The sequence below is a fragment of the Argopecten irradians genome, chromosome 13 (assembly GCF_041381155.1).
Source record: "Argopecten irradians isolate NY chromosome 13, Ai_NY, whole genome shotgun sequence".
Lineage (NCBI taxonomy): Eukaryota > Metazoa > Mollusca > Bivalvia > Pectinida > Pectinidae > Argopecten > Argopecten irradians.
This window is the reverse complement of record NC_091146.1, coordinates 28,469,956-28,614,134: the sequence shown is the minus strand read 5'-3', so window position 1 is coordinate 28,614,134 and position 144,179 is coordinate 28,469,956. Positions and strand designations below refer to the sequence as shown.

Here is a 144,179-nt window from a genome sequence, read left to right as displayed (position 1 = left end):
CGGTATACGTGGTAATTTGCCAAAGTTTATTTCAAATTTTATAACTGACAGGCATTTCAAAGTTCGAACGTGTTCAACTTATTCAGAAACAGAAACGCAGGAGATGGGCGTCCCTCAGGGTGGTATCCTGTCCGTCACACTTTTTGGATTAAAAATTAACAGCATAACTAAATGTCTTGGCCAATCTACGGAAGGGTCTCTATTTGTGGATGATTTCTTGATCTGTTACAGATAAAAAAACATGCACACTATAGAACGACAACTACAACAATGTTTAGGAAAATTGCAAAATTGGGCTGACGAAAATGGCTTTAGATTTTCAAGATCAAAAACTGTCTGTATGCACTTCTGTCAAAAACGAAAACCGCACAATGATCCTGACCTCACACTCATGGAATTAAAATTCCAGTAGTTGAACAAACTAAATTTCTTGGACTAATATTTGATTCGAAACTGTCCTTTGTTCCACATATCAAACATCTGAAGGATAAGTGCTCGAAGGCGCTGAACATTCTACGAGTTCTTTCCCATTCTGATTGGGGTGCAGACCGTGAAATGCTTCTACGCATCTATCGGGCACTATTTAGATCAAAACTTGACTACGGCTCTATTGTCTATGGATCGGCTCGCAGCTCCTATCTACAGATGCTTGACCCTAAACAGAATCAGGGACTGCGTCTAGCAGCTTTTCGAACAACACCTGTGAAGAGTCTCCATGTGGAAGCTAATGAGCCATCTCTAGACGATCGACGAAAGAAATTATCCTTACAATATGCTGCTCAACTGAAATCCAATCCCAAAAACCCCGCATTCGATCTTGTATTTATTCCACAACACCATGACATATTCAGACAAAATCAAAAGCTCATACCAACATTTGGCATCAGAATTTCAGAGTTTTTGCAGGAACTAAATATAAATTTCGACACAATTGACGAGTACACCATATCGGATGTACCACCATGGCTCATTCAAACACCTGATATCAATTTATCTCTACATGAGAGGGCAAAATCCAGTGCATTACCCGAAGAACACAAATCCTCCTTTCGGGAGTGCATTAGGGCTTTCCCTGATCATGTTAAGATTTACACTGACGGCTCAAAAGATGGTGATAAAGTTGCGGCAGCATGCTGTACATCTAATCACTATTCCTCTATCCGACTTCCAGATGTTGCCTCCATTTTCTCTGCGGAATCTTGTGCTATCGGTCTGGCTCTTGACCACATCGAAGAACACCGCATCGAAAAGGCAATCATCTGTTCAGACTCTCTTTCGGTTCTTCAGGCTTTGAAATCAAGATGTCCTAGAAATACTCTAATCCAAAATCTTTTAATCCGAACATTTCAATTATCTTCTAAAACTCAAATTACTTATCTCTTGATTCCCAGTCATGTGGGTATAAAGGGGAACGAACAGGCTGATAAAGCAGCCAAGACTGCTCTTCGCCTAGCACAAACAGATTTGAAACTACCATACACCGACATCAAACCTTCAATTCACTCAGCCATCAAACACCATTGGCAACAAAGGTGGTCTACCGAAACAAACAATAAACTGTTTAAAATTCAACCTACACTTAATCCTAAACTGTCCAGTCGGAGAGACCGCAGAGAGGAAGTTGTTCTCTCTCGGCTCCGAACTGGACACACATATTTTACACATTCCTATCTATTGAGAGGGGAGGATCCTCCTACATGCCATGCATGTGATTCTCCTCTCACAGTGGAGCATATTTTATTGCATTGTATTGATTTTAAACACATACGAGATAAATACTACGATGTCTCCGACATGTACACTTTGTTTTCATGCCGTGAGAGACATAATCGTATTTTCAATTATCTCAAAGAGATCGGTATTTTAAGCAAAATATGAGTTTTCTCATGTGTTTTAGCCAAATTTATTTTATCCCATGCAAACCTTCTTTTTTTTATCAAATTAAAGTTTACAATCTGTGTTTTAGTCCTTACTTGCTTTTTCTTACCCTGAACTTTTGTCCTGATATTAATGCATGACTTGTAGTTTGGCCCTAAATGACCTTAGTTGTCGATGGGCCGTAAAACTCAAACAAACAAACAAAAATTCTCATCATACATCGTATCAACTCAACATTTCATCGTTTCATCAACATTGTGCATGAGTTTTTCTCATGTGTTTTAGCCAAATTTAATTTTATCCCATGCAAACCTTTTTTATCAAATTAACGTTTACAATCTGTGTTTTAGTCCTTACTTGCTTTTTCTTACCCTGAACTTTTATCCTGATATTAATGCATGACTTGTAGTTTGGCCCTAAATGACCTTAGTTGTCGATGGGCCGTAAAACTCAAACAAACAAACAAACAAATTTACTGGCGCTACCTTTTTTTTTTGAAAACAACGTGTTTTTTTTTTGAAAACAAAGTTCCAGTTCTTAGAAAACTTTAAATTCACTTGACTGATCAGATTTAACAGTCTCTCAAATATCAGTACATACAATGTAACATCACTAGGTATACATTATAAAGCTATTAGAAGTGCTCAATTACTGTAAACATAACGTTCTCTCTGAACTTGACTAGAAACTAATAACTATAATAACACATGAAATGTTAACAGAGAAACTCATTAACTAATACCGAACATAGTCACTGAGGTACCGAGGGGTCACAGATGGTCTAGAAGAACGCCTTGGAGGTTCCATCGAAGGAGTCAAATCATCATCATCATTACCAAAGTCAAAGGAATCATTGGTTAGAGAGTCCGATTCAAATGTGTCTGATGCTAGCTGATTACTATCTGAGGTAGGAACATCATCAACAGCAGGAGAAAGTATTGGAGTCGTATCGCGAGCTGGAGGAACAGATATAACGTTAGGTATGTCTGGAGGTTGCGGTGGCGAGTTGGCCGGCGATGCGTCGGTATCAGAATTATCATCGATATCAACGAGTGCGAGCGAATCCATGGGAGACCTAATGCGTTCATCAGCAGTGGTAGACACACGATATAAGTCAGAACGTTTGACGCGATCAGATGCAGCGCGAAGTCGATCTCCCACAAATTTTTTAATGTTACACCACATTGTATCCACGTGCGTTACGAGGTATCGGTCACGGCCAGAAGACTTGTTTCTATCACTGTATAAATATACAAGGTCGCCGACATGTATATCCGGACTGACGGGATGTCGCCCTGAAGGTGCTTTGGACTTTTCACTATACGAGTGTGGTTGAGTTGTCGCCGTTGATGCTGTTGCACTATCAGAGATTCATCGTTAATGGGTATTTGGTTATTATAGAATTGGTCCCGTTGTGTTAGCATTTCTCTGGATGATAAACCGCTCTTTCGTATACGCGAATTCAAACGGTTGATTGCTAAGGATAGCGACAGGGGAGATACCGATCGTGATGACAAGTCCTGTCGGAGTATCTCTTCTTCCAATTCCTGAACAGCACGTTCTGCGACAGGATTTTTGTTGCAGTTCTTGGCGTTTCCTAGCTCTACCGATATCCGATGACGGGACAAAAATTCATCGTTGAAAAGAGCACGAAACCCTGGAGCACAGTCAGTACGCACGACGGCATATGGGCCGTCCATTGGACGAAGGTTAATGCACAAGCGAATAAGTCCATCCCGGAGGGTATCGCGACGTTCGTCTTCAAGTAGCATGGCTTCTGTATACAACGTTACGCATTCGCGCACTACAAGAATGAGCTGTCTTTCGCGTTTTATAACGTCAGCTGCAAACTGGCTACCTACAGTTACCGGAGGAACGCTGGAAGTTTGAGTCTGCACGAAGGTTGGAGCATGTTTCAGAGATGCCCAACGATGACAATTGTCACTGACACATTGGATTGCAGCATCCATGTCAAGAGCATAGAAATATCTGTGTACGATCGTCTTCAACTGGTGACATGTAGGATGGTCGAGTTTAACATGGAGAGAAGTCAGAAGACCGTTCAAGACCTGTCTAGGGACTACTATAAGCTCGGACGAATGTGACAACGGTATCGTTTGTTTAACGACTACGAGACCATCGGCTGATAGTGACGAGACGTTTAGGTAGCGCTTCACATCACGGGCGTTGGTGATTTTCTTTGACGGTTGCGTACCTTGTCGAAGATGAGCGCACGTGCGACGAAGATCAGAGCAATCGGACTGTAATCCTAACCACGCAGACCGACTTGTGAAAGGCAACCTGGCGTTACCTTCGAGAATGTCATTTGTGCTGATCGATCGAACAACAGAGTCCATTTCTTGGCTGACAAACGTACAAATCTGACAGGTGGGTTCAGCACACGGTGGAGCGTTACGACTCGCGAAGTCAGATGGGAGAATCGCACAGCCAGCAACATGACGAACAGACACCTGAAAGCGACTTGCCGTAGACAGGAATGATGTCACTCGTGGGCTAGCAGAGAACTCACCTCTGCAAAGCTTCTCGAATGCCTGCACGCAGGGCTTACTGTCAGTGAGTACGCACGGTTGTAACAATGACTGAATCAGATACGGGCTGAAATGCTTCAGCGCTGTCGCGATAGAAAGAGCTTCAATCTCGCACGGAAGCCAATTTATCTGATTTTTTGTGGAGCTTAGCGCTGAAGTATCCAGCCAGACGAGCCTTGTTGTTGCGAGTAACATACAGCGTGGCGCCGATTCCAGGACTACGAACAGCACCATCGGTTACTATCCACAGTTGATCAGTAGCGCGGGGCAACGTGATGGAGCGTGCGTTGTTGAGGGACTTTTGAGCTTTCTCGAAAGACGTCAATTGTTCATCAGACCAATGCATAGTTTCCTTTGATTCGCGACCGGCAACCATGTCGTCAAGAGGAGACAAGATCGTCGAACAGTTCTGAATGACACGTGCTAGTACTTTGAATGCTCCAATGAATGACCGGAGACCGTTGACAGTCGATGGTATAGGACATGTTGAAAGTGTAGCGATGCGGTGTGGGCTAGCCTGAAGGGTTCCCAAGCGCCACACCCAGCCTAGAATCACTGTCTGTTGTGGAGCTATGATAGTTTTTGTTGCGGATAAATGCAATCCGGAGTTGTGTAGGGCCTGTAACACGGCCTTCCAGTTTGAGAGTAACTCATCGACTGAGTTTCCTCCACAATACAGGTCGTCGGCGACTTTGGCGACGACGCCTTTCTGTACCAGGTGACCTAGTACGCGACATGTTAATTCCTCGAGAGCGGTCTCGGAACCGGGCATGCCCCATAGCAGTTCGCGCGTAAACTCTTACACCCTTGAACGGGGTAACGACCCCACAGTATTTCATTGACTCTTTTGCAAGTGGAATTTGGTAAAAAGCCTTCGTCAGGTCTGTCGCGATGATGTAAGACCATTGAGCAATATGTCGTAGAGTGGAATCAACATCTGGCATCAGAGATGGTTGGGGCTTGCTGTAGCGTCCAACATCGGCGAACGCGGTTACAAGGCGAAAACCACCGCTTGGTTTTTTAACTAGGAATGACGGGTTCACGTACTCAACGGACACACACCAACATCCTCCAGTCGACGAAAGACACCTATTTCCTCCAATTCGTCGAATTTAGACTGAAGTTCGTCCAACTGATTTTTGGAGTACTGCGGCACGCGCCCTTTTCGCTGTGGGGGCTGGACCAGACCCATATTGACTTTACCTTGTAGAGGACCGACTGCACCATTATATCCATGGAAGCTGGGGTTAAACACCTCGTCAAATTCCGTCAACACGTCACGAAATTTTCTTTTCATATCTGCGGTCATGATACCATCGGGGTCGAGTTAAACGTGCTCCGAGTGTCTAGTTTTAGCATGCGACTTTACGAGTTTCGGAATTTTAGCAGGCTGACTGTCCGGTTTTGCGGGTATGAATGTAGATCGCACCTTTCAAACATGTTCGTTCATTCCAATAGATTGTGGTTCACTGGTGAGGTTCGGGACTCGAATTTTACCTGCGACACTAGACACAAGAGACGGGAACGGCCACGACTCTGACGCGACATGAGGTTCGACTGAGACTTCTCCTTCATAATTAACCAGATCGTCAGGGAGATCAAGTTCAACAAATTCACCAGGCCAAATTACGGACTTTGCTGACGATCGGAGAACATGCGCACGTCTTACGGCAAATCCATCAGCTGGTGTACCGGTCGAGCCATACGAACACACTAACGAGTCGCCAATGAGGATTTGTTGTTTGGCCGGTCGGACGGAAACATCATCATTTTTTTCCATAAACGGTATACCCGCTAAGACGTCAGAGTCAAGGTTTTCCACTACGATGCCTTCGTAGTAAAGATCATGTCCTTCGTGTGAGAATGATAAGCGTGTCTCGCCGACCACTTTTAACTGCGACGAACCATCCGCTTGACTGACAGAGTGGGAACTACAGGCAATTTTCGCACCTAGCCGCTGAGCACACGAAAGTCGCATCATGTTCCCTGTAGCACCGCTATCGATGGTAAGCCGGGCAGTATGATGTCCATAGAAAACGTCGAGGTACGGGGATTGCCGAATTGCCACGCGATTGACCTTACTACTATCACTGATCAGCGGGGTGGAATTACACGGGGCGTTGCCAGGGTCTTCGGTTTCCTGGCAATCTGCAACTTGACGAGCCTTGGCAATGAACCGCCTATCATCGAACGGAAGGTAAGAAGACTTACTAAGGAAATGATTGTCTGGTCTTCCAGCTTCCTTACACAGTGGGCACACTCGTTTTGCCTTCGACGGGGGGTGTTGATCGCGTTTCGGTTTTAGCACGTATGCCCTCATGGCACGGGCTTCCTCAGTTGACTGTAGCTCCTCACGGAGGGAATCCAACGCTTGGGATATCTCAGGTTTTATGGATGCTAATGTACGTGTACGTAATTCCGTGCCGTAACGCTGCTTTACCAATTTTGGCAGATCAGGGTGTATGAGGCGCAACCATGTGAGAACGATAAAGTTTTCTAACGACGGAGTCATTTCCTCGTCCTCCTGTAACTGCTCGCCGTGATGTAAAATGCCAAGATCTCTACGAAGGAGATTGTCCTCAGAGAATGCCATAAGGCGTTGATACAGATCTTCCGGTCGCTCGTTTGGTTCCAACTTGATATCACAAAAGTCTATGAGATGGTCCCCGGTTGATTGAAAGCCAAAATGTAATCTTATTTGCTGCCAAATAAAGTCCATAGACGTGGTGTTTTTAATGAGTGTGTTTCGCGATATCACTGGGCAATAATTTGCTATTTGGCCGAGCATAAGCTCCAGATGAGCAACCTTTTGCTCGCGCGTTCGATATTGATTTTCTGGTATCGGGTGGGCATCATTGGTGAACCCCCTATGAGGTGCTGCCCTAGACTTTTTTCCCCATCTCACACCATCACTCAGGAATGGAGCAAAGTTTGCATCCAATGACAAAGTATATAAAATGTTCTGCCGCCAGTTCTCAAACGAGTTGACCGTCTCAGTTTTACTGAGGCACCACTGTTTCGGTGCACGGTGAGTGTTCATTTTTGTTGCAGTGCTCTATTCACGGTGAAAAAAATAACAAAAAACGATGTGTAATTACCCGTAGAAATGTCACTACGATGTGGCCTAATTGTCAATAATTATACCATTGATACCTATAACTCTTCTGTTAGGCGTGTAGTCCGAAATCCGCTGCCACCACGCCAGTAAGTAACAAAAGGAAGCCACAGTTACACACACGTTGTTTACTAGAGAAAAACAGGCGGAAAAAGAGAGGGTGACGTAAAACGTTACAAACGGATACGGCACCGGTAAACTATATCCGGAATACAATTAAAGCGCTATATATTTACTGGCGTTGGCATTCTTCCGTCCAAGTGAATCGGATACCCTTTCGAGTAAGGTTGGTCAAGGGTTGTGCTTCTGCACTGTAATTTGGAATAAATTTTCGAAACCAGTTGAAAAGACCCAAAATCCTTCGAAGAGCTCTGACATCAGTTGGAGGGCTAATCTTCTGAACTGCCTCAATACGATCAGGTGGAGGGGAAATGCCGTCGTTGGAAATTTGATAAGAAGATACATGACGCTTGGGCAAAAGAACATTTTCTAGGTCCACATTTAAGTCCTGCTGATTCAAGTCTCATAAAAATTTCTTCGAGGTCTTAAAGGTGTTGAGAGAATGTAGATGAGCTGATCAAAATGTCATCAAGATAACAGAGACAAGAGTTGAATGTCAATCCTCGAAGAACTTTGTCCATCAAAATTTGAAATGTGCTGGGGGCCGAGCTCAAACCCATTGGCAACCGTTGAAATTGAAATGTACCATAGCAGGCGTTGAATGCAGTCAGTCGAGCACTTTTGAGTCAATAGGCATTTGAAAAAATCCGGATGGAAGATCTATTGAAGTAAAGTACTGTGGTTCTTGTTTGAGAATGATTCAGTTAGTTCCTGAAGATTAGGCATTTCATACTGAAAGGTTTGAGTCTGAGAGTTCAGGTATCTGAAATCAACACAAAACCGAAATTGAGCAAGACTCGACTCCTTCGTTATTGGATGTGTTGGTGTTCTGTCTTTGCCTGCCTCGTTTTGATACTAGTTCAACTGGGCTGGTAATGATAATTTCTTCAGCTTCACTTATTGGAGCTATAATGCCTTGTCGCAAAAGTTCATCCAATTGGTGGCGCAGCACTTCCTTCTTGTCAGGTGGCAATCTGTATGGCCTTTGGTGGTTCGGTTTAGCATCCTTTGATTGTTTGTTTGTTTGATTAATTTACGTCCTATTAACAGCTATGGTCATGTAAGGACGGCCTCCCATGTATGCGGTGTGTTGCATGTATGTTGTGGGAGGTGCGTGTTTTGGGAGACTGCGGTATATTCATGTTGTGTCTTCTTGTATAGTGGAACCGTTGCCCTTTTTATAGTGCTATATCACTGAAGCATGCCGCCGAAGACATCAAGCAACACACCCCACCCGGTCACATTATACTGACAACGGGCGAACCAGTCGTCCCACTCCCTTTTTGCTGAGCGCTAAGCAGGAGCAGAAACTACCACTTTTACAGACTTTGGTGTGTCTCGGCCAGGGGACAGAACCCAGAGCCTTCCTCACAGGGGCGAACGCTCAACTCAAGGCCAAAAGTGAGGCGGTGCCAAGGGAGGCATTAGGAAGGATAAAGTCAGGTAGAAAGAATAGAAAAGATAAGATCCTCAATTTAGTCGCCTTTTACGATCATGCAATAGGGGCAGCAGGTACAATTCTAACGCCCTACCTGCAGGGCTTTTGTAGAAGTTGGCCTTTCTCCAAAAGTAAACAATAAAAATCTTCAATTGGCTGACCCGGCAGTAACTTTAAAGCTTGGAAGTTGGCACTTTCTGTTATCATTTGTGGACTGTGCCAGTCAATGGCCAGAAATCTTTCTCGAAAAGCGCATAACAGGTTGTCCCAGTTGTCTTTTGTAGTTGATGGAAGGTTATTAAACCAGGTTAGGGCTGGTCCCTGCAGATGTAGGTGAAAGGCTGAAAGTTTTCTTGGAGAATTTTCTACATTGATTAATATGGCATAGGAATTAAACTCTGTAAAAAAAATTCTGCATTTTCATGCGGATATCCTGTAAATTTTGAACATGTAATTGATTTCGCCATATTGAAGTCGAAAGTGTCAGATATCGGGTTTGTATGAATATTTTCCAAATTTGGGAGGGATATGTCAAAAAGATTTTCAGGTGTTAAATTCAGTTCATTTTCTTGAGAAATCTCCGATATACAAAAATAAAAGGTATGGTCCTTGTCCTCTAATAGTTGATTTTGTTCTAAATATTCATCAGTGATTATGCCGCACTCAATGTCATTGCTTATGCTAGAAGACGAAGTAGAAGTATCATCGTTGATATCAATGTTTGTAGGAGAAAGCTGGTTCATATTAAAACGCCATCCATGGAATTTTATGCTGTATGTATTAAAAGTTTGTTGAATATAGCTATTTTGTTTGTTTGCGACTATATAAACCACATATAAAATATACACAGTGTAGTCATCTTGGATGGCAAATTTCACATCGGCAAAATGGGAATCTGAGAGAAATAGAACTTTAACGGTCACAGCCTAACAATAGTAACAGTTACCGCGTGTTTTTTGAACAGTCGCATTTTTCGGTTCAAACGATTAAATTGTACACACTATTCCACAATTGGGACATATATAAACAAAATTAGACATCATACACACCTCTTGACCACATCGAAGAACACCGCATTGAAAAGGCAATCATCTGTTCAGACTCTCTTTCGGTTCTTCAGGCTTTGAAATCAAGATGTCCTAGAAATACTCTAATCCAAAATCTTTTAATCCGAACATATCGATTATCTTCTAAAACTCAAATTACTTATCTCTGGATTCCCAGTCATGTGGGTATACAGGGGAATGAACAGGCTGATAAAGCAGCTAAGACTGCTCTTCGCCTAGCACAAACAGATTTGAAACTACCATACACCGACATCAAACCTTCAATTCAGTCAGCCATCAAACACCATTGGCAACAAAGGTGGTCTACCGAAACAAACAATAAACTGTTTAAAATTCAACCTACACTTAATCCTAAACTGTCCAGTCGGAGAGACCGCAGAGAGGAAGTTGTTCTCTCTCGGCTCCGAACTGGACACACATATTTTACACATTCCTATCTATTGAGAGGGGAGGATCCTCCAACATGCCATGCATGTGATTCTCCTCTCACAGTGGAGCATATCTTAGTGCACTGTATTGATTTTAAGCACATACGAGATAAGCACTACGATGTCTCCGACATGTACACTTTGTTTCATGCCGTGAGACATAATAGTATTTTTAATTATCTCAAAGAAATAGGTATTTTAGATAAAATATGAACGTTTTTCTCATCATATCATCGTATCAACTCAACATTTCATCGTTTCATCAACATTTTGCATGAGTTTTCTCGTGTATTTTAGCCAAATTTATTTTATCCCATCCAAACCCTTTTTTTTATCAAATTAACGTTTACAATCTGTGTTTTAGTCCTTACTTGCTTTTTCTTACCCTGAACTTTTATCCTGATATTAATGCATGACTTGTAGTTTGGCCCTAAATGACCTTAGTTGTCGATGGGCCGTAAAACTCAAACAAACAAACAAACATCATACACACCGTCTTTATCTTCCGTTAGTATTCTCCACCATGTTATTATTCATTTCCTTGGCTGTGAAAGATCCAACAAACCGCATCAAGACGTCTATTTTTATTCTTCTCCGCTCACTTCGTAACTAATCATAAAACCAACAATTGGATAGCATTATCCAGAATCAGGTACAAACTAATGAAACCAAATACAAAACAAATAAAATATCCGGAATGGGTTACTTCCCCCTAGACCGTACATGTCATAGATAGATATCTCATGACCAGTACATCATATATATAACACTATGACTTACTTTTGTCAGTACACCTGCCTGTTCAAATCTATCTAATCCCTCTCCAACCTTGGGTTTGATTGTATATGGCACCGTACGCGCCTTACAAAACCTCGTCACGTCTTCCTTCAAATGATGAGTGCCTTTAATATCCCTGAGGGTGCCCCAATCTTCATTAAACACTGATTTTACTACTTTCTACTTTCGCTTTGGTAGATAACTCAGGTTCTCGGATTGCTTTAATGACTGGCCAGTTTAGGACGATTTCTCATAGCCAATCCCTTCCAAACAGGGAGGTTCCTCGTACAGTTTCAGGTCCTTACACTGTCCCTCATAATCAACCTTCACATGAGCAATTCCTATGGGTTTTAACTTTTCACTTGAGAAAGTTCTCAAAAAGACTTGAGTATTTGACAAGAATGTCAAACGTCCGGCTAACTGTTCTTGAAATACCTTCTCGGTGACCACCGATACAGTAGACCATGTGTCTAGTTCCATTTTATGTGGGATTCCATTAATCTCCGGATAAAGCCAGATAGTGCTTTTCTTGTGTACACTTGTGGAACGAATATCCAGGCTAGCAATCTGAATGTCCGAATCATACTCGCAGTCATTGTGGTGTACCTTTTTCTGTTGCGATGATTTACACGCCTTTTTGATGTCACCCTTCTAGTTACACGCGAAACATGGCGCTCAGCATACAGGGAGTGGGACGACTGGTTCGCCCGTTGTCAGTATAATGTGACCGGGTGGGTTGTGTTGCTTGGTGTCTTCGGCGGCACGCTACAGTGATATAGCACTATAAAAAGTGCAACAGTTCCACTATACAAGAAGACACAACATGAATATACGACAGTCTCCCAAAACACGCACCTCTCACAACATTCACGCAACAGGCCACATACATGGGAGGCCGTCCTTACATGACCATAGCTGTTAATAGGACGTTAATTAATCAGACAAACAAACAAACAAACCCCTCACAACTTCAAATGTCTTATTATAAGTTCTATCACCAACAGTGCATGGTAATGCTATCTTACCTTCGGACTTTCTACGATGTCAGTGTGGACTGAGTTTGTTTCACATCACTGATTTGTTTCACATCACATGTTTTTGATATTTTCTCAATAATGTTGTATGGTATGATGTTGCATTGTACCGCGTTTACTTCTGTAGTTGAGCTACTACCACTAGATATAGTTTTTGCCCGACTGTGTGACACTTGGTATGTTCTAACAACATCTAGAGACTTAGCCAAAGTCAATTCCGATCCTATGCCTATTAGTTTCTCACGGATTTTGGGTTTTTTGATCCCTATTACAATCCTGTCTCTGACCCTTTTTTCTCGGAGCTCGTTATATTGACAATCTTTCACTTTGATTTGTAAGTTTGTTACAAACTGTTCAAATGGCTCATCAGTGCCTTGCACTCTGGTTTGGAATTTGTATCTATTGTAGATAATGTAAACCTTGGTTTTATATAATATTCGAAGTTGGTTAAGCTTTTTTACCTCTTCTTCTGTCATGTTCCTTGTAGTATAGATGTTTCTTCCCTTCTCGCCAACCCATATCATTAGGTAACTGCATTTTTCGACTTCAGAATTTCCTTTCAAGGAGCCTGTGAACAAAAAGTCCACGTGCTGTTTGAAAGCTTTCCATTCTGCCTCCAAATCTTCGGCACTCCAGTCCATCTTTGGGACTTTGCCAGCCAAACTAAACATAGCCATGACAAAGTCGGTTTTAAGGACGATTCGCAGCTATTTTCAACCTTGATGGCAATATCTAGGCGTCGATTAAATCCGATTCTGACACCATGTCAAGAATCAACGACTCCATGTTCTAACTTTACATGTTTATTAGACAAGAAATCATAGTCACACAAGTTCCCTCCCAAACTTATTTATTTGAAATATGGCATCATCTAGTGTTTCATACTGGACTGTTTTATCTTCATCCCTAATGCCATCGTTAATTGACTCGCCCTCGGGAAAAGATAAGTGATGGATTAGGCTAAATTCTCCTGGTGTTTTCTTAGGGACTAAACCCAACGGGGAAATTTGTAGATGCTCGTATGGTGAGGAAAGAAAAGGGCCTGCTGTAGGATTCAAGTTGATTTCTGTTTGAATTTTTTGCAACAAACATGCTAGATTTTGTTCTGCCGAAATGAAATTTTTACTAAATCTAAATTGGCGAGGGCCGGTATACTGTAATGAGAATCCATTTTTAAACCCATCTTCCAAAAACTTGAAATCATTGTGTGCAAAACCTTCCAGAAATAGTGCTAGCCTGTCGAAACGTACTGGGGTAATAGCTGGGGTAATAGCTAAGATTGGCTCTTTAGGTTTGTTTGTTATTCTTATGGCTGTTGACATTTGAGGGCTGTGCTGGTTTGATGTTGGTGGGGGGGGGGGGGGGGGGGGGGGGTGGTGTGGACGCTGTTTTTGTTACATTTGCGAAAAGAATGTGCCCCCCGCATGTTTTACAGGTATGTTTAAAACTACACTGTGATCTGTTACAAAACCCTTTTTTGAAAGGCAAAGCAAACCCTGTCCTGTGACTGACTTTGCTGGTTATTGTGGTTCTGAGAACCTTGACCCTTCCGATTTATATTGTAAGTCATTGCCTCTAAAAACAACTCCTGGTTGACCACCTCAAAAGGTAGTTGTTGTGGAACTGCTTGTCTCCACTTTCTAAAGTTAATATCATAGGCGATAGCCGCCTGATCTCCCGCCTTCCTGGATATCTGCTGAATAGTACTGGCGTACTTCATTAGAGGGCCAGCCAATTCCGGCTTAGCTTGTGTTAAAATTGTAACGAAAATTTGGAATGCCGATGTCCAATGATCTAATTTTTTTATGGTCAATGGTTTGGGTTTAGGAACCAAAGCTAGGGAAATGGCCTGAATAGTTATATCAAATTGTCCAGGACCTTTGTTGTGCAATAATGCACCGAACTCTACAAATTTTGATCTGCCCATATTTTTTGTTTCACCCTAAGATCAACATCCAGGGGGCGGGAGATAGAAGATACATTGGTTGAAGTACCTAAACCTAGAGCTGGTGTACCTGTGATGTCTATAATGGCCTGATCCACCATTGGATGATGCTCCTGTTGAGTGTTATTGTGGTCTGATGTTATCAGTTGTCCTGCCTGCATGGTTGTAGGCATAGCGTTAATGTTGTTTAATGCAGGAGTCTGGTTATTATTGGAGGACTGGCTAACTGTAGGTGACACTACCGGCCCCTGTTCCAATTGAGCCGCCGAACCGGTAGCAGCTGTAGGAGACGTCCGCATGACCAACCCCTCGGCCTTCATCCGATCTAGCAGTTCTGCCACTATGGCCGAAATTGGTGGTACACTGGCATTTGTCGTGGCCATGTTCTGAGATTCTGTGCCCGGGGTTGTCTGCTCTGTTGGAGTTGAAGCCTCTTGTGATGTATTATGACTCTCTGTTCTAGTGGTTGCTATCAGCGAATGTCGCAGCGCCGCTGCTCATTTACGCCTTGTAGGTGGCATGATTCCAGTTTTACCTCGTTGGAATAAATAAAAGAAAGAAAATAAAATCCAAAATTCATGAATGATAATAATTACCTAAACTCATAGTAATCTGCAGGCTAGACAAGTATTACGTACTAGTCCTACATAAATGAATAAGTACAGTTGTGCTAGCTTTCAAAAACTAGCATCTTGATTAAAACGGTTTTATAACACAAAAACCTGCAATAAAATCCAACTAAACAAACGGAACATTACTGAAAAAACACTTAAAATACTGCCAAAATTGTACTTGTCAACCGAAGCTCGTCGTACTTAGCGTGATAATGTGAAAACAACCGGAAACACGCCAAAACAATGATGTTTAGCCTAGACTAAACCCACCTATGGCAATAAGGCTAACCTAGTGAGAAAATTTTCATTCAGCCAAAACAATGGTTTCTAAATTAGACCCACCTATGGCAAACTGGTAACATATATCAGAACTGTGTTCTGACACTACCGAGCAACTATCTCACTTCGCCACAAACCCGGTTTTCACGGCCACACACGTGTACCTGGGCAAACCACAACTCTACATCGAACGGCTAAAAATAGCCTCGCTAAGTCACTGTAAACAAAGGAAGTGCGCTCTATTATATGTGCACTGACCATACTCAACAGACAACGTGTTGACAAAACAAAGTGTAAAATTCAGTACCTTCAAACCGACATAGGCTTAGATAACCAGTGTGTACTTACTTCTTTACATCTACGATGTATAGCAATAACTGCCCCTCTAAAACTTCGCACATATTTGGGGACGCTGTGTTGCCGATTCAAATGAACCCCATCTGGATGAAAAATGTCCGCCACACACTGTTTTTAACCCCGATGTTTATGGTAATGAATATGTCGTATACCAGTCACAGCAGTCTTTATCTCTCTATTCACAACACAAACTCGTTCATTGTAATCCTCCAACGGAATGTTCCGAGTACATTTACGAAACAGTAGTTGCATAACGCATACGTGTCTGACCCCGAAACCAGCTACTATCCACTCTGCTACAGAAACAATGTCCTTTGCAATTCGAATAGGGTCTGAACCCACCAGTCCACATCGTTGCCGCCTATCTGCAAAACAACTGCATCTGGCCGTGTCTCGGACAAATGATCCACAAACAATTTAGAAGTAATGTCACGCACTTTGCCGCCCCCTTTTCCTAGCATTCTAACTGAAATCTCAGCAGCTCTCAAGTTCAAATTATTCCAGCGATTACCTGGCCTCGAAACTTCGACGTTTAGCCTCCGGACAGTGTCCCAACACTGACACCTGCACTACCATACTGTAACCCCAAAGGTAATGTAATAGGGAGGGGTTCCCCCTGTGTTTATCCTCACACACGGTGGGGTTCCCCAAGAGACCCGGAGGGCGATCCGACTGTAGCTCCCGTTATATGTTCAATTCCTAAATAGTGATCGTGTATTATGTTTAGTATACAACGGAGTCCACAGTCGTCACAAATCCTCTCCGGATCCCGTTTCCTCCACAGGTTACAGACCTGTATCACAACAAGTTCGAATCTCCAGGATGTAGCGGATTTTTTGTTTGTTTGTTTGTTTGTTTAATTAACGTCAATTAACAGCTATGGTCATGTAAGGACGGCCTCCCATGTATGCGGTGTTTTGCGTGTATGTTGTGCGAGGTGCGTGTTTTGTGAGGCTGCGTTATATTCATGTTGTGTCTTCTTGTATAGTGGAACTGTTGTCCTTTTTATAGTGCTATATCACTGAAGCATGCCGCCGAAGACACCAAGCAACACACCCCACCCGGTCACATTATACTGACAACGGGCGAACCAGCGTCCCACTCCCTGTATGCTGAACGCTAAGAGAGAAACTACACTTTTATAGACTTTGGTGTGTCTCGGCCAGGGGACAGAACCCAGAGCCTTCCTCACAGGGGCGAACGCTCAACTCAAACACATACACTAATCCAATAACTCAACTAGGTAAATACAGGTACAAATAACTATTTATTATATAAAGGACAAGTAGATTAAGTATTACATAGAAGATTCACATTAGTGCCCGTTATAGACAGATAACAATAAAAGATATATCCAAGATTAACTTCAGCCAAACCCTAGGCCTAATTAGCTAAGTACAATGTAATAGTACTAATAGCCCTAAACACAGCCTAACATCTTACGGAGCCAACTAACCACCTACAAGTGTTCCTAACTCTAGAAGTATATAAAACCAACGGTGTAAACTAGGATACCTAAGGATGCCTAAGCCCTAAGCCCCTGACAATCCCCTAATCATACAAAAAAACAACTGCGTTAGCTATAGATACACTCTAAGTAAAGACCCACGTTGTAGCCTAGCTCAGAAACCCCGCAAGTGTTACACTGTTGACAGTGCACGACGTTGCTCTGCTCCCTACCTATTCCCTAAGTCACGACAAAGATTACCTCGGGAGCAGCCCTTTTTATACCGACCCATCATCCCCGCATCCCGAGGTGACCACCGATTGGTCTCAGTTCGGACAGAACACCATATTTAGGTGAAACCGTTGCTACAGCAACCCACCTACACACTAAACATAACTTCCGCTTCCGGACTGACAAGGCTCAACTGACCGATAAACACCTCCCATGTGTACTACACGTATACTCGACCAGCGGTCAGCATCTGGGTGAGGACAACAAGGTTAATGAGTGTGACTGACAAACAGGAAACACAACCTAGATAAGACTTGTTCTCACTGTATCCTCCCTCAATTTGGGTCATAGATAAATAAACAGGTTGCTGAAGTAAAGACTAGTAAGAGTGCAATAACCAATATAGATACTGTACAAACAAATACAACAAGATAGAAAACCCGTTCTATCACAGTAAACACAATCGCTGAACTATGAACTCTGTTGAATTTTTAAAACATGAAAAGGGGATTCTTACCTATGGCCTCTGCGTTGATATCTGAAATGACGCTAACCGAGTCACGTGATCAGAATTCATGCGTTCAAACGGTAAAGAGGCTAGATCCTATACAGAGTACCAACGGAAAGAAATCCTTCCGCGAAGAAAAAAGGAGTTTCATTATTAAAAAGACACAACATATATTGTTTTGACCCTTGATGCTACCTGATGGACTGTCATTTGCCGTCAGTACGTAATTCTTAGTACCGTATACATGTTTGTTTGTTTGTTTGATTTATTAACGTCCTATTAACAGCTATGGTCATGCAAGGACGGCCTCCCATGTATGCGAAGTGTTGCGTGTATGTTGTGGAGATGCGTGTTTTGGGAGACTGTGGTATATGATGTTGTGTCCTCTTGTATAGTGGAACTATTGCCCTTTTTATAGTGCAATAACACTGAAGCATGCCGCCGAAGACACCAAGCAACACACCCCACCCGGTCACATTATACTGACAACGGGCGAACCAGTCGTCCCACTCCCGTTATGCTGAGCGCTAAGCAGGAGCAGAAACTACCACTTTTATAGACTTTGGTGTGTCTCGGCCAGGGGACAGAACCCAGAGCCTTCCTCACAGGGGCGAGCGCTCAACCAAAGGCCAAAAGTGAGGTGATGTCAAGGGAGACATTAGGAAGAATTAAAGTAATTTAGGAAGAAAGAAAAGATAAGATCCTAAATTTAGTCGCCTTTTACGATCATGCAAAAGGGGCAGCAGGTACAATTCTAACGCCCTACCTGCAGGGCCGCCGTATACATGTACGCAGTGAAAAGGAAAAGGGAATTGAAACTGAAATTTCTCATTTCCATTTTACGATGAACGTGAATTATGACTATTAGCATTCAGCCCATTTGTTTTCATAGAAAAAGTTCGATTTATGGAGCAAGTCTAAAAGTTTATGCGCTAAATAAAATATGTAAGAAAAAAATAAGTTCGTTATGCCTGCTAGGAATTTTACCAGTCTTATAAAAACGGATATTTTCCCCATTTTCTCTTCTTTTAATGAAGGACTGATCCAGGTTTTCTTAAGCGTATACTTTTCCACCAAATCTTCTTCAATTGATCAACTGTATAGATATCAATAACGGACTGATTTTATACTCCATTTCTTAGTACTATTCAATCAAACCAAACTATTCTACATTCTATACATGCATTCCTTTTCCTGTGCATGCAATGAATTATGAGATGATATGAGTCACATAGGCCTACATGTGGTTCATGCACAGGTGTTTCGCTCTATAGACGTCTTTTCTCTCTTTTTATATTGACACAGTATTACATAGTATATATATATAGAGAGAGAAAAAATGTCTATAGAACCAAACACCTGTGGTTCATATACATGTACATCATTGTCTCTTTACAATAATGTATATATGGGGTTTTTTTCATGTAGTAATTACAAAGTTCATAATAATTACCTTATGCTACAATGTGGATTGTACTCGGTTAATAATTCATGATCATGGTCACTTGTCATGGATATATCCGATAATGCCGATATCGTCGTTGACCCCATAGGGACTTGGCACGAAAATTTTTAACCAACAGTATACATATATAATGCATATATTATACTATTAATATATAAATGTATACTGTTACTTCAAAAAAATCGTGCCAGGTCCCTGTGGTTGACCCTGTTGTCTCGAACACTGGTCTAAGTTTTATGTTAGGTCTTCGATGGATTAGAACATGCAGGATTTCCAGACTTCGTAAGTATGTATGTATACATCGCTGTTTTATTATAAAAAGAAACAAAGTGTAATATCTATATAGCAGGTAACGACATGGCGTGTTTGTGTTCCTTTCATTTGTTTACGAGTTTTGTCGAGCCACCCCGTGGGAGGCCTCATCAGGTAACACAAACGTGTGTTCGGTTTCGATGAACATTTCAATCAAGCTAGATTAGGCCCTATAGGCATCTATAAATCTTTTTTACAAAATACATAAGCTCAGAAAATACCATTGTAATTATAATTTTGTTAAAGTGCATGCTTTCCATTCAAGAACAAAAAACCTTTTGAATAGTTTTCGCCTAGTTTTATAGAGAAACTACATGTAAATACATATATGTACAACATGTATTTGTAGGTCCACGCGTGGAATGCGTGGGTTCGTAACGTGCAGTCGATCGCGATCGAGCAACTTGACCGCTAATTATATATAAATTGCCGTTGTTCGAAGAATTTGTCTCGCTCTTCACCACGTTCCAACGGACCCATGTGTGTTAGCTGACACGTATTTGGCGAGTCTTCAGAGCGTTCGCCATGCATGATGTTGCAGTTTGTTAGGGAAATTCCACGTTTTATGTGCCTACGCATGCGTATTAGATTGTTTTGGCTCTGGGGCGCAACTACGGATTTCCCCATCTGCGAAGAGGGGTTTTCTATTGTTTTTTGAAAAACATGGAAATGTTGGTCATTTTGTATTAGTTGATATTTTCATAAGGATAAATGCTCTACTATTCAGAGCATAAGGTTTGGTACTTTATGACGATATTTTTTCACCCCAAAACATAATGGGGCTTTAATTCTTCCCGCAATACATCCTGAAGCTATTTCATATGTTGTATTTAGTAGCGGAATTGGCCTATATTTCTTCAAGTACTCCATTGCTTTATTCCCTTTAGGTAATAATGTGATTATTCCCTGTTTTTTGAGATATTGACAAATTATTATTTTTGTAGGCATAATTAAAACTATTAACTAATAGTTTACCCAAATCTTTCCAGAAAAAAATTAACAGATGTACCTGGAAATTTGTTATTTTTCATATTATTTAAAACCATGCCTGCCTCCCCAAGAGTTAATTCCCCTTGATCAGCATCTTCCCCAGGATCTAACTTTGGAGGAGGGCTATCAGAGATCTCTAACAATTAAATTTTCAAGGTTAACATCATCAAGGGTCTCATCCCTTGAACTATAAAGATTATTGTAATATTTACTACACTCATTCAAGATATCACTCTGTGTTATGATTTCAGTACCAGAGTTGTTTATTGTTTTATTGACATAATTTCTCTTTTCTAGGCTAAGGAAATATTTACTTGTTTTTTCTCCTGCTTCAATCCATAGGGCTTTACTTCTTAACGTTCTACCTTTTAATTCCTCTTTCTTAAAATTTTCAAATTCTTTTGTATATTGATCCAGCATATTAACAGTGTGACTGTCTTCCAGATTCTCGTCATGAAAGTTCTTAAAACGAGTTATCTGTTTTTCCAAGTCCTCTATTCTTTGAGTTTTCCCTCTTTTGATATTAGATGAAAACAAAATTGACATACTTCTTATTTCCATCAGTAAAACCTCAAAAAATAATTGTTCACTAATGTTAAAGGAATTTGATTAAAATCAATTTTGTTCAAGTCTGCCACAGTATGTAAATTGCTATCAGGGGTTGAATATTGTTTCAATGTGTTTAATATAACTGATTCAACCTTGTCAACATATTTTTATTATATAATAGTGTATTGTTAAACTTCCAAAATCCTTTAGCTCTTTTAAAATCTGTCAAACGTATCGACAGAGATATGGCACTATGATCAGTTTTATATCCAGGTATATAACGTCTCAAGTCTGGATTTTTAACCCTCCAGGGATCACATAGTCCAAACTTATTAGCAATCTCCACGACTTTGAATCTAGCCTTGGGGTTATTTAAGTTAATATATTTGTAAGTATCCGTATTAGGATCTAGGATAAGATAGAAGTCACCTCATATAATAGTTAATCTAGGATCAAAATCCAAGAGAAGACTGTCTATGTCTTCAAAAAACTCTGGAGAGTCCTTATTAGGACCATATATATTTATGAATGTGATACTAAAACCTTGCAGCTGTATCTCTACTGCAATACAGTTTCCATTGGTGTCCATTTTAATTTTACCTAATGTATATTGAAAATTTGGTTTGAATAGAATTGCTACACCCCTAGAATTACTTTTGAAAGGATTAATGATACACTCAAAAATCCTTTGTGGTCTGATAAAAGGGATCTGATTTTCATTGAAGTGTGTATCTTGACGAAAATAGATAGAACAATCTTTCTTCCGCAAAAAAAAACAACAAATACTTCTCTTCTGGTATCGGAACTGTTCAGCCCACGACAGTTCATCGACATTAATTTAACTGCCATATTTAAAGTTAACTTTCCAATTTATAGAAAAAGGCAATAAGCTGTACATGTAGACAATCGATATATTAAGATATTCCGCACTATTTGTTTTACACATATAACAAAAATAACATAAACGATAAAAGAGAAAGCTGACAGTACATTCATCAAATGGTATACATATAACATGTAATCTTCTAAAACTTCCCGTTTCAACCATTTGCAATATTAATACTATATATGTGAAGAAAGTAATGCCATGACTCTCTGATATAAATTCCAGGTCTGCCACAAAAAGGCTTACAGGATGCCTGTTTGGCATTTGGGTATAACAAAAACCTCATAAAAGTCATAAAAGTCATATAATTAGTTGAAAAGAAATGTTTTCTGATAAAAATTTCTATAAAGCAACAAGTTATTCTGCTACTGCTGCTTAATTTTCTATTTTTATCTCTAGAATTATTATATTATTAGATTCTTGGTGATATTATCATACAACAGATTCCAGTCTTTGTTACACTTGCACATGGGCTTGTACTGGATTATGCACCAAGCCAATAAACTTTGTTGGAAAAATACAAGTTAGTTTTTGACAGTAAATGGTGTGCAATTGAAGTTTTGATATATGATGAATGGTACTCTGTTGTAAGAGATTTTTTTTTAAAGAAGCTTGAACAATAGCTTACAGTTTTTCTGTAAAAATAACTAAGAATTAGCATACTTTTTTTTCTACAGGACGTCGTATTATTTGATATTAAAAAACAAAACATCAATTGTACAAACTACAAGGCAGCTCTAAGTAACAAAAGGGAGTCAAGTTGTTGAGTATTCTTCCCATTTCGGGTCCTTTTGTTTCCTGCCCTCTAGCCACACACCCCTGGTAAAGGATTCGCGAATTCTCGTTTGGTAATTATCAGATTGTCTCATGCGATATGCGTTGGACGAAAGTTCAGCGCGTTTCTTTTTTAAGTCACCGGGCAAGTCTGTACGGACAGACATCTTACTTCCCCTTGGTATTGAGCGTGCAGCTGTCAATACTTTGTCTCGATCTTTCATTAACAGGAATTTGACAATAATCGCATCTGGACGGTCACTGACTTCACGCGAGAAGCCTATTCGCTGTGGTATTCTGTGTACATTACCCAGAAGTACCGAGCATACAAATGAGTTTTCCATCTTCAACTCCGATTTCATAAAATGTCTGATCACCTCTTCTACATTTTCTTCCTTTACTTGTGGGAGACCATAAAATAGTAAATTGTATTTTCCTGGTATCTTGTCTGATTTTCCAGATATTGTATTTTGCTTTCTAGCTCTTTTATGTACTCTGGTTTTGCTTTTTCCAGTTCAGTTACTTTGGCATGTAGAAACTCTATAAACTAAGCCATCTCTGACTGTATATTCGACGATTCGGTTATTTTGCCTTCTAACGTAGAGAATCTACTGTCAATCTGTTTAGAACACCATCAATACGTTTACTTAATTTGCTAGAGGAAGTGAGTATTAACTCTTTTAAATCACCATTAGTGACGTTCGCTTCGTCCTTACGCTTCGACTTGGATGGTTCAGCCATGTTGTCAAGACAGCTATCGTTGTCGGCCAATGTAGACTGTGATACCGATGACGGGTTTCGTAAAAAAATAATTCGAAATACCTCTCGTTGTACCTTTTCCGCGAGCTCCACATTTTCTTGAGTTTTGTCTGCCACAATTCATGAGTTAGACATGATAAGTAATTACAAATTTCAGGCAGTATGACTTCTTTAAAGACACTGCTGTACCAAGCACATGTTAAACACGCCGGCCGCCATGTTTGATTTTATTTCGTAGATTGTCTGGCAGTAAATCGACATATGTCAGCATCAGTATCTTCGTCCGTGGTGGCGTTTCTGCGTTGAATAATATCGTCGATAACGTCATCGTCTGTCATGGTAGCGCTGGTGGGGAGGTCAGAATCAACGGAGGCGTACATATTAAAAGGAACGGGGAGGTTGATGAGGTGAGCGAGGGGAATGTCATCGTCTTCTGTCGCTGCTGGGGGTAGGACTGCTGTCGGTCTTAAAGCCTGCGTGGTGGAAACAAACAGTCCCAGATTGTTGTCGTTGTCACACATCGCCAGGATACGGCAAGAAGTTTCGCATCAAGTGCAGTGATCTCTGCTGTCTGCTGATTGCTTTAATGTGACGCAGTAGTAGACGCTTTCTTTAGTGAACTTTGAGATTTTGAATCACACCTTGGTCCATCGGCTGTGTGTTGCTGGTGGTGTTCGGAGGCAGGAGTATGAGTTTGATGGCTCGGAGATCATGGCTTTGTGGATGGGCGGGACAATTGTCAATAACCATAGCAATGCGGCGTTGCTGGTTGGCAAGCATCCGGTCAGCTTTACGGATCCATTCTATGAAAATATCACTGGTCATCCACGCCTTGCGGTTTGCTGTGTATTCAGTCGGGAGGGTGTGCACTTTCTTGAAACATCTTGGCTTTGCTGACTTTCCAACGATAAATAGAGGGAGTTTCTCGGTACCAGTCATGTTGGCGCAAACCAGGGCGATGAGTTTCTTTTTGCTGCGTTTTCCTCGGTGGCAGTCAGTACCTTTGACGTCCAGGGTAGGGTCAGGCAGCATTCGATAAAATATACCAGTCTCATCAGCATTAAAGATATCGCTGTGGTTGTACTGCGATAGGAGAGTATGGAAGTCGTCGGCCCATTACACCATTTCGTCACTGGATTTGTCTACGGACTTTGCTTCACCACAGATTTTCTTGAAGCAGATACCATGTCTGTCTTTAAATCGATCAATCCACCCAGTACTGCAGTGGAAGCTAGGCTCTCCAATTCTTGCGGCAAGTTCGTTCGCTTTTATCATCGGGCCGGAAATAGGGAGATTTTGATCTCTGGCATGGGAGAACCACTTCAGAAGGGCTGCATCTTCTTTCTTGCTGGGTTCGTTTTCCAGGTGTGCTGCGCGAACTATTTTCATCAACGGTTTATTAAATGCCTCCGCTTGTGCATTTGCTCGCGGCCAATGAGTGGTAACCCTTTGATGTTCAAACCCCATGTTTTCAGCATATTTGTGAAAAGCATCAGAGTTAAATGGTGCTCCATTGTCACTTTTGATGACTTTGGGTGTTCCGAACATACTCAGCACTTTGTCCAAAACTGGAATAGTAGTATTGGCCGACACAGATCGCATTTTGTCGCCGTAGGGTATCCTATTAGGGATCCGTACCTTCCGTTTACAACATGGAATGTGATCGTGTCAAAGGTCTTGTTGGTTTCAATATTTAAAACACAAGTGCCTAGCACCTTGAGTGAGTTACTTCCTCCGTATGGTATTAACCTAGGTTTTGACCTGTACTTTGAAAGTGTAGGACTGCCAATCTTCTCATAGTCTGCTTCATCAATTATGTCTACTGAACATCCGCTGTCAACAAGAAATTTCAGATTCTTGTTATTTACCTTTATCTGAGTAAATGGACCTTTAACAGCATGTATATGCTCAGAGTTCTTCGTGTTTGGTTCGACCTTGCTTCCATAGCAATAACTGCCATCGCTATCTGGCGATTGGCGGTCGTCAGTCTCAACAGCTAGAACCTTGTTTTTAGATTTGCTCTTGTTTCGGCACACCTTTTGGAAGTGGTTCGGTTGTTTACAACCATGGCACACCTAACCCTTAGCAGGACACGGTTTTTCTCTATGTGGAAAAGTCCCTCCACAGTTCCAGCATTTAGTGTTTGACTTCTTCTGTTTTGTAAACTTGCGACTTCCAGTACCTTCAGTCCTTTGATCTTTGTCATGTTTTTGTTTCGGATGGCGTTGTTTGACTGCATTCACAGAATGGCTGTTCTCCATGGTTTGAGCTTGAATGTTTGACATTTCCATAGCTCTCACTAACGCTACAATATCAGCTAGCCCCTTATCCGGTTCTTGTAACGCTCGACGACGTAATCGGTTTGACGAACAGTTCTGAATGAGCGTAGACAAAATTTCCTTATCACAATCGGCAAATTCACATTCCTTGATCAATTTCAGTAACTCTGTGACATATTCGTCGATCGATTGACCTTCCTTTTGTTTGAATGTTCGGAAGTTATATATTTCAATCTGAGTGTTCTTTCTAGGTTTAAAATAGTTTGTGAGCACTCCTTTCACCCCATCATATGTATTTTCGGACTCACCTTTGTGGACCTGGTATATATCATAAACCTTATCGCTAATGTAATGGAGTAGTAAAGCTCGACGTCTCTCAGCGTCCTCCTCATCACCCAACTCCATTGCGTCAAATAGATTTTCAAGTCTCCCGATCCATCGCTCCCATCGTGGCCCAGCGTTAGATCTATCGCTTTCACTGTCGAATGTATGAAAAACTGGTAAACGCTCCATCCTCGTCGCCAGTTGTGGGGTTCTATATGGGTGTGTAACACCGGATGATTTGTGATGATGACAATGACAACAAACACACTTGTCTGGCTGACATGCTGGTTACTTTATTACCATGTGGTACTTCCGGTTACATACAAAATACGGAATGGGTTATACTAAATTTCGGAATAGGTTATACTAATATACGGAATGGACATTACAATTCTCCCCTTTTTAGCAATAAAATATTATCACAATTATTATTATCAAGAGTTCATGTCTTTTGTGTTCATATTATGAAATGAATGAATAGAATGACTAGAATTCACAAACTCATGGCCAGCTTCATAAAGATGGAAATATTTGGCTAACCAACTACATAACAGATATAAGCCTGGCAAGATTGTAACTATATGAAAACTTCAGGTATTTAGGTAATAAGTTATTCGTAATTTCGACGAACTACATCCTTGGATGATTTGTGATTTTATTTCCTTTTCAGGATCCACGAAGTCACATCGGGAGCTTTGTTGTCGGAGTTTTGTTGTAAAAGCATCGATTGATTCTCCAGATTCTTGAGAAATTTGTCTAAATTTATAGACCTGGAACTCTGTTGCCTTTTTAGGAGCAAAATATTCCGTTAGTTTTATTTGGGCTTCATTAAATGTGTCTCCGGTGTCCTGTGACGTTTCAAAAATGTCACAGACCTCTTCTCCTACGTAGTGCAGTAACATAGCTCTTTGTCTTTTCACATCTTTAATGTTCATTGCCACAAATAAGTTCTCGATGCGTTTCACATACTTCTGCCATCTTATGTCTGCAGCAGGTTCTTGTACCACAAATGGCGGGAATATTGGTAACGCTGTTGCCATACTTTGAAGGGTGATACTTCACATAAAACTACAAATGGATAACACAGTAGTTTCCTTCACAGTGATGAACAATTCTGTTCTAATCCCTCTTCATTGAGATGATTCTGTGATTAGCTTGATGCCGATTGATCTCATCCTCGTCGCCATTGTTATATCTCGTTGTTTTGTATAATGACAACAGACTCCATAGATTACACTATGTACATGTTTATTCGCCTGGGTACTGGTGGGAACTGCCTTGCCTAAAACAATGCATCTTACTACAATACATGATTATATTTACAATGTACAGGGTACGGGGCCTGGACAATTAATTGGTGTGTTATCAGGTACCGGACAATCAGACGGGCTCTGTCTGGAATTAGATGCTGTCGGGTTACGGTCATGTCAGTTCAATTAACTGTTAGTATGATAACACTGATATACTCGTGACACTACATTGACCATGTGTGTTTCTTCCGGGTTCAATGAACTGTATACAATAACAACAAGATAAGAAGGCTATTCTATTTTTATGTAGACAAGTATACAAGTAAAACAAGAAAGAATGTTTAACAATATAACACATCTCTTCATTACCCACGCCTCTGATCAATGAGTCCCTCATTACTCATAAAAAACATCCATCGCTAACTTATGTCCCCCAAACCCAATGCAACAAACCTTAATGTGGGTAAGAAACAAGTTTCAACAATACAAAAAAATATAACAAACTTAACATGATTCAAACAAGGAAAATATCAAAAATATGTTTTGGCACCTCATGTAAAATATGTATATCATCAACATTTCAAAACACTGTTATATAAACGGTCACAAAACATAACCTACAGTAAACTTAAAACTTAAAAACACAAAGTCCTTCGTCTGACAATATTGCAATATTTACACAACTATTTTGAATTCCTCCCAATGGTCCTCTGTTACCTTGGTAACATTTTGTCCATTTTGCACAAACGAATAAGTTGTTCGTTCCATTCTACGGTGAGAGGGCGCATCTGTCTGGGTTCCTTGATTTAACATGACCCGTGCATTGGCCAATTGGGTGCCCATATCACGGGTCACAAACCTTGTAACAGGTGGCTCAGGCTCAGATGTCCCCTGCGCTGGTCCCTGCTCTTGTACGATGCGCCTTGTTGACTGAACCGGCATTGGATGACATGGTTTCCGGTACAAGCGACCAATCTGGATTGATTGCAAATCCAGTTGCGCCTTGCCGGACTCTCCCGCTGCCACAGCCATACCCGTAACATTGTTGGTGTCCTCCTGATCATCGTCCTCATCGGAGGACACATCTTCGATGATGCTTGATAGATTACCGGGATTGGCGTCTTCCCATGTCTCATTTTGCTCGCCAAAAGCTCCTTCTTGTTTTCTCGCGACATGGCGTGTCAATGTCGCTTTTCGTTCTGATCGAAAGTTGCACAAGTTGCATTCGAATTTCTTTTTACTGTGGGCCTCTTTCCCACACTCAAATAGATGGTACCTCCATTTGCTTTCAGTTGGCAACCTTTGAAGGCATAAGGGACACACTATGCCTGGCTTAATCCTTGGTGTAATCCTTGTTTTTGGCAATCTGGGTGAACCTGAAACACACCAATAACACTTGGTTCATTTTCTTTAATTTTTGTTTACAAGATATAGTGTTCAGTCAAAAATATTGGTTTCCTAATAGTTCGCCCACTATTTGTTCTTTCCTGTACCTTGACATCTTCAACACTGTCCTCCCCAATTTCATTTTCCTCTTGCAAAGTTTATGCCTCATCCTATCTATATGAATAACATGTGTTTTAGCAGACTGACAGTGTTTTAATCTGATGGATTAAAATGGATAGAACAGAGCGAAGACACGTGCGTGCTATTCAATATAGCTGATTTTATTCACTGACTAGATATTACTATACACACATACAGTATTACTGCGCACGAGTATAGGTGGTGCGTCAAATCAACCAACATAAAGTTACTTTATAACAACAAAGTCTGACATACGCGTTGGTAAGGTGATAGTTCTCTTTGGACGCGCCGCGTATGTAGTGTCATTTTTACCGGCTGGGGAAAGTGCTTTCCCTGTCGAATCTGGCGTTGTGGTAACAACTGGTGGAATCGGTTTCTTAGGAGTCGCTGGAGCTGGAGTCTCCTCTGTAGATTCACGTGGATTTTCTGTACCCTGTAGATGTCGCCTATTTCTGTGGTATATACTTCGGGGTGTTTTGACACTATATGATCTGATGTCAGGGTTTGCTTTTTCTACAACACCGCTTGTTGACCAAAGTTTCGCATTGTCAAGTTTTATTCTAACCTTGTCTCCGACGTCCAAATCGGGTAAAGATTCAGCACCATGTCGCTTGTCGTAATGATATGAGTAACGGCGTTTGTACTCATCGTTCTTCCTTTTGACGTCATTCTGTTTTGGCCATTTAGGGACTAGGTTTTCAGTGGCGACTGCCACCGTTGTACGAATCTGTCTACCCATGATTAGTTGGCATGGACTTACACATGTTGCCTTGACTGGTGTGGCCCGGTATGTCATTGATGCTGCAAATACATCCTCCTGGGCGAGTATCCTTTTGGCTATCTTGACTCCACTTTCTGCCTCGCCATTACCTTGGGGGTAGTGCGGAGATGAGAATGTTTCTCTAAATCCATAATCCTTGGCAAATTCCTTGAATTCTTGCGAAGTAAACTGTGTACCGTTGTCGGATACAAATTCCTCTGGAACTATTCAGTGTGCGAATATGTTCTTTAGTCGAAGAATAACTTGATTGCTGGTGACATTTTGGAGATGAGCAATCTTTAGAAATCTCGAATAATAGTCTCTCAGAACAAGATAGTTTTCCCCTTGGAAATCACACAAATCCGCGGCAACCTTCTGCCAAGGTCGTAATGGTAACTCGGATACCTTCAAAGGTTCTTTATGTTGAGTTGGTTTGTGCTCCTGGCAAAATGTGCATGAGGTTACTTTAGCCTTGATACTTCTGGTAATTCCTGGCCACCATACCGTACTTTTTGCCCTGTCACAACATTTGTCTATTCCCATGTGACCTTCATGGATACGTTCCAATAATTCATTCCTCAGTTCCTCTGGAACAACAACTCGATCCCTGAACAATAACAGACCGTTTGACACCGAAAGTTCATTTCGCGACGGAAAGTACTCCGCTGCTATTTCGTCAACACCACTCAATTTGCATGGCCATCCATACTTGGTGTACACTAGGGCTTTCTGTACGTTTAAATCCCTTAGTTGAGCTTCTCTATAATGTGATCAAGTCTCACATCTGACATGGGTCGAAGTGACTCGACTGAATTTGTGTACAGTTCAACTTCATCACTTGAATTGTCTTGCTGTGTTTTCATAGGACTTCGCGATAATTTATCTGAAACCATTGGCATTTTACCTGGCACATGCTCTGCTATTGGGTTGAATCTCCTCATACGCATGAAAAGACTTTGGCATCGCAAAGGAGTTTTGTCTAGATCTTGAGTATTAATCAGAGGTACTAGAGGTTTGTGGTCTGTGAGGAGCTGAAAGTTCTCCAATCCGACAAGATAGCGTTCGAACTTTTCGCATGCCCACGTAGCCGCCCAACATTCCTTTTCGATTGGAGCATATTTAGTCTCTGTCGAAGTAAGAGTTCGCGAACAAAATGCGATCGGTTTAAGTTCTCCTTTCTCATCCCTCTGATAAAGAGCCGCGCCAAGTCCAAAACTGCTTCGTCAGCACTTACAATGGTTTCACGCTTGGTGTTGTAGAAATTTAGAACTGGAGTTTCTGTCAATTTACGCTTAACTTCCTCAAACGCATGTTCTTGCATAGGAGTCCATGACCATACTTGTTCTGATTTCAGCAAATCAGTCATAGGTTTCATTGTGTCAGAAAGACCAGGTAAGAAACGACCCAGATAATTAATCATTCCAAGGACTCTTCTCAACTCTGTCATTAGGAGCATCCAGATTTCTGATAGCCTCAATCCTTTTCGGATTTGGGGAAATTCCCTCTGAGCTTATCACATGGCCAAAGTACTCAATGCTCGACTTCCCGAACTCGCACTTGTCTTTATTCAATTTAAGACCTGAGGCTGTAATTATGTCCAAAACTTTATAAGACGCTCGTCGTGCTCTTCAGCCGTCTTTCCGTATATCAATGTGTCATCTATGATAGCTCCATTAGTTAACAAGTTACATACCTGTATCATTAGTAGATATACATGTGTATTTAGGTATTTAGTTTTAGTACAGTGTTTTATACAGTTACTCCTGTATCATTAGTAGATATACATGTGTATTTAGGTAATAAGTTACATACCTGTATCATTGGTAGTTATTCTTGTATTTAGTTAATAAGTTACATACCTGTTCATAGTAGTATCATGTGTATTAGTAATAAGTTACATACTGTATATTAGAAGTGTATTTAGTAAAAGTACATACTGTATCATTGTGATACATGTGTATTTAGGTAATAAGTTACTCTGTATCATTGGTTTCATGTGTATTAGTAATAAGTAATACCTGTATCATTGTAGTATACATGTGTTTAGTAATAAGTTACATACTGTATCATTGGTAGTTATATGTGTATTAGGTTACATACCTGTACATGTGTATTTTTGTAATACTTTACATATCTGTATCACTGGTAGATATATCTGTGTATTTAAGTAATAAGTTACATACCTGTATCATGGCAGATATACCTGTGTAATAAGTTACATATCTGTTTCATTGGTAGATATACCTGAATATTTAGGTAATCGGTACTCGCCTGTACTATAGGAAGGTATACCTGTGTATTAAGGTTACAACGTTAACCTCAACTCGTGACAAAATCACTTCGCCTTTCTCATCTCGGGACCAGCTACGGCAGCTTTCCACTGCTTTAGTCTATATCCGAGTAGTTTTTTCAACATATTGGGTAACATAATTTCATAAATGATTAAATTATTACAGCAGTGATAATACTATTTCTCATTTAAATATATTTTGTTTAATCACAATTTTATAATTACAAAGTGTTAGTAGTATGTATACTTGATCCGTGCATGATTTATCACTGCCAATCTAGGAAACTACTTTGCAAGTTACGGACGACAACTCTGATAACCTTGTGTGTAATTCCACTTGGTTAGGTAGTGTATTATTTATTGAAGTTCATATGTTTTGGGAATAGTTTTGGGTATACTAATCACTTGATATGATTGAAAAGTTCATTGCGTTTTAATCGTGAACAATGCGGTTTACAGGGGTAAAGTGAAAGTAAATTACTAGGTTGTTCTTTTAGTCATTAGTCAATTGTGTAGGTCTCTGACTGAAACCACTACACTGGTTTTTTTGTTTGATTAAATTACGTTCTTAAGTAGCCAGGGTCAGGAACGGCCTCCCATGCATGCAATGAGTAATGTGTATGAAGTGTGTGTTGTGGGAGACTGCGGTATATTCATGTAATGTCTTTTTGTATGGTAGAACTCTTTTCTTTTTTATTTTCCTATTACACCGAAACATGCCGCCGAAGACATTATACTGACAACAGAAGAACCAGTCGTTCCACCGCACTAGAAACAAATATAATAAGAATTAATGTAACAACCGTAAGGAATTATTTACTACGACACATATCAATAATCCATTTCTCCTTATTTTCATTATGATTTTTTTTGTCAATTCTTTTTTCTATATGATTATCTCAATATTTGCCGAAATCAGTTAATGCTCCTGCATCAACAGGATATGGGTCCGAAAAGGTGTTATCGGATATGATTTAAACAATCCACTTCACCTTCAGTCAGAGTAGATTAATGATGGCATAACTAAGTGTTTAAGTTTCTGACATCGACCAGAAGTCCTTTGTGTTTGGCTGGGGACTAAATACTTCATTTTACCTCTATTATATTTACAGCTTCATTTGTGAGTCTGTTCAAACCCCTACGCATTAATATAAAATTGCTCAAAGGGAGACTCTTAACTTCACTCTATTGACAGTGTAATGCCGATGTGTATATTTCTGATTTAAATACCTCATATGTGACCGTCCGATATCGTTATAATTGAATAAACCAAACAAACCAGATAGCATAAATGCATTATTAATACCTAGAGAATTGTCGCACTTGCAATGGATCGTTTTGGTTTTCCTGTTTTTGCGCATCAGAAATGGCTATATGGAGTATTTGCAATAATCTGTTATCATAATAGTGCTTGCGACAGGAATCATATTTCAGAAAATATAGATTTGAGCTTCTGATTTTGTTTGATGAAATGTTTTGATGATTATTATGGGCGTGGTGGCGGTGATAGTTTGAAGTATAAACTGTCGATGACGGCGATGATGACGATGATGATGATAGTGGTGGTGATCATGACGATGATGATGATTAGATATGATGATGATGGTGATGATGGGATGATGATGATTATGATGATGATGATGATGATGATGATGATAGTGGTGGTGATCATGACGATGATGATGATGATGATGATGGCGATGATGATTATGATGATAATGGTGATGATGGTGATGATGATGATGATGATGATAGTTTGTTTGTTTGTTTGATTAATTAACGTCCCATCAACAGCTATGGTCATGTAAGGACGGCCTCCCATGTATGCGGTGTGTTGCGTGTATGTTGTGCGAGGTGCGTGCCCTGGGAGACTGCGGTATATTCATGTTGTGTCTTCTTGTATAGTGAACTGTTCCCATGATGATAGTGATGATGATGATTATAGTGGTGGTGATCATGACGATGATGATGATTATGACGATGATGGTGATGATGGTGATGATGATTATGATGATGATGATGATAGTGATGATGATGATTATGATGATGATGGTGATGATGATGATGATGATGATGATAGTGTTGTTGATGGTGGTGGTAATGGTGATGCTGATGATTATGATGATGCTGATGATAATTATGATGATGGTGATGATATATTGATGAGGATGATAGTGATGATATTGATGATGATGATGGTGATGATGATGATGATGGTGATGATGATGATGATGATGGTGATGATGATGATGTGTGATAATGATGATGATGGTGGTGATGATAATGATAGATGATGATGATGATGATGATGGTGATAGTGATGATGATGATGATGATGATGATGATGATGATGATGTGTGATGATGATGATGATGATGGTGATGATGATGATGATGATGATGATGATGATGATGATGATGATGATGATGATGATGATGATGATGATGATGATGATGATGATGATGATGATGGTGATGATGATGGTGATGATGATTATGATGATGATAATGATGATTATAGTGATGATGGTGAGCTTAAAGCATTTAATGAAAACAAATAAATCATTATGTTACATTCACATTGAAATACTTACACGACGTTTATTGATTTCTACCAAATATTAGAATTATATGAAAACAATGTGATTACTATCATAATTTTTTTCAGCCAAGTATTATATAACATGCATTTTAGTTCACAGAGAACCACAGCGTAGGATATTTGTCAATTACGCTTATTTGTCTGACAACCTGACCTACCAGGTGGGAAATATATTGTAATTGGATAGCTAGAGAGTAGATATAACCTCTTGAATATGATCTTGTGTTGTGCTGTTAAACGTATAGTACAATCTATGTACAGATCTGGCATCGCAAAATGTAAAAAATTGTATAATCTTGTTAAAAACAAAAACTGAATTTATGTATCACAATTCAGTGTTTATATTTTAAATTGTAAGAAAGAGGTGTTGGCATTCTGATACTTCTTAAAGTGTTAAGCTATATATTTTTGTCCATAGTACAGTTATGCGATGACTGTTTTCATGACACTACATAACACTACAAGCATAATAGACAATACACAATTTACTCTTTCATAATTCAAAGAAACGATGTAGATGACAAGATAATCGTGACTTTGTAAGTTTAAAACATTTGTGGTATATAAAAATGGCGTATCATTATAAAATTTGAATACATGGTATGTTATCATTTATTTTTCTTTCTATTTTTTGGATATATAACATATTTACATGGGACATCAACACAGGACATATATACATGACATTTCTAGCAAGAAATAAAAGCCTGCTGAGTCAGTATGGTATATTTGGTAAATAAGTTTTGCGAACTTTTCGAATCTTTAAAAAACGTTTGTACTTTTACGTGTATTATGAACAACTAATAGTAATAATAATATTGGTAAGGGGAGGTAATCCAGATTGACTCTGATACCATAAAGACAAATACAAAAAAGATATTTACACAATAGATAAAAACATACAGACTACACACATGAAAAAAGAACCTATAGGTATAAGTAAATGTAGAAAACATGTTATAAGCAAAGCCACAGGCCACAGATATATAATAAACAAAAAACTAGGACCAGTATGAAAGTACAATACGAAGCATATGCATATAGATGGAGAAATCATGAACTGAAAATGATTAACCAGCCTTTCCATAGCTTGTTAAAGTGATCAATACTAAAACTTTTTGCAATTGTTTTTTTCAACATTAAAACGATATAATAAATATGTTTTGATATCATTGAAAGTAATCTTATGACCTTTTTCTGGAAGAAACATAGATAAGGTATTTTGTAGGAAGTATCAGAACATTTCCATGAAAGTTGGTAATTGTTGTTTTTCCTAAACAGGATTTATATTTGATCTAGTTCGACATTTTTATTGTTTGTGTTGTTTTTCCTAAACAGGATTTATATTTGATCTAGTTCTACATTTTTATTGTTTGTATTTTTAATCCATCTTATTAAATGTTGCCAAAGAGGTTTAATTTCATCACATTCTTAAAATAAATGAACGATACTTTCGGTACATATTTAAGGGAAAATTCTGTGTTGCAGCCTATATTGGAACTATTGTATGGTAGTTTCTTGTGTTATTTTGAAGATATTTGTGTATATTTGTTTCCAATTTTCTATTTGAATGTGAGGATTTAAAAGGTATTTCAATTTTGCAGTATATATATTATTTTACTGATTTTATCAGATTTCTATATATATTCTTACATCAATTCTTGTTTCTTAGATAACGTGTATATGATGTGGAATAAAAGGTCTATTGATATTGCAATTTGATTCTTTTTTCTATTTTATTCAATTTTGAGGCACTTTTAACTTATTCACATATCCCTCTATAAAACAAGAAATTGAAGATAATACGATTAATTTTTGCTTAAAATTTGAAAAACTTAAAAACTTTTGATCTGAATCGAAAAAATCATATTCATTTTTCATTCCCTTCTGATACCATTCTTTCTGGAAGAAGGGTACATGGCCTATTCTTAGTGCTGGGCTGTACCAAAATGGCGATTTCAATAATTCTTATATGTAGGTATTAAGTTGAATTGAGTGACTGTAGTTGCTTACATAACTTGTTTACATTTAACTTTATACTCTGCTATTAATACGAGTAATTCACCTCAACTTAGTTTGAAATTGATAAACCGGTCTGAATACTGAAAAATTATATAGTTACAAATAATACTCGACACAATAGCATGTAATTAGATAGCATTCGATATATTGCTAAAATGATCATTAGTATATCGTAAAATGTGGGGAGTGGTTGTATAACCAAGAATATATTTCAAGTAAATGTTTATGTTTTAAATGGGTTATTGCTACATATCATATAGTGTTATATTAGTTAAGCAAACTCCTAAGTGTAGCCACCTGAGTCCATCACTGTTATTTTATACAGAGCCTTAATTGTTTTTGTAAACCCATTTGCTAAAGAGATGTCGAGCACGAACACTAGATTATTAAAGGATTGACTTGGATAGATTTGCTTTATGTTATGCAGATATAACACAAAAATCCGAGTGTTTTAAAAAAAAAACGCGAAGCGGGCTCTCTAACCGTTATGATTGTTTACAGTACATTCATCATCTCCTTAACATAAAGAATCGCCTGTAAATGTAAGTCAATGAAAATGCTAATGACAAGCCATATTGCATTTTTTAAATTCACAGGCATTTTCATATTTAATGTATTTAGGTTTGAACATTTTTATTTGTTTGCTAGTTTTATTAATTAGCACCCTATTAACAGCAAGCGTCATGTAAGGGCGTTCTCCCATTTATACGGTGTGTTAAGTGTACGAAGAGCGGATGTGTATTTGGGAGACTGCGGTATATTCGTGTTTTGTCTTCTTGTATAGAGGAACTGTTGCCCTTTTTATGTATATATCGTTGAAGCATGACGCCGAAGACACCAAGCAACACAGCCCAAAACAGGCGAACCAGTCGTACCACTACCTTAATGCTGAGCGCTTAGCAGAACCATAAATTACATGTACGACTACTATAAACAGGAAATAAAACGACAATACAATTCTCAGCGAGAAAAATATATATCTTACCATCATTTTATTTCAAGTATATCGGAAGAAGCGATCATTTTATCATTACACCAATTTTGTTTTATTTTTGGATTGTTCATATGATAGCGACAAAAGGAATTGTACTACAGGCAAACACTATATATGGCCATCTCCCTGGTAAATATATTTTGCGGAATGACTTCCGTGTTGTGCATGTGGTAACTTCATTACGTTTAGATCGGGCTTTTGATGTAATGTGGTTATCTGTAACCATGGATATGAATGTGCATATCCTCAGATTTCTGTCGTGTATTATCTTGTGAATTTATAATTATAATAAACATCAAATCGATATGATGTTTCTCAGGTAACTGCAGTCATTTTCAATACTTGATTGTAATATATAATGAAGTAAAGTCTTCATTTGTTCGGGTGTTTTCACAAAAAGAAAGTAAATGTTAGAAAAATGAGTAAGAAATGAAAATTAACAGTTATGAAACGTAAACAGCATACTTAGGTAAATATATACAAGACGACGTGATGTCATTAGCGTTATTGAAACAAAATTTCGCCATTGTGATTGTTTTTCATTTTGACTTTACATTTAATTGAAGAGAAACAGACAGAATGCAGTATCCCCTTTCCCTCGACAACGATAGATTAATGGTTACTGTATGTGTACTTGTTGTAGTGGTATTCTAATTGTTATTCGAATATGCGAAAAAAAAGCTATACATTGTATTTCAGTTTAGTAAGTTCACATGGTTCGATGCATATCGCTGTCACCAAATAGCCATGTTGTTATCTTTATAAGTATCTATAGCATGTAAAGGAGCACTTGTTTGACCATATTCGACTTTGTCCATCGAGTCCATTTTGATATTGTCATGTAAATAGAGGTTATTGATTATCAACATTTCAAGTTTCGTAATGAAATCGGATGAACACAACAAATTATTGAACAAGGATACTCTGAATAAGATACCTATGGTTATAAAAGTAGTATTTCTGAAGGTTTGTAATCAATTCAGATGAACAAAAACAAACTTGCTTAACAAGAATGCATTTTATAACTTAAATGTTCATGTCGTGTAACATATTGTATTTCACTAATCGATATCATTGTCACAATACCCCGTTTAGTAACTTGTATATATTCCTCCTACGTTGTAACATTTGGCTTACATCCCACATCCGTCTTTGTAGTGAAATGTCGCTATTTTTATTTTTATTTTATATTTCTAAAACGTTACAATTATACGCATGGCTACATTAAATATAATGTATATATCAAATTAAGCATTCGTTTCGTCACTGGGGTCTTTCAGTATTTCATTATTCATTCGTAGTGTTACGTTTCAGTCGCTAAACTGCATTCTGACGAGGTGATGCCACGCGTGGTTTTGTCTACATTTATCATCGATTATCCTATCACATAGGAATATATCGGGGAAACAGAATAAACGCTATCACGTGTACACGCCTACATTCATATAAGAGGATACACAGAGTTGGACAGATGAAACGTATTTTATTCTGACTTTTTTCATAAACAGGTAAGTTATATAGAAAAGGATTTACAGAGTTGGACAGATGAAAAGTATTTTATTCTGACATTTCAATAACCAGGTAAGGTATATAGAAAAGGATTTACAGAGTTGGACAGATGAAAAGTATTTTATTCTGACATTTCAATAACCAGGTAAGGTATATAGAAAAGGATTTACAGGGTTGGACAGATGAAAAGTATTTTATTCTGACATTTCATAAACAGGTAAGTTATATTTTTCCTTAAGATAGGTTTGCATGTTTTGCTTCTCGTAATATTGTATTACTTTATGTGGAGAGCTTTCATCATTTGATAAAATTGTGTATCAGTCACACAACGAAGTTAATTTGTTTAAGCGACAGCTGTGTATGTTCTATAAAAAGCATATATGCCATATAGGCATGTATTTTTTATAATATTGCATTTGTTTAGAGGTTTCATCATTTGATTAACTTGTGCACCGGTCACACGACGAAGTTTTTTTTTTTCTAAACGACAGCTGTGTATTTTCTTTTGAAGGTATACATGGAATGTAAGCATGTATTGCCTTTCATAGTATTGCATTTATTTTATTTTGAGTTTTTATCATTTGAAGAATTTGTGCATTAGTCATACGATGGAGTTAATTTTTCTAAACGACAACTGTATATTTTCTATTTCAGTTATATGTGCCATTACCTGACGAACATTTTGGCATGTTATCTATTTAAAGCTATCACTTTTGATAAAATAGACTGTGATAGTCATTCATAGGCACAGACAAAAATTGTATGATGCCTTTTAAACAATAGTTACAATATAAAAGTTATCATTTTAATGCTTTGTGTGTTTAGATGAAAATATATCTGCAGAAGTAACTTTATAATTACTAAAAGTGCTGTAAATATGTGAAATGAAATTGTAGACCACAACTTGGCTTGATTTTCTGACCTTACAAGGTCTTATTTCACTACACTGAAAACGTAAATACATGTATAATGATTTTGGCAGTAGTGCCAAAATTCATTTTTGGCTTTCTTTTGTGTGTGAAATTAAAATGGTGAATAATATACAAAAAGCTCGTCTTGATTCGTAAAGTATAAATATTACGGCACATCGTTGCTACTATGTACAAATACATTTCAAAACATACCATTCTCATACAATTATTTTTTACTGTGATATCATTATGTCATGAGCTAGAGCGTTGATATATTTAGACGATCTCCAATTGTGTATGTACCGTATGTATTCTCATTTATCAAATAACTGGTCTAGTTGTTTTTCAATATGGCCTTACAATCAAAACCTGAAATTCCAAATATGATGACTTCATATCAGATATTGCGTTACGTCTAAAAGCTCGCGACAGATCGATATATTTTGCGCCATTTTAACATGTATATAGACCACATCTGTATGTATACCACCTCTGTATAAAGACCACCTGTGTATAAAGACCACATCTGTATAAAGACCACCACTATATATAGACCACCCATGTATAAAGACCACCTATATATACAGACCATTTACGTATATTTACACTTGCTAGGCTTGTTCACTATACGCAAATACTAGCCGATTTTGTTTACTATAACTGCATGGTAACATTGGACTTTGAATTTGCGTATGAAAATGTTCAATGCAACATAAAGGGGCTACTTTTTTTAAAGAAACACATGGCTTTGTTTACATTTTGACGCAACAGTACGTGTTATAGTATATATTGTTGTTTTTCATAGAATCTTGGAAAAAAAGTAAACAATACATACATGTATACGTTTTATATATATATATATATGATACAAACATTTTTTAAATTAACCATTGCATAAAGAAACGGGGAAAAATACCCCGACCGGGGGCGACGTGCAGTGCTTTTTTGTTAAAAATGATGGATGTCGAATGTAAACATTACCTATGTGTCTGTGTCCTACGATCGAGTCTTTCGGGTTGACGGGCGTGAGACCCTCTGACAGAGCTAGGTCAGTTATAAAACATATTCTCTAGTCTTTGTTCTTTGAGAATTTAATCATGTGTATTATAAAACATGCACCGCTAGTAATCCACGTGTTGACAGTTACGCGTTACCACAAATACATTGTAGGCCAATATATCGAACACAAGTGAAGTCGTTACATCTATCGATGGCGATGGATCTAAATGTAGATTATATAACCACATGGCTCCTAAGGATGTAATATCGTCAAGTCAGACGACAATCTCAAAGACATTGAGCTACTTGAATATCGGTGTTTTGACAACTTCGGAAAACTTCAGTGTGTAAGTGTGCGTCAGCTTTGCCTCGCCGCACAATAACGGTCACCGAGTTCACACATGTGACCGGGTCAAAATACTTTATGTTATTACGCTATATATTAACTTTTAGCAAAATTTAACATATGTTTAAAATTTTGATCTGATGAGATATTATTATCTCTGAAATTTACTTTGTTTGTCATGTTTATTTTACACTAAAATATTGAACTTTTTGTCGTCGCGGATGAATAATTCTACCTTACGTGAAGAGTCATCATTCGCTGTTCAATTGAGTAAGCTCCTCCCACTTTTGACCGACTTATATTGAATAATTACGTCACTTTCAAATGACGATTTTATTGCATAAAATATAAATAAAATGTCGTGTGAGTGTAAATATAGGGATTGGATTTCGCTTTTATGTTAACCATGCTTGTATGGAGCAATTCCTCTAAGCATATATTCAATATGGGGCGCTAACGCGCCCCATAGAATATATTCTTAGAGGAATTGCTCCATACAAGCATGATTAACATAAAAACGAAATCCAATCCCTATATATTGACCACCTCTGTATATAGACCACCTTTACATGTATATCACCAATGTATACAGAATGTATATACCTCCTCTGTATATAGACCACCTTTTCATGTATAACACCTCTGTAGAAAGACCATATAGACTGCCTATATAAAGCACATGTGTATAAAGACCAACTATGTATACAGGCCATTTCTGTATATTGACCACCTGTATATAGACCACCTCTGTAGAAAGACTACTTCTGTATAAAGACCACTTTTGCATGTATAACAACTCTGTATATAGACCACCTTTGTATATATAGACCACCTCTTATATAGACCGCCTATATGAAGCACATGTGTATATAGACCACCTCCGTATATAGACCGCCTATATACAACTCCTGTGTATATATACCACCTGTTTAATCAGACATTAATACATGTGTATAAAGACTATACACTGTACACCAGTTTTTACACTATATCTATATATTGTTACTGTACCAAACAGTGAAGGTTTTCTATTTAACTTTGATACTCTACAGAAATTAAGATTTAGGTTTACTATGTGATCCCCCAAAAATATGCTTATGAAAACATTCATCAGAACATCCTGTACTGAATTATTGACCACTTATCACCACACTAGTGTTAGATACATTTTGTTTTATTGTCATGTTAAAGACTATGGAAATTGATCACCGCCTTCTGTCATACAGATAGCAATGACACAGTATATGCTATCATTGTTTAAATGCTTATCCATTCTGACATCCGCTTCCGTGTCAAAGTCCCATTAATCACCCTTTGTTAATTGAACGCACTGTTACAGTATCTCGTACAATATTATTCAAAACAAAAGTCTGTTTCCGAAAAGAACAAATATCCAGTATGGTTAGCGGACACACACTTGTGTTTATACTATACATAAATCATAGCATGCCCTAAATACCGAAGTGTTTCACAGTTAATTATTAATCATCGCGGGCATGTAAGTGTCCCAGAGGATTCCGTAGTTGTAATAATGATGGTTTTACAGTCTGTAGCATCAATAGATCTGTGTTTTGTAGGAAGTGCTTTTATACACTGATATGAACTACATAGAAAAATATATATGAACAATAACCAGGTTGTCGAATTATCCGAGTTCGTACCAACCAAGTTCCACCGAACACTCGGATAATTCGATAACCTGGCTTGATACGAAGTACTGAATTGAACATATGAAGGCACTGGATTCTCTATTAGTCTAAATACGTTTTTTTGTTGTTTTTTTTCATTTTATGTTATTTTTTCTTTAGTACTCGGAGACGAGAAGTCAGACAACATCAGCGAAAAACACTATATGAACAATAACCAACAGTGTATTGAACTCAAAGCCCGGAATAATCTGTTACACATTTTTAACAAAACACATTTGATTGCCAATTGCGCAATGTGTAACTTAATCTTTCGGTTTCATACCATTTCAAATACCTTTTTACAGTACTTTCGCGATTTTACTGCTAGAAATATGATTGTCTACTTAAACGTGTTGAGGCGATATGTAAAATCTAATTGATCGTGAAATACGCGAAAATTGAACGCACACGAAATATTTTCACTTGTAAATTGACATCACATTGTATCACATCTTGAGTTTGCATTGAAATTAATCAAAGGACAGAGTATTCGCTTTCTACTGACATACGCAGAGGAAGTCCTTGAATGCCTCTGGCTTTATACTTAACAAACCAGAACCGACTATTTTTGCCCAAAAACAGTTTTACAATATTAACAAGTGATGACGTTTCTATGATTTCCCTGTAATTAGTACGTTTATTGTTAATATTTGTCCAGACAAACAAATCAAGTAATGTTAAATGATCACATCGAAGCCGGTGTAATGTAATAAAAATACTCGAACGGTTTCACGTCTGTAGAAATGCTGATGTTGCATGCATATGGGTATTAATAGTAATTAAATTGCAGAGAGAACATAACTGTATACTTAATGTATTTAGTTAAAAAGAAACATAAAACCTGATCAAAATGTTTTAAGATTTAATATCAACCGATAGAGTAAATTACCACGAATGCGGTTATCATATTTAAGCGGTTATTTCATTGACGCTGTTATTTTATTTACATTGTTATTTTATTTACGCGGTTATTTTATTTATGCGATTATTTTATTTATGCGGTTATTTTATTTAACGGTTATTTTATTTACGCTGTTGTTTTATTTACGTTGTTATTCTATTTAAACGGTTATTTTATTTACACTGTTATTCTATTTACGCGGTTATCATATTTACGCGGTTATCTAATTTCCGCGGTTATTCTATTTACACGGTTATTCTATTTACGGGGTTATTTTATTTACACGGTTATTCTATTTTAACGGTTATTTTATTTACACTGTTATTCTATTTACGCGGTTATTATATTTACGCGGTTATTATATTTACGCGGTTATTTTATTGATGCCGTTGTTCTATTTAAGCGGTTATTCTATTTACTTGGTTATTCTATTTACGTGGTTGACATATTTAGAGATTTTACGTAAACAATTGATTCATTCTATAATAACGTGTTAACCATGCAATATAATGACAGATTACTCTTTTGGAGAAAGTGACAATGCAAGTATAAGTTTAAGCGAGATATAATGATAGATTTCACTTGTAAACATGTCAATATAATTAATCTTCTCATATTATTTCAGCCATTATTTTTGAAATCGCGAATAAGTCATTGGCGCCAATATAACCGTCCATGCATTATCGACCTATCCATCTATTGGACGATACTGGTTTCTATTTATATTGTGCCCAACACCTACGTCATTTTCGCACGGTATGATTTGGGGTGATTTTTTCCCTATTATCTTGATATTTCGTCTTTGCATATTATAGGGTTATGTCCCTTGAGAGTAGGAATTCATTATGGTGTCATTGCTTTGTGAGCGAAACTAACGTCGTTTTCTCTGTAAGGTATGACGTTACACTCGATGACACATGACGTCACAATCAATATTTACCCGCAATGGCAGATAACAATAATACGTAAATACAGAATATTGGAGAAGGGATAATAGTAAACTTTATAATGTAATCTAGTGAACTACTGCTTACAACACATCACCCGCCCACATATACAACAGAAAATCGGACAGTAGGTGGAATCGTTGGTGTTAGAAAAATAATGGAACTCCATACCAATACTATAAACATATTTCGTCATCAATCATACATTAGCGCCGCTTTTCGCGCGAAAGGTGTACAGTAAAATATGACTGACTCTCGCAAAATTGCGATAATCAATCAACTATAACTGTAACGTTCCAATGGAGCGGTCACCCATGAAAGATACCGACACACAACACATAAGCCAACTATGGGGCTGAAGTGCAAGTTGTAACGTGCCGCGGCTGGGCCCGAATCACCCATCCAAGAACAGGCTACGCTCGAAGTTGCTTAACCACCATGCACAGACACCAACATTTTTTTTTTGCACTCCGAGGTGATATGTCAGACATATTCGGCGAAAATTATTATATGAACAATAATGTTTTGTTACTGTAAACATTTGGTTTATTAAAACATATTTTACTGCTAAAGGTTCAATGGATAAATAAATTATTTTCGCGGTAACCTCATTTTTTGTTCCTTTCCATTCAAAAGATTTTTTGCGACACTTTCGCTGTTTGACTGGTAGAAAAAGTTGCTGAAATGTGTGGAGCGATATGCAAAATCTACTGCAGTGTATTGCATCTTGAGTTTGCATTGAAGTCAATTATGAGAACAGAATCTTCACTTTCTATTAACATTCGTAGAGGAAGTCATTTAAAGGGCATCATGCTTTATATTTAACAAACCAGAACCGACTATGTTTGCCTAAAAAAAGCATTGCAGTAATTGCGATTGATGACGTTACTAGGGTTTTCCTGTAATAAGTTCGTTTATTGTTAATATTGGGCCAGGCAAACAAATAAGGTAATGTCAAGTATCACACTGAAGCCGATGTAATGGGAAAAAAAACATTTTAAAACATTAAAAAAAGCAATACCCAAGAGGCTTCATGTCTGTAGGAATTCTAATGTTGATTTACTATAAATCACCAATAAATTCAACGACCAGAAACTGATAGAATAATAGTATCATTTATGCCCTATCGACGATGGTGCATCTTTAAAAGAACTCTGCTCTGAATGTTGATTGTGCTATGTATACTTATTATATTAGAAAACTATCAGTGTGGTTTTCATTAGAAGGGTTGTTTGGACACAATCACACTGTTTCTCTTCCCTCCTTCGAGATACTTTATGAAACTACTGCATAAAATAACGCATATTTTAATTTATATTTCAGTGAGCCATGTACATACTAAAAATGGTATCGTTCAACCCTGTCTCTTTTCTTACACCATGTGGACTATTGTTATTCTTCGGAGTCGACGCTAGACAATTACGGCACATACCAACTTCTGTTTTCGTGGATTTCAAATCAGAAACTGTAACAAATATATCAAATAATTTGGACTTGCTGGTTGGACGAACTGTTTTGGACGCCGAGTATTTTATCACGTGCGACAAAAACCAGAGTATATCGCCACTGTCGTCCGATAGTGTGACAAAGATTGATACATCGGAAAAAGAAAAACAACCAGGCTTGTTTACAATATACTTGATATCTAGCTGCAATAATACATTCTTGGATAACAAAGAAAGTATACCGCCTTCGGACACAGCTGTGGAAGCTACTGGTTGTCTGTCGAGTTTGGTTAAAGATGGAGATTGTAGCAATGAGTCAATACCTGTAGGTTATATTGACCTTCAGACGCAATTGTCAATATTGCTTTTGAAAGACGATAGAAATGATAAAGGTGTTTCCGTCATAACGGCAATTCAACAAACATCGGACAATGGACAGACGTCTGTAGCGGACGACCCCACAGAAATGAATCTTCATCTTACTGTATCTAGTAAGTATGAATCATTATAAACTACATTTTTCAGGTATAGAATTTTTTTTTGATACCGACGTTCTGGATTCGTTTAAGGATTTTTCTTCCTATGGCCGTGAGTGGATAATGATACTATATGTAGCCGGTTATTCCCCTGTGATCGATATTTTCACGATTTTGCGGCGCATCTCTTTGATCAAGAAAATTTTATCCGCAAAATATTGAGAAATGGTTGACTCATATATGCCCCAAACGTCCAATCACAAAATTTAAATCTGCTAATATTTAATTTGCTTGATTTTACTTAAAATTTAGAGAAATATTAAACCCACTATACGGTGATTGATTTCTTTATGTGTAGTGAATTGAATTAGAACAATAATAGCAAAAGAATGTATTTTTAAAACACCTCCTTTAGATAACTTCTGTATATTATTATATAGTAATTATTATCTATTTTCACCCAAGATCCATCTTTATTCGCAACACCCGGCCGCGGAGTACAATGGCAATTTTCGAGCTCTGATGTTGTTTATGAAACTAAAGCAAATTGTAAGAAGGCCTGCTCAAAAGACCTTCAGCCAGAAGGTAAGTTTAACATGGAGTGTCGTCTTCTGTTTTTGTCTGAATAATTCATACTCCAGGGGTTTCTATCACTGATTGTATATCCACCCCTTGACTATCCCATAGTAAAAGTGAAGTCAGTTAGTGAGAAATAACTGACACAGGCCTGTAAAAATTACAGAGAGAGTGACGCCCAAGTTCAAAGTAATTTGCCATAAGTGTATTGGTTCTTTTGATGTACAGCAAAGGATCAAATAACATGTTGCCTTTAGTTCTGCTTTGACATAGTCCAGAGGTAGATATGACATCAGTGATAGTTACCCCTGAAGTATCGAGGGTGATTTTGGACACGACAACATAATCTTTGTGACATCAAATGCATAAATTATACATAGGGAGAAATTATTCAATTTAAATTATCATAATTTAGTATGCAATATCTTTATATCATTATAAACCACGACCAGCTTTAAATCATAACATAGCGAAAGACTGCAAAGCCCATTGGCCATGGGCAAAATTGATGTTTTTCAAAGAATATAATTTAGTGATTTTATTCGTGATTTTCTTCATTTAATCTATGAACAACTATATAAGGGGGACATCTGACCGGCAGTTAGATCTCTGACTCCTCAGATCTCAAGTTAATTATTTTCTAAATACTAAATAGGCGCATGTATATTTGCAAGGATTGTATTTCGCTTTTGCGAAATTTAATACCTTGCGATTTTTTATGTTAGAAAAGCGTAGTTTTGAATGTCATGTTTTATCTCGCGAAAACATTCCCCAGCGAATAAGGTCCAAACAGTCATTCGCAAATTTCGTAATTTTTACCTCCGCGAAATTTTAACAACTACAGTGGAACCCGATAATATGTAAACTTCGGGAATGGAAAATTTCTTCAAATTATCCAGATTTCAAAATAACCAAGGAGAAAGACAGTGAATATGTGTGAACAGGGATTATATTACATTTTATATCAAGCCATACTTAAATATAACTGATTTCAAATTAAGGGTGTCCCACTCTATTATACACAGGTCGGGTTATCTACTTTAATGGTACCAGCCTTGATGTAACGTCGCCAATGGTTACGGGGAGCTACTGGCGGTGTGTAGTTAAGGTGAAGCATTATCTACGAAATCAGGATGTGGCGTTAGTATTGAAGGTCATTCAGGATAACCATGTCTGGACACGCCGTCTTAATACAAAGGAAAGGTAAAGGCTTATAAATCTCAAGGCATGTTATAGACATTAGATCAGTTTGTATGGCATGACATGAGGATTAGTGTTTCAGATGTGATTGTCACCTGAGCTGGAAAAGTCCCATTACTCTAGTATTATAATCATTATCATTATATTGTATGTTTGTATATTTTATCATCTGGAAAATCCTGTTGATATTACTTCTTTGACCCTTATATTTGACCATGTCTGGACACGCCGTCTAAATACAAAGGAAAAGTAAGGGCTTATAAATCTCAAGGTGTCAGAAAAGCAAACAAACATTATGTATTTACTGTAAACTTTCTTTCGCGGCTATTACATTTCGCAATTTTCATTTCAAAACAAGTTCACGAAGATTAATATTTGATTGCGCGTGAATGAAAGTTGGTTTCCAGTACAAGATTTATGCTATTTTGTACATTCGTCTCTCAATCACCTTTGTACAACTTTAGATTATTGTGTTCGTACATTTGATATATGTTTCATCTACAACTCGTTCTTTTGACATTATTTTCGCTGTTTTGAATTTTTCTCTCATTTTATATGTCACTATGTTTGTATACCTTTGTGTTAACGCGTACGAAGGATGTCTCGGTTGCAAATTTCTTGAAAAGTAAGGATAAGGTTTTGGTGTTATTTTATATAACTTGCAATATTATCAACATTAAGTGACATACGTTTATTTCAATCTAATTAAAACAAGACTTGTAATTCCGCTCCACTACGATGCTCTACGTTACGCTCCAATACAAGATCTAACGATGCCCCGTTCGGGGTCACCTCAGCATGACCCCTGTGGTTAGCCAATCAGCGTCTCGCCTACGGAATCTTCGGTGTATTTTATTCATTCGGAAATATAAATGACTAAGAGTACATCCCGAGATGTTCCGATTCTAGGCCATGGGTCATGCTGATGTGACCCCGAACACGACATCGTTAGATCTTGAATTGGAGCGCAACGTAGAGCATCGTAGTGGGGCGGAATTACAAGTCTTGTTTTAATTAGATTGACTTTTATTTGTAAGACTGCGGCATGTCCATGTATCAACCTTAAGGCCTCATTATGTCATTGAAAGTATTAATGAATGGACAAACTAAATATGTATATTCCTTATAAATTTATCGTTACTTTTGATCTGTTCAAATATTCATTTCAGACAAAAATGAACATTAAAAACATATTATATAGATAGTACACGCAAATGTTGCATAAAAATTATATAAAAATATCATAAGTGCCCGGGAGTCTCCATGATGATCACAAAGTAAATATGATGGTTTTAGTGTTGAGTGTGGCATCAATAACGCAAATTAACGGATTTATCCATCCTTCTTAAACTAAAGCCTGATTAACTATTGTATTTCCTTAACTAATATCGCCATAACTTGTCATTTTGTCTCTTTATTTTTTTTCTTTAATACTGGGAGACTTCTACTGGTTTATATTGTGTTTCAATATACTTAAGTTGGAGAGAACGTGAAGAGCATATCGGCATGATACAGGGCGCCTTCCAAGTTCAACTACAGTTTTACAGGAATCAACAGATAGTGTGGAAAATCGGGAAATTACAGAGTGTTGTGTTTGATAGCTGCTATCTTCCACCAGGTAACCATTTCCAAATCAGCATTTTCTTCTGAATATTTGTTCCGTATACTTTTTAAGTATGTGTTTTTTTGGGAGTGTATAATTTCACAATTTCAACTCCCGCAGTGTTGTTATTTTCGATATGTATACACTTGTGGAAAGGCTCTGGCCGAGACACACAAGATTATACGAGTGGTAGTTTCTGCTCCTGCTAATTAACGCTCAGCATAACGGGAGTGGGACGATTTTTTCGCCCAATGTCAGTATAACGTGACTGGATGGTGTGTACGTGTTGCTTGGTGTCTTCGGTGGCATGCTTCAGTGATATAGCACTATAAAAAGGGCAACAGTTCCACTATACAAGAAGACAACACGAATATACCGCAGTCTCCCAAAAGACGCACCTCGCACTATATAAAAGCAACACACCGCATACATGGAACGTTAATTAAACAATGAAACAAACAAGTATATACACTTTCAGACTTTTAACAAGAAATGTTTTACAAAACTTTCATGATCAAGCAAATGTTCGCTCACGAGAAAATGTCTATATTAACATTAATCTGAGCTTTGGCGAGCACAATTCAATTTTCGAGCAGAATGTCTAAAACGCACATCTCCAAAAATACAAATCAAAGATAACAATATACTTTGCAAAGCATTTCACAAGTGATATGTGTTTCAATAATCAATAACATCACCCGGACATGATTTATATCATGGCGACGCGATTCATTCGTCCCTGGTACGCCTAGTGACAATCTAGCCAGATTTCAATAATATTTTTTCTTTGTTTCAAACTTGATATGTTTTCTTTATCAGAGAATGGCAAAAAACTGACCTTATCGTAACTTATAGACATTGACGTTGTATATTAATAAAAAAAGTATTCCCTGAGGCAATCGCACAGTAAAAACGGATTGTATTTCGACAAGTAGACTGGGGAATTAAGTATAAGTACTAAAAGGTGCTCCACCGCTGACAAATGGTATTTTTCCTCTATCAAAAACAGCAGCAGGCGATTGAGTAATTTTCTCCAGTTACAAAAAGTTACTTAGATTAAAATATTGAATATAGATAATTGCATCCCGAAAAAATTACATGGCGCTATGTCCTATATGGAATGAAGTACGGATAGCGCATGCCCCAAAAGCAAAATGAATTATTTCATATTATTTTTTGTGTTAATTAGACATATTTATACACACGATTAAACACCAATTACTGTTCAAATGATGGGTGTCATATATGCTCTGTCGGCGACGGAGCATCTTTTATGTGTACTTATTTTTAAAATTCTTGGAAGCATTGTATGTGTAGCGGATTATCACAGTTTGCAAATATGACCTTAATAAATAATTCTAAATTAGTGAAAAATCAAAGTGCATGATTAAAGAATTTAATGTGTTTATTGCTGCAGAACCATCTAAGAAGCCTATACCTGGGCCTAGTAACGACACATTCGTTTGTGGGACTGGTGTAGCCATAAAGAAGAAAGCACTCTGTGATTTCCATAACGACTGTTTCCATGGTGACGACGAAAGTGAAGAACTGTGCGGTAATTTTTCGTAGTACACTGACTAAGTTTGATTATGTGTATGAAGAATCATGGATATTATCAAATACATTCCCTTTTGATATATCTTAAACTATCTGAGTAACGCTGGTCGTTGTATGTTTCTTGTCTTCGTCCTAATTGGTGTTCAACGTCGTATTAGATTATTGATGTACATTTTCTTATGTTGTTATTATTTTTTAAGAAACTTTATGATTTTGTTTGGGAAAGGAAGTGATCCTTAAACAATATTTCTAATGAACATATTCTTACATATGTATATTTTTTAGGAAATGGATATTCACTTGGACTTTGCGATTTTGAAGAACAACGTGAGTGTCCATTCATACACAGCGATTACCGTGCAAGCATATCGACAATTCAGTTAGTCAACATGACAATGGCTTTGGCGAGCTATACTGGGTCGTTTGAAGGTAAAAATGGTAAAACTGTCGGGTAGAAATGAAAGCGAACATCATTACTCATAAAAAACATTTAACTGCCCATGTTTTGTTGTATGTTTAAACCCATTTAATTTAAATGTCGAAGTTTTCCAGTGGTCTTCCATCGTCTACGAGTGCTGTATGTTTTCTTCAAAATGTAATGACTTCAATGGACATGTTAGTACGCTTCAGATTTATCTCAGACAGAAACCCATTGATATATTTATAGTTATTGATATGATATATAAAGTATAAATGGCTAACACAGGGGTGAACGTTATGTTTGTCTTTCTTCCACAGATCATATATTAGCTTATGAAGAGAAGCATTCTTCCAAACAAACGGGATTTGTGACTGTTAACCTGACAAATCTAGAAAGTTTCCTGACAAACAACCAATCATGTGAGGTAAACTATTTTTACACCGGGATACTTTTTAATGAGATACATAAACAATAAACAGTCTTTTGAAAGACCAATATGAACTGTTTATTTGCATATGACGTTTCATAACTTCCAGTTTATCACACGAATATGTTCTTCGCGTGCAGGCTGTCTTGCCCCGGGTAAGGCAACGAAATCTTATCCTCGCCGGAAGTACAAATATCCCTGTCCGATGGGGTAGAATATTATTCGTGTCGGAGAGGGGACATAACCCTGAGCCTTCAGCAACGGAGCGAACGCTTAACAAAAGGCCACACGTGAATCGGTTTTAAGGCTCGTAACAATCATACAACATGTGTTTTAGTATTATTGCTACTATAATCAAGACACTTTCTTTTAACCCCTCTGATTTGAACACGAAACAGTAAAACTTGCCTTTGTGATCACCACTGTCCAACGACCTCCTGGTTTTCGGTACTGAACATGAAAATGGCAACTACCCGTAAGTGTAATGCAGATGTTGTATTACAAGAAGGCTCTGGGTTCTGCCCCCCCCCCCTGGCCGAGACACGCCAAAGTCGATAATAGTGGTAGTTCCTGTTGCTGCTTAGGGCTCAGCATTCAGAGAGTGGTCAGTACAATGTGACCGGGTGGGATGTGTTGCTTGGTGTCTTCGACGGCATGTTTCAGTGATGCATTATAGCACTATCAACAGGGCAACAGTTCCACTATACAAGAAGACACAACACGAATATACCGCAGTCTCACAAAACATGCACCTCGCACAACATGCACGCAACACACCGCATATATGCGAGGCCTTCCTTACATGGCCCTGGCTGTTAATAGGATGTTAATTAATCAAGGAAACAAACAAGTGTCAATAAGATCGAAAATGATGTCGAAATGCCAATACACAATGCGGTCTACGTAGTGTTATCATCTCTTTTCACTTACATAATTCTTCTAGTTCCACTTAGACGCTTACCTGGGAGCCTCAAATGGACGTTTCCGACTGGTTGTACATATCATAGACTCACTCACTGACGATGTCATAGAAACGGATTATAAAACCTTGAAGAGAAAAGTGTGGCAAAGGTTCAGGTTTACTATCCCAGACCTCACCGAACGGTATGTTTAAAGACTGAGTAAACCAGCGGGAAGCCAAATCAAAGCACATATAAATCAATCCGCGGCGAGCCGCTCATTGCATTTCTTCATCTTTGATGGTTAAAGAGCAGGTCAAATAAATATATACATTTACAAGTAATATTGTAAACGTTGATGTTCTGATGTTTTCGCGAAGGCTTAATATCGCGATTTGTATGCATACAACTTTCACGGTGATGATATTTTTTCGAGATAGATAAACTTTGAATTCATACTTTTAACTAAGTTTATATATTTACAGAATCTTATGCGAGGGGGGATGTTCGCGATCAATCGACCTTCCCGTAATTAGCGAAAAATTGTCCTCGCATGAATTTCCACGCTTAACGTAACACGTTGTGTATAGGTTTATAATTAGACATTAAACTTGCATGTACATATACTTTTTTTCAGAAACGTCACGACTTTTTATCTAGTGGTATTTACAGTACTTTCTAAAGGCGAATTCCTCGGAGTAGACAAAGTTTACCTTTCTCCTCAGTGTATTCTTCAAGGTAAGATGACAATAAAATACTGTTCCATTCTATTCAATTGTTCCTGTCTTCCCCGGACAGTACTCCACGTTTGGCTCATATTAAATGGTGTGGGGCGACTAGTTTATCCGTGGTCAGTATCATATGACCGAGTAAGGTGTGTTGCTTGGTGTCTGTGCTGAAATGCTTCAGTGGGATAATACAATAAAATGGCAAAGAAATCCTCTATCTCAAGAAGACTCAACACAAACGTACCACAGTCTCCCTAGTTACGCAAGCACTTCACACACGCAATACACATAGACCGGAGACCGTCCTTAAATGGCACGGGCTGTTAATAACACCTTAATTTTATATAAAAAATCACATTTAGCGTAGAGTGTTCGCCTTTTTCAGAAAACCGATGATGTGTATTCTCGTCCGCTACACACTATAGTGTCTAGGTGTGGTAGTTAAATTATTAATATTCAGATCCAAAAACACAACAGAAATAATTCTACTTGTGTCATAGTTTCAACGCGCGTACACGTACTGGGCGATATATGAGCTGACGCGATAAATTTTGAAATAATTTCAAATTACATATTTCCTGCGACCAGGTTGGATTTCACTCTGTTCAAATCGATTTCATACCTTTATATTCCTGACTTATTTCATAACATGACTCTTTACATGTAACGCCAGGGTGTGAACGTTATTGGATCCAAATGTTTTTGTATTATGAATAATTGAAATCGTGTCTTTGCATTGGTTATAAATCAGATCAAATGCTGTTTCATTCAATTAATATCGATTAGGAAATATATTGGGTATACAGTCATTTGATAAATATGAAAGTAATCTGTATCTTTGTCAACGAATAACGAGTTATTGTTAACGAATGCATACTATTATATTAATGTCAATTATCAAAATTACTATTCAATTAATTAAAAGATGATACCAATGAATACATGCAATCAGAATATTGTTTCCTATTATGGTATGAAAACTTTTTTTAACTTATTTCTTGTCGAACAAAAACGTGCTTTTAAATGGACTTGGTATCTCACAGCACTTAAGATTCAAGATTTCCTGTAATTTCTGACAGATACTTCCTGAAATCTAATTTCACGACCTGGCATATTGTCAGACCATATTTCCATCCAAAGGTAAATTTTGGTGTATGAATTATCAAATTTGATTTGCATATCTTACTAACACATCAGAGAATGACTCTGTGCTCTATGTGTTTCCCTTGCGACAATGCTTCACATATTAGTGATAGAATAGTTTCTTCCTACATGCAGTGTCGTATGCAAATCCATTTAATATTTCGCATCTAGGGAAATCGTTTAAACATCTCCAGTTTCAATCAAATTTTATGCTGAAATTGTAGTAATAAAATAATCCTATCGAATCTAACGCAACAGATTACCGCTTAGACTTCAAGTCGTATTGAGTTTCTCAAAAATAAATTCTGTATTCTGTAATTCTTTATCAGAACCCGGAAGAAGATGAAATATCGAACGACGAATTCGTTTTCCAGCGCATATGTATAGTGGTCCAAACGTAGGCGGTAGATTGGCCATAGTCAGTATATACAGTAAACCTGTATTAGCGACCACCTGTTTAATAAGACAACATTCTACCAAATGACCATTTATAAGACAATCAGACCTGTATAAAGACCACATGGGTTCATAGATATTTTGGATGGTCTTTATAGACAGGGTTATCTGTATACATGTATATCCTTCTTTATAGATACAGAAAAAGAGAGTACTTGGGGTTTGTTGTCCGTTCATCTTATTAAAATACAGATCCTTATTATTTCCACGTTTGATGAGGGGATTTTGTCAGATCCTCTATTGAATGGAGTGGTTATAAGGATCTGTATTTTAATCACATTGTTCGTTCGTTGCCATTCTAATTTGTAATTCATTTGGTGATGCAGTGCAAAACAATGCAAATAGTGTCACGATACTCTAATAAGAGAAACTTAAGTTTACTAAACTATCAAACAACGGGTACTTATAATCACTACATCTGGTAAAGGGTCTGACAACATCCCATTAGGGGTTACGTTCTGGTGACCTTTCGAATTGACAAATCAAATTGCTGCTTTCAGAATCTTGGAAGTGAATTTCAAAGACAAAAATGTTTGAAAGAACTGTCAAAATTATTTTCGTGTACATAGTCATCTTTCCCAATGAAGACAACAAAACTAAATGTATGTGTATACTTGGACAATTGATGTAGCTAGTTAACATTGTATGACTAATTATTTGATATGTGTTCAATGTTTTTTCAGAACCTTCCGAGAGGCATCGGAGTGAAATTCCATCAGCAGACGAGGAAAATGACTTTATTCTTATCGCAATTTTAACAAGTACATCTGTAGCGGCTGTTTGGATAACAGTGCTTCTTCGTAAGCATCAATTTTGTTCCTTATAAAAAAACAATAACTTTTTTTCCGTCTTTTTTCTTCTTTCAATTAAAGAGCAAAGACATAATCTAAATACAATACAGCATCTCATTTTCACTATATATCACCTAGTATGGTTTGCATTGTCAATGAATCGATCTGATATGAACATATTGTGTGTTGTAAATGATATAACACTATTTTGAGAATAATAAATGTCCAGTAATCCACATGTGACAATGAAAAAAAAATCAGAATGCTAAAGGTTTTTGTTTACGTTTATCAAAACTGACCGTTTGCCCGAAATCTATCTTATAACGAAATAAATCAATTGATTTTACATTAGCATAACTTCAAATCTATGCTGTACGTGAATTCAAATTAGCACAATCAAATTTCAACGCTCTGATTGTTTTTTTTCTTATTAGCGCAGTTTTGATTACGCGCAATCACAATTGACGTGTTCAAAACAGCATTTCAAATTTTCGTGCTAAACATGGATAATTGTAATGATGGTCGTTAAAATTAGATTATCACTAAAATAACAACACACACAGTATTTAAAACACAATGGTATAAATGCTTATTTTCCGGTACATAACAAAACGTTTCGAAATTTTAATTTGAAAATAATATAAAATGACTGTATTTACTTTCATATCATTTGCATGCGTCTGTAATAAAAAAAATGGATTTTTTTAAATATAATTTTTCAGTTTTATACAGAAGATATATAAAGTTAACTAGGTCAGGAGTGATTGGGAAAAGACTTTCACTTTTTGGAGAGCGGACGAAATCACTGAAGTGTCTCCATGACTCCGCGCCGTTACTAAGGAGACTGAACGACAACTTGTGTCAGGACCATCCCAACTTCCACATGTACAAGGAGATACTGACACAGGACCTTAATGACGACATAAAGAACCTGTCTAGATATAAACTCAGACTGACCAAGTAGGTAGCTTTGATTCTGATTAACAAAGTTTAAAAGAAAGTAATCACAGTATTGTATATATCTTGAACAAACAATGGTGCTAATTTCGTAAATTTCTGGTTAATTTTGAAATTGTGGTGATTTTATTAAGATTTTCGCTGGCCATGTAACAAGCATTATCATTGGCTTAAAAATGTAATCGCCGGTGGCCGAGTGGTTAAGATGTCCCAACAGGTTACCACAAGCCCACTACTTCTTAATCATGAGTTTATATCCAGTGTGGGGCAGTTGCTAGGTACTGGTCACTGGTCGTTGGTTTTTCTCAAGATACTCCGGTTTTCCTCCACCATGAAACCTGGCACGTCCTTACATAACCTAACTGGCTGATAATATGTCGTTAAATGAATAAAACCATACCAAATTGGTCGATTTCAAATTTTGGTGTCATTTAGTGAGGATGTTACTAACAGCTGTATCTGTTTTCAGTGTACTGGGAAGTGGTGCATTTGGAGAGGTATTACAAGGACAGCTCATCAAAGGAGCATTTCTTAAACACGTGGCCGTGAAGGTAAAATTGATTTGGTATTTTTATTTGTCATATCAAAGGCAAATATTCCTAATAATACGAAGGTGCATACAACATGATTACATGCATTGTCTTACAGAGATTGTCAAATGGCTGTTCAGAGAAGGAAAGGACAGATTTTCTTGTTGAGGCTTTGACAATGAGGTATGTGTATACACGACTGTATAATTTACATATATTGATCCCCCCACACACATAATTGGCGCAATTTGTATGAATTCACTCACGAAATATTTTGCCTTTTATTGTACATAAACAAAGGAAACATTTTACAAAATCCATTGGAACACCGCTTATTTTAAAAATCGTAAGCCATAGCGGTAAATGCATGTTTTAAAGGTTTCTATGTCCTTAGTTTAGTATATCATAATATGAATCACGTCATTATTTGGTTTCTTCTGAGGAGCAAGATAAAGCCATTTATACATAATCAAATGAACCATTTTACAAAAGGTATTGAAACACCGGTGACCAAATCTGTTCGCCTTGTCTGACACCAGATATTGTTTTATTTTGACTTAACTTGACGCCTGTAATCTTCAAAATCCATCGTCTCTAAATTTACAAAGCTATGTTTTGTTAAACGTGTTTATATAGTGAACATTTTATGTTTTGATATCTGGAATTGCAGCGAGGTGCTGTAGTTTTTTGTGCCAAAATCGTTTCCAAACATTCTGTAGATATATTTTATGAAGTATGAATGAATTTCTAGCCTAAATGAGCTTATAATTTATGCGACAACATCATCTTTCAGCAAGTTTAAACACAATAATATTGTGTGTTGCCTGGGAATCTACATAAAGAATGGCTGCCTGCTGCTGGTTGAGGAACTGATGATTGGAGGAGATCTGAAGAGATTCTTAGTGGAGTCACGACCTACTGTAGTAAGTAATAAGACATCTGAAGAGATTCTTAGTGGAGTCACGACCTACTGTAGTAAGTAATAAGAGATTCTTAGTGGAGTCACGACCTACTATAGTAAGTAATAAGATATTCTTAGTGGAGTCATGACCTACTGTAGTAAGTAATAAGAGATTCTTAGTGGAGTCACGGCCTACTGTAATAAGTTATTACAAAATATAGGTTCAAGAGAGATATAGATATTATAGAAACGAAATTGAAAATTATGTCTATATCGTTTATCAATAAAATCTTAGGCTCGTGGCTACGTAATATTTATTAAACGAGGTTTATAATTTGGAATGCCATGAGTCCTTAGACTATTTTTAATCAAACTATTGATTGATAAATGAACATTTATTTAGGTCGTTATTTATATCGTTACTATTTTTGATATTAATTTCCAGGATGAGACTCCATCACTGGGTATAGACGAACTGCTGTCACTTGCAAACGACATATGTCAAGCCTGTAGCTATTTAGAAGCAAACAAATTCATACACAGGTAACAAGGATTGTGTTGTATATTTTACATTATGTATGTGGATTGTTAACCAACGTGCTTTCATGTACCATTTATTTCCGTGAATTTCGCGATCAGAGTATATTCTACTTCTTTTCAGTTTTAAAGCCGCAAAACTGAATCTCTGCAAAATACTTTGAAACGGAAACGCGAAATTCAGTAACTGCGAAAGTTCACAGTATTCTGGTGTATTTAAATGGAATCCTCTTTTGCATTGAGTATCAATAAATATCCTCGTGCGGTTAAATATGTCGTATGCATGCTAAGTCGTAAGCAGAGAAGAAATAATAATGATAAATGGTAAAGTATAACAAATGAAGCATAAATCAGTTATATAGCATTTAGTTGGTATAGAACCGTGCTTTAAACGGGCAATAGTTCCACTATACAAGGAAATATCACACGAATATACCGCAGTCTCCCAAAACATGCATCAATTGATTAATTAATCAAACAAACTTTAAATACTAAATAGCGCTTTTTTGCGGAGTGAATATCTTTTGATATACTATACGGAACATATTTACGGAGGATGATTTTCGCGATTCACTAATTCATAATTTCTTTGAGCTATCGTTCGTAGGTATGTTCATGTATTTGTGAATATTTCGCTGTGTTAGATTCAGTGTTTAGAATTCAAAGATAGCAGTGAAAAAAATGAATATAGCTTTTCGTATTTATTAAATTTCTTTAGAGACATCTCGTAACTGTTTAGAGACATCTCGTAACTGTCTCATGCGAAAATAAACCGTTATGCAGAATAATTTGGACAGACTTTTTTTTTACGATATTTCAATGTGATTTGTTTAAATATTTTAGAGACATCGCCTCTCGTAACTGTCTCCTTACGACGAAGGCCTCGGACAGAGTGGCGAAAATAGCGGACTTTGGATTAGCGAGGGATATCATACAGTACGTATGGATCGAATATTGGATTATTGCATCGAATACTAATTACCAGTGTATAATAAGATATGTAGGTGAGAATAAATAGGCCACCTATATTGTGCTTTAGTCATTGTCACGCTGGGGTGTTGCTTTTTCCAGTCTAGAAATCAAAAATAAAGAACCCATCAAAAGAGATCAGGGAAAAAACCCTTCAGAATAACATTAGATCTTATTTGTGATTTTTAATACCAGGCAATTGACAATGTGTTTTTTGTATGTTTTTTTATTTTCCAGCAACGACTCGTACAAGAAATGTGGACGTTCAATGCTGCCGGTGAGATGGCTACCCCCTGAATCATACCTCGAGGGCATGTTTACAACAAAGTCAGATGTGTGGTGAGGATACCCACTTTTAGTGGTTTTGTATCAAAGAAAATTGCAAGTAGTGTTCTGTATCTACAATTATTCGTCGGTATCTCGTTATCTGGAAACATTTTAATACTCGAGTACAATGTAGGCTGTATCAGGTTAGCCGTTATTTCGAATCGCTGTTACCCTAACAGAGGTTTCGTAATTCTGGTGCTTTTCGGTGGCATGCTTCAGTGATATAGCACTATAAAAAGGGTTCCACTATACAAGAAGACACAACATAAATGTACCGCAGTCTCCCAAAACACACACCTCGCACAATATACACGCAACACACCGCATACATGGGAGGCCGTCCTGGTTGAAATTTAGATATAATTGCATCGAATCTTCGAAATTTGATATCCTATCAATTAGCAGAGCTGATTTAGTCCCTTTATTGCAATATAAGTATAACAGTGTGATTTTTCTAAAAAAAAAATATGCTTAGGCGCAATTTTAAACCAATGGTAAACATGTTCCAAGATAACATGTATACTGTATAATTAAATTTTCAAATTTCGCAATTTTGCAACTTATTCGCTATTCAGCTATTCCCAAAATAAATGGTCCCACTTTAATGTAAAAACGATGAAAAAATAAAGTCGTTCAAAATATCACTTGTATAGATTTTTTTCGAAGAACATTCTCTGAAATTTTCACACACATACATCTCTATCAGAATTCGAATAACGACATGTGAAACTTTAGTATCTCTTATTTTCGTTACGGATGTTAGGAGATATATTCACTAAGCATAAGAAAAATTCCTTTACGTAAAATTCCATATTACTATATTTATACATGTTATGGAGGTCTAATCATCTGATTATGCATTGGGTTATTTGATACCAACTTGAATTTCACTTTGATAGCAGCTACAAGTGTTACATATTATGTGATAAAACCCTATTCAGCATATCAATTTGAATTGAAAACTAGCCTCGACTATATCTAGAAAGTATATCAAACTTTCAAACGATTTGATGATTAAGTTTGGATTTGACGCACCATTCAAACCAGCTTATGCTATTTTTACGGAAGTCATAATCTTTTATAAATCACCAATTCCACATTTAAAATTTAGAGAAAATAGCATTATAGTCGCGGGATTTATTCGTATTTCGCAATGAGAATATTTGGACAAACAAAAAGATGGTCTGGCATATGGTATAGTTACAATCTGATTAAAATACAGATCCTTATAACCACTCCGTTATATAAAGGAATCAGATTGGGTATAGTTATAGAAAGATCGATGGGAACAATGAATTGTACGACGTGTGATCCTATTTACAAAGAACAGTAAGCTTCTGTGTTTAAAACGTCGGAAATGTGAAATTAATGGTCAATAGACGAACATATAAAATCCAAAACCTTGCCAGAAAATGTCTATGGAAAAAAGTTCTGATGAAAACTCATTGAAGATTTTTTACCGCAATTTCAATGTTTCTAACATCCGTAACACAATTAAAAAATAACCTATATAATGACTAAAATAATCAAACTACGTTATATTGTATAGAGATTGATGGCGTAACTATAACATACTCGTCGTATTATTCAATAAAAATACAATTTAGTGATAGCTTAATTATGATCGTTGTGAAGTATTATTTCAAAATATTTACGCCAAATTATTTCTATTTAACATCCGTAACGCAAGCTGATTGTAAGAGGTAACCTAAATCACAGTAAAACTACCACCACCACATATCATTATTTTACCAAAGAGAATATTGAAATCTACTAGCTCTCGAAAAAGACAATTTCCAAGCTTATTCTAAGCAACAGAGACAAGAGATTGGTGGCGGAAATAACCCCATTCCTATTTTTTCATGTAGCCTAAGACCATCGTCTTTCATTTGGAACAACAAATTACATACAACTGACACCATAACTGTGAAATCCGTAAGCGACAGCTGCTAAAATTGTTGAAAAACAGTGGGACCTTTTTTCTGGAAATTGTTGTGTTGTTTATCTTCGCGAATCATCTGTGTTACTTTTGAGAGATTCACGTGATATGATTCGATATGTAAAACTTTTATTTCTGAATAATTTTGAGAATTAAGGTGTAACCCACAACTTTAGCGAAATTAAAACCCATGCGAATATTTCCAAATACACAGTAACCAACTTCACATTTATACAATATTCGTTCTCCAGGGCGTATGGTATATTACTCTGGGAGATATTTTCCTTCGGGTACGACCCTTATCCCGGTATGAAGTGTGAAGAAATGATGGCGAAGGTCAATAATGGTGTGAGGATGGACGCTCCCCTCCGATGCCCTGCAGCCATGTATGTGTGTTACTGCCAACGTGGAAATTTACGCTAAGATGAAATTTTCGCTCTTTACGCTTGATCGCGAAAATTTCCCCCGTGCGTAATATTTTGTGAATTTGTGAACAGTGTAGTTAAAAATCTAAATGCATATCATAGTGAAAATAAAACCATCGCAGTGGTTTTATGCTTGCAAATCGCGACATTATTCACTTTTATGTTTTTTTCCTGTTCCTTTTCTAAAGACAATGGATCTTGTAGGAGTTAACTACAACAAAATTTAACGGAATCAATTAAAGATAACACTTTTAATAAATGAAGATTGCTCAGATCAAAACTAAATAGTTATTATCAATTGTATAGTCATGGTGAATCTTACTTTCTTACTTTCTTCTTTTTTCTAGTCATAACATAAGGACGATATTTATATGAAAATGAATAACATCATTTTTAAAAAGACATGGCATCATGGATTTGTTTTTATAGGTATGATGTAATGATCCTCTGCTGGCAACACGATCCTAAATCAAGACCTTCCTTCCAGAGACTTTGTGAATACATCGAGAAAATCAGAAAGGTATACTCAGTCTGGTAATTTAACAGATCTATTAGCGACATTGAAATACTGTAAAAGTATTTATTTTGGTGAGTTTAAATTTTAGCGCAAAAAGCAGATTTTGAAAATGTCAGCGATGAATCCATGCACAACAATAGCTTCACAAATGATAAATAGAAAATCCATACTGGTGTAAGTATTTTATCGCAGCATTTGCATCGTCTGAATTTCAAGCCAGGTATGTACATGTACTGTTAGTACCAAAGTTGCCATGGAAACAAACGATATTCGTATATTCCAAAAGACCTCTTCCGAATTCTTGAAAAGAAATATCTGTATCACTACCACCAGTGCTAGTATCATTACATCCTCGAAACACCTGGGGTTACTATAACTGACGTTATAGGCCATGGGCTAGGAGGGTCCCACATGCACCCCCCCCCCCCCAAACCTCCGAACCAATATTTTTCTGAACCCTTATGACCCACTGATCACAAATCCAAATGTTAACATTGCATAAGTTGGGATGAACTTCCGGTTATGACGTCATCAAGATGGCCGCCATCTAGAATTTCACTAAAAATTGAAAAATAGTCATAACATTAACATTTTTCAACCGAAGTAGACAAATGAGGTATCAAAATGACCACAATAGAACAACAAATACATATCAGGACCAAAAAATCCAATATATGTAGTGATTTCTACGCAGGAAATGAAAAAATCGGATTTAAAGCTCAAAAATGGTGATTTTTCAGCAAATTTTTCATATTTTGTTTGACGCAGCAAAAATGTTTCCCAACAGCAATCTATTATTTCTAATAAGTTTTTTGACCACTTGTCAATCAGTTTAAGCAACAAAAACAACCAAAACCAATGTTAACATCGTATAAGTTCCGGTTATGACGTCATCAAGATGGCCACCATCTCGAATTTCACTGAAAAATGAAAAATAGTCATAACATTGGCATTTTTCAACTGAAGTAGATAAATGAGGTATCAAAATGACCACAATAGAACAACAAATACATGTCGTGACCAAATAAGCCAATATATGTAGTGATTTGAACGCAGGAAATGAAAAAAATAATATTTTAAGCTCAAAAATGGTAATTTTTCAGCATTTTTTCATATTTGGCTTGACGCAGCAAAATTGTTTCCCAACAACAAATTGTTATTCACAATCAGTTATTTGACCTCTTATCAATCTGTTAAAAACAACAACAACAAAAATATATAGAAATGCAAAAAAAGAATTATTGTTATACCCTCAATTTGATAGATTAGCAGCGTCTCAAAAATAACACAACACCTACTGATAGCGTAACAAATGTAACCTAAGCTAAGCCTGTGTATCCATTAATATCATTAACAGTTCCCAAAGCGTTTGTGTCTTTGAAAATGAGCACATTCATTGTTTATTTCCTATGCATAGCATAAGCAAAATGCCATATGGTTACTACAATATCACTAATATGTCTTTCACTGGTTCTCAATGATAACCATTATCATTGTGCGTGCTTTCTCGCCTCACTGACCTATCCACTGAAGAGACGCGGCATATCTGGTAGCTGGTACATGCAGTCCGAATCAGAGTACTCGAGATATCAGTATTCAATTCGTCGAAATGTGACACTGCATAACCAGTGTTGTTCTAGCCTTTTATGACCCATCCATGACCAGAGTTCATATCAGGAACAACAGGTTCAGGGATGTGGGATCTCTTTCAGATTCTAACATATCGTACGTATATGCTGTTTCAGACTTCTCCGGCATAATGGAAATTACACCAGATGCACATTCTTCCAATGGTGGAATTGGTTCTCCTTAGCACATAACTCCATAATTCGTATGAAGTACTATGCATCAATCTTGTGGACCCTCGTGCAACCATAAATGGCACTGGTGATATCATCGAGGTCATTAATGAGGGCATAAATGTTAAATGTTTTTCATTGGTCTGACTTTTCCCACTCCCTTGAAGGTGCTGGTTGTGTCACATCTGGTGTATGCGCAAAGAGACCATTGAAGACTCTCCAGTAAAAAGTTCTCTAAAGTGCTTTCCAGAATTGGCAAAGAGAGAAACTTCACTGCAGACCTCATTTATGACCTCAAAGAATCCACCTGTGCCACCTATGGTCACTGAGGTTCACAAGAATTAGGAATTGTGCTTCATACGAATTAAGGAGAACCAACTCAACCCTCCACAGAATGTTGATCTGGTGTCTTTTCCATCATGCCGGGGAAGTCTGGAACATCATATACGATATGTGAATCTAGGTGAAACTAGGTTGGAAACAGGAAGAGCTCCCACATCCCTGAAGCCGATGTTTCTGATCTTAACTCTGACCATGGACAGTTGACAAGTTAGAACCACGATGCTAACCCGGTAATGTAATGTCACATCAGGTCACCGAGGTCGAAGACGACACTCTGGCGAGAAAGCACGCACAACGAAAATGATTAGCATTAAGAACTAGTGAAAGAAATATGTGACACTGTAGTAACCATCTTATATCTTGCGTTATACACAGGAAATAAACAATGGATGTGCTCATTCTAAAAGACACAATATGTTTCGAAAAGTGTCATGGTATTTACGGAACTTTAATTTGATACCCTATAGCTATTAGTTAGCGTTTTGCTGTAATAATTCAGTTTGAGAGGCTACTAGTCTACAAAATTTCGAGCATGAAAATGGATTATTTTGAAGTCCCACTTAGATATTCAGCCAACTTTAAATTCAAATTTGTTAAGATATAAATCGTCAATAGCCAATGTTATATTCAGGAAATTCCAATACACCAGGAAACTGTAGTGTTAGCGGTTTGGAAAAAAATAACAATCATATGCCGCATCCAGTGATGTTTTGTAAACCAAATGATGGTATAACAAATCTCTGTTGCATTTCTATATATTTTTGTTGTTGTTGTTTTAACAGATTGATAAGAGGTCAAATAACTGATTGTGAATAACAATTTGTTGTTGGGAAACAATTTTGCTGCGTCAAGCCAAATATGAAAAAATGCTGAAAAATTACCATTTTTGAGCTTAAAATATATTATTTTTTTCATTTCCTGCGTTCAAATCACTACATATATTTGGCTTATTTGGTCACGACATGTATTTGTTGTTCTATTGTGGTCATTTTGATACTTCATTTGTCTACTTCAGTTGAAAAATGCCAATGTTATGACTATTTTTCATTTTTCAGTGAAATTCGAGATGGTGGCCATCTTGATGACGTCATAACCGGAACTTATACGATGTTAACATTGGTTTTGGTTGTTTTTGTTGCTTAAACTGATTGACAAGTGGTCAAAAAACTTATTAGAAATAATAGATTGCTGTTGGGAAACATTTTTGCTGCGTCAAACAAAATATGAAAAATTTGCTGAAAAATCACCATTTTTGAGCTTTAAATCCGATTTTTTCATTTCCTGCGTAGAAATCACTACATATATTGGATTTTTTGGTCCTGATATGTATTTGTTGTTCTATTGTAGTCATTTTGATACCTCATTTGTCTACTTCGGTTGAAAAATGTTAATGTTATGACTATTTTTCAATTTTTAGTGAAATTCGAGATGGCGGCCATCTTGATGACGTCATAACCGGAAGTTCATCCCAACTTATGCAATGTTAACATTTGGATTTGTGATCAGTGGGTCATAAGGGTTCAGAAAAATATTGGTTCGGAGGTTTGGGGGGGGGTGCATGTGGGACCCTCCTAGCCCATGGCCTATATATCCATCCCTGGATTATCTTATAGTAAAATTGAAGGCAATAAAACAGACCAAGTAAGTTAGCTCTTTGATGTACATCAAAAGAGTCGTATAACGGTACACTGTGGTTGATTGCGTGGCTTTGAAGGCTTTGAAGTTGGGCGTTGCTGCTTTCTCTGTAGTCTTCAAAGGAAATCTCATGTGATTGGTTCAGATTTTTTCGCCGGAGCTGCCTCCAGTTTTATAACGAGATAGTCCAGGGTTGCATATAACGACAGTTACATTGTAAAGTAACCCCTGGAGTATCGAGGATGGTATCATTACTACTGTGATTATATTCGGAGCCTTTCTATTGTTTTCCCCACAGAATGTGTACATCAGTATAACCAGTGACGATGTTAGTGGCGACGAAAACGACAAGGAAGACGCGGATGAGTTTGGTAACACACTCCCTATCTGGCAGTACAATGGGAACTACGCTATAGAAGAGGAGTCGGTCTGATTGATCACAGGGAACTGAGAATACGTTAATCTGAATCTGTATATTACAGAGTTTTAGATATGTCCTTGTGAGTAGGTATTAATTGTGACGTTATGTGGTTTCCAGCGTGACGTCATTCTTTTCAGAGAAAAATTCCGCTCACAAATTAATAACAGATTGAAGAAAAATAACTGCTACATTGAAAATACTGTTTAAAGACCAACTACCTTCCTTGAAACTTTCTTACAAAACAATGATGACGTAAGAAAATATGTATTAACCGGCTGAGATGAGGTTACAACATCAAACAAATGCGACGTTTCTTGCGCAATCTACATGTGTATGTTAACAGTGAAGACTAATATCGCTATTTTGCCCTCTGGCGCAGTGATAGTCAACTAACGCGCGGTAATAATGGCAACAGCGGGAAAGATAAGTCGACCCGCGTTATGAAATTTAACATTTCAATTACTTTAATTTGTCCTTTAAAAAAATCAAAAGCTGTTTTGGGAAGGTAGTCATTGATTATCAATAAAAGCCATCTGCCAATACCGCGTTAGAATTGATCGTAAGAGGCGACTAAATTAGGGATTTGGCCTTTTTTTTCCTCCTAACATATCTTTTTCTCCCTACATCTAGCTTGACAAAGCATTTTGACTCTGAGTTGAGCGTTCGCCCCTGGAAGGAAGCTCTGGGTTGTGTCTATTAGTCGAGATGCATCATAGTCTTTGAAAGCGATAGTTTTAGCGTGCAATATAGAGGTATCGGAAGAAGACGATTTACTTACAAGAACTTCAAATGCACGCTTGCTGAAGTTCTAGGTTTATAAGCAGACAATTGTAAGGCCTTACTTCTTTGGAATATGTAGTTGTAATATATAGTTGTAAATAATATTATATAATATGTAGTCTCTTTTAGTTTACTTAAAAGTTCTGTATATAGCGATTAGAAGTAGTAGTAGCAATACAACAAATGTAGCTAGAAGTTTCTAGAGACTTTATTGAGACTGTACATTTAAAGGGAGAATGCGTTAAAGGGAGAATGCGCCTGGATGATACTTGTTGTCTAATTAGTTTTGAACATTTTCAAGGTGTGGATTTATATACGATATACTGGTAACTGAGGATATTTTTATTCGCTGTTGATTAATAAATGTGTGAACATCACCAAATTGTGTCTTTTTTACCGCAATCCCGTCCTCAAAAGAACACTATACTCTATAACACGTTGAATAGTAACTTTGGTGTTTTCTTGGTTGCAGCGAAGCCACAAATAAAAACAAAAAGTTTCCATACATTCGCCACTATTGCTCAATCGGCTAACCATGGATAAGGAATCCCAGTGGGTTATTGGCGTCGACCAAAGAATGATATATACCTGACAATGGAAAGAGGGATAAAAACATTTTCTATGGTTTTCAAACTTCAACTACCAAAGTCCAAGATGGCGGTGTCTGTCCTGTTGCCCGATCGGTCCCAAAATGAATTATGCACAGATAGGGTTTATGTGAAATCTATACATACAACATATGAAATAGATCCCTTCAGTACTTTCTGAAAAATAGCGATAACAACAATCTAAATCCAAGATGGCCGCACAACTAGGGCTATTTTGCATCTGATGATAGTGAGCTAAAAACTGACCAATCATTTGTCTAGAGACTTCCTTCTCTGAGTAATGCCAACCAACTTCAAAGCCGTAGTAGTGTTCAATTTCAACTCTGTTGATGCTCATTAGACGACCAAACTACTTGTATCACCCGAGACTTCAGTTTTACCATGTCATTGGAGGTGGATATTACGACAGTGATAGCAGTCCCTGGGATATCAAGCATGACCTCTTTACTACCAGCGACATCATCGATGTATCGTTTCTTGTATTGGTAACGTAAAAACCAATGTTGACAGACACAATACTGATGCCTATTTGACCTTTATAAGGCTTTATAGCATTCTAAGGGCAATCAGAATCAAGATGACCAATAGGCAGCCATCTTTGATTTGGACTATTTTAAGTTTGTTTGTTATCGCTATTTCTAGAAAAGTAGTACATTTTTAGGTCATCTGACCTGAAAGGCTTCAATCTTTTAACGACTTCTGCTGAAGAACCAAAAGGCCCAGGGTAATCGTATTGGGCCTGCGGCATGTTAGGATGAAGGGCTACCAAGTTTGTCAAATGAATGACCTTGACCTTCATTCAATGTCACAGTGGTCAAATAGGCTAAAATCTTTATACGAGTTCTTGTGAATAATTAAGAGGCACATACAAATATTAATTAATATTGATACAAAATTGTAATTCATTAATTATGAGAGAATGAAATAAGAATGTTGCATATGTATCTGTATTTGCTGATTACTGAATAAAAATATATTAAGGAAGAAAAAAAAATTAAGAGGCCTACAGACCTGATATTAGGCCAGTGGCAAGCTGGGATGAAGGACTACCAAGTTTGTTTAAATGAACGACCTTTACCTTCATTCAATGCCACAGGGGTCAAATAGGCTAAAATCTTTAAACAAGTTCTTGTGAATAATTAAGAGGCCTAGAGACCTGATATTGAGCATGAGGTATGCTGGGATAAAGGACTCTTAAGATGTTCAAATAATGACCTTGACCTTCATTCAAGGTCATAGGGGTCAAATAGGCTAAAATCTTTAAACAACTTCTTTTAAAAAGTTAAGAGACCTAGAGACTGGATATTGGATTTGTAGCATGATGGGGATCAAGGGACATTCATTCATGGTTTAATTCATCAAATGTATGAGAACCTGAACTTCTTTTATTAAAAGATTTCTTTTGTATTGCCTTAATTGTTTGCCTTTAATATATTCTTTGAGGTGCTGTATTTTGCCAATAGTCAGATGACCATTAATTATGCATATAGCATTTTTACACTGATTGGAAAGAAGATAACAGTTATATTTGTTATATTGACATTTGAATTTTAATGCTATTATGCAGACATTGTGTATATTCATTCTTTTAAAGTAAGTTGGAAAGATCTGAAAAACAGAAAATATATTATTTTCTTTGACCGACAGTTCACTTATTGTTCGGTGCCTAATTTGGGTTGGGGCTGCAATGACCGAGTGGTTTAGACGTCCTGACATGTCACCACATGCCTTCTACCTCAACAAAAAATTATTTTGGTGATTCCAAAGGAGCAATGCCAATCTTCAAAGTGAAATGTACCGTTATCTGTTCAAAACATTTCTTTCTAAATGCAAACATCTAACGACAAAACTAGCTTGTCTTATGATATATAATTAGTTGTAAAATTCATGTACATAACCTTCAGTTATACTATGACATACAAATGTATATTGCCCAAGGGTTGATATAACAACTTAACTATAGCGATAGTAACCCCTGGATATCAAGAGTTTGGTATTAATAATTTAATGTCCTATTCACAGCAACGATCATTTAAGAACATGTTTTATAGGTTTGTTGGTAGAGGAAAGATGGAGAACCCTGAGAAAAACCACCGACCAAAGTTCAGTACCTGGCAACTGCCCCAATTGGCATTTGAACTCGCAACCCAGAGGTGCAGTACTTGTGGTAATATGTCGAGACATCTTAAACATTTGGTCACTGCAGATATCAAGAATGACAACATATCATCGGGGTATACTATAAACAAACTTATTTTCCCGGCGACTTAATTTAGTTTATAACTTAGTTTTGATAACAAAGAACATTTTCACAGATATTTAATTTACCTGTAATTTACACAGTTTTGCTGCAATACTTTTTCATGATATCATATCATGGGCAATCCCTGGAATTTGCCAACAGTAATTACACACAAAAAGAAGTTACATCCTATATTGAAAGCCATAAATATTGTAGAAGAAGAGAAATAGTACAAAACACACATTTCATATAACATTTATTTCTCACTTCAAGCATAACAATGAATATCTGAAATGATATTTACTAACAAAACAAACTTTAACAAAATCTATCAATCATATATTACGTAGAGTCGTAGAATATACTGTCAACTTATGTATGTTAATGATGGACTTAATTTAACTTTTTTTGTCCAAGTAATTTGTTGAAATATTTTTTTCCTAAATAAATGCACCAAATAAGATAATTTCAAGTAACTACCATACCCTAAAATCTCGATAATGAGCCAGAATTGAAAATAGGTGGGTCTTGAAATCAAGTCTTAGATTTCTTGCAGTCAAATGTACATGTATTTGATAAATGTTTAATTGAAATATTAAATTTAAACAATGATGGAAAGTTTCAAAGCAAGCCAGTCTCATCAGTAAGCCAGTCTTATCAGTCTCATCAGTAAGCTAGTCTCATCAGTAAGCCAGTCTTATCAGTAAGCCAGTCTCATCAGTAAGCCAGTCTCATCAGTAAGCCAATCAGGCCTTACTGGGTAAATGACTTAAATGAAAATAAGACGGGCTTGAAAAAAAAAAGATCATTCTCGGAAGCGAGCCTAGAATTTCTTCGCCAAAAAAGAATAGAAGCTACAGCTTATTATTGAGATTTTAGGGTATGTAATCATGCATATTACTCCATATGTATTCTAATGCATATTATCATGTAATTTATTATGATAGGTGATTTTTCTATTATCATTTTCAAAGAATAGTGCATCTCATTGACATTGGATTTGTTAGATTCATACACACAGACAGTTTTGGTTAAAAGCTCCATGGCGGACAACAGTATTTTGAGGTGGGAAATTTCCTTGTAGAAGCTCTTGACTCTTAAGTATTTTTACACAATAAATCCATCATTAGAAGGAAATTGGAAGCCCTGCATTCTGGCCATCTCGATGATCTTTCTTGACTCCAGGATGAATGTGGAATATGTGATATGAGGATATTTGTCCAATAATTCCTCGACCCCTTCAGCCGTCACATGGTCACACCTGATGAGCCCTACATATCGTAACGTGGGACAATTTTCAGACACGAATTTGACGCCCAAGTCTGTGACAGAGTGACACCAGCCAATATCTAGGTGTTCTAACCTCCGACTGTACTTTCCGAGGAATTCTAGTCCTGCAGAAACAAAATTGGATACAATATTAGCAAACACAAAAAGATGAAATGCAAAATTTTAAATATAATGAACTAATACTATATGCCATTCTGACTACTTGAGAGACAGAAATCTTTAACCAAGAAATTGACAGAATATTCATTTTTTGAAACTGATTTTGCTGTTTGTTTCATATCATTATCAATTTCAGAAAAGACACAGAATTCAGGAAAAAGTGTCCCACATTTTTACATTAAAAGAAAATAAATTACTATTTGGATTTGTCATTATGTCTGAGACTAAAAAGAAGACACAGCAAAAGCAAACATAACATTATTTTAGCCTAGCCTTACCAATATCTGTTATTATGCATTATACATATAGTATACATAACATTATTTTAGCCTAGCCTTACCTGAATCTGTTATAATGCACGACACATAGTAAACATAACATGATTTTAGCTTAGCCTTACCTGTATCTGTTATAATGCATTATACACACAGTAAACATAATATTATTTTAGCTTATCCTTACCTGTATCAGTTATAATACAAGACACACAGTAAAGTTTCTTCAGATGAGTACAATTCCTGGCGACAACTTCAATAAATGTGTCATCAATGTTTTTCTTCAGCGAGAGATTTAAACACTCCAGCTTGGTACAGTTCTGAGCGATGGCAGCTATGGTATGTAGACTTAACTCACTTGAACCAGATAGATCTAAAGTTTGTAGAAACTTTAACTGCAAAATACAAAAATTATAGTTCAAAATCATGCTTTATCACTTTTATAAGAGAGGAGTGTACTCTGATCTGGGGTGGGTGTTGGAAATCCTAGGTTAAGGTTTTGGTACAAGTGTTGAAAAACTGTTATCCATAACAACTAATATTGATTTCTACATTAATTAAGTTTCAACAGCATTGCAATGGGTATACTATGAACTATCATTTTCAGCAAAAAAAAAAATATCTCCTTGATTTTGAGAATTTCATGAGTCCCAATGGGCCATAATTATAATTGCCAGGTTAAGGTTTTGGTATAAGTGTTGAAAAACTGCTTGGTGTTGTTTACTGCAATTGCCAAATAGAATTTTACATTTTGAAAAGTTGATATACAGACATTTTCAAGATTATCCAGTTTTCCGTTCTGCTCCATAATATATCGACATGCTTACTCGTTTAAGTTGATAGGCTCCCACATCGCCTATATTACAGCTGTGTAGATTCATCACCCGTATCTCTGGACAGCCACAAGCCAAAGCCATAATACCTTCATCCTGGATCTTTTAAATCAAACATTAGAATCATTATTCGTCAAACAATAATTTACTGACGAAATTTTTCATGGTTTTCATGCAGTTTGGACAATGGTTTGAAAAGAAGAGACATTTGTATTGTTTAAAGATGCTCCACTACTGACAGAGCATAAACGGTACTCATCATTTGAACAATAATTGGTATTTAATCGTGTATATATGTCTAATTAACACAGAAAATAATAAATTTATTTATTTCTCTTTTGGTGCATGTACATTCAGGACTTCATTTCATATAGGACAAAGAGCCACAGAAATTTTTCGAGACGCAATTAATTATTTTTGATATTTCTTATCTTGAAGTAAAATTAGAAGCTCAAACTTTTCAATGGTGTTAATGGGGTGTAAAGTAAGTAACTTTTGTAACTGCAGAAAAATAATAAATCGTCTGCTCCTGTTTTTGATAGAGAAAAAATACCATTTGTCAGCGATGGAGCATCTTTAAATTGTATGTTTTCTCCCTTTTGGAGGGTATTTGTTTTAATATTTACCGTATTATTAGACAACAAAACAAAGCAAGGAAATCATGTTCATAAGCTAGATAGTTAATGTTGAAGTTGTTTTATGGTAAGCCTTTGGTTACAGAGTTTGGACAAAATTAAATAAATATTGATAGACCAGTTTGAATTATTGGAAATTAAGCTTCAGAATAAAAACCATGAGTTTGAACTATCCGAGTTGAAATCTGCAAAAGTCAGTTTTAGTACCGACATAACAGCATAAATACAATCTAATACAATATCTAACAACTTCCTGGTCGGGGTCACCTCAGCATGAACCCTGGCCTACAATTGGAATATCTCAGGACATACTGTTAGCCATTTGTACTTTCAAATGATTAAACCACACTGAAGAATAACTATATATGATCCCGAAGGCGAGGCGCTGATTGGCTTACCACAGGGGTCATGCTGAAGTAACCCGAAATGGGCTATTGTTGGATCTTGTATTTGAGTGTAACGTAGAGCATCGAAGTGGAGCAAAATTACGAATGTAATTTTTTAATGAGATTGGGTGAGTTCTACTGTTAAATTGTTACCTTTGCACAGCTGTCCACAGAGATTCTGGCCAGCAGTGGACAGTGTCCAGCTAGTGCGGTCAGTCCTTTATCTCCAACGTTCTGACACTGACTGATATGAACACTCTCAAGTTTTGGACAACCAACAGCCAGCTGAAAAATTTAATCAGGGATGTACTAAATACTTCAAATATACTTAATATCTTAATACTCAGGTTTAAAATAGTGATTAATTCGAAGGACTAAGCCCCATTTCATTGTCTTTTTATCTCAATTAATGCCCCATCAATTTTTCATTACCTTTGATTTCCGAAACAGTTTTTATATCTCAAAATGGAAATGTTAAACGAGATTGATTATTTTGTAGTGTCGCAAATGTCATTAACTTACTATTAATTCTACACTTATCAACAACTTAACTACTTACAATATTAATAACAATAACTTGAATGTTGATTTTCATAGAGCTGACCAACGGTATATATATTTTCTTATGATATTATTGTTTTTAAGAAACTTTGAAAATTTCAGGAACCTGGCCCCAATTTCTCAAAACAAACTGATGTCTAAATCTGACTGAAGCAATTTTTTTCCATATATATAGGATATATACATGTAAGGAGAATATTTTATGTTTATACTTAGTCTTCAACTTTGTTTTGAGAAATCGGGGCCTGGACACTATTTGAGTGAAACATGGTATATCAAGTTAGAATTCTAGCTAGGTATTTAGTATTGTACTGATGAACTACTCGATAAACCTCAACCTATCAGATCATCAATTTTTTTAAAAGTTTTTACAAAGATCTTTTACATACTGCTGTCAGGCCTTTGTCTGTGATTCTGAAGCAAAGCTCTACATGGATGGTATGCAAATCGTGACAATGTTCGCCAATTGCTTTGAGTAATCGGTCAGTCGTCACTGAAATACACCTACAAAGGAAGATAATAAGATTTTACACATGCATATGTAAAAGAACAGGGAAAATATAAATTTCAGCCTCACAAGGGAGCTTCAGGCTTTAGACAATATGATGCAGGAACACTTTAACCATTTGGCCACCACTGGCTCCCTTAAACGCAGTATTTAGCGCTTCTGTTGCTTAAAAATATTGTAACGAAAAACAAAAAGGAAGGAGAGGGCTTATTAGGAAAACCAACATGTAAGCTAATAATGAATAAACATATCTACCGTATATAAAGTTTTAAAGATTCAATGTCTATCTGAAAACGATTATATATGTAACATAAATACATTACTATTAGTATGTATTTTACCTTGAGAGTTTCAAAGTTTTTAAATGCCGACAGGTTGCCACAGTTCTCACAAGACAATCTTCAGATATCGTTGTGATGTCAGAAATATTCAGGTAAATCACTCTATCACTGTAGGAAGTCAAGTTGGTAATTACCACGTCCGTGACCTTGAGCTGATTTTGAAGGTCAATGACTCGCCAAAGGTCAGGGTCATGGGAAATATTATACCACAACTTGCAGACGCTTGACACATTATGCAGTAGTTCATACATGGATAAATGCTGGAATATCTGGATCAACAAATATGAAGGAATATTTACATTGAATGTGCTGTTGTAATCAGATGTTTCTGTTAATGATTTTTCTTTTCTCGGAGGAGATTTACTACAGAAACAGACACCTTGGAATTCCGGCAGACTAGAACCAGACATAAGACTTGTTCCTGAGGAAGATGATGCTATAGCAGTTGATATGGAGAACGGTCTCCTTGGCGATGAGATGGATGGTGACGATGATACTATTTGATAAAATGTGGATGAAGTTGTCTGTTGGCAAGAGTCAGAATCAGGTGGAGAATTTTCCTGATGTGAACTGGAAGCTGTGCCAGTATTTTTAAAAACAGTTTGATTTGATGAAGAAACAGGTAGATCTGCAGTACTTGGTAGACATTCATTTAATGATGAAAACGAACAGGAGACCTCCCCGGTTTCATTATCTTCTGATGAAATTTGACTAGAAACAGACAAGAATTTTGTCCCCGTTTCACTAACTCCATTATTTGAATATAAGTTGGACATTTGAAGTGGCAGTTCCGTGCTAGATGTCCCTTGATGAACCCATGGCGACCTTTCTGTACTTACTGACCCCTGAACTATATCTAACCTTTCACTATGAGGTGACCTTTGACCCCATGCCAGTCTATCATTATTTGCTGACTCCAACATTTGATCATTTTTTGATACTTGATTCAATTTTCCATTGCCAATAAATGAGGGTCCTTGAACACGACTTGATCTTTCTGTCTTTGGAGAATCATGTCTTGTTACAAGGAAACTAGCACTATTTGGACTCTGCACCTTTTCTGTCTTTGAAAATGACTGAAAATAACTACTGAATTCATCTGTTTTATCAATAGCATCAAGATATTCAGTTGACGGCACTCTTTTTCGTTTACATGGATTGGAAAACCTTTCTTCATGAAATGTCTCTTCTGATTGGTCTATCCCTGTCCTTTCATCTTGCAAGCAGCCATCTGATTGGCTTGAACATGCTATTTCATTATGTAAATGTTCTTCAGAGTCAGCACCGTCATGATATGAGATTGTATCCGTGTGGTTTTCTGATATTTCATCTGTCTTGGTTTGCACTTCATTTACATCTGTTGAGACAGGCTCCATCTTGAGTTTTAAAAAAGGTTTCTAACACATCTTTGGGAATGACACTGAACTTTCTGGAATAAACAAAAATGTATAAATTATCACATAACTTAAGGGTTCAATTACGTTACATAAAAGCATAATATCCAATGTCTGGATGATGTCAATATTAAGTCAAAATAACCTTAATGAAATAACAAGACTATACATGGATTTTTTCAATCAACTTTTCTGAGCAGATAATGGGCTCTATTCCCAAAGAAAATCATTTAATTTTTTTAGTAAAATCCCCAAATTGCAATTTACTCCAATATGATTAAAATACATGTACATATCCTTATAACCACTCCGTTAAGTAAAGGATCTGACAACATCCCAAAGAAGGTCAATTTTGTCCTCTGAAATTCATCTTCAAGATTTTGCAGGCAGCAATTTGATTCGCCATTTCCAAAGGTCACCTGGACATGACCCCTAATGGACTGTTGTCAGATCCTTTTATCCAACGTAGTGATAACAAGGATCTGTATCTTAATCAGATTGCAATTTACTCCAGATAATTTCTTTCCTATAATTTCCCAATTTTATTCCCAAACTGAAGTAAAAAGGTCCTTTCCAACTTCACCTAGAAAATGATCTGCAATATTTTGTTATTTTGCAATTAAAATCTTGATAAATAAATCTAGAATTAATTGTCTTCGATGACTTATAACTTGTTATATACATAAAATCATTGTATTGGGCCGAATACAATAGACTGTATATATTTATATGATTAGTAGCAGCGGAAATTAAATGCCAGCCACACCAGAATACAAAACCCAGGACTCTCTTGATCTGAACACTAGCCAGACTGCTCTACCAATCAAGCTACCTGGGCGTTGGCGCTCATCCCCATCCAGGTTTACAATGAATAGCGATGAAAGTATATAGTATATTTTCAAAGTCGAGATCAATATCACATTGATTTTCATCGATCAATGCTATTCATTATAAACTCCTATGGTCTTTGTCAAAATTTTGCAACAGGGGAGCAAAAAATGTAACGGCAGCTAGCTAGCTATATAGGCCATGTTCGACCCCAGGATATCAGAATATCAGCAAGATCGATGCTCTACCAACTAAGCTATCTACCTGGTCAATAATGATCTACCCATTCTAATTTCAATGCAAATGTACAAAAAAAATAATAATGTGTTAATTCTGAAATCTACAATTTAATATTAATTGCAAGTACATAGTGATATGGTCTCCTTCTGAAGCTAAGCGCTAGGGAGAATAGCTCAGTTGGTAAAGCGTCTGACCAGTAAGTCTGGGGACTCAGGGGACATGGGTATAAGTCTGACTGCCGGCAAACTACTCTCACCCCATTACATTATAGGTGCCAAAGTCAGAAGACCACTCCTACATGTAGTGCATGCATATGTTATTGGAGATTGAGAGGCTTTGTTGGAGATATATAGAACCTGGGTTGCTTTGGCTTTGAAAAGTGGGAGGTGTTATGTTGCAGGTTTTAGTTACATAGTTACACAGTCATCCTTTAGCTCAGTTAGTAGTACGATTGACCAGCAAGTCCATTGAGGGTCGCAGGTTCGTGTCCGGCTTGTGGCAGGCTTATACTCTCGCCCTGTTACAAATGTCTATATATATATCGTTATTCTTTTAATATATGTATATATATTGATAATTAAACTGCGTTGCTAAAATCTTAATTAATTTATGGTTTTGCTCAAATTCATGTATATGTACATGCAGCATTAATTTTGATTCATTAAATGCATGTGCAACGTCATAAACAATGTGTCCTTCTTTTTAACCCGACAACGCCCACGCAACAAAAGGTATGTTTTTCATTTGGCAACAAAAATAAGTTCGACATACATTCGTGTAATAATCCGTCACAAGCCATGTCAATACACGTTTCAAACGAAGAAACATCTTTTGTTTGTATTAACATACCACTATTGAAACAGAAAATTATATCTGTTTAAATACATACCATTAATTTGTTCCAATTACTCAGTTCTCGGACATAGAAACAGGTGCCTGTGTAAAACGTATCATAAAGTGGCTATGTGACCTTCGGATTACTAGAATCTTTGACTTATGGTTGATAGTAAAGAAAAATCTAGAGGTGTTCCGATAAAAATTCCCGCAAAATCTCTGACGTTCTTCACATGTGTAAAGCGGAAGTAAAAACTGAGGAATCGTCCCAAACTTGGATGGGACAAGAAATACCAGAAGAATTTTAAGTTGGATTTTCAAGATGAGCGTGCATCTTGATTGTGAGTAATAATAATAGAAGCGAAAAAAGAATAAGTTAAACTGAAAGGCCTAACTGAGATAGAATACACAATAAATCAAACAAGAACACACAGGAACCGGTCGGCAGAAAGTTTGGCCAAGTTCAGGATTTGCCGAATATGCGGGGGCATGCCGGTTTGATTTATAACTGGGGGCGGGGCTCTTTACACATTTTCTGGGTCTAACTGTTAACAGTTAGTGGTATCTAAAAGATCAACAGAATGTGATCGATAGCATTATTTGTGTATCCAATCCCTATTTAAAAATTTACGTTAATTATTTAAAAGTTCTAGTCCAAACAAAAATGCGTTTACACATATTGTGTACAATATTTATCATATGTGCAACATCTAGATCACACTTCAAGGAAATTTTCATTTATAGAATATTTTTTTATATTGAATCTGTTGACATAAACAGGTTCGGTAATGCACTGTTAAATAATTATTCATGTTGCCCAAGGACGTATATGAGAAGGATAAGTCACACTGGGTTTTGGGGAAGTACAAGGCAGGAGCTTTTGTGTTTGTGCACTGACCGTGACGTTGGGCGACGACTGATTTTCCTTTGATATCCGCTGGCGCAGCCTTTGATGTAGCTTGCGGTGCGAGGGTTACCGTCTTACTTCCTGAGGCGGGCTGTCATTTCATGAGCTGTCATATTTTTTAACGAAAATTAAAGACATATCCTCTAAATATTCTGTCCTTAAAGCAAGTAATAAACATTGTGAAATTTAATAAACTTTACATAGGTGTTTCGTTTGACTCGATAAGACAAGTATTTGTTGAGAAAAACAGTTTTTATTCTCGGTTCATAGGCGTCTCGCGTGGTGTTTAGTAATGTAAAGAGACAGTCACGAATCCTTCTCACTTATAAATCCTTGATGTTGCCAAATCTGACAGCATGAAAAAAGATACAAAATAACATTTGAAATTTACCACATTTCTACCTTGAACTGTTGTATTCTGAACAATTGAGCACTATTTGCACATGGTATAGCTTTACACGGGCTGTATGTTCCGAGTGAACCTGTGGCCCGAATCTTCAACACTATACTTTTCCAACTTTTTTACCAAGGAAGACTGATAATTGATACTTAATAATTGCAATGGTGGAATTTCAAAAAGGCACCTGAAACTAAGCAAGTATAAACACAAAATTATTCATATAGTTACAAATGTATGGGGTAATATAATCATCACTTTAATCGCGTTAGCTGAATGAAAATGGAAGTTGTTATCTTGTTACCTTTAGAATAACTTGCACACTAGAAACACTTGCAAAAAAAATGTTTCATAATGTATGCATATATACATGTACCAATGTGCAGCCACCAGTTTCCAAAGCTTGATTGAGGGCAAATTTGTGTCATTTTTATTAAAACCTGGCTGTTATTGTCATACCGACAGCATTTTGTGTAGTTTTGAAGGATGATGTTGAAAAGAAATTTAAATCATTGCTTTTTCCAACCACAATGTACGGTAGTGTAACAGGGTGCAGGATTTACAATAACTTTAATGCCTGCCTCTACCAGGGATCGAACTCGGGACCTATGGATTACTAGTCTGACGCTCAACTGATCGAGCTAAAGAGAAGTTCTCTCTAGCTGAGCGATATATATTGCGGCTAGTATTGACCAGGGTTACATACTCCCCCTCCAGGAATCAACTCGTCCTCGAGTGTCCAGGGGTCACAACGATTCCTTCGCAGGTATCGTGAAGTATCAATTCCGAGTCCCTACATGGGCGCCAATGTAACAGGGTTTGTTGCTTCAGATAGATCTGAGTAATAAAGACAGCAGAACTCATATGAGGAGTTGTTTTGATTATTTTGAATTCTACGATTCACCTCTACCACAGTAGTAGCTAATATTTGTGAAGACCCACCAAAAATATGAATTTTTAGTCACATTTTGATAGGTTAGGTTTTGTCTTTGCATGTGAGCTTTCCTCTTTATCGTATTTTGTCTTTGCATATTACAGAGTTTCCTCCATTGCGGGTAGGTATTTTTGTTATGTCATTATTTTGTGAGCGCAATTCACATCGAGTTCTCCGAAATGCATAACTTTTCACAAACACGTGACGTCACAATTAATACCTACCCGCAAGGGTAGATAACTCTGTAATATGCAAATACAGAATATTGTATCTATGGACTCCTAAGGCCTATAAAAACCGTCTTTGGACACTCTGGTGTAATGGGTGCAAATTTATATGAACTGATAACTTAATTAGAACTGAGAACAAGAACTGATATCTGAAACTTCTAGCAAGCTTATAAGAGGATGCACTCAGCACTGATATAATACAGTATTGTAGAGTTGTGTCCCCTTAACTATATATAGCCTGCCATGCCTTATATCTCAATGTATATTAATATCTGTACTCCATGCATGTATTATTTATACAATGTATAAAAAACACTTGATATCAATATTCATATTAGTATTATTATTTGATGTAATTCAATTAAGCATTAAGTAATTATAACCATTGACCTATTGTCATCATGCACTGCCATTGTCGTGCACCGTGTCTTTAAACATTTTCTTCTCAAGAACCAGAAGGCCCAGGGTACTGATATTGGGCCTGTGACATGCTGGGATGAAGGGCTACCAAGTTTGTTCAAACGAATGACCTTGATCTTCATTCAAGGTCACAAGGGTCAAATAGGCTACATTCTTTAAACAGCTATGTTGTATTGTGCTAATAATCAGATGACCGTTAAGGCCCTCTTGTATATAATTTTATGACATATGTACCGTATTGACATTAATTATATGTACCTTAATGTGCCATTTTGATGGGAAATAAGTAAATTAGATATATAATTCACAGATATCTGAATCAAAAACTTTCCGAATAATTTATATGCATTCTGTGACAGTGTAATATATCAAAAAGATTGAAAAGATAATTAGATATAGACGAAAGTTTGTGAAACATTTTTTTTTGCTCCATGATTAATTAAGAGTAAATCATTTTTCATTTATCACTTTAGAAGAAAATTAGTTCAAATAACAGATTTTTTATTTAATGTATCTGGAAAAGTGTTAGATATAGGCTCCTAAGCCTACACTACAGATCAAGAATATATCACCTTGTTCATTGACTGATGTTTTGATCACAACCTTTTCAGTTTTTGTAACATTTCAAAAGAAATTTATAAAGTGCTCATGCAAGTGAATTCTTTTCAGATTTACTTTGGTGATAATGTCACAAAGTTGTTTCTATATGGCTTTGACATCACCGACTGATCATGATATTCCTGACAGGTATATATAGAACGAGGTGTAACAATTTACTGACGTATCAATGCGATATTCCATCATTGCATATTCTAGAGTTAGCTCCCTTGCGGGTATAAGGTATCGATTGTTACGTCATTATTTTGTGACTCAATTCACATCATTTTCTCCGAAACATATGACATTGGGCTCCCAAACACGAGACGTCACTATTAATACCTACCCGCAAGTGCAGATAATTCTGTAATATGCAAATTCGGAATGTGTCGTGATAAAAGGTTATACCAAGGATCAATCTAGCTCTGATTTATTAACGTTTATGGGTAAATTTCCCCTCAAGGAATGAATTCCCTTCTGTCCTTAAATTCCCCTGAAGATTTAAAAATCCCCCATTTGAAGATAAAAAATGACCGTTTTTGTAACACAATTTCCCCTGTGACTTATTTTTCTTTTTTTTTTCAGACTTTTGTTTGCAAATTTCTTCATATATATCATACAGCTAAGTGATAGACTCAAATTTTTCATTATTGAGCTTAAAATCTTGCTTTACTAAATCTAAAAAAAAATAGTTGTTTTACAGTATATTTTCGTCAAAATGAAAATTTTTGGACCAAAATAAGAAGATTCAAATTCTTCTATATTTCGCCAAACTTTTCCCCTGTTTTGGAAAAGGGTAGTTTCCCCCAAAAAACCTAGATTGATCCCTGTGATAAATACTTTACGATAAAATGCACATCTTTAAAACAATCTTTTTGTCTGCATGTTTAATTGCATTGGGAATCAAAACATAGCTTTGTCTAGTCATTCAAACAAAAATGCAAAATTTAAAACCTATTTGATTTGCCTAAGTTCCAGGTCGGTGAATTAACAAATATATATACCATATTCACTGTAATTAGTGCCCCTTTCCTAATTAGTGCTCCTTTCCTCATTAGCGCTCCTTTTGCTCCTGCTTAGTGCTCAGCATACAGGGAGTAGGACAACTGGATCTCCCATTGTCAGTATAATGTGATTGGGTGGGATGTGTTGCTTGCTGTCTTCGGCGGCATGCTTCTGTGATATAGCACTGTAAAAAGGGCAAAAGTTCCACTATACAAGAAGACACAACACAAATATACTGCAGTCTCCCTAAACACACACTATACACTACATACAGCCTACACACCACGTACACGGGAGGCCGTCCTTACATGACCCTGGCTGTTAATAGGACATTTATAAATCAAACAAACAAACAAATATCCTATTACAAGCGTCCTGTTCCTAATTAGCACCTCTCCCCTGATAAGCGCCGGTCTTCTTATTGAGACATATATTAATGGAAGTGCCCTGGGTACGGTTGCTAATTATGATGAATACGCTACATGTATATATGATGCTAGGATTTCAAGATAATTGCAATGACAAACTTACCTTTCAATCTATTATCTTTACAATATTGTTTGGTAGATTCATGATAATTCATACAAAGGATCAGTGAAATTGTAGCCTCTTTATATAAAAAACAACAGGATGTATCGAAAATTCTATCGTTAAGACGGAAATGTCGTAATAAATTGTTGCACCTCAAATCACGCTTTCAGTTATTTTGGTTTTTATGGTTTTTTCGCATATATTTATTTTATTTCATGCATATTGGTGGTTTTATTTATGAGCAAGCCTGCAGATTTATGAAATATTTCGCAGCTACATGATCAAGATAATCAAATTACCTAAAAGGAAAAAATGTAATATATTGCCAAATGGTGATTTGCCTTTATTTCATTTGAAAATGTTTTTTGTCATTATAAGTTATCTTATTTATGACTACATTCAATTATTTAGAAAATATACTTACTCAGGGCTGGGGATATTTACTCATATGCTCGCCCAGATGAGTGGATTTAGCCGTCGTGCAAATGAAGATTTTGACAGCTAGCACATTTAATTGTCCGTCGGACGAGTAAAGAATTCTGATGCTGATTATGACCTGTACCTATATGCTGCAATCAACAGAATACAGCTAAAACAACACGTAATATATATACAGTCACATTTACTTAATTATCTGGAAAATATTGAGGGCAAGTAAAAATTGACATTCGGATAAGTATATTTTAGAGAAGCACTTGCTTGTCAGACAGATGAGTACATTTGAAAGTTTTTCCATGGCCCATTTAGTTTTAGTTAATTTAACAATGGGGATGACAACAGGGTGGAGCTGTACCAATAATCCTTTCTCCTATATATGTGTATATATAATTTACAGCATATATCTCTAATGAAGGGGAGATAATTTGCCACTAAACTAAGTATGCCTTGGCAATTACATGTAGAGGCTGATGGCCAGATAATGGTCTGTTTGTGATTGATTTTAAAATTGGTGTAAAAAATCATAATGTGATATGATATTTATTTTTATCACATAATCCACCTGATATCTAGTGATTTCGCCCATGTAATATTTTAGCGTTTGTCACTAGTGTAATATGACCTGAAGCGATTCTCATTGGCTGGAAATTCATTGTGACGTCAGACAGACACGATAAAAAGACATCAGGAAAAATGACATGACGTCAGGATTACGAGGACAGCGGGACAAAATAGCTGCCTTCCTCGGATTTTTGGAATACATTTTGTTATGTAGGTTTTTGTTGTTATGTGATAAAAAGTATCTTAAATTTGTGTTCATTTCATATGAGATTTTATGAAACTCATCCGAAGTTTTAATTTTTGCTTGCCAATTAAGGCTCGCAATATTAAAACTTCTTAGACTCGTTTCATAAAATCTCATTTGAAATGAACACTCATGTAAGATCCTATATGTTTATATATCACTTAACGGTATATGGTAAAGATACACACAAAAGATGGTCTTACAATGTCGACAAAATTTTTTTATCAAATTTCTGAGGCAATTTCTCCTTTTATCAACACACACATTTCTCAAACGTGAACTTCTTTGTGTCATGTTTAAAGTAAAACATTACCGGCATATATATATGAATTTGTACTTTGGGCCCAATTTCATATGTAAATTCAGCATTTACGGTTTAAGTAATTAGTGCAGTATGAATACAGTATGATTTTATCTCAAAGATGAACATAGTCCGCTAAACCTGCCTATATCATTAGGCTTTCTTTAAATTTTTTTTTTTTTTTTGCCTAATATATTGCCCGCCGTTTGCTCTACTAAATGTGTATACGACAGCCTTTACAAATGTGTGAAATAGAAGGGTCTCGGAAGTATTTCATTGTGCAGAGTTGTTTAATTTCATAAATGGGATGTAACATGGGGGCAGTGGAGTACATAAGATCCCAATATACAGGTATGTGTACGTTTTCCCGGCATTGCATGGACGATATATTAGAAATATGCCGCTGACGTAGCGTAGGCCAAATCTGGCCTACGATTTCACATTTTGAAGAGGTACCGCGAGCTGACTATATATTAGGCAAAAAAAAAAAAAAAATTTTTTTATTTAAAAAGCTTAATAATAATAAAGGCAGGTTTAGCGGACTAAGATGAACGATACTTCTTTGACCTATATATACATATGTGCATTGCACATCTGTATTGATCAGCATTTGTTTTAGACCGAATCATCTGTCTCTTAAAATGAGCTTCTTTTTTGTCATTTATTGATATGCTCATTTTAGAGTGGAGAATCTTTAAAGATGCTCCACCGCCGACAGAGCATAAATGATATTCATCACTTTAACAATAATTGGTGTTTAATCATGTATATACGTGTCTAATTAACACAAAAAATAATATAAGATAATTTATTTTGCATTTGGTGCATGCGCAATCCGTACTCTATTCCATATAGAATATAGTGCCACGGGATTTTTTCGGGATGCAATTACTTTAATAATTATTTTTTGTAATTTTAACTTATAGTAAAATTCAAAGCTCAAACTTTCCAGAGGTGGTAATGGTGTAAAGTAAGTAACTTGTGTAACTGAAGAAAAATACTAAATCGTCTGCTGCTGTTTTTTATAGTGAAAAAATACCATTAGTCAGCGGTGGAGCATCTTTAAATTTAATTATCATGTGTTTTACCTTTATTACCTAAATTGTGAAAATTTTGACCTACATGAAGCCGGCTATAAAAAAGGTTAAACAGTAAAACCAACTCATAGTCACTTACAACCAATTTGTGGTTATAACGTAGTTATATATGTATACCTATTTGATTTCCCCTTCAATATTTTATAAAATGTTTGTAATAAATGTGTAACTAACTATGCTTATAACGAATCAAAGAGATTGTGTTGATCCCTAGAGGTTTGTTAGAACCATGATTTACTGAACATGATATTAATTAAAAATTCTTGCAATATTAATTAATTGTCACATATTTACCTGTCCATCCTTTCCTACCCGGTTACCTGGCCAGCTGACCTGTCTCACTCCTGAAATGTCATAATGGACTGTTCCAGACCTAGATTTAGGAGAGTCTAAATGCTAGTATTGAGGGGTGAATGAGTGAACAAGACTTTCCAAAGTTACTGTCTATATTTCACTGTTTGCTATTACAGATTATCCTTATCAGCCCACCTACTTACGATTAGTCAGCTTCCAAATAAAAAAAAAATAAATCATTCTAGGATATTTTTTTTTTATTCTAATTAAATTGGATTTATAAAAGGTTGTGGTTGCCTTTCATTGTGTTTTGAATGTTGGTAAATTTAATTTCAATTTCATAAAGAACAAATACCTAGTAGTTCACTTACGTATTAGACATGCTTGTTTAATGCATATAACGCTTTTGGATATGTGTACTAGCTGCGATGATCATGATCTTTAATTTGAGTTTCATTTGTTAAATTTTATGCATAAACATATAAAGATAAATTTAATTTTATAAATTGCAGAATAAGATAGTTATCTGACTTTCAGGTATAAATTTGAAAAACGTTTCCGGTACATATTTATAAATATCAAGCTGTTGATGCTTTTGGCATTTGATGAAAAGTTGACCTGGTCATTGGAACTTAACCTTTTACCTATGCTTCATAAAAGCTTATATGACAATGATAACGTATTCATACTCATATTGATATTGGCTTCGTATTTACATACATATATCTATAGATACATATTATCATTGTATTTACGATAAGACTAACAATACTATTATCATTTCACAGTGATAATTTAATTACATGCAAATATCATTAGCCTCAGTGTGGCTCACATCAGTTGTTAAATATATGAAGTGATTTATTGATCCTGAGAATACATTTCATTTTAATTTTTAAAGTAAATTCAACTCTATGTACTCTGATGATTCAAAGTATTTTTATGTGTTGCCAAATTGTTTCAAATTCAAAGTTAGTGAAAATGTGGCTTCAAGAAGAGGAGAAACACTTATACATAAAGGGATGGGGCATTGATATATTGGGTCGAATACAATTTCTCTACTGTTTTGAAGTATTTGTGCCTCCTATTATAAATTAGAAGATGAACATTTTCCTATAGTTTTAGAAAGCCAGAGTTCATAGCAAAAAGCCACAGTTAATCGTATTTGGCCAGTAATATATGCATGTCATCTTGTTATCCATTGAGATATTTTAGTTCAAAATGCATTCATTTGTGGTATATCTAAGCTAATATTAGTGAAACTGGGTCCTTGATTATATATTTGGAGATTCGAACACATGACCCAGAGGTACCCAGAGGTATAGGGTTTACATGTAGTTTTGGGACATCATAAACCGCTGGGCCGGCCATGTGTGTTTTTATTACTTTTCAGAGCTCGAGGTGAAGTGTATTCTTGACATGTGCACATGTGTGACTAGAGAATAGCACTCATAATGCAATGGTATGATCGTTATAGGGTAGGGATTCTAACAAATTATTGGCTACAATTATGTGAACACTTTAATTTAGGGTGGGGGGATTCAAAATTGTGTTTAGGGGCGGGGTCAAATGTATTTGAACACTTCTTCTCTTGTTTAGCACTCAAACAATGGTTACCAGTACAAATGATGTGGCTGATTTCAAGGGTGGTATATATAAACGATGCTGGGATAGCCCACCCATAATGCAATAGACAAAATTGACAGTACCCCCAGGGGCTGATATTTACCATATAAACGAACTTCTTCTCTGAAACTATTCCCCATAAAACCTTATAGTGTGGGAATCACTGTCATTCAATTTCCATATAAAATAACTTTTTCTCTGATTATTGTCATATTGCAATGGTTTACAATCTTGTACATACGTAACATGTATATACATACAAGTACACATATTATTAATAAGTGTGCATTATACATATGTGACCTGAACAATAATATTGATAAAGTTCTTGTTATCTGTTTGGATGATACTGAAAGTTGTGATATTAATGATATAGGGAAATATTTGTATTGTACATGTACAGTATGACAGTTTGTGGCAATTTATGTTTACTTCATACAAGGACTCTACGAGGATGGATGATGATATATCAAGTCCTTGTGTGGGATATTTGGGAAAATACAGAAATGAGGTTTTCAGTGTAGACTTTACTTTGTGATGAGATTGTCAAAATCTTTTGAGAGAGAACAATGACGAGAATTTGAACTTAACATAAAGTTCAGGGAAATATATGCGGCCTCCAGCTGTGTTGTTACATGTATATGCAGACTTTGATTTTTAATGTATCCTGGATCTTAAGAATCATCAAAATCATTTGAGAGAACAATGGTTAGGAGAGGAACTGAACATAAAATACAAAGTGAAAACTTTGAAAATTAATTTTGAAATTTCGCATTTTGAATTTAAGTGAAGTTCTCTTAACTTGTAAATAAACTCAGACAATATATTGTACATGTGTTTTCTTTCAATGCAATTGGATTTATCTGATGAAGTGTGAAAGAAAACAGTTCATTATGTGATGAAATGATAAACAGTTAGTTATGTGATGAAATGATAAACAGTTCATTATGTGATGAAATGATAAACAGTCATTATGTGATGATGTGCGAATTAACAGCAGAAAACAGTAGGGAAGTCCTGTTGAACGAATTCACAATAAATTTCATTAATCTGATTCTGATATCAAAGTGATATTTGTATTCAATCTGGATTTTTTGCCAAAAAAGGATTTCAAGAATATATTTGACTCAACGAATATGTCATAGGAATATTAGATTCACTTTGGAGATAATTTTGGAAACAGTTTTTACAGAAGTACATGTATTGGCATGGTTTAACAATATGGCTGGTATAAGTAAGTGGTATCTTGCCATTCCGGATACGGAAAGTGACAGGCGAGCACGTGTGCAGAAACTGAGTAAATTGTCAAGGAAGAAGAGGTTAACAGATATTTCTGATGACATCAACAACAAAACTACAGACATGAATGCTTATGATGAAGTGGATGATCAGCATGATATGAATATGCATGAAGTAAATGACCAGTGTGATATGAATATGCATGAAGTTAATGGTGATGATCATGATATGAATATGCATGAGAACAATTCTGATTTGCATATGCATGTTCAAAATGAAAACATGCCTGTAACAGATTTGTCAACGATTTTTGATTTCACAGGTCTGGGGGATTCAGCCTATGGAAAAATCAGGTCTTCCACATTTTCTTTTTTTATTTGTTCTTTATTCTATCTATATTATCTGACCATAATACTGTAACTGTCTTATTTTCACACACATATACCGTAAAACCGCTGGCTACTGTATCTATATATCAAGAGAACTTTCTTTAGTAAGATCACTTTTCTGGGGTCCAAAATGGTCAACATCAACATATTTCAACCTTTGTATCAAAACTACCTGCCTATAAAGACCCATTTCCTCTCTGATATGTCCCTTGAATGGTCTTTATAGACAGGTTTGACTATATAGTCAAACAAAGCTCTAACAAACCTCTATGGTACAAAAAATTTACTTTGTTTTAAGCCTAATTTGTTATACACATATTACTGACATCTTAAAAGAACCTTGATGGGGAATGTTTTTTTTAGAATACGTATTTAAGTACATAATGTGGATGTGACATTAAAATTTGATTTTGTCCTCCTCAGAGCGATGGGTTTTGGGACGGACTTCCAAGGCAAAGAGTCCCATGAGTCCCTGCTGCGAATCCAGGACTGTGAGATCCGTGTCCTTGACAACATCAAGCGTTGCCTAGCAGTGAGGATTGACAGTGATAAAAAATATGCAGCATCACTCAACACGATCGTACAGAGTGCTCAGAAGTTGGACACTAATGAATTCCAGGCTCACAGCTCTGTATTCAAGGTACAGTAAATCTTACTTTAATGTGAAATGTGAAATCTGTCATATTGACCACCTGTTTACAATGACCAACTGTGTTAAATGACCACCTGTTTAACCACCAGTGTATTTGACCACCTCTGTATAATGACCATCTCTGTATGATGACCACTAGTGTATATGACCACCACTGTATAATGACCATATATGTGTATGATAACCACCTCTGAACAATGACCATCTCTGTATGATGACCACTGGTATATATGACCACCTCTGTATAATGACCACCTGTGTATAATGACCATCGGTGTATAATGACCATTGGTGTATAATGACCATCGGTGTATAATGACCATTGGTGTATAATGACCATCGGTGTATAATGACCATTGGTGTATAATGACCATCGGTGTATAATGACCATTGGTGTATAATGACCACCTGTGTATAATGACCACCTCTGTATAATGACCACCTGTGTATAATGACCATCGGTGTATAATGACCATTGGTGTATAATGACCATCGGTGTATAATGACCATCAGTGTATAATGAACACCAGTGTTTATGACCACCTATGTATAATGACCATCGGTGTATAATGACCATCGGTGTATAATGACCATCAGTGTATAATGACCATCGGTGTATAATGACCACCTGTGTATAATGACCATCAGTGTATAATGACCATCTTTGTATAATGACTATCGGTGTATAATGACCATCGGTGTATAATGACAAACTTTGTATAATGACCATCGGTGTATAATATGACCATCGGTGTATAGTGACCATCAGTGTATAATGACAAACTTTGTATAATGACCATCGGTGTATAATGACCATCGGTGTATAATGACAAACTTTGTATAATGACCATCGGTGTATAATGACCATCGGTGTATAATGACCAACGGTGTATAATGACCATCAGTGTATAATGACCATCGGTGTATAATGACCATCGGTGTATAATGACCATCGGTGTATAATGACCACCTGTGTATAATGACCATCGGTGTATAATGACCATCATTGTATAATGACAAACTTTGTATAATGACCATCGGTGTATAATGACCATCAGTGTATAATGACCATCAGTGTATTATGACCATCGGTGTATAATGACCATCGGTGTATAATGACCATCAGTGTATAATGACCATCGGTGTATAATGACCATCGGTGTATAATGACAAACTTTGTATAATGACCATCGGTGTATAATGACAAACTTTGTATAATGACCATCAGTGTATAATGACAAACTTTGTATAATGACCATCAGTGTATAATGACCATCGGTGTATAATGACAAACTTTGTATAATGACCATCGGTGTTAATGACCATCGGTGTATAATGACAAACTTTGTATAATGACCATAGGTGTATAATGACCATCGGTGTATGATGACCATCGGTGTATAATGACAAACTTTGTATAATGACCATCGGTGTATAAATGACCTCGGTGTATAATGACCATCGGTGTATAATGACCATCGGTGTATAATGACCATCAGTGTATAATGACCATCGGTGTATAATGACCATCGGTGTATAATGACCATCGGTGTATAATGACCACCTGCTTAATACGGTTAACCGTAAAACCAGCCTTTGTAATTTTAATACAAACCATATTTGATCCAATAAGTGACCAAGGCAGTTAAAAAATGAAAAATGAAGGGGCGCTTACCATATTTGGATTAATCTTTCACAAAATCGTTGCACAATATTAATGTAAAAAATGAATCAATTTACAAAAGACATTATATAGAGAATGGTTTTCTTAGTTTCAGTCTGTATTTAAGCCAAACAAGTAAAATTATGAGGCCTCAAAAACAGAAGGGTTTAAGGCACTTACTTTATGAAATACACAGAGTGAAATACACAGAGTGACCTGCTTAGAAATAGTGTTGCATTGTTCTTGGATTTTATATCATAGTAAAATAATTAATTTTTCTTTGTTTTCATACCAAATCTGGCTTTCTGATTGGCCAATATTTTTTTTGCATACCACTATGAAAAAAAAAAATCCGAGAATGGCGCGAAACCCCGACGTTATCGTGACGTCACAATAGAGACATTGACGTTGCATATTGATTCGGAAAAAAAGAATCCCTTGAAAAACCACTATAATGTTACATTTAAACATACTTCATTTTATCAAATAGAGTATAAAATTAATTATAAGTATTGATGTCACTATTTTTTAATTTTATCGGGTTATGAAAAAAAAATTGTTTGCAAACTGTGTGAATCCGCGTAAATTAAAAAATATGACATCAATGCTTAAATAAAAAATAGGAAAATTTATTTCATTTGAACAACTATTATCATGTATCTTCTTTTCAGGGCTGGGATACGATTGTCCGACAAACGGATCGATTTGTGAAACTACTGAAGCAAAATGTTGAAGAAATGTCTTCGAAGACGATGGAAAAGCTAACAGACCTCATTAACGAGAAAAAGGCAACGAGACGACTTTACCAGGAAGAACGCAGTAAACTGGACCAGGAGTTCTCTAAGGTATTACGAACTCTTATTAGCACTTATAAATGTTTTCTCATTATAACAACAAAAAATTATTATCATATTTAAACCATTTACTGCTTCTGCATCAAATATTAATACCATATTTGACCCAATAAGAGCCCAGGGCGCTATAATAAATATTTAAAAAAAATTAAGGGACACTCAATAAGATTAAATTTGGGCCCATCTGTCACTGCATTGTTTCAGAGAGTAAGTTATTAATCAATTAACAAAAAAGAAATGAAACAGAGAAACCTATTACACACGGTCTGTTTTTAAGTCATCACAAGTGAAATTGAGGACTCAAAAAGGTGTAGAGGCACTTATAGGGTTAATTACGGTAAAAATATACAATAGCTGTTGAATCTAAGGTTCACCTCTAGTTATTAATTATCCCTCCCCCTTATCAAATGACCTGTGTATTAAAATGGATTTGAGAGACCATGGCTAGTGTTGATGAGAGTCTCCTCCTGTTAGGGGAACAAGTGACTCTCCTCCTAAAGAGTCGTATAAGCATTTATCCAGCAACGAACACATCCATTTATTGTGTGCGGTAACTGTCTTGTCTTTTGGTATCTCCACTATACATGTACTGTGTAAGGATACAATTTTGCTGGACTTTTATTTTGGCTATACTCGTGGTTTTCCTGAAATCTGGGAATTCAAAACACAAGCAAAATATTTAGAATCTTACTACTGTTATGCAGAAGTACAACATGTTTACTCTATTCACTATTTTTGTCACCTTTAAGATTTATTTGATCTGCGATAATTGCTTCTAAATGAATCGGTGCACAATAGAATTAACACACACCCCCACTAAATGATCAATTTTAACACAATTCAACCTGGTTATAAAGGTCATCTTGCCATATTGCCATAAAGACTAATTTTCCCTCTGTCCTTGGGTGGTCTTAATAGACAGGTTTGTTTATAATATATTTTCTATATAATGTTTGTGTGTTGTCTAGGTTCAAGAGGATGTGAATAAATGTAAACAGGAATACGGCAAATGTTTACAGAGAGTGAACCAGGACCGGTCAAAGTTCAACGATGTAAAAGCTAAAGGTGAGCTTTTAATCAAACGTCATCATTCAGAGAAAAAGGTTATCAAACATCTACATTCAGAGAAAAGGTTATCAAACATCAACATTCAGAGAACAGGTTATCAAACATCAACATTCAGAGAACAGGTTATCAAACATCTACATTCAGAGAAAAGGTTATCAAACATCAACATTCAGAGAACAGGTTATCAAACATCAACATTCAGAGAACAGGTTATCAAACATTTACATTCAGAAAAAAGGTTATCAAATGTCTACATTCAGAGAAAAACAACCTACATTTAAGGTAAGTTAAAAAGTATCGAGAAAGGTCTACATTTAGAGAAAAGGTTATCAAACGTCTCTACATTCAGAGAAAAGGTTATCAAACATCTACATTTAGAGAAAAGGTTATCAAACATCTACATTCAGAGAAAAGGTTATCAAACGTCTTCATTCAGAGAAAAGGTTATCAAACGCCTACATTCAGAGAAAAGTTATCAAACGTCTACATTCAGAGAAAAGGTTATCAAATGGCTACATTCAGAGAAAAGGTAATGAAAAGTCGACATTCAGAGAAAAGGTAACGAAAAGTCCACATTCAGAGAATAGGTATAATAAAACTAGATAAAAAGTATGCATGCAAATTATTAAAATACAATAAAACAAATACCAAATACACCTGCAGTAAAGCTACCAGTATATGTCAACACAGAATTATCACAATTCAAGGATATACTTGTTAAACCTTGGCAGAATCAAATTTAAGCATTATATACTGTATCAATTGAAGAAGTTAGTAGGCATATTGATGATTTTGATCATTCATCGTAATATTGCTTTATCATCAACTCATAGTAAAAGACAATTTCAAATACCCTGGTACGGAATGTGTTAAAATGTGTATGTTTAAGTTAAACAGCAAAAACATCTCTTCTTTCACAAATTTTCGATCTCTTGGCCATCCTCTTGACGACAATTGTGTGAAAATTTATCTTTGGATCTCCTAATTCTTTGAACATGGAAGTCTTTCTCCTTTTGGAAGATAATCATCCTCGTAGTCCAGGGTACTTATCACTTATGATCCCTACACTCCTGGACTATCTCATAGCAAAACTGAAGGCAGCTCAAGGGAAAAAATCTGAACCAATCACAGGCCTGCAAAGATTTCCTTTGACGACTACAGAGAGCAACGCCCAACTTCAAAGCCACAGTCAACCACAGTGTACCGTTATACGGCTCTTTTGATGTACATATGTATATCAAACAACTAAATTACCTGTTCTGTTACTTCCAGTTTTATTATGAGATAGTCCAGGGGTGTAGAGATGGTAAGTGATCGAAACCGCTGGAGTATTGAGGATGAAGGACGATTGATTGAAAACGTATATTTATAGAAATGACTTTTATAACTTACATCTTTTCTAAATGACTTGGGTCAAGGAAGTAATATCACAATTAATCAATATTTTCTAAATAAACGTAACAGGTAAATCTGGGGCCAAGTTGGACGATGTTAAGAAGAAGTTACAGAGGTCCACAGCGAGCCTACATCGTGTCCACAATGACTACGTATTATCACTGCGGGAGGTGATGGCCCACCAGACCTGTTACCTTACACAGTCCTTACCCTCATTTCTGGACAGTCAACAGACGGCACAGGAAGCTCTCGTGTATCAATGGTAAAATTATTAATCATGTCAGTCTGATTAGAATACAGGGCCCAGTTGTTCATCAGATTTTCACTGACACAGTCTTATGACATATCACAAGCAATACCTAGTCGCAAGGGCAGATAACTCTATATTATGTACTGATAAAAGACTAAAATACATTATGATGGTGAGATTTTCATGAAGCCTTCAAGAATTTTTTTTTGTAAACTTAACATAAAAACTGCAATAATCACCTTCTAAGGGTTCTGATTTGTTTATGAGAAAAAAAATTCAAAACACATAATTATTGCTACATTATTAATTGTCAGGGCACAGTGGTTACTATAAAATGTACCATATCCAATATGACACAACTCCCAAGTGATTGTACTCACGATCAATTGCAAAGAAAATATTAATAACAGTTACACCATTAAGACAGTATTGATCTGTGATTATACATAGACTGATTTGTGCTCTTGAAATTAAACCCCGCAGACAAATTCAGACAAATATAGACTCACACATTTAAAATTCTAACACACAGTACTGTATAGTTGTTAAGTTTTGTGGGTGTAAAATTTCGCAATTTACTGTTTGGAACTTAATTGCGGGGGTTTATTTTCTTGGTTTATTTTCTTGGTTTATTTTTGATGCCTTTTAAAGAGTCATTCTTACAACAGGTTATAATCGTGAAACCATGATTTTGATTATTTCATGAGGTATTGAACTTCTCGAATTTGGGTGGACTTGCATGCAAATTTTGCAAAATGAAAACCCCATGAATATTAGCAACTGTGCAGTATATCAGTTGGATATTTTTCTCTATTCCAGCAAAGACGTATTGTCCCAGTACCACAGACTGACAAACTTTACAAACGAAGAATTTACAAATGTGTTCACAACTGTGGAGGAAGCTATAGGGAATATCGTCCCTGAAACTGAATACTCTGACAAGTTTATCACAGAGTTCAGGTAAATTTTATCCCCGAGTCTTAGAACTTCATTAGCAAATTCATGTAAATATCTTCCCTGAATCCTTGTACCTTGAAAATTCATCACAAAATTCACTGCAGGTAAATATCATCCGAGGGACTGAGTACCTGGACAAGTTAATCATGAAATTCATGTTTTCTATGAATATGTCCTAGTTTTAGATACTTTTATGGAGTCATTAACTATGCTACAAGTATTATTACATTGAAACTGTAAAACCAATATGTGTTCACATGAGATTAATTATCACATATTTCCCAGGTTATAAGAATTGCCAGACTTTATTGGCTTCAAATACAGGTACCATGATGATCACATATTAAACTTTTTTGGGGGATGCAATGGCCAAGTGGTTAAGATGTCCTGGCATATTACCACAAGCCCTCCACCTCTGGGATGTGTGTAGTTGCCAGGTACTGACCACTGGTCCGTGGTTTTCTCTGGGTACTCCGGCTTTCCTCCAGCAACAAACTTGGCACGTCCTTACATGACGGCCTGGCTGTTAATATGACGTTAAACCAAACCAATTATGCTTTTAAACTATAAATCATGATATCAAATGGCAGTGAAAAAGTCATTCAGTAAGAAAATATGGAATAGCCACAAAGATAATAAGCTGGTTTGCAGTGTTAGATTTTACAAATTTTTAATATTTATTGATTTATTTCCAGGAGTGATCCAATCGAGGCCACAACGTTTGAATTTGACGCAGGCCTCCTGAGTGAATACCAGGGAACGTTAGTGGAGAAAAAATTAGCAGTAGACGATCTTACTCACGATGTGCTCAAAGCTAGGTAATTGTCACATCACTCTGATGTCGGTATGGCTAATTTAAAATGATTCTGACATAAAAGAAAATGCCCTTGGTTGAACTTGGAAACAGGGAAGTTCTCATCTCGACACCTGGGTTGTTTAAGATCAAAGGTGATAATAGGATTCCTTACGTTGTGTTGATTAAATGTATCCCATAAGCATACATGCCATACCTCCAGGCGTGAGACAAAACCTCCCGTATTTTAAAGCCTTTTATTGTCTCCCGGCAGGAGAGTCTAAATTCCTGTATTCCGTAAACCCCTCCGTTTTATTTTTGCCACCATATTTGTGTACATGCTAAGTTAATTTTAGCACGAGAGTAACCACTCCCTGACCCCCTGACCAACACCCCAGTGGCCCTAATTAGCAGCCTTGGGCTATTTCCACCTTGACTTGTGGTGTCACTTTCACTCACGTCTGTGTATTACGTAAACTGAAGTCAAGCAGCCGATCGGCCGCCTGGAAAACAATCAGCTGACCTTTCAATAAATTTTATGACTACAGTTAGTGATCATTATTACAAAACAAATACTGCTTACAAATGTAAATGATTTACTCACGTTTTTAATGTTAAATAGGCCTATCTATATCTGATGGATGTCACAAGCTTTGCAATCGTAATGGCCGCCATTTTGGGTAATTGTAATAGATGATCCGGATTTTATAGAATTTCCGGATTTCCTAATAATCATGTTTTTAAAAAATGGAAAAGGTATTATTTTTTTTAGAATTTTGGTGTGAATTGAAAAAATAAATTCCTAATAAAAAATTATCATTATTAACTGAATTTAAATAAATCAAATAAAAAAAGAAACTTACTTTTTTTCTCTCTCAGGTTAAAATACATTTTGAATACTACTGTAATAATTCTCTGTATATTTCTAATTTAGTGCTTGTAAATTTAAGAACTTAATTTAAGTTAATTATCCGTTATTGTGAAAGATATATTAAAAAGCCCAGCAAAATTGTTACAGAACATTAAATTATGTGTTTGTGTTTATTTTGCAAAGAATTTCATAAAAAAGTTGATATTTAATTTATTCATATATGTCGCGTGTATACCTCCCTAATTTGAGACCAAAATTCCTTAAAAATGGTTATCAATCTCCCTCACCACCCCTAGAAAAATATGGCATGTATGCATAAGTGACCTGTTCATCCATGTCATACAGCCATGTCATACGGCTGTGTCATCAATATCGTAAGACACATGTGCAGTAACACTATTATGACGTCACATGTAGTCATGACGTCATAATCAATAAATGGGCCTTATTTCCTGTTTGTCTTTGTTAATTGAAATGTTACACAATCTCAGTCGGATTTCGCAAGCAAAATTGAAAGTTTTTACAATTATATGATTCCAATAATACTATTAATGTTATAAATATAAATTTGCATTAAGCCTTGTAGATATGTAAATGTTCATGGCATATAAAACTATTTATCTGTTCTAATTAAATTTCATATTACATTGTCACACTAATGTGACCTCCTGGTGGGGTATATTTGCTTGGTGTCTTTGGCTGCATGATTAACGGTATAGCACAATCAAATGTGGACAATTCCCCTGTTACAGGAAAATGTAACACAAATATACCGCAGTCTCTCAAACCATGCACCACATACTTCACACACCCATCACACACCATACAGGGGAGACCATTTTTTAATGACCCATGCTGTTAATAGAATGCTCATTTAATCAAACAAACATGTTAATAGAATGCTCATTTAATCAAACAAACATTGCAACTTTTGTAGTATTCTCTATATTTTAACATATCTTTAACTATTTTTATTTGATATTCCACAGGTTAGCCTCATTAGAAGATGATTTATCGTCTCTCCAACAAAGTTTAAAGGACAAGGAGCCGAAAATCAAGGAAATGGATGATAAAGTAGCTGAACTTAGAAAAACAAGCAAAACAGACGTGTTAGTGAAACCAGAGTAAGTACAGACTTAAAAAAAATTGTATTGACTAAAATGAACGAAGAAAAAATGATATAATATTTTATGTATTTGTATGTGACACAGTTATCCGTTTTTGTAGATAAGTATTGATTGTGACATCATGTGTATATGAGAGCGTTAAGTCATTTTTTTCGCAGAAATGGCATGAATTTTGATCATAAATTTACGATGTCACAATGGATAACTTCTTACAAGGGAGGTTACTCTGTAATATGCAAAGATGGAATACATGTTCGATTGGTAGAGCAACCTATTTCTATGACAAATGAATGATTTTGTGTTAACATTAATTTTTCTGACATTTTCGTTCTGAAAAGATCAATTTTGGTTGTGTAGAAAATCTTGTGGTTTACAATGGTTGCTGTTGAACCACACATACATAAAAACAACTAATTTAGTTTTCGTGTTACTGTAAAGGAGGAAATTTATTCGAGGTTGAAATTTACGCAAAGGTCGCTTTGATCGTGAAAATTTCCACCGTGGGTAATATTTTGCACATGTATGGACATTGTTGTTAAAAATCTGAAAAAATATCTTTCACGAAAATAACATCACTGTGAAAATTGTATGCATGCAAATTATGAGATAAAAAAAATATCCACATTTACATTATTGATATTGTTATGCCATAGGTTTAATACCCATGAGTACACTCAAAATATTTTAAAAGCTTCATACACTAAAGTAAGTATACAGGTTGTGCTAAACTAACGTAAAATCAAGATATTTGCATATGTCAGTCTCCAATTTTTGTTTAACAACGGTTTTCAATATCTATGTTACAGACTTTCCAAACAGATGCGAGATCGTGACAAAGCCCACTACGAGCTGACAGTGGTGAAAGTAAAGGTAGCGGTGTTAGAGGAGATGGTTACAACATTGACAAATGATCTACAAGAAGTAGGCGATGAAATTCCGTCTGCCATGGAGGATCCAAGCATGGTGTCCGATCGTCAGTCACTAAATGATTTATCTGTATCGGTAAGTTTGGTTTCGTTTTCATACTTGGGTTTGGTTATATATCATCATATGAACTGCTGGGGTCATTTAAGGATATGACAGGTTGAGATGGTGCAGGGAAGCCAGAGTACCTGGAGAAAAACCACTGACCAGCAGTCAGTACTTGGTAACTGTCCCTTATTCTTAATTTATTTTAACTTATGACCACCGAGAGGTGAAGAGCTTGGGATAATATGTCAGGAAATCTTAACTTCTTGGCCACTGCCATTCTTTGGATATTCTAATTAAAATACAGATTCTTAAAGTGAACAGTCGGGCAAGGATGGCTAAAGTTGGTAAAATGGTGTAAATGTATCCAGTATAATTTCTTATGAAATGGAAAAATAAAATCTCTCGTCAAAATCTGTCTGTGTACGAAGAAATTAATTTAAAGTATGGAAATTCTAAAACGTCCTCCCGGCTCACTATGTCCGTGGTTACATTTCCACGCAGCCTCGCTTTCAATGCTTTCAACTTTTCTTTACTTTAATGGTCAGAACTGGGAAACTAAGCAGAACTTGACCGTCATATTAATATATGAAAACTTTTGGAAGGCCAATGAACGCATTTAGACTGGTTTTCTTTGCCTGACTATTCACTTTAATCCAAATTTGTTTCATAAGTGGCCATGTTCTAGTGACCTCGAACTGGCTTCATCAACGGGGAAAACAACATTTTGCCACTGCATGGTTATACAATACATGTAGCTGTGTTGTTCACGTTATATATGTGAATTGAAAGGTCACTTTAATGCGACCCCTAAATGGGATGTTGTCAGATCCTCTATAAAAAATGCAACTTGATGCTTTGGGACAAGGTTTTTAATATTTCTTTTAAAAACTCTGATAGGTTTAAATCCGTAAAATCTATTAATTGACATAGTCATTTTAGATTATATCATAAAGACAGTTAAATTTATATTAAGTAGTGTTATTGATGCTATGAATGTCATTTGTTGATAATTGCAGACACCTCTGTATACAAACACTTTAGACGCTATGTCTCTTATACCTACATGTATCTATTATTTATAGAAATATTACAAAAAATTATGAATTAATTCACGTTTTAGCCGTCATCGCCGTCTCCTCTCCCCGGTGTGAGTAAACTGAAAAACCTGAAACGTCATATGACCGGGGTGTTGCAGCGTCGACAGGGGACAGAGAAAGAAGATCGTGAGTCGGAGAAAGGTCACAGCTATGAGGAACAATCATTGGATCATGTTAACGGCCCGGGTCTCACAAATACAAACCATACCTCAGTGAGTTTGTCATTTAAATTTTTGTTTTATAATCTTTCAGAGTTTATTTTACTTAAAAATACTCCACCGCTGACAAATGACATTTTTTTCGCTATCAAAAACAAGAGCAGATGAATTAGTATTTTTCTTCAGTTACAAAAGTTACTCAATTTACACCATTACCACCATTGAATAGTTTGAGTCTTATTTTATCTTAAGACAAAAATAAGAAAAATAATTAATTGCATCTCGAAAAAATTCCATGGCACTTATATGTCCTATATGAAAAAAGTCCTCACAGGCCTGTATGAAAAACTGCAAGTCCATCAGATTATATACTTGAAATAATGATCTTAACAAACGGTCAAATCGGTTGTTCCTAATAAACGAAAACGACCATGTCTAAACCTGTGTAATTCCATTATTGGCAATACAGACATTTGTTCTTCTCATTGTTTTGATAATGATATGATAGCTGAAGTTATATAGAATAAAGAAAAAAAAATGCCCCAAAAAAATTACAAAAAAAATCTAGGGGAAAAACACCACCCTGATATGACCTTATTTATCTTGGTGTAATTTCTTTTATGGTAGGGTGCGGAAGCCCTGGCTGATCCAAGTCGACCTCTGGAAGAAGAAGAGTGGTTCCACGGTGTCCTTCCGCGTGAAGAGGTCCAGCGTCTCCTGGTGAATGACGGAGATTTCCTCGTCCGGGAAAGCAAGAACCGGAAAACCAATGAGACGCAATATGTTCTATCTGTGGCCTGGCAGGGATATAAACATTTCATTATACAATATGGAGATGTAAGTGTGATATTTGTATCGGTAAGAAGTATTATAAATATGTTTCTTAAAGATGCTCCACCGCTGACAAATGGTATTTTTTCACTATCAAAACAGGAGCAGACGATTTGGTATTTTTCTTCAGTTACAAAAGTTACTTACTTAACACCATTACGCAGCATTGAAAAGTTTGAGCTTCTATATTTTACTCCAAGTTAAAAATATGAAAAATAATTAATTGCATCCCGAAAAAATTCTGTGGCACTATATCCTATATGGAATGAAGTACTGATTGCCCATGCACCAAAGGCAAAATAAAATATTTTATATTATTTTTTGTGTTAAATAGACATATATATATATATATATAATACATGATTAAACACCAATTGTTGTTCAAATGATGAATATCATTTATGCTCTGTCGGTGGTGGAGCATCTTTAAGCAATGCTTAAACTTTAAGTTCGATTGGAAAATTAAAAAACAAACTTGAATACAAATTTTAATTGCACTAGTAATTTTGGTTTGAACAAATAAACCCTGAACTGATAATTAGTCTTTGAGTTATGCAATCTTGAAACAAGAATCGTTTGAGTAAGATTTGCTTGAATTAACTAAAATTAAAAAAAAAAATCTTTGAGTTATATAAGCTTAGATAAATAATAATGAGCTGTCTGTTACATTATAAACATTAGCAAACCTTGCTTGCCATGAAATTACAATTCCCTAGACTGGTTAATGTTTTGTTTTAAAGTATTAACACTTAATTACACAAAATCAGAGAAAGAACTGCATTTACAAAATAAAATACAGAAGTTTATTTGAGGTTATTTTGTTTTTTTTTCTGACAGGGTGGCTGGCGATTTGAGGGACCAGCATTTCCTACCATTCATGAGTTAGTGAACCATCAGTACAGAATTGGTACAGACGTGACCAGTAAATCCAAGGCCATCCTTAAAAAGCCTATCCTCCGAGAACAATGGCAGCTGAAAAATGATGACATCGCCCTGGAAATGAAAATCGGAAATGTAAGGAAATTATGATTTTATTAAGTTAACTTTCCATATAAAGGGATTCGTATTCATTAAATCTATTGCACATTTTAGATTATCTTAATTACATATCACATGATCAATGCAAATTTACCTCTTGGTTATAGAAATGCTTATAAATGGCTATTATATCACCTATAGCTGTGGTCATGATTTTGTACACAGTTTAAAATTTATGACTTTCCCCACAAACCTGAAGACAGATATTATTGGTGTTTGAGTCACTACAAATGTAATTTTACTGCCTGATTTGTAAAGGGAAACTTTGGTGAGGTGTATCGAGGTATTTACAAAGCCAACAACCAGACCGTGGCTGTGAAGACATGTCGGGACACGTTGTCCGAGGATCAGCGTAAAAAGTTCCTGATGGAAGGACGGATCCTTAAACAGTACGATCATCCAAATATCGTGAGATTTATCGGGATCGCAGCTCAGAGACAACCTGTGATGATCGTGATGGAGTATGTGGCCGGTATGTTGAGGCTCGTAATGTGTTATAATGGAGATGTTATGTTCGCATGCTTCACAATCAATACCTACCTGCAAGGGCAGATAACTTTGTAATATTAAATACTGAATACTGATTTTCTTTGCCTTGGTAACAAAATGGAGGTCTCTGATTGATCAAATTTTATTTAGATGTCATTTGAAAAATATGGTAATTGGTACATGGAAGCTATTAGTGATACCGAGCACAAAGGGAAATTTTTTGTAATGATCCATTGTCATGGCAACAAAATAGAAGCCTCTGATTGGTCAAAAATCTCACCCAAATTCAGATTTTGCTTTGAAAAAAAATAAGTACACAAGGTTTATGAAGGACACTGGTCACATATCTGGGGGTCGTTTTTGGGATATTTGTAATGTCATGGCTTCCATTACAATCAGTACTTGTTTGGCTTTTTAGGTGGCGCTCTACTCACGTTCCTCAGGAAACAAGGAAAACACCAAACGAAGAAACAGCTGACTCAAATGTGTGAAGACGCTGCTAAGGGCATGACTTACCTAGAGAGTAAGAGCTGCATTCACAGGTATATCTCACAGCATAGATTGTATACCACAAAGCATATATTGTATACCTCAGAGCATAGATTGTATACCTCACGGCACAGATTGTATTCTTCACAGCATATATTGTATTCTTCACAGCATAGATTGTATTCTTCACAGCATAGATTGTATATCTCATAGCATAGATTTTATACCCCATAGCATAGATTGTATACCTCACAACACATATCGTATACCTCACAAGATAGATTGTATTAACTGGTAGTTAAGGGGGTATGCTACATATCAATGATGGAATAGACTCAACATTTGTCTTGCATTAAAGATGTATCCTATATCTACTGTATATTGTGTAGCACTTTAAATTCTGGGGGAACATATTTAGCGGTTTTCTAAACGGAAGTTATTTACGAGGGTTTAATTTTGTGGTACACCGATTCCTTTAAACACAATATTCACAGATCAATAAAGTTTTGATGCTGTTGGTGTACTTAAAATGTTCTTTGTTATTATTTTGGGTATAATCACTTGATATCAGTGCCATATCAGATAGGGTACACTCTAAACAATGCTTCAACGATGGCACGATCATGTATCAATTATTTGTCTAGTGGTTTGAATTTGCTGATTTCTATAAAACTGTAAATATATCAAAAATAAACCACTCACAAAATTTACCCAATAAACAGTATGCTACATCAATGTTATCTTTCATCAATGTTGGCCGAAACACATTTATTCAAAATCAAACTTGAACAGATTACAAAATCTCACTTTGTATTAGGGACCTTGCGGCTCGTAACTGTCTGGTAGGAGACGGGAATGTGGTGAAGATCTCTGACTTTGGAATGTCTCGTGAGGAAGAAGAGTACACAGTATCGGAGGGACTTAAACAAATTCCTATAAAATGGACCGCTCCAGAGGCCCTTATGTATGGTAAGTAATCTGTATACTGTATCGGAGGGGCTCAAACAAATACCTATAAAATGGACCGCTCCAGAGGCCCTTATGTATGGTAAGTCATCTGTATACTGTATCGGAAGGGCTCAAACAAATACCTATAAGATGGACCACTCCAGCGGCCCTTATGTATGGTAAGTCATCTGTATACTGTATCGGAAGGGCTCAAACAAATACCTAAGAAATGGACCGCTCCAGAGGCCCTTATGTATGGTAAGTCATCTGTATACTGTATCGGAGGGGCTCAAACAAATCCCTATAAAATTGACCGCTCCAGAGGCCCTTATGTATGGTAAGTCATCTGTATACTGTATCGGAGGGGCTCAAACAAATACCTATAAAATGGACCATTCCAGAGGCTCTTATGTATGGTAAGTCATCTGTATACTGTATCGGAGGGGCTCAAACAAATACCTATAAAATGGACCGCTCCAGAGGCCCTTATGTATGGTAAGTCATCTGTATACTGTATCGGAAGGGCTCAAACAAATACCTATAAAATGGACCACTCCAGAGGCCCTTATGTATGGTAAGTCATCTGTATACTGTATCGGAAGGGCTCAAACAAATACCTATAAAAAGGACCACTCCAGAGGCCCTTATGTATGGTAAGTCATCTGTATACTGTATCGAAAGGGCTCAAACAGATAAATTTGTACTCGTAATTTCAGTCAATAAAATATTGAACATTTGATATTCCTCATTGTGAAGATTAATTATGTATTCAATTTTATTGTTCTCAGAGTCTTTTTCGAAAATAAAGGTTATTGTCCAAAAAAAAATTGGACCTCTGACAAATGTTTTTTTTTTCTCTCTCAAAAACAGGAACAGACAATTTAGCATTTTTCTCCAGTTACAAAGGTTATTTACTTTTTACCATTACCACCATTGACAAGTTTGAGCTTCTAATCTTACTTCAAGAAAAAAATACATGATGTATTAAAAATAATTTTAGAATTGCATTCCAAAAAAATTCTGTGGCACTATGTCCTTTAAGGAATGAAGTACTGATTGAGTATGCACCGAAAGCAAAATGAATTATTTTGAATTATTTTTCGTGTTAAATAGACATATATAAAGATTAAACACCAATTATTGTTCAAATGATGGGTATCATTTATGCTCTGTCGGCGGTGGAGCATCTTTAACCTTAATTATTAGATATCTGTTGTTTATTATATCAAGTATGAGATGATCATGACCAGACCAATCTAATACATAATTACGAAATAATCATTACCGTATAAATACATATATATGGCTTCCATTTTGTAAATTGCGCAATTTTATGTTTGTAGGTAAATACACATCCCTGTGTGACGTCTGGAGTTTTGGAATCTTGATGTGGGAGGTTTTTTCGTACGGTCAGACTCCGTATTCTGGGATGACCAACAACCAGGCCAGAGAGAGAGTGGACGATGGTCAGTACTATTGCATTGATATTCCCAGAAAAGCCTGATTTTAAATGTAATAGTAGTGTTTTAGGTGAAGTCACTCCAGTGCATGTATATTTAAATATTGATCAGACCAGTTTATTTAACATAGATGCACAGTCAATCCGCTGCTATGAAAATATAGCATTTTCTCTCATACCTACGTATGTAATACTGGTTTAACCCCATGAAATAAAATCATGTCGCCTTCATGAGGCTGTGTTACATGGTCACTGATGCAATACAACGTCATGCCCACGGTGCTTTGAACAAAATTAATTTTTTCTTGGTAAAATTTTTAAATGATTCTAAGAAGCTTCAAAAATAGCGGAAACAAGGGGATTCGTGTCAAAGATTTGCAATTTTCATGTATGCAGTTTTCTTCAAACTTTTAACAAAATGGCAGGATATCATGATTGTAAAATTGTTAGAAAAAACTTTGAGGTATGAGAGTAAAATACTCTTTCATATTTGGATATGAAGAAAAGGGATATTCTACCCTCTGGATCACAAAATGTTATAAAATCCGAGGCTTCATATCCACATACAAAAGAGTCTTTATAGCCATGTGTCCAGTCATATCTACGTCCTGTAATGTCTTTGGATACTCTGGTATCCACCTTTGAACCCTCTGCCGATACATCTTACCATTATGAAATATCTACAGGACGTTGGAAACCTCTGCCTTCCATTTTAATTGTACCATATTTTGTCAAATTGCAGGTTACAGAATGCCACCACCGGAGGGTACCCCAGAGCCAGTGTACAAATTAATGCTCAAAATTTGGGAATATGACACGTCTAAACGACCACATTTTGCAGAGGTCATGAAGGAACTAACAAACATCATCAAAAAATTATAATGGCCATTATCTGTTTATCAAAAATTGTTAAATTATTTTATATCTTGAACCAACAACTACTGAAAGATTTATGTAAACTCTTTGTGATATCATCTGCTTGTTCATGTATCTTAGAATGTAATGTGAAACTCAAGCAGAGTTACTTCCCTATAATTTACTTTGCTAAGTGAATGCCTTACAGCCAGTCGATAATATATTGTTATTACGTAAGGGGATATTTATTAGAGTTACTTCCTTTAATTCACTTTGCAAAGTAAATGCCTTATGGTTAATCAGTAGTATATTTTTATTGGGTAAGGGAATATTTATTAGAGTTACTTCCCTTTAATTCTAGAAGGGAAACTTTATTACTAGGGTGTTTTTGTTTATGCATAACAACATGTTTGTTCATTTGTCAATGCAATTATTTTAAGTATAATTTATGATAGACCTGCAGATTTTTATATAGGTTGATAAGGGCTTTGTTAAGGTTCATGAAAACTCAATAAATTCACCAAGTCTGTCATTGAATCACAAACTAACAACAAAGTCGAACCGTACAAAAGAAAATAGCCCTATTGTTGTTTCTCAATGAAAAACATTAAGAGTTACTTCCCTTTAAGTCATAGACCGACAACCATGCCATACAATGGCAAGAATAAAATATTATGAGGAAATAAATTAATATTACCATTTTACTGTGAAGCTTAATCCATGAATGTTTGTCAAGAAAAAAGCAAACTTTTCAGGAATTGTTGGTTTAGGATATTTTCGGTGATATTTCCTGTTTTACTGTTAAGATATTGTAGTCCCAAGGACAGATATATATGTAGTGTTACATATTCGTATTGTTTTCTGTCTTTGCGCCTGACTGAGTTAACTCCCATGTGGGTAGGTTTTCTATCGTTACTTAATTATACTTTTTTTAAATTAGTAAAAGTTGCGTCTTTTTCTCTTAAAATCTTGGGCTGTTTTCGTTTATTCGGAGCAACCGGTTCGACCGTTGGTCAAAGTCATTATTTCAAGTATAAATCCTGACGGACCTGCAGTTTTTGATACAGGCATGTGAGGACTTTGTCAAGGCTCTTCTAGAAAACTACATAAAATCTCCAGATTTGTCTTTAATTAATATACGAACAACTAGGTCCAACCAGTCAAATCATATAATCTAAAACGGCCAAGATGTTACTTTCTCAAACACATGATGTAGCAAACAATACCAAGTGGCAAGGGAGTTAACTCTGTAATGTGCAGATACAGAATAATGTTATTGTAATACAGAGTTGTATTATGTTAGATTATCATATATCCTGTTTTGTCAACATTCCTTAAATTTAAATTTCTTCACTTTTTTTTTTGCCACAGGAAATCATTACAGAATTAAAGGAAAGTGTCATAATATTACAAAGTTTGCTGGAATTCTGATGTATATTTTGTGGCAAAAGTTGAGAAATTCAAATTTAGAGACTAATATATGTCTGGATATTATTAGCATATTGACAAAACAGGTACATGTATTTGAGATATATTTATGCATTTTGTAAAAAGATATTGATACAATTTGTAAAGTAATTAACATACTAGATACAATTTATACATTAATATTAAATGATTCAGGGTTCATGCAGTTTCACGAACATTCCTTATATTTAAGGAATTTCTAAATTTAAAATTCCCCATAGGAAAGCATTACAAAAGTTCAGAAAAAAAAATCAAGTTAAAGAAAAAGTTAACTTATTAATAAAAGGAGCCTTCCTTAAAATCTGTGAAGTTTTCCTGTGGGGAACTTTGAATTTTAAGTTATGTGATTCTTTCACTAGTTTCAGGGAATGTTTGTGAAACTGGGCCCAGCGTGTACAGATCTATATATTTTGCTATTAGTGTAAGAAAAATACATTCTGATTAATAGCTATGTGGTTGTGTATGATTGTGGAATATAGAATCACAGAGATGTTTTCTTAACAGTAGATACCTGTTTTAATGTACTTAAGTTGGTGGCGCTTTTGTGATAGCTGTTTTTATGAGGATATATCATGTTAACCCTTTAACCCCTGAAGACACATTTAGACTCTTCCATATCAAGAATTAGAACAGTCCTTTGTGAAATTCAGGGGTGAATGAGTCAAGTATGGAGGCTAGCACTGTTAGATTTACTACTAACAATCTTGTTAAAATACAGATTCTTTTTGTCACTCCATTTCATCAATAATTTTCTAATCCAGCCTCATTAACTGAAAACAACTTTTTTTCCCAACATGCATGTGCAAGTATGTGCTCTTTGGTCGAAATGACTATGTACATGGAAACGATTCTGGCAGTTCTTGAAACTAGTTTGTCTCCATCAAGAAATTTTTTAAGTACTAATACATGTATGGTAATTTGATTGGTCAATCTGAAAGATCTCAAGAATGTGACCCCTAGTGGGATGTTTTCTGATCATCTACGAAATGGAATGAGTGCAGTAGCAAGTATTGAGGGATCTGTATTTTAGTCAGATTGCAACTTTATATCAATACCATGTTACTGTATGGAGAAGATAGCAGAGTGTTAATTACTGGCTAATTTTGAATCTTAATTAGCTCCAGTTCTTACCTATAGTTCTTACCTATTAAGTTTGTGTTTTGCTTTTAATTGACTTTAATTTATCTCCAATTCTCCAAACTTAAATTTTTGTTTTAATTCCCTAAATATTTTGTTTATGCCCAGTTTTCTTAACAGTTTCTCCTTCTTTATTTCAGTTTTCAGATCAAGTTTGTATTTTAACTCCGAATTTTCAGAACTTACTATAGTGTATACTGTAGTTTCAGGGAAATAAGGGGAAAATACATGTACATTAACATACATGCATAATACATAAATGTCCAACTTTTATCATTCTTAAGGTTGATGTATCATATTCATTATGTTTAGCTATGATGGTTATGGGGAGTGAACATATTCTGTATATTACAGAGTTATCTGCCCTTGCAGGGTAGGTATTGATTGTGACGTCATGTGTTTGCGAGCGTATTATCATACTTTTTAAAGAAAATGATGTGGCATGTGCTCACAAAGTAATGACGTAACATTGGAAACTTACATACAAGGGAGCTAACTCTGTATTATGCAAAGACAGTATTGTTACTTCATTAAACTGATTATTGTTAATTAAGGAAAGTTATATATTAATGGACCACTGTGTTTCTGAAACAAAAATTGAAAATTGATTAAACATAATCAAGACATCTATATTTATCGCCGAAGATGAAGTTAACATTAAACAAATGTAAAATTCCTTGTGATAATATATGAAAGTGCAGGTCCATTTCAGTTATGCAGTGTGGTATAGTGATAGTTAACTACAATGTGCTGTGCGTTATTAAGGATGACGCATCGAGATGCGGGTGCCCTATAGTAATCAGGTTGTCCGTCCGTCCGTCCGTCTGTCCTGTCCGTCTGTCTGTCCGTCCGTCCGTCTGTCCGTTTTTTTTTCTTTTGCACATTAATGATGGAAGGGAGTGGAGTATTTTCCCCATATTTTACATGATGATTCCCCATCCATCCTAGATCTGCTTGGTAATTTTTCAGGCTGAAATTAAATTAAAAAATCGGCCATCTTGGATTTTAACATTTAAAAAAATCACAATGTTGTTGCTCTTAACTGATAAACATTTTGTTATAACATTATGATGCAAAGTTGTTCAGAATTAAACAAGGAGTTGACTGTCCAAAGGTAAGGTCATGGGCCAAGGTTACTAAGTCAAAGGTCAAGGTCAAATTTATTTGAGTTAATTGTATGCTCTTAATGTAATGTTAGCTTGGAATCAGGATTCAAGTTAAATACTTGGAAGACTTTTTCCAAAGAATTATAATAATGTACCATCATCGGTTTCCCAATTAATGTTGACATTAATTATTTATTAGCAACATATAGCTAACACGGAAGAATTTGTTGTCAAAATACTACTTTTCCACTTAAGCACGTCAGACACATAGCGGGGCCCTTTCTGACGTGTCAGTGTTCTAGTTAAGGATGACGTCTGAAAACTTAGGGAGACCCATGTTATAAAAATGAACATTTAACTGTTTAAAATTGTTTTGAAAATGATAAGTGTAGCATTAATTGCAAGCTAACAACTTCTGGAACTCTACAAAAATACAAAATTATCAAACTCATTTTACAGTTAAAATTGAAAAAAAAAATAGAAAAAAATCTGTTTCAGAAACAGTGGACCTTGAAAGCAATGGCTTTTTTTGCAGCTGAAGTTTTGGTTGTACATAAACTTATATATTTTTGTAGTTTCTGATATCATTAATCCCCTCATTTATGAGGTTCTTCATATTGATAAAAAAAAATGGCAGAACCATAATTATGATTATGCATAATTCATTTTTTTTATGGCGATAATATTTTTGTTAGATTTGACATGGAAATGTACCAGTGCAAAATTTTGAGGCTTACTTCTATTCATCTGAGATAAAATTACATATAAACAAACAGCAGAATTTTAGGGCTTTTGTTGTGATGTATAGTGGCATATGATTAGTGTTTTTCTTGTCCTGTACCTCGAGTCATAGTGGTTAAGGTGCCTGACATTTTACCACAAGCCCTCTACATTTGTGTCATGGCGGCAAAGTGGTTAAGATGTCCAACATTGTACCACTAAACCTCTACCTCAAGGGCATTGCTGCAAAGTGGAAAAGGATGCAAGTTTGAGGTCAATATAGATATACATTATGTACGATACTGACATTTAGCAATTTTACATGTGTTGTCTGATAAATCTGTAGAAAAATTTTGATAGAAATTTATTTTTTATACTGATGTATCAGTTAAATGTTTGTATTGTATGTTGAATCTATAGTCCCACATTTAGTGCCTAAATCAATGTATAATTTCTACTAGGTTGATAATTCAATAACAGTTTGCTCTAGTTCTTCTAAGTGTTTACATTAATATTTAATGTTAATGAATAAAAAAATCTAAACTTTGTTAGTTTTAGAACAAGCAATTGGTGTATCAGATGTATTAAAAAATGTTAGTTTTTCTATCAAGCTGCTTACTAATCGTGATCTGTGATATAGTGGTAGAAAATTTAACAATATCTTAGATTTAGACTTTTGTTTTGATGTATTTGCTCAGAATGCCTTTTCTCATTCATCCCTGAAATTTCATAATGGACTTGTCTAGACTTTGATTTAGACGAGCCTAACTGTGTTTTTAGGGGTGAATGAGTTAAAATAACATATTTAATAATAATTATGATTTTTTTTCCTGTGAAATCTATCATACAATCAAAATTTCTTATGAAATTTAAATTTTAAAAGTTACTGAATATTCTTTGGACATATTGTGAACCCTGATTACAAACCTGTTTGTGGGTCTTGTATAGAAACAGATTCAATTTTTTGCCAATGTTTCCAACAATATTTGTTGTTTAATAGACCTAATCTTTCACCGGTGACTACATAATCTGAAGTTGTTGCCCTTGTTAAAGATGCTCCACCGCCAACATTTTGTTTTGTTTTGTTTAGTTTTACGACCTATTAACAGCCAAGGTCATGTAAGGACGTGCCAGGTTTGTTGGTGGAGGAAAGCCGGAGTACCCGGAGAAAAACCCCCGGCCAGCGGTCAGTACACCGCCAACAGAGCATAAACGATACCCATCATTTGAACTGATGTTTCATTGTGTATATACATGTATTTATGTAATTAACACAAAAACACATATGAAATAGTTAATTTTTCTTTTTCAAGATGCAATTAATTATTTTTGATATTTTTACTTTGAAGTAACTGAAGAAAAACACTAATTTGTCTGCTCCTTTGTTTGATAAAGAAAAAATATATTCTGAAAGCGGTGTAGCATCTTTAGATAATTTGATAAGCTGAGATCTGAGCGTTAAATCTCATTGCATATCATATATTCTTAGAAGATAAACGCTCCTTAGATATTTTCTTTTTTTCCCCTAATATTTATTATAGTGTAGTTATACACTAATTAAAATGTTACTGATGATGAATTTTAGTTTTGTTTCGTCATTTACCTGGTAACAAATTACTGCATGCCTTTGTCATTGATACAGTCAAACCTCTCAATAAAGACCAGTCAAGCGACAAAAAATGGTCTTTATTCACATGGCAAGTTTTGTCGAAAGTTAACAATGGTGACCCAGAGAAAGTGGTCTTATTAAGCAGATGGTCTTAATACAGAGGTGATCGTAATTGACTGTACTTGAAAATCTTTAAAATTTTATTTAAGTTTTACACCAAGCAGAGTTATAGTTATAAGGTGAAACCTGTCTAATCCGATATCATTGGAAAGTGAATCTTGGTCAGATTAGAAGGTGTCAGAAAAGTCAGGTTGTATGGATGTTGACTATTGTTGTTCAGAGGAATAAGGTTGGATGTTGGAAAACTCAGGTGTCAGATTAGACAGATCTCAGTGTCGTGCCACTGTAGTCAATCTCATTAGATTCCTACAATCCTTGCTTGCAGGCAGTACTTTGATTGGCCATTTCCATTGGTCACTATGACATGACCCCTAATGGGGTGTTGTCAGATCCTCATATCAAACGTAGTGATAATAAGGATCTGTATTTTCATCAGATTGTGTAACTTTGAATGTTTTCATGTCAGATGTAAAAGATCTTGGCAATACAAACACAAATGTAAACTTTATTCTAGCAGACAACCTTTCTTTTTTAATACCATAGTATAATATATATAAATAATTTGGTGACTTTGTAATTTTCCTGTGGTTTATAAGTCATTATTCTTTTTCTGTTTACTGAATATGATTTGTCACACATGTGGTCTATCATCAAACGAATAAGATAATTTTCTATGTGAAAGAACTTTGAGTATGGAGAGTAAAATTTTAGAAAACTGCTAACAATATTCAAACTGAAAATGTTGTATGTAACTAATCAAGAAATTGTCTCCATTTGGAGAACTCATATATATATTAATTCTCCGACCCCTGTAAACTATACATCCATAGTACAAATCAGTCAATATAGATATACATTTGTATATACTCTCCTCGTCCCACAAATATCGTAGATGCCAAGAGTCGATCGAGTAGTTGATTCAAGATCGGTTTAAATAAAAATAAAATATTTAATAGCAATATGCAACTTCAAAGCCCAAATTATTGAATCTTTTCTGTCTTAAGATAGATATATTTTCTTTTCCATATTACATATGCTTCATCAGCTGACGTTATGTGTTTTTACTTGTATTTCATTACTTTAATTAATACCCTTTGAAGAACTGGGCGTTGACTCTCATTTCTTTGTAGATTATATAGGAATTTAGGACTGCAATGCCAAGGACATGAAAAATACCTTCTTCCAACATTTCAATGTCCAACTTAAGGAAAAACCAAAAAATGCTTAAAGAATTTGAAATAAAAAATAAACTCATTTACTGACATGCGTATCTCCTAGCACCAGTGATCCAGTACTTACAATGTAATCAAATCTTTTTCAACAGATTAAATTTTAATGGCTCTCATATTATTGATCTATCAATAAAGCGTTTATCTGTAAGAATTCAATTTGGAGAACTCATAGAATTGTACCAAAATTGCAAAAAAAATGTTCTTTTTACTAAAATGCATCATAGTTTGTAAAATGCTGAATGAAATGGAGAGCTGTCTGATGTTTTAGTGCTTTATGATACTGAATCATGTTACAGTAGTTTATGTTGAGAAAGGTTTCTTATGATTTAATTTCATATATTTAAAGATGCTTCACAGTTACTAAAGGTCATAACCTGATTCTTCTTTTTCATAGCGTCCAATTATTATATATAAAATAAACCATGTTGATTTTTGTAAATGTTCTCTATATATAATTTTATATATGCAAGGTGTTTATACTTACTTCTTGTACAGAACTAATTTATAATAAGTTTGTTTCAATGAATTAAAATGCAGATTTTTTTATCAATCTATGAAACAGAGTGATAATATGGATATGCATCAATCAAATTGAATGATAGTATACATGTGAATTATTAAGATGAGTAGAAATGACAAGAATTTGAAGCCCAGTTTGTTGAGAATGTGATATCGATATGTAGATATACTTAACTTTCCGCCTTGACCGGGTTGTTCGATAAGCTTAATCACATGATTAATTTTATTTTCATTTATCATTTGCTGCAAATTATATCTTCACAAAAAATAAGGAAAGACTGGAGTTTTTAAAATTACCAGAAATTATTTTCTTATAAAATTCCAGAAATTATTTAATCTTGATTTTAAAATTAATTGTTGTTAAACCCTTGAGGAATTATTTATAAAATGATACATAAACTCACTAAAATAATTCTGTTGAAGTGGAACTCCTTGCAAAATTTTATGTTAAATGAGAAAAATAGACTCAGAAAAATAACAAGGCCAAAGTGGAACTCCTTGTGGAATTCTTTGTTCAATGTGAAAAAGTACATGTAACTGGAACTTTGAACTCCTAGAAAAACTCTGGAATGTGTCCCAAACTAGCTTTGAAATAATAAAATGAAATGATATGTTTGGTCATAAAATCTTGTTAAAAAGAGAAATTTATTACACATGTAGTCTAGAGTTCAGTGAAATGAGCGTACATACAGTCGGACCACAGAGCCAATCTGATTAAAATAGAGATCCTTATTATCACTTCATTATATTTGAACGGAGTGGTTATAAGGATCTGTATTTCAGTCAGATTGACCACGGAGCCAAGTTGTGGCCTACAAGTTCACTTAAAATTTTACAGTTATTAGTAATTTCAGTAATTTTAAACTGATTTACGTGGGTTTTGTTTCATCTAAATATAGGTACATGATATTGTTTTTGAAAAATCTCAATGATGTATTATTATTACCTGGAACTCTTTTTATTGCATGGACACCCATTGTCATGTCATTACCTGATGTTGGTAAAGAATGACGTGAAATCAGATTCAGATACATCTCTCACTACACAGGATATCAACAGTGACTTTAGCTTACTGATCATTATTTCTGAAAGGGCATTAAATGATCAAACTTTAACACTTATGCTTTTTTCTTGGTGCATACATACATGTATAGAAAGTAAGTTCTTAAAGAGAATACAGTTTAAAGGGTCAAATACAGTAATTACAATCAGACTAAGATATTTCTTATCGATATATTTCATAAACCTTAATGAAAATGATAATCTGTATTTTAATCGCACTGTGGTAGTTATTACAAGCTAGATATTGCAATGCTAACACGATAATTGTCTTCTGCTCGTGATGATCAAGGTACATCAATGTATTTCCTAATGATTGTTAAAAAAACTTGTTTTACATCAAGACCTATATTATATTCTATACTAGCAATCAGATCTATGGTCAAGGCCTCATATAAAAAGTGGTGATAATAAAAGGTTTTCTGCTGATGGAAATCAATTGAGCATCAACATAATTTCTAATGATTGATACAAAACTTGTTTTACATCAAGAGATATACTATCACAACAATTGTCCTCTGCTGATAGTAATCAATGGCCATCTATGTATTTTCTAAGGATTGATAACATATGTTCTACAGTTATAGTCTGTAGAAGTGCCTAGATTGTCAACACTGGTATTTAATCTGTTGCTTGTTATGCCATTACATTTTCAATAAATGTTACTGACTATTATAACATTAATTGTTGTTTTAATTGTTAAGATATGAATCTTGTCTTTACTGATTTGCCATTGATGTTGGTATTGATTTACATACACATCTTGATCTCATAGCTTTCCTATGCGTGGAGGGTCAGTTCACAGGAGGCCAGTTCAATGAAAATGGATGTCATATTTTTTAGCCCACCATCATCAGATGGTGGGCTATTCAAATCGCCCTGCGTCCGTGGTCCGCCGTCCGTCCGTAAACAATGCTTGTTATCACTATTTCTTAAAAACTGCTGCAGGGATTTTGTTCAAACTTCACATGGAGGGTCCCCTTGGTCCATATTTGTGCCATACAGATTTTGAGGCTGATCGGAAAAACAAGATGGCCGCCAGGCAGCCATCTTTGATTTTGGCAGTTGAAGTTTGTTATCGATATTTCTTGAGAACTACTGAAGGGATTTTGTTCAAACTTCACATGGAGGGTACCCTTGGTCCCTAGTTGTGCCATTACAGATTTTGAGGATGATCGGAAAAACAAGATGGCCGCCAGGCAGCCATCTTTGATTTTGGCAGTTGAAGTTTGTTATCGATATTTCTTGAGAACTACTGAAGGGATTTTGTTCAAACTTCACATGGAGGTTACCCTTGGTCCCTAGTTGTGCCATACAGATTTTGAGGCTGATCGGAAAAACAAGATGGCCGCCAGGCAGCCATCTTTGATTTTGGCAGTTGAAGTTTGTTATCGATATTTCTTGAGAACTACTGAAGGGATTTTGTTCAAACTTCACATGGAGGTTACCCTTGGTCCCTAGTTGTGCCATACAGATTTTGAGGCTGATCGGAAAAACAAGATGGCCGCCAGGCGGCCATCTTGGATTTTGATAGTTAAGGTTTGATATCCCCATTTCTCAAAAAGTGCTGAAGGGATCTTTCTCAAATTTAATATGTAGGTTCCCCTAGGGCCCTTGTTGTGCATATTGCATTTTTGGACCAATCGGTGAACAAGATGGCCGCCAGGCCGCCATCTTGGATTTCGATAGTTAAAGTTTGTTATGGCTATTTCTCAGAAAGTACTGAAGGGATCTGTCTCAAAATTCATATGTAGGTTCCCAGAAAGTATTGAATGGATCTTTCTCAAATTTCAAATGTAGGTTCCCCTAGGGCCCTGGTTGTGCATATTGTGATTTGGGACCGATTGATCAACAAGATGGCCGCCAAGGAGTCATCTTGGATTTTGATAGTTGAAGTTTGTTACCGCTATTTCTCAAAAGGTACTGAAGCGATCTGTCTCAAATTTTATATGTAGTATGTTTGAAAAAGTTTAAAAAGTAGAGAAAAGATCCATCTTTCCTTTGTCAGATATAGATCATTCTTTGGTGGGCGCCAAGATCGCTCTGGGATCTCTTGTTTGGATTTTATGGATGGACTGATAAATATACCTAACAGTTATGTGATTTTTTTCCAGAAAATACGAGATAACAAGAGGCCCAGAGGGCCTGTATCCCTCACCTGGTTTGTAATGCCAAGTAATGTTCTGAATACAGGTTCATTGTTTCTTTTCTGAAGGAATTTTAATATTAACCTCTAAATCCCCTATTGGGCCCCACCCCTCCTGCCCCCAGGGGTTCAGAGCCAAAATTTATACAAGTTATGTTCCCCTTCCCCCAAGGATGTTTATGGCCAAATTTGGTCACAATCCAAGCAAAACTCTAGTTTTGACAAGTAGTGATTTATAGCGTTTATCTCTATTTCCCCTATTGGGCCCCACCCGTCCTGCCTCTGAGGGGCCAGAGCCAAAATTTATACAAGTTCTGTTCCCCTTCCAAAAAGGATGTTTTTGGCCAAATTTGGCAACATTCCATGCAGAACTCTATGACTAGTAGCGACTTAAAGGATTTACCTCTATTTCCTCTATTGGGCCCCACCTCTCCTGCCCCCGGGGTGTCAGAGCCAAAATTTATACAAGTTCTGTTCCCCTTCCCCCAAGGATGTTTGTGGCCAAATTTGGTTACAATCCATGCAGAACTCTATGACTAGTAGCGATTTAAAGGATTTACCTCTATTTCCCCTATTGGGCCCCGCCCCTCCTGCCCCCGGGGGGTCAGAGCCAAAATTTATACAAGTTCTGTTCCCCTTCCCCCAAGGATGTTTGTGGCCAAATTTGGTTACAATCCATGCAGAACTCTATGACTAGTAGGTATTTAAAGGATTTACCTTTATTTCCCCTTTTGGGCCCCGCCCCTCCTGCCCCCAGGGGGTCAGAGCCAAACTTTATACAAGTTCTGTTCCCCTTCATAAAAAGATGTTTGTGGCTAAATTTGGTTACATTCCATTCAGAACTCTATGACAAGTAGCGATTTAAAGGATTTACCTCTATTTCCCCTATTGGGGCCCCGCCCCTCCTGCCCCCGGGGGATCAGAGCCAAAATTTATACAAGTTCTGTTCCCCTTCCCCCAAGGATGTTTGTGGCTAATTTTGGTTACAATCCATGCAGAACTCTATGACTAGTAGCGATTTAAAGGATTTACCTCTATTTCCCCTATTGGGGCCCCGCCCCTCCTGCCCCCGGGGGTCAGAGACAAAATTTATACAATTACTGTTCCCCTTCCCATAAGGATATTTGTGGTCAAATTTGGTCACAATCCATGTAGAACTCGAGGACAAGTAGCGATTTATAGAATTTACCTCTATTTCCCCTATTGGGCCCCGCCCCTTCTGCCCCCGGGGGGTCAGAGCCAAAATTGATACAAGCCCTGTTCCCTTCCCACAAGAATGTTTGTGGCCAAATTTGGTTACAATCCATGCAGAACTCTAGGACAAGTAGCAATTTATAGAATTTACCTCAAGTTCCCCTATTGGGCCCCGCCCCTCCTGCCCTCGGGGGTCAGAGCCTAAGTTTATACAATTTCTGTTCCCCTTCCCTCAAGGATGTTTGTGGGCAAATTTGGTTACAATCCATGCAGAACTCTATGACTAGTAGCGATTTAAAGGAAATGTTGACGGACGGACGCCGGATGCCGGACGCCGCGCCATGACATAAGCTTACCGGCCCTTTGGGCCAGGTGAGCTAAAAATGACAGCATTTATTTTCATTGAACTGTCCCCTGTGGGTCAGTTTGGCTGATTGTTTAAACTGGCTTTAAAACTATTGATGCCATATGCTTAAAAATCCTGCTGTCATAGGGTCAGGATCATGTTAGGACGGCCTCTCATGTATGCGGTGTGTAGTGTGTGTGAAGAGCGAGGAGCGTGATTTGGGAGACTGCGGAATGTTCATGTTGTGTCTTCTAGTATAGTGGAACTCTTGCCCTTTTTATAGTGCTATCATTGTAGCACACACCGAAGGCACCACGCAACACACCCCATCGGGTCACATTATACTGATAACGGGCGAACCAGTCGTCCCACTCCCATTATGCTGAGCGCTAAACAAGAGCAGAAACTACCACTTTTATAGCTTATGGTGTGTCTCGGCCAGGGGACAGAACCCAGAGCATACCCTACTTAAGTGTTCTTCCTAACGTCTCCCTTGACAAAGCCTTACATTTGGCCTTCTGTTGATTCTTAACGTCGTATTAAAAGTCAGGGTCATGTAAGGACGGCCTCCGCCTCCGATTTATGCGTGTATAGCATGTATGTATTTTGGAAGCAAATAAAACCAATCCAAGCGTTGATTAATGGACATAAACATAGCTTTCTTTGACGCCACAGATTAATAAAATATGGGTATCAATATGTATCTGCATAAGTAATGTGATATTTGAATTAATCTCTACTAAGATCACAGTTGTATACACGTTTACGATACGGCCCAGTGATTAAAAACTAACTATAGCAGCAGTAGTTTTGAATTATTTACCAAGGAAACCAATTTAAAGGCAATAAAGTGGGGGAAACATGGGTACCTGACAGCATTTGATAAGGATAGACAACAAGACACGTTCTCTATAACTCCCTAGTGATACACCTCAGGGATTTTAAAAACTATAAAACTGTATATAATGTATATAGTACTATGGTACTTCTTTCATATCATTTCAAAGAGAAAACTACAAAAACAACACAAGGGATTCATAAACCTGGTTTGAGAAGATAAAACCAGATAATAACAAGGCTAATTATCATATACTGGTGTTGTATTTAGGGAACGTGGACATGGTTGGCTTGTGTGGGGGAACGCTGACATAACTGGCTTGTTTGGGGGAACGCTGACATTGTTGGCTTGTTTGAGGGAACGCTGACATGGTTGGCTTGTTTGAGGGAACGCTGACATGGTTGGCTTGTTTGAGGGAAGGCTGACATGGTTGGCTTGTTTGAGGGAACGCGGACATGGTTGGCTTGTTTGAGGGAACGCTGACATGGTTGGCTTGTTTGAGGGAACACTGACATGGTTGGCTTGTTTGAGGGAACGCTGACATGGTTGGCTTGTTTGGGGGAACGCTGACATGGTTGGCTTGTTTGAGGGAACGCTGACATGATTGGCTTGTTTGAGAGAACGCTGACACGGTTGGCTTGTTTGAGGGAACGCTGACATTATTGGCTTGTTTGAGGGAACGCTGACATTATTGGCTTGTTTGAGGGAACGCTGACATGGTCGGCTTGTTTGAGGGAACGCTGACATGGTTGGCTTGTTTGAGAAAACGCTGACATGATTGGCTTGTTTGGGGGAACGCTGACATGATTGGCTTGTTTGAGGGAAGGCTGACATGGTTGGCTTGTTTGAGGGAACGCGGACATGGTTGGCTTGTTTGAGGGAACGCTGACATGGTTGGCTTGTTTGGGGGAACGCTGACATGGTTGGCTTGTTTGGGGGAACGCTGACATGGTTGGCTTGTTTGAGTTGTTTGTTTGTTTGTTTGATTTATTAACGTCCTATTAACAGCTATGGTCATGTAAGGACGGCCTCCCATGTATGCGGTGTGTTGCGTGTATGTTGTGCGAGGTGAGTGTACTGGGAGACTGCGGTATGTTCGTGTTGTGTCTTCTTGTATAGTGGAACTGTTGCCCTTTTTATAGTGCTATATCACTGAAGCATGCCGCCGAAGACACCAAGCAACACACCCCACCCGGTCACATTATACTGACAACGGGCGAACCAGTCGTCCCACTCCCTTTATGCTGAGCGCTAAGCAGGAACAGAAACTACCGCTTTTATAGACTTTGGTGTGTCTCGGCCAGGGGACAGAACCCAGAGCCTTCCTCACAGGGGCGGCTTGTTTGAGGGAACGCGGACATGGTTGGCTTGTTTGGGGGAACACTGACATGGTTGGCTTGTTTGAGGGAATGCTGGCATGGTTGGCTTGTTTGAAGGAATGCTGACATGATTGGCTCGTTTGAGGGAACGCTGACATGGCTGGCTTTTTTAGGGAAAGCTGATATGGTTGGCTTGTTTGGGGGAACACTGACATGGTTGGCTTGTTTGAGGGAACGCTGACATGGTTGGCTTGTTTGGGGGAACGCTGACATGGTTGGCTTGTTTGAGGGAACGCTGAGATGGTTGGTTTGTTTGGGGGAACGCTGACATTGTTGGCTTGTTAATGGAACACTGACATGGTTGGCTTGTTAATGGAACGCTGACATGATTGGCTTTTTGACATGGTTGGCTTGTTTGAGGGAATGCTGGCATGGTTGGCTTGTTTGAAGGAATGCTGACATGATTGGCTCGTTTGAGGGAACGCTGACATGGCTGGCTTTTTTAGGGAAAGCTGATATGGTTGGCTTGTTTGGGGGAACGCTGACATGGTTGGCTTGTTTGAGGGAACGCGGACATGGTTGGCTTGTTTGGGGGAACGCTGACATGGTTGGCTTGTTTGAGGGAACGCTGACATGGTTGGCTTGTTTGGGGGAACGCGGACATTGTTGGCTTGTTAATGGAACGCTGACATTGTTGGCTTGTTAATGGAACGCTGACATGATTTGCTTGTTGACATGATTGGCTTGTTTGGGGGAACACTGACATGGTTGGCTTGTTAATGGAACGCTGACATGATTGGCTTTTTTGAAGGAACGCTGACATGGTTGGCTTTTTTGAAGGAACGCTGACATGATTGGCTTTTTTGAAGGAACGCTGACATGATTGGCTTTTTTGAAGGAACGCTGACATGGTTGGCTTTTTTGAAGGAACGCTGACATGATTGGCTTTTTTGAAGGAACGCTGACATGGTTGGCTTGTTTGGGGGAACGCTGACATGGTTGGCTTGTTTGAGGGAACGCTGACATGGTTGGCTTGTTTGAGGGAACGCTGACATGATTGGCTTGTTTGATGGAACGCTGACATGGTTGGCTTTTTTGAAGTAACACTGACATTGTTGGCTTATTAGTAGGTTATTAATGGCTTATGCTATATAAGGCTTACTTAACATATATGTAAACCTCTCCAATACTGATTATATCCAATTTGACTTTATTACTTTCGGTGTTGAAGAAATCAAGAACAATGTTTGTTTGATAAATTATCATCCTGTTAACAGCGAAGGTCATATAAGGACGGCCTCCCATGTATGGGTGTGTTGCGTGCATGTGTGTGCGAAGTGCGTGATTTGAGAGACTGCGGTATATTCGTGTTGTGTCTTCTAGTATAGTGGAACTGTTGCCCTTTTTATAGTGCTATATCACTGAAGCATGCCGTAAAAGACACCAAACAACACCCCCCGCCCCACATTATACCGACAACGGGCGAACCAGTCGTCCAACTCCTTGTATGCTGAACGGTAATTAAGCAGGAGTAGAAACTACTACTTTAATCGACTTTGGTTTACGTGTCTCGGCTAAAGGACAGAACCCAGAGTCTTCCTCACAGGGGCGAGCGCTCAACCAAAGGCTTAAAGTGAGGCGTTGTCAAGGGAGACATGAGGAAGAAGAAAGTCAGTTAGGTGCAGCAGGTACAATTCTAACACCCTACCTGCAGGGCTGAAGATGGTTATTTTGGCCCCTGGGGATTAAGGACACAATTTAATTCACAAAATTAATTTACCGGTTTTTGAGAAGAATTCAATAATGTGTAATTATTTACGTACGGACGACAGTAATCTGATTAAAATACAGATCCTTATAACCACTCTGTTCAATAGAGGCAAACAGTTAAACGTAGTGATGCCTCTATTAAACAGAGTGGTTATAAGGATCTGTATATTAATCAGGTTGGGATGACATCGGATTTAACTGGTCTGTTTAGATTTGAGTTAACGTCATATTAACAATATGTTGTCTTTGTTAGGTTGTGTTGTGTGAATTTTGGTTTTGAGAGACTTTGGCATATTCGTGTTGTATCATCTTGTAAAAGTGGAACTTGTGTAATAGTGCTATACTGCTATTTCACTAAAGCATACCGTTAAGGACATCAACGAAGCACACTATACCTGGTTACATCACACCAACGTCTATAAAAGTGGTAGTTTCTGCTCCTGTTTAGCGCTCAGCATTCAGTGAGTGGGACGGCTGGTTCACCCATTGTCAGTATAATGTGACCGTGTGGGGTGTGTTGCTTGGTGTCTTCGGCGGCATGCTTCAGTGATATAGCACTATAAAAAGGGCAACAGTTCCACTATACACGAAGACACTACATGAATATATCGCAGTCTCCCAAAACACTCACCTCGCATAACATACACGCAACACACCGCATACATGGGAGGCCGTCCTTACATGACCATAGCTGTTAATAGGACGTTAATTAATCAAACAAACAAACAAACAAACAAGCCTGGTAACATTATACTGAAAACAGGTAAACCAGTCGTCCCATTCTTCTTAAACTGGATGCTAAGCTGCAAAACAAACTATCCTTTAAACTCATATGGTTTTATTTATTATATCAGTAGTTATTATCATCATGTAAGGACGGTCTCCCATGTATATGCAGTGTATAGCGTGTGTGAAGTGCGAAGTGCGTGTTTTGGGAGACTGCGGTATGTTCGTGTTGCGTCTTCTAGGAAAGCGGAACTCTCACACATTTTATAGCGCTGTATCATCCACCTGGTCAAATCAGTCGTCTCACTCCCTGCATGCTGTGTGCTAAGCAGGAGCAGAAACTACTACTCTTAAATAGACTTTGGTGTCTTGGTCAGGGGACAGAACCAAGAGCCTACCTAGGGGTGAGCGATCAACAGAAGGCCAAAAAAGTGAGGTGGTGTTAAGGGAAACGTTATGAAAAACAAAGTTAGTTCGAAGAAGAGAAAAGATATTTTTTTTTCGCCTTTTACGATCATGCAATGCTACTCATTCACCAATCTGATTTAAATACCGATCCTTATTAGTCCGCTTTAGGATCTGTATTTTAATCAGATTACTCGTTCACGTTTGAATTAATTTCATCTACAATAAACTGTGAACAAATAATTGAGAGTAGACAATCATTTGTAATATAATATATATGTGTGTAATACTGTGTGTATTGGGAAACCTGGGGAACTGAAAATGGCGAACTATGCTGATAATTTACAATAATATTGTTTACTCTCATCTTACAAGGGCGGTTCTATATTCTACTAATCGAATATAGTGTGAACATTATTGGAAGAGGACAGCACTATTGACAAATCGACTTGGTAGGGCAAAAAGGGAAACCTTGCTTGACTGCCACCCCCCTCTGTTGAATAATTAAAGCATTAAACATGTATGTTGAAATCAAGAATTGTCGTGTTTATGTAAGGAATGCTTCATATATCGACGTTAAAGTAGACTTTAGTTAAAACTATGTCATGGGTTTGTTGTTTGTTTGTTTGAGTTATACGGCACATCGACATATAAGGTCATTTAGGGCCAAACTACAAGGCAGGCATTAGTACCAGGATATAAACAAGGACTGTATCTAAAAGATCAGGATAAGAAAAAGGCAAGTAAAGACTAAAACACAAACTTAAAATGTTACCATGATTTTTTTTCTGGTTTGATTTTAAAATGATTAAATACAAACATACTAAATTATTCAAGTCAATGGTTGATGACGACCAAATACACAGCTAATGAAAGATGTGTGCGATGTCCTTGTAAGTCACTTCTGCATCATTGAATTTCACAGCGTCTGAATTTTCAAAATTGTTTTTTTAATTGATCTTGCTACTGAAGCGGCAATCATGTCGATCTCCTTGTTTTATTTTTAATTTACAGTAGCTTTGACGATGCGGTTGGATACTGCATCTTGATAAGCGTTAGATACGATTATAGCGCTAACATAACCAGTGTGAATAACGGAAGGAATAGGACGGGTGTCAGAGTTAAACATAACATCAGTGACATCTTTGGTAAAAATGAAAGTTTTATGCCTAGTTTCGCTGATTATAGCACTGGAGGCAAATGTTGTCCCCAGAAATAAACTCTTCAAACGCGTCCTAAAAGAAGCGCCGGTTCAGGACAGCCAGCATTCTCTTAGCTTGAATACCGGAGTATCGAAACCTGCTGATTGTGCGAAGCACTGCATGGATGAAAACTGTAGATCATTTTCACACAAGGAAGATGGCCAGGTGTGTGAAACCTACTCGCAATCTGTGGTGGTCAGGAATGAATCGGTACCGCCATCTCAGTCATTCTTCAAGAAGGGTAAGCAAATAAGAGAATTGTTTAAATAGAGGTAGCACAACGAGCGGTTATTGAATATGGAACTTATTTCACACAAAGTTCCAAAAGACACAAGCTTTAGCGAGTGCCTTTTATAACATTTTAAGGGGAAAAAACTGACAAGCGTGGAACAAATTCCATATTCAACAACCACGAGTCGTGTGACCTGCTTCTACCACAATTATACCCGTTTTTAGCCGATAGAAATACGACGATGATTAGGTAACGTACATATGCCGAGATATGCAAATATGATATAGGGATATTTTCATTAGCAAAAAGACACAAATTAATACATTGTGTATTTAAAAGTCATATTTAGATAAAGAATTCATCTATATAAAACTTTTAAAATTAGGAACAACATTTCTCATTTAAAAGTATTATTAAATAAAAAAAAATCAAAGTTACTTCAACAATATAACACTCATTGTCTGACTATATAAAAACATGCGCACCGCAGAACCGTGCCTCTAACTCTCCGCCAAATAATCATCAAGTTAAAGTCCGTTTTAAACTAATAAACTCACCAGTAGGATCCCTTTCCATCAAAACGAGTTAGTGAATACCACACAAAAAAGTCACGTTTTTGATATAACGACACATCACATATTGTACGCTTTCCAACAGAAGTTTTGACGTCAAGTGGCACTACAACATAACATGACGTCACTCTCTTATTGGTTACGTTGTCCCTTGCTGTAACAAGACGTCATTTGAAACAGGTCAAGCATCAAACAGGCCTCCTTCTTTTATCTCTTGATGTTTGTTTGTTTGTTTGATTATTTAACGTCCTATTAACAGCTTTGGTCATGTAAAGACGGCCTCTCATGCATGCGGTGTGTTGCGTGTATGTTGTGCGAGGTTTGTTTTTTGGGAGACTGTGGTATATCCACGTTGTGTCTTTTTGTACAGTAAAACTGTTTTCTTGATGTTCTATTCCCGGTGAAATGACGACAACGTTAAATTTTTTCCAGTTGTTGCGACTGGTGTTGCCCAAATATCTCCGGGAGGGACAAACATGGAGGTATTCCTGGATGTGGATACTCCCAAAGGCCCATGGGTTGTAAGTATACATATTAAAAATGCTCCAGCGCCGACAGAGCATAAATGATATTCAGTATTTGAACAATAATTGGTGTTTATTCATGTATATATATATATCAGTCTAATGTACACAAAAAATAATATAAAATAATTATTTTGCCTTTGGTGCGTGGGCAATCAGTTCTTCATTCCATATAGAATATAGCGCCACGGAATTTTTTCGGGATGCAATTAATTATTTCTGTTTTATATTTTTAACTTAAAATAAAATTAGAAGCTGAAACTTTTAAATGGTGGTAATGGTGTAAAGTAAGTAACTTTTGTAACTGAAGAAAATACTAAATCGTCTGCTCCTGTTTTTGATAGTTTTTAAAGATCCAAATATAACATGTAAAAGATAAACATTTTTTTTACATCTAATAGATCAGGATAATACTTTGCAAGTAAGAACTAAAACACAAATTGTAAATTTCGATTTCAAATGTTTTTTGGCTAATACACATGAGAAAATTCATGCACAATGTTCATGAAATGATAAAGTTTTGAGTTGATACGATGATAAAATTTGAAAACGTTCAATGTTTTTTTTAATTAAAAATAGATTTATTTGTAAGTATAGCAAATATCCGTACTACCGAATGATATTGCAGGTTCAAATTTGACTAAAAATAAAAAAATGTATGTTTTAAAATAAGGTTATACAAGTTTATATTAATAATTCATTCCTTTTATTATTCTTGACCGGCTGTGCAGTATTATAAACTGGGGTGCCAAGAATGTCAGAAAAAATGATTCAAAAGCAAAATAATTTCACTTCGTTTTTAAAAGTCATGAACGAACATTAATCATGCTAAGAGAATATAGAGAATGTAGAAGTTGTTTAATATTGTATCATGAGAGAAATTAAATCAAAATCGCAACGTATGAAAAACAGATACTTACACAAAAGCATCCCTTGGCAATGAACTGGCACTGTTTTATGTTGTGTACTACTCCCAAGCTTTGAATTGTATTCTGAAATTTTTTCATCGCTATTTCTACTTCTCATATGATCGTTATTTTGGTTTAACTTATAACTATATTGCTATTCACAACCTTTTAATCTCCCAAAGAAACTCCGATTTTATATGACATTACAGTCCTTTTCCTTTTTACCTTTTAAAATTAAAGATGCTCACCGCCGACAGAGCATAAATGAGATCCATCACTTGAACAATAATTGGTGTTTAATCGTGTATATATATATGTCTAATTAACACAAAAAAATATATAAAATAATTTATTTTGACTTTGGTCCATGCGTAATCAGTACTTCATTCCATAAAGGATATAGTGCTAGGGATTTTTTTCGGGATGCAATTAATTATTTTTTGTAATTTCAACTTGAAGTAAAATGAGAAGCTCAAACTTTTCAATGGTGGTAGTGGTGTAAAGTAAGTAACTTTTGTAACTGATGAAAAGTACTAAATCGTCTGCTCCTGTTTTTGATAGTGAAAAATACCATTTGTCAGCGGTGGAGCATCTTTAAGGTAAACGTTATTATCGTTTTATAAAATAAACCATCATTAAACCTTTTATCAATCAGAGTGAAAATGCAGAGTTGTATTTTAATCAGATTAATTAATGCCAAACACCGAGCGAGAAAAAGTCATTGAATCTCCCATATTCACGTATTATTAAATAGTCTGTCAAAGAAAACCATTCTAACTGTGTTCACTGACCTTCCAGAAGTCCTTGCATATCAAAACGACGGTCATGTTCTGCTTACGTTGTACAGTTATGACCATTGGAATTATGGGAAAACACTGTAAATTTAGCACAGTTCTAACGCCTAACTCTTTGAAAGCGAGGCTTCGTGTAGCCAGCCGGAGGACATTTTAGAATGTCTATAATATAAATTAACTTCTTCGCATGCAGAGCGATTTTGAGAGGGAATTTCATTTTTCTACTTCATAAAAATCATACTAGTAATATCAACACAATTTTGTACTGACTTTAGACTTCCTTTACCCGACTATTCACTATACCACTTTAAAATAATTTTATTTATACATTTTTGTTTACATTACTGTGGCTTATAAATATTTAAACAGGTTATACAGAGACGCATGAGTGAAAATGTCAGTTTCTATCGGAATTGGGAAGAATACAAGGACGGATTTGGAGATCTTCCCGGAGATTTCTGGCTCGGTTAGTATTGACCCGATAAAAAGGAATATGTTCACATTTGAACTTCGTCTGATTGAAAGATTCCCGCGTATTTATTTACAGTATTTTGTTACTTTCCGCAAATACAGTACATTTTTATAATTGACATTAGTTGTACAAGATATGTCATGAGCGGTATAAAAACTGGTTTGTTTTATTCGGTTTAACGTCCTTTATTAGTCAAACTCATTAATTGTATGGGATATATTGCGGTGTGTAATTGTATTTACATTTTTAGGTTGGTGTTGTATATCCGTATTGTGTCTCCTTGTGATAGTGAAACTGTATTGTTACAGTTCAATCTCTCCAAATCATGGTACCGAAAACATTGAACAAGCACACCCAACCGGTCACGTTATACTGACAACGGGCGAACCAGTCGTCCCACTTCCATAATGCTGAGCGCTAATCAGGAGCAGAAACTACCACTTTATAGATTATAGGCCTGGGTGCAAAACTTAAAAAGCTCTTCCTTCTGTTAATTGTTTTATCAAATTGTTGTTTATCATTCGGCACATCTTGTCATTCCATAGCTGTTACCACGGAAACTTAATAGAGGAACATAAGAATGCCTCGTTCACAAAAAAAGGCTTAGTAAGAGTATAAATTTGCCATGGACTTTTGTTTTCTATTTCAATAAATTTCATTTCAAGTTATATTTTCAATCTTGACCATTGATTTTATTTCAAGTACTATATTCAATCTTGACCATTGTTCGGCCGTATTGGCCGTACCTCTCCAAACAAACGCACTTGTTTGAAATATAATCTATGAATATTTAGTTACGCATTTATCTCGAAATAGTTTTGGTTCATAGACACAAAAATAGAAGGACATTCTTCATAGACATTCTGGGTTTATGAAGACATACACACAAATAAACGTAAGAACATTATTCATAGACGCGAAACTTCTCTGAAAAAAATAAGACTTCATACACCCAAAATATACTGAGAGTGGTGCTAAATGGGGTACTAATTGTGCATTAATATCCGTGTTTTACTTACTTGTACAAAAAGAGCTTCGGAGCACTAAAATTAAAGCAAATAGTTTAGTTTGGCCAATGACTATGTCACTTTTTAACATTTTCCGCGACAATGTTCACAAATGGCGTCATAATACTCGACACAAAATTCTTTCAGTCTATGGAAAAATAACCTCAAACTTCTAACCAATAGAAATCAAATGTAACATTTGAAATTAAACTATTTTTGTCTATATCAATTCAAGCTACGAACGTCTAAGAGTAAGATTGTTAGATGGTAAACGTATTCCGTCTTCTCTTATTACAGAGTTATCTCACTTGCTAGTAAGTATCCATTATTACGTCATGATTTTGAGGGCACAATAAAAGTCGTTGTCTTCGAAAAAGTATGACGTTACGGTCGCAAATACATGACGTCACAATCAATATCTACCTACATTTGTTTGTTTGAGTTGTACGGCCCATCGACAACTAAGGTCATTTAGGGCCAAACTAAAAGTCATGCATTAATATCAGGATAAAAGATCAGGGTAAGAAAAGGCAAGTAAGGACTAAAACACAGATTGTAAACGTTTATTTGATAAAAAAAATGTTTGCATGGGATAAAATAGTTTTGGCTAAAACACATGAGAAAACTCATGCACAATGTTGATGAAACGATGAAATGTTGAGTTGATACGATGATATGATGAGAAAACGTTCATATTTTGTTTAAAATACCTATCTCTTTGAGATAATTGAAAATACGATTATGTCTCACGGCATGAAACAAAGTGTACATGTCGGAGACATCATAGTACTTATCTCGTATGTGTTTAAAATCAATACAATGCAATAAAACATGCTCCACTGTGAGAGGAGAATCACATGCATGGCATGTAGGAGGATCCTCCCCTCTCAATAGATAGGAGTGTGTAAAATATGTGTGTCCAGTTCGGAGCCGAGAGAGAACAACTTCCTCTCTGCGGTCTCTCCGACTGGACAGGTTAGGATTAAGTGTAGGTTGTATTTTAAACAGTTTATTGTTTGCTTCGGTAGACCACCTTTGTTGCCAATGGTGTTAAATATGCTGACTGAATGTAAGGTTTGATGTCGGTGTATGGTAGTTTCAAATGTGTTTGTGCTAGGCGAAGAGCAGTCTTAGCTGCTTTATCGGCCTTTTCATTTCCCTTTATACCCACATGGCTGGGAATCCAGAGATAAGTAATTTGAGTTTTAGAAGACAATCGAAATGTTCGGATCAAAAGATTTTCGATTAATGTGTTTCTAGGGTTTCTTGATTTCAAAGCCTGAAGAACCGAAAGAGAGTCGGAACAGATAATTGCGTTTTCAATGCGGTGTTCTTCGATATGGTCAAGTGCCAGACCGATAGCACATGCTTCCGCAGAGAAAATGGAGGCAACATCCGGGAGGCGGATAGAGGAGCAGTGATTAGATGTACAGCATGCTGCCGCAACATTATCACCATCTTTTGATCCGTCAGTGTAGATCTGAACATGGTCAGGGAAAGCCCTTATGCACTCCCGAAAGGAGGATTTGTGTTCTTCGGGTAATGCACTGGATTTTGCCCTCTCATGTAGAGATAAATTGATATCAGGTGTTTGAATGAGCCATGGTGGTACATCCGATACGGTGTACTCGTCAATGGTGTCGAAATTTATATTTAGTTCCAGCAACAATTTTGAAATTCTGATGCCAAATGTTGGTATGAGCTTTTGATTTTGTGTAAATATTTCTTGATGTTGTGGATTGAATACAAGGTTAAATGCGGGATTTTTGGGGTTGGATTTCAGTTGAGCAGCATACTGTAAGGATAATTTCTTTCGTCGATCGTCTACAGATGGCTCATTAGCTTCCACATGGAGACTCTTCACAGGTGTTGTTCGAAAAGCTCCAAGTGCGAGACGCAGTCCCTGATTCTGTATAGGGTCAAGCATCTGTAGATAGGAGCTGCGAGCCGATCCATAGACAATAGAGCCGTAGTCAAGTTTTGATCTAATAAGTGCCCGATAGATACGTAGAAGCATTTCACGGTCTGCACCCCAATCAGAATGGGAAAGAACTCGTAGAATGTTCAGCGCCTTCGAGCACTTATCCTTCAGATGTTTGATATGTGGAACAAAGGACAGTTTCGAATCAAATATTAGTCCAAGAAATTTAGTTTGTTCAACTACAAGCACTGATAATTTTGCTACATGCAAATACAGATTTGGTAATACTACATCTTTCCATAATATCGCAGGGAATGATAAAATTCATCATCTGACTAAGACGGCAAAGATTCTCCGCGTGGAACTAGAGGCTTGGGATGGGACACAGGGATATGCACAGTACTCGGAATTCCAGGTGTTGGATGAATCTACCAATTACAGACTTCACATACACGGATTCTCCGGCAATGTTTCGTGTGAGTAATTTCCCCTAGTGTTATCGTCATAGTGTAATTTCTCACAATCGAAGTTTACACAAGTGACTGATAGTCCTTTCGATATCATTTATCAAGGTTTCGTCGACGTTTCGTTCAAATAAATTTCTCTTTTGTATGTTAACTGAAATGACCCGTCATCATGTTATTCTCCCCAAAACTAGATTTACAACATTACTAAAACAATTATTTGTTTGTTTACTTGATTAAAGGATTTGTACAGTCAAAAATGATAATTTAAAGATGCTCCACCGCCGACAGAGCATAAATGATATTCATCAATTGAACAATAATAAGTGTTTAATCGTGTATACATAAGTCTAATTAACACAAAAAATAATATAAAATAAAATATTTTTGCCTTTGGGTCATGAGCAATCAGTACTTCATTCCATATAGGATATAGTGCCACGGAATTTTTTCGGAATGCAATTATTTATTATTCATATTTTTAACTTGAAGTAAAACTAGAAGATCAAACTTTTCAATGGCGGTAATGGTGTAAAGTAAGTAACTTTTGTAACTGAATAAAAATACTAAATCGTCTGCGGCTGTTTTTGATAGTGAACACATACCATTTGTCAGCAATGGAGCATCTTTCAGTTTATGCTGGGAATGGCTTTATTAGCACGCGTAGAAACCTCTCCGTATCGCGCGCCACCGGAATAACCTATAAGCCGTCGATATCTAGGTCAAAATTTCTAACCGCCCAATAATGCATACATGTATACGTATTTTCTAGTCGTAAACCAGAAGTGACGTTATAATAATAATTGGCTTATAGCTGTACTATAGCATGATTTGCTATCACTTACATCGACGGTCACAGGAAAAGCCGATCAACTATTTTTTTATGATTACTTTTGAGTGAAGTTAATAGTACATACAGGCTTTAGTATGAAGTAACGACTTCTATGTGTTAACTTTTTGTATTCTATGATAAATGTTCACATATTATACTATTTAAATCTCGGTATGACATACAAAATAAACAAAGCAAACGGATCAACAATGAATAAAAAATTTTGTTTGTTTGTTTGATTGATTCGTTAAGGTCCTATTAACAGCTATGGTCATGTAAGGACGGCCTCCCATGTATGCGGTGTGGTGCGTGTTTTGGGAGACTGCGGTATATTTACTGCCTCACTTTTGGCCTTGAGTTGAGCGTTCGCCCTTGTGAGGAAGGCTCTGGGTTTCTATCCCCTGTCCGAGACATACCAATGTCTATAATAATGGTAGTTTCTGCCCCTGCTTAACGCTCAGTATACAGGGAGTGGGACGACTGGTTCACCCGTTGTCAGTATAATGTGACCGGGTCGAGTGTATTGCTTGGTGTCTTCGGCGGCAACAGTTCCACTATACAATGAATGAACAATTTTTTAGGATTTGTATAATTTTAAAATAATGAATTTAAATCTGCACTTATACTGTTATTTAGAAACATATATCATTGCGCATTTCTGCTTTTTAGTTAACGTTATGGATAAAGTTTCAAAGGTAACAATATATAAATACATATTAATTTTCGATTTCAGTCTAGTACTGATACTACAATATAACATAACTGACAACCGTCCACATTTTATTTTACTCGAATACTATGCCGTGTTTGCGTCGTTATGGCAGAAGTTTGAAATAAAAACATGCATTCTAGATATATTCATGCTTAATTTTATGATTTTACTCGTGAAAAGATAGTTTTACGTTATACTGTTTTTATTACACAGAAATTTACTTAATATAGTATCTATAACTTTGAAACGTTCGGTCCTCATTCAGACCATAGACATAAATAGTATATTTGTATAAATATGTATATATACTATCAAAATCTGTCCAGACTGATCCGAACATCATTTTGATATCGCTATCAAATTGGAATAATTATCTAATCTAAAGTTAGATAAAAGCTTGTTTGAAATATTGAAAATAAAATGTTTTGAAACTGAAAAAACATATATCATAAAGCAATATTGTAGTCAAATTGTAGATCTAACGTTTGTTTGTTTGTTTGTTTGATTTATTAACGTCCTATTAACAGCTATGGTCATGTAAGGACGGCCTCCCATGCATGCGGTGTGTTGCGTGTATGTTGTGCGAGGTGAGTGTACTGGGAGACTGCGGTATATTTATGTTGTGTCTTCTTGTATAGTGGAACTGTTGCCCTTTTTAAAGTGCTATATCACTGAAGCATGCCGCCGAAGACACCAAGCAACACACTCCACCCGGTCACATTATACTGACAACGGGCGAACCAGTCGTCCCACTCCCTGTGTACTAAGCGCTAAGCAGGAGCAGAAACTACCACTTTTATAGACTTTGGTGTGTCTCGGCCAGGGGACAGAACCCAGAGCCTTCCTCACATGGGCGAACGCTCAACTCAAGGCCAAAAGTGAGGCGGTGCCAAGGGAGGCATTAGGAAAGATAAAGTGAGTTAGGAAGAAAAGAAAAGATAAGATCCTAAATTTAGTCGCCTTATACGATCATGCAATAGGGGCAGCAGGTACAATTCTAACGCCCTACCTGCAGGGCACTAGATCTAACGTATACGTATATATGCTGTATAGATGTATAGTAGAAGCTTACATTGTGAAGCCACGGACTACTGTGACATCACAAGACCATGTGACCGCCTAACTCATTATCCCCCGCTTTCTCCGAAACGGGCGATATTAATTTGGGTTTGTCCGTCTGACTGTCTCTGTCTGTCTGTCACACTTCGTTTCCGTGCAATAAGTCTAACCAATGTAAACCGATTTTCTTCAAACTTAGTAACAAGGTTTAATGCCTTAAGGACTCGACCAAGTTCGATCGCGACTTTCAACGGACCTTATTTAGCGGAGTTATGTACCTTTGCCTAAATTAAAAAAGTCAGTTTCTGCCACTTCCGTACAGTAACTGCAACAGATATTAACCGATTTTTCTTCAAATTTGGTAACCAGGTTGAATATCTTAAGCGCCTGGCCAGGTGCGATCAGCTCTTTCAGTGGATGTTATTTAGCAGAGTTATGGCCCTTTAATTTACTACAAATGTCATTTTTTTCTGCAGTTTCTGTGTAATTACTAACAAATGTTAAAACCAGTATTGTTAAAACTTAATTGGTAACAAAGTGAAATGCGTTAAGGGCTTACCCAAAATCGATCGCCACTTGCGACGGACCGTATTTAGCTGAGTTATGGCCCTTTAATTTAATAAAAAGGTCATTTTCTGCCATTTTCCTGCAATAACTCTAATAAATATTAACAAATTTTCTTCAAACTTGATAACAAGGTCAAATGTCTTAAGGGCTTGGCCAATTTCGATTGACACTTTTGGCCGACATCATGTAGTGGAGTTATGGCCCTTTGATGTACTAAAAACGTCATTTTTTGTAATTCCCTGTGCAATTATTGTAACAAATGTAAACCGATTATCTTAAAAGTTAGTATCGAAGTTAAATGCCTTAAGAGCTAAGCCAATATTAATAGTCACTTTCAGCGGACATTATTTTACACATAATACTTCCGAATAAAACTTCAGTTTATTTTTTCATGTTTCAACCAAGGTTAAACCTAACCTCAATAATGTTTACCTACAACATGTCCTGAAAGCGGGGGATGGAAATTCCACGAATTTGCTTGTTATCTCTTAACCGTAGTCGACACTACCCGTAAATCACGACCAAAACCAACCGACCTGGCGAATTATCAACAACAAAAAAATTGGCTGCACCAATCCTTTAATGTTTTTTGTCTTATAAATTAGAAATTAAATGCCCCGGGTTAAGGACAGACTCTCATGTATGTGATGTCTTGCGTGTGTGAAGTGCGCATTGCGTGTTTTGGGAGACTGCAGTATATTCATGTTGTTTTTCTTGTGTAGTGGAACTCCTGCCCTTTGTATAGTGCTATATCACTGAAACCTGCCGTCTAAGACACCAAGCAACACAACCAACGCGGTCATATTATACTGATAACGGGCAAGCTAGTCGTCCAACGTTTGTAGGACGTTCAAAAGTACTTGTTCGACATCAGTGTTCATTGCTGAATCTAAACAAATACATCTGTTATAATAATGATAATATTAGATACCTTGCAAACTATATGTGCTTGGAAAATTGAAGGTAGTAAACTGTACCATGTGAAATTCTTTATATCTGTGACAGTAACTGAAAAAGTGGAATTTTGTTGTTGTGTTTTTGTTCTGCTAATTTAAGTTCCGCGAATGCTTCCATATATAAATCAGATGGCCAGCGCGAAAATGACCACACTGCAGACAGTTTTTAATAAATGCATACACGACAAATATCCAACACACAGTATATTTAGTGAGAATGTGTAATTTATATTATTATTATTTTGTTTGACATGCAGTCGATGCTATGGCCGTCCATGATGGTATGATGTTCACCACATATGATGCAGACAACGATATTGACATTTATAACTGCGCAGAGCAGCCTGCACGTGGCGGATGGTGGTACGGCAGCTGTTTTCATTCAAATCTAAACGGGGTCTATACCATGAGCAAGGGACAGGAAGACTCGAGCGCAATTGTATGGTGGCAGTTCCCTGTTCGTTACATTGACCAAAATCCTCTAAAGAAAACAAGAATGATGATCCATTTTCAGGCTATTTAGCAAAAATGGGATATAGTCATTTCGTGCATAATTACTTCCCTGGAAAACTTATTTCATTTCTGCTTCAGTTCAGACTATTCCCATTGCATTGTCTATAGATATATTTCAAAAATATTAAAAATGCTCCACCGCCGACAGAGTATAAATTATATTCATTATTTAAACAATAATTGGTGTTTTATCGTATATAAAAATAATATAAAATAATTTAATTTGCCTTTGGTGCATGCGCAATCAGTACTTCATTCTATATAAGATATAGTTCCACGGATTTTTTTCAGGATGCAATTAATTATTTTTCATATTTTTAACTTTAGAAGTTTGTAACTGAAGAAAAATACTAAATTAACTGAAGAAAAATACTAAATCGCCTGCTCCTGTTTTTGATAGTGAAAAAATACCATATTTCGGCGGTGGAGCATCTTTAAAAAGAATATATATTCTTAAACATAATTTATGAAACAGATGAATGTTTAACGTTCAAGTGACATTGATAAAAGTAATTAAATATATTATCTTAAGATAGAATTAACTGAAAATATATAAAACTAGAACATAAAACATGACTTTCATGATTTTATTATGTAATTATGTACATGTACATGAAGTTAATCGTAATCGTAAAGTTTCGATCCATTTTCTTCAGCAGTTGGGTGATGTCACCTGCATCTTATACTTTTTGTAATATGTTGATAGAGAAAAACGTTGAACAGGAAATATGGAGAATTCCATGTGTATGAAGGCTTATCGAACAGGGTCAGAACAAAGTGAGTGGAGGATGGCTAAAAGCCAAGCAAATATATATTTGTTCAAATCTAGAAAAGAAACATTATGTAAATGAAACAGTAACTAGTATTAATCTCAGATGGAAAATAGGTACGGTAATCGAACAGCATTATCAAGTACATGCAATTAAATGATTTTACCAAACCTTTTCTAAAACTGATGTTGATTTAAACATACCTTAAGGCGATTATATGGTCTCTATAACTGCCCGACATTACTATGGAGGAAGTGAGTGTAACGCCCAGGTTATGATGAATGGTAAGAGTGAACGACTGACCCCTAAAGGTCAAGCGGTGCTTTGTTTGTTTGTTTGATTAATTAACGTCCTATTAACAGCTATGGTCATGTAAGGACGGCCTCCCATGTATGCAGTGTGTTGCGTGTATGTTGTGCGAGGTTCGTGTTTTGGGAGGCTGCGGTATTTTCGTGTTATGTCTTCTTGTATAGTGGAACTGTTGCCCTTTTTATAGTGCTATATCAAGCAGTACATTTATTAATGTTGTGTAATTATCTTTCAATTAAGGGCTGTCGGTTATCTAGTGCAGCCAGAAGGACATGTTTTAAAGCTGTCCGGACACTGAGCTTTGTGACCGGCAGAGTATGTCAGATAAGGTTAAATAAGGAATTCAGATTAACGAATCTAGAAAAAGATAAGATGAAAATGGATGCTGAGGAAAAAGAAAGAGACCACCACGAAAATTAAAGGAAATGGAATTAGAGATTGAAAAAAAAAATCACAATGAGGAAAGTGACACAAAATACCACTCTGTCCCAATAAGACTTATTAAACTGCAACCTTACAACCGCGCGGGCAATGAAAATATAGTAACATTCTTATCTGAATTTTCTGGATTAGCATCACAAGCAGGACGGACCGAGGAAGTCAAAATGCTACAACTGAGGACATTATTGACCGATGAAGCTCAGGCCGTCGCAATTCAAGCTCATGGATCATATGAATAACTGAGCAAAACCCCTGACAGAGATATATGGAAAACGACCATATCAGTAATTTAATTTACTTCAGGCAGCTCAGAAGGAACCTCAGGAAACAAAGGACTATGGGCAAGGATTGTACAGTATCTTGCTAGATTTGTTGATACAATGGAAGACCCTTTGGACAAATTCAAGGACGAATTTTTCCTAAATGCACTGCCAACATCTCAAACACAGTGGATACGCCGTAATAAAGGATCGGGAAGTGTGATGGAGGCAGCTTAGGATTATATACTGGCGGATAAATCTGGACAAAAACCAAAACAGAATCAGGTTAGTCATCATTCTTTCGATAAACATAAGTCAGAAATCAAGAAGGAAAATCAACAGGGCCAGTCAAAGAACTGTTTCAATTGTGGTAAATATGGCCATTTTGCTCGCAAATGCCCTCAGAGAAAACAAAATTCAAATATAGCAAGTAATTTAGTTCAACAGTACTCAGGATGACTCATTCATGTATCTGGAGAGGTGAATGGGCGTGACATTAGTTTCGTTAAGGACACCGAGCGGCTATGACCCTGATTCGGGAAGATTTAGTCGATCCAAAGTATGTATTAGGGGGACAGAGATAAACCCTATATACGGCTATTGGACAGCCATTTTCTGTTAAATTGGCTGTAGTAGAGATGGACACTCCCTTTTATAGAGGACATGCCCAGGTAGGGTTGGTGCCAGACCTGGCGGCAGAGGCATTGCTCGGGATAGACGTGAACGGGAGCTCGAGGTGTAGCCAGGGATTGCCAGGGAAAAGCTGGCCTCGCTACTGAGGATGAACATGGAAATCATCATTTCGAGGAGGAAACCTATCGTGGTGATGATGGGGGGATCATTATGATCACTCAGAAGTTGTTAGTGTCAATGAGGATGCTAACGAGAACACACGTCCGGATACTGCTGGTGGCGACAACACGGACGAAGAGGACGCGTGTGTTTTAGGCGAGACGGTAGAACTCTCACCTAGCTGAAGTGTTCAATAGGCTGAATTCGGAGGACACTACACTCGTTCCCATAAGACGAAAATCGGCTGTGTCAGCGGATTTAGTACAGGATGACAGGAACAATGAGAAGGCTCCTTTAGTACAACCACCCATCGTGGGTGAACCATTCACAAATATTTCAATGGATGTAGCTGGTCGAGGACAAGGACAAAGAAAGGAAACAAATTTATCCTAACGTTAATGGATGATGCAACAAGATACCCGAAGACATACTTTAATTAAAATGTTCAGTAGGGTCGGTGTTCCGAGTGTTATACTTACTGATCAAGGTACCGAAATCCAAGATGGCTGCCTGGTGGCCATCTTGTTCACCGATTGGTCCTAAAATGCAATATGCATAACAAGGGCCCTAGGGGAACCAACAAATGAAATTTGAGAATGATCCCTTCAGTACTTTCTGAGATATAGCGATAACAAACTTTGAATACCAAAATCTATGATGGCTGCCTGGTGGCCATCTTGTTCACCGATTGGTCCTAAAATGCAATATGCATAACTAGGACCCTAGGGGAAACTACATATGAAATTTGAGAAAGATCCCTTCAGCACTTTCTGAGAAATAGCGATAACAAGAATTGTTAACGGACGGACGGAAGGACGGACCACGGACGATTTTTGTTTGTTCGTTTGAGTTTTACGGCCCATCGACAACTAAGGTCATTTAGGGCCAAACTACAAGGCAGGCATTAGTATTAGGATATAAACAAGGACTGTTTCTAAAAGATCAGGATAAGAAAAAAGGCAAGTAAAAACTAAAATACAAATTGTAAATGTTGATTTAATAAAAAGAGTTGCATAGGATAAAATAGTTTCGGCTAAAACACATGAGAGAACTCATGCACAATGTTGATGAAACGATGAGAGTTGCGTTGATATGATGATAAGATGAGATGAGAAAACGTTCAAATTTTGTTAACAAGAGGCCCATGGGCCTTAACGGTCATCTGACTATTGGCACAATACAACATAGTCATTTAAAGATTTTAGGCATTTTGACCCCTGTGATCTTGAATGAAGATCAAGGTCATTTTTTTAAAAACCAATATGGTAGCCCTTCATCCCAGCATGTCACAGGCCCAATCTCAGGTCTCTAGGCCTCTTAGTTATTCACAAAAAATTGTTTCAAGATTTTAGCCTATTTGACCCCTGTGACCTTAAATGAAAGTCAAGGTCATTCATTTGAACAAACTTGGTAGCCCGTCATCCCAGCATGCTACATGCCCAATATCAGTACCCTGGACACTCTGGTTCTTGAGAAGAAGCTGTTTTAAGATTTTAGCCTGTTTGACCCCTGTGACTTTGAATGAAAGTCAAGGTCATTGATTTGAACACATTTGATAGCCCTTCATCCCAGCTTGTCAGGGGCCTAATATCGGGTCTCTAGGCCTCTTAGTTATTCACAAGAAGTCATATAAAGATTTTAACCTATTTGACCCCTGTGACCTTAAATGAAGGTCAATGTCATTCAGCCTTTCATCCCAGCATGCTACAGACCCAATATCAGTACCCTGGGCCGTCTGGTTCTTGAGTAGAAGTCGTTAAAAGAGTTTAGGCTATTTGACCCCTCTGACCTTGAATGAAGGTCAAGGTCATTCATTTGAACAATCTTGGTAGCCCTTCATTCCAGCTACTACATGCCCAATATCAGTACCCTGGGTCTTCTGGTTATTGAGGAGTCGTTAAAAGATTTTAGGCTATTTGACCCCTGTGACCTTGAATGAAGGTCAAGGTCATTCATTTGAACAAACTTGGTAACCCTTCATCCCAGCATGTTGCAAGCTCAATATGAGAACCCTGAGCCTTTCGGTTCTTGAAAAGAAGTTAACGAATTTTAGCCTATTTGACCCCTGTGACCTTGAATGAAAGTCAAGGTCATTCATTTGAACAAACTTGGTAGCCCTTCATCCCAGTATGCTACATGCCCAATATAAGTACCCTTGACCTACTGGTTCTTGAGAAG

General features: G+C 36.6%; 4 protein-coding genes across 8 annotated transcripts; 2 read left to right on the top strand and 2 right to left on the bottom strand.

Annotated features, from left to right (window-relative positions):
• Positions 1 to 25,597: 25,597 nt before the first annotated feature.
• On the bottom strand, positions 25,598 to 26,314 carry LOC138305782 (uncharacterized). Its single transcript, XM_069246051.1, has one exon. The coding sequence runs from the start codon at positions 26,312 to 26,314 to the stop codon at positions 25,598 to 25,600; it is 717 nt and encodes a 238-aa protein (XP_069102152.1).
• Positions 26,315 to 38,910: 12,596 nt separating this feature from the next.
• Positions 38,911 to 69,271, top strand: LOC138306260 (uncharacterized). The gene is made up of 21 exons (XM_069246670.1): positions 38,911 to 39,077; positions 46,194 to 46,806; positions 47,257 to 47,376; positions 48,393 to 48,570; positions 50,046 to 50,185; positions 51,588 to 51,725; positions 52,013 to 52,156; positions 52,466 to 52,572; positions 53,519 to 53,679; positions 54,112 to 54,212; positions 56,485 to 56,601; positions 57,315 to 57,552; positions 58,019 to 58,100; positions 58,198 to 58,262; positions 58,873 to 59,002; positions 59,426 to 59,523; positions 60,361 to 60,453; positions 60,724 to 60,825; positions 63,004 to 63,138; positions 63,607 to 63,697; positions 67,769 to 69,271. Exons 2-21 carry the CDS (start codon positions 46,200 to 46,202, stop codon positions 67,901 to 67,903), a joined length of 2,982 nt encoding a protein of 993 aa, XP_069102771.1. The 5' UTR covers positions 38,911 to 39,077; positions 46,194 to 46,199; the 3' UTR covers positions 67,904 to 69,271.
• Positions 69,272 to 71,753: 2,482 nt separating this feature from the next.
• On the bottom strand, positions 71,754 to 79,973 carry LOC138306070 (F-box/LRR-repeat protein 17-like). Of its 3 annotated transcripts, none has more exons than XM_069246418.1 (7): positions 79,861 to 79,973; positions 76,510 to 77,938; positions 76,050 to 76,164; positions 75,253 to 75,384; positions 74,073 to 74,180; positions 73,433 to 73,640; positions 71,754 to 72,915 (listed from the first exon to the last, which is right to left on the bottom strand). In XM_069246418.1, the coding sequence occupies exons 2-7, from the start codon at positions 77,883 to 77,885 to the stop codon at positions 72,629 to 72,631; spliced, it is 2,226 nt and encodes a 741-aa protein (XP_069102519.1). In that variant the 5' UTR covers positions 77,886 to 77,938; positions 79,861 to 79,973; the 3' UTR covers positions 71,754 to 72,628. The 3 variants fall into 3 exon arrangements, with proteins under 3 accessions (XP_069102519.1, XP_069102520.1, XP_069102522.1); XM_069246419.1 differs by lacking the exon at positions 79,861 to 79,973 and adding an exon at positions 79,383 to 79,496; XM_069246421.1 differs by lacking the exon at positions 79,861 to 79,973 and adding an exon at positions 79,391 to 79,493.
• A 55-nt stretch (positions 79,974 to 80,028) lies between these two features.
• On the top strand, positions 80,029 to 112,351 carry LOC138306069 (tyrosine-protein kinase Fer-like). 3 transcript variants are annotated; one of them, XM_069246417.1, is made up of 17 exons: positions 80,029 to 80,146; positions 91,439 to 91,655; positions 94,002 to 94,175; positions 95,153 to 95,249; positions 96,717 to 96,909; positions 97,717 to 97,857; positions 98,550 to 98,672; positions 100,508 to 100,642; positions 101,452 to 101,647; positions 102,738 to 102,926; positions 103,500 to 103,709; positions 104,541 to 104,717; positions 105,000 to 105,213; positions 105,649 to 105,772; positions 106,537 to 106,688; positions 108,011 to 108,133; positions 108,869 to 112,351. In XM_069246417.1, exons 2-17 carry the CDS (start codon positions 91,443 to 91,445, stop codon positions 109,006 to 109,008), a joined length of 2,601 nt encoding a protein of 866 aa, XP_069102518.1. In that variant the 5' UTR covers positions 80,029 to 80,146; positions 91,439 to 91,442; the 3' UTR covers positions 109,009 to 112,351. The 3 variants fall into 3 exon arrangements, with proteins under 3 accessions (XP_069102518.1, XP_069102516.1, XP_069102517.1); XM_069246415.1 differs by lacking the exon at positions 80,029 to 80,146 and adding an exon at positions 83,385 to 83,440; XM_069246416.1 differs by lacking the exon at positions 80,029 to 80,146 and adding an exon at positions 89,780 to 90,800.
• The last annotated feature ends 31,828 nt before the right edge of the window (positions 112,352 to 144,179 follow it).

Bases quoted from the DNA above. Each gene is read 5' to 3' on its own strand.
- LOC138305782 (XM_069246051.1), bottom strand. From the start codon at position 26,314: ATGGAGCGTTTACCAGTTTTTCATACATTCGACAGTGAAAGCGATAGA.
- LOC138306260 (XM_069246670.1), top strand. From the start codon at position 46,200: ATGTACATACTAAAAATGGTATCGTTCAACCCTGTCTCTTTTCTTACA. The intron at 48,571-50,045 runs GTAAAGGCTTAT...AATATACTTAAG, and splicing joins CGTCTTAATACAAAGGAAAG to TTGGAGAGAACGTGAAGAGC. The intron at 57,553-58,018 runs GTAGGTAGCTTT...ATCTGTTTTCAG, and splicing joins TATAAACTCAGACTGACCAA to TGTACTGGGAAGTGGTGCAT.
- LOC138306070 (XM_069246418.1), bottom strand. From the start codon at position 77,885: ATGGAGCCTGTCTCAACAGATGTAAATGAAGTGCAAACCAAGACAGAT. The intron at 76,165-76,509 runs GTAAAATACATA...CTTCCTTTGTAG, and splicing joins AAAACTTTGAAACTCTCAAG to GTGTATTTCAGTGACGACTG. The intron at 73,641-74,072 runs GTAAGCATGTCG...TGTATTTTGCAG, and splicing joins GAGCCTATCAACTTAAACGA to TTAAAGTTTCTACAAACTTT.
- LOC138306069 (XM_069246415.1), top strand. From the start codon at position 83,400: ATGGCTTTGACATCACCGACTGATCATGATATTCCTGACAG. The intron at 94,176-95,152 runs GTATTACGAACT...TGTGTTGTCTAG, and splicing joins TGGACCAGGAGTTCTCTAAG to GTTCAAGAGGATGTGAATAA. The intron at 96,910-97,716 runs GTAAAATTATTA...TCTCTATTCCAG, and splicing joins GAAGCTCTCGTGTATCAATG to CAAAGACGTATTGTCCCAGT.